At 38.6% G+C, this 144,179-nt stretch overlaps 2 protein-coding genes across 6 annotated transcripts; one reads left to right on the top strand and one right to left on the bottom strand.

Moving 5' to 3' along the window:
• The first annotated feature begins 40,573 nt into the window (after positions 1-40,573).
• Positions 40,574-41,536, top strand: l(1)G0004 (lethal (1) G0004). Its single transcript, XM_067148669.2, has 2 exons — positions 40,574-40,728; positions 40,819-41,536. Exons 1-2 carry the CDS (start codon positions 40,722-40,724, stop codon positions 41,487-41,489), a joined length of 678 nt encoding a protein of 225 aa, XP_067004770.1. The 5' UTR covers positions 40,574-40,721; the 3' UTR covers positions 41,490-41,536.
• Positions 41,537-78,907: 37,371 nt separating this feature from the next.
• Positions 78,908-143,417, bottom strand: LOC136874156 (uncharacterized). 5 transcript variants are annotated; one of them, XM_067147731.2, is made up of 3 exons: positions 143,056-143,417; positions 95,799-96,072; positions 78,908-82,625 (listed from the first exon to the last, which is right to left on the bottom strand). In XM_067147731.2, exons 2-3 carry the CDS (start codon positions 96,043-96,045, stop codon positions 82,531-82,533), a joined length of 342 nt encoding a protein of 113 aa, XP_067003832.1. In that variant the 5' UTR covers positions 96,046-96,072; positions 143,056-143,417; the 3' UTR covers positions 78,908-82,530. The 5 variants fall into 5 exon arrangements, with proteins under 5 accessions (XP_067003832.1, XP_067003831.1, XP_067003829.1 ...); XM_067147730.2 differs by lacking the exon at positions 143,056-143,417 and adding an exon at positions 118,833-118,953; XM_067147728.2 differs by lacking the exon at positions 143,056-143,417 and adding an exon at positions 118,749-118,854.
• Between the last annotated feature and the right edge of the window lie 762 nt (positions 143,418-144,179).

The raw sequence follows: 144,179 nt of genomic DNA, 5'->3' as shown, positions 1-144,179 counted from the left end.
AAAATAATGTGTGTAGTGTAGAAAATAAATGTCCCTTCATTTGTTATAAAATGAAAAGCGTGTCTTCATTTTATGAAACATTTTTTAAACATGCTCCTAATTTTTGTCTCTTAAATTTGCGGCTCCCAGAAGTAAGGTTAGTGGCCACCCCTGGTATATAGCAACGTAGAATGTACGAACCCTGAATAAACCAGGAGCCCTAAACCGTCTGAAACAAGAAATGGAGAAATATAATATTGGAATAGCAGCAATTCAGGAAGTCAGATGGCAAAGAAATTGTTTTTAGAAGTGGTAGATATACAGTGCTGCATAGTGGTGGAACCAGAGGTACAATCGGTGGCACAGGCTTCCTAGTGGATGACAGATATAAGTCAGCAGTTTTGAATTTTGAACCTGTAAATGAAAGAATATGCACTCTAAGGATGGAGGCCCATTTTTTCAATATCATCTTTGTGTGTGTGTGTGTGTGTGTGTGTGTGTGTGTGTGTGTATGCACTTACAGAAGAGGCCGAGGATGAAGAGAAAGATATGTTCTGTAGACAATTGGAACAAGAAATAGAATGCATCCCAAGACAAGATGTAAAAATCATACTCGGAGATTTCAACGCTAAAGTGGGTCAAGAAGAAGCATATAGGGAGACAATTGGGAAGGAAAGTTTGCATGACGAGTCAAACGATAATGGACAGAGGCTAATTGATTTTGTCATAGGAAACTCGATGGTGGTGAAGAGTACATGGTTTCAGGGAAAGAATATACGGAAAGTCACTTGGTGTTCACCAGATGGTGTCAGCTTTAATCAAATAGACCATTTAGTAATCGACAGGAGACATGCATCTGATATACTACAAGTTGACAGTTGTAGGGGAGCTAATTGTGATTCGGACCATTACTTGGTACGAGTAAAATATAGGCAACGTATTGCAACTTACAGATCTGTTAAGAAAGGGAAAGCTCCAAGGAGATATACGGTCTCAAAATTGAAAGATAAAGAAACTGCGCAGCTACATGAATCCAGGATGGAGAAGAAATTGAAGGCTAAACAACAAAGCTGGGCAGTGAAAAACATCGAAAGAAAGTGGACTTTATTGAGGGATGCATTGCAAGAAACTGCGGATGAAGTACTAGGAGTGGAAGTAGAGACTGAAAGGCAAGGATGGTTTGATGATGATTGCAGAAGAGCAATTGAGGAGAGAAATGAAGCATAGAAGAAAATGTTTAGCAGAAAAACAAGAACATATGTAGAAGAATTTAGGAAGAAAAGGAAAGAGGCAGACAGAATTTGTAGGAGAAAGAAAGTAGGCAGAGAAGAAATGAATTACAGATTTGGACGGACGATATGATATGCAAGAAGTACGGAAGTTCTATGGAAAAATAAATTACTTAGAGAAAGGTTTTCAGCCATATGCTGTATCCTGTAGAGATAAAGAAGGAATCATGATTGGGGGAAGAGACCAGATTCTTGACCGATGGGCGGAATAATTTAGTGAACTGTTGAATATGGCTGCAGAGACGGTGAGATTCGAAGAAGAGGAAGAAGATGGGCAGCCTTGGCAGGATCCTAGACTAGATTTTAAACCAGTGCCTGTACCATCTATAGAAGAAGTGAGGATGCCAATTAAGTAGAAGAATAATAAGGCTCCAGGAAGTGATAACATTTCAGCTGAGATGATTAAATACGGGGGTGAACAGTTGACGCAACTTGTTCACCAACTAATTGTGGAAGTTTGGGAAACAGAACAAATGCCATAGCATTGGAGCTTAGCGATTATTTGCCCAATTCTGCAACGCCCCTTAATAATAATTGAATGAATGACGAGCGTCATAGGGACGTGCGTTCACAAGATAAATATTAAAGGAGCAATAATACATAACAAATCAGAATAAAAACACAACAAGCAAGGAAGAGTACTGGAACGAACCCAAAAGGAACGAGAGAGGAGTGGATCAAAGGTCTACGGGACAAGCAACATCAAAATGACACCCAAAATTTTCATAAAATTTTAAAATAAAAATATAATTAATAAATAATGGTTACCACTATACATCTATTTTACAGAAAATCAAATACCTCAGAGGAATCATAATAAAATTGCAAGAGAAAACCAACACCATATTAAGAGGTAAGATGAAAATTCATTAAATAAAATTAAATAAATGTAAATTAAATGGTGTCTCTAATAAATAGTACTTTTCTGTACCCAATATATATGTATGTACTGATGCATCAGTTTAATTAAATAGTTATTATTGATAGACACATGTCTGAAGAATGTTAATATTAAATTAATTTAAAATTTAATACAGGAAGGGGAAGCCATTAAAATGAAAATCGAGAGCTTTCGACAGCACCCTAGTGGAAAAATAAGGTCCCACCAACCCACATGTAAATGAGGGAACCCGCGTATCACAATAAACACAGAACACAGCAAATACAGACATAATGTCCCCTCAGGAGACACACCCAGAAAAAAACTACGACCTAACTAAACCAAAATTTAAGACCACAACGGCATGTTAGGGAGAGGCAATAAATAAAAATGCCGACACATAATTTACAGGATAGAAACAGTTCACATCATGTCACCGTGAGCCCAAAATAAATTGCAGTTCCAGAAGGAAACCGTCATAATAATAATCACGGAGCAATCCACAAGATGCACTTATCGCGCCGGCGACAATTCACAATATCCCCAATAATGACAGTAATAAGTTACGTAACCGTCAGGCCAGAGCAGATAACACAACAATGCAAATCAGAAACGATAAGATAAGGACCAGGCACCATAATCTTTCGCACTCGGGTTGTCTAAGCCCTCGATTAAAATGAAAAATAATAATGGCATTGTTGACAAACGTTAAGGTAAATACGGGATTACTAAAATAATTAGAACAAGGATCTCATTAAAAGCCCGCAATAGGGATGAAAGTAAACAACTCATTAAGCCAAGATAAATATTCAGAGAGAGAAAGAAACAAATTTTGAATTACCCAACATAAAAATAATAATAATAATAATAATAATAATAATAATAATAATAATGTCAATTAAAAAATTAGAGACAAGTGTAAGTGCAGTGTTACCGGTAGGTCAATTACTGGCACACGAAAGCCAAAACACGCGACAAGAAGCACGAATCACACCCAAGAGAGTATCCACAAACACGAATATGATAGAAGAAACAAATAATATACCAAATTTCAAGGAAAAACGGCCCACGCATAAGGCATAGCATAGAAAATCACCAGCAAATACACCAAAAAATAAACCCGGGCGAAGAGAACGACAATTTTTAAACAACAAGGAAACGAAAAATTTCAAATAGGCCTATTATCTCAGCACAATAATGGCCATCCGTTACATACCACACACACAATTGTAGCAGAACATAGCATCACCAGACTTAGCTATCCATCACGTCCATATAACACACCAAACTGAATATAACGCATACACGGTAAAATAATTTTAACAGAAATAATACATTAACATAGGCCTTATGCCAAGATAACTCACCTCGTATTTGACCTAACACTACCACTTCACCAGTACCAAATAAAACTACCTACTTAGCTACATATTTATACAGAATTAATAACGCGTGTAATACAAAACCAAAAGGGTAATGAAACTCCAAACCCTGGATGTGGTGATTTTTCAGGTTATCACCCTATCCCAGTCTGCGGACACATAGTTTTAGCAGCAGTCCGCCACGCCATGGTTCCTAGTCAACGTCTTTTCTCCAAGACCCTCAAGCACTAACTCAACACTTCAGAGTTCGCCGGTAGGGACGACACAGAATAGACCGGATACTCGCCCAGGTGGGCAATGTCGAACCACCCACTGTAATACCAACTGTAGTCTCATAGATGGCATCGGAGTGCGTGTAGCTGTCCGAAGTGCAATTATACTCTTAGAAATAATAACCCACAGTGTAACTATGTGACGAAAGGTTCACTTCTCCTCGTATAGACAGAGCAGATGACTAGTAGGCCAAGCGTCCAAAGTGCTAAAGCAGATATTATCAGAGTCCACGAGATACAAAGTTTTTATTAATTCAATACTTCAAATATAATAGAATTCCAGTCTCATCAAATCCTGTTATATCACAGCTCCGTGCAATAACTAGGCCGTAAAGACGAGGTCCATAGTGGAATGAGATAATTCACCAAAATTGCAAGTGCCGATGAGAGACACAATTAAAATACATGTCGCGTAGACAGTAGATTGTCCAAAATATACCGTATGACATAACAAGCGTATTTAGATTAATAACGCCACAATTCATAAGAAGAAAGATAAAGCAAATTGTGAAAATTATAGAGGTATAGCTTTGCTTAGTGTAGTCTATAAGGTCTTAGCCAAGGTTTTGTCTATGAGAGTCACTTCACCGGTTGAGCAGATACTTGGAGACTACCAAAGTGGCTTTCGACAGGGTAGATCAACAACAGATCCCATCTTCACTGTCAGGCAAATAATGGAGAAATGCTATGAATATAATATGGATGTGCATCAGCTGTTTGTGGATTTTCGGTAGGCGTGTGAAAAGGAGGAAACTGCATCAAACAATGATGGACATGGAGTTCCCAACTAAATTGATAAGACTGGTACAAATGACCCTGACGGGTACTAAATGCATGGTTAAAATAGAAGGAAATCTTACTAAAGTGTTTTAAGTAAACCAAGGTTTGCGGCAAGGGGATGTGTTATCTACCCTGCTCTTCAATGTGGTTTTGGAGCGTGTGATGAGAAAGGTGGAGGTCAGTAACCCAGGCGGTACGCTGTTCAACCGTGTAACAGAATCTGGCTTATCTGATGATGCTGATATGCTTTCTAGAAGATTGAAAGACCTAGAGGAGAGACTGGATAGATTAGAAAAGGAAGGAGGAGAAATGGGACTAAGAGTGAATAATGCCAAAACTCATTACCTGTTTGCATCTAGGAGGACCATAGTTAAGGAAGACAAGTGCATAAAATTGAATGGGATTACCTACGAGAGATGTGAAAAGTTTAAGTATTTAGGAGTGCTGGTGACAAAAGATAATGACATGAAAGGGGAAATAAAGGCAAGGATTGCTGCAGGCAATAGGGCTTTACTTAGCTTTACTGAAAGTGTTTAGATCACGCAGCCTCGGTATAGAAGATTAAAGTTGACAGTCTATCGAACAGTATTACGACCAGTGGTAACTTAAGGTTCTGAAACATGGACAATGACCAAAGTAGATGGAGAACTGTTGAAGATATGGGAGAGAAAAATACTGAGAAAGATTTTTGGCCCAGTGAAGGAAGGGGAATTGTGGAGGATAAGGAAAAACAAGAAATTGGAAGAACTCTATGGACATCCAAGTATCGTAACCGAAATAAAAAGCAACAGATAAAAGTGGTTGGGACACGTGGAGAGATTGCCAGATTATAGGGCTGTCAAGAAGATCTACGAAGGAAATCCAGGTGGTACAAGATGGAAAGGATGACCCCAGAAAGGATGGCTGGATGATGTGGAGGAGGATTTAAGAAAGATGGGAATAAGAAGAGGGAGGGAGCGTGCAGAATATCGTGAAGATTGGGCTACAATCGTCAGAGAGGCCAAGGCCCTACAAGGGCTGTAGCGCCGAGGAGTGAGTGAATGAGTGATCGAGTTGGCTACGCAGTATGTGTTTCCGTAGTTTCTGATTTTCGCACTTGGTAAATGATAGAAGTTGTACGTTTGCTGTATTCATATTTTGTAAATTATCGTTTACAGAGCGAGTTGGCTACGTAGTATGTGTTTCCCTCGTTTCTGATTGTCGCCATTGGCGAATGAATACAGCAAACGAACAACTTCTATCATTTGCAACGTGCGAAAATCAGAAACGACGGAAACACATACTGTGCAGCCAACTCGCTCGGTAAACGATAATTTACAAAATAAGAATACAGCAACCGTACAACTTCTATCATTTACCAAGTGCGAACATCAGAAACGACGGAAACACATACCGCATAGCCAACTCGCTCGGTAAATGATAATTTACAAAATAAGACTACAGCAAACGTATAACTTCTATCATTTGATAAGTGCGAAAATCAGAAACCGCAAATGATAGAAGTACCGGGCGAGTTGGCCGTGCGGTTAGAGACGCGCGACTGTGAGCTTGCATCCGGGAGATAGTGGGTTCGATTCCCACTGTCGACAGCCCTGAAAATGGTTTTCCGTGGTTTCCCATTTTCACACCAGGCAAGTGCTGGGGCTGTACCTTAATTAAGGCCACGGCCGCTTCCTTCCAACTCCTTGGCCTTTCAATCCCATCGCCGCCATAAGAACTATCTGTGTCGTGCGACGTAAAGCCACCAGCAAAAAATGATAGAAGTTGTACGTTAACTGTATTCATATTTTGTAAATTAGCGTTTACCGGGCGAGTTGGCTACGCAGTATGCGTTTCCGTCGTTTCTCATGTTCGCACTTGGCAAATGATGGAAGTTGTACGTTTGCTGTATTCATATTTTGTAAATTATCGTTTACTGAGCGAGTTGGCTACGCAGTATGTGTTCCGCAATTTCTGATTTTTGCACTTAGCAAATGATAAAAGTTGTATGTTTGCTGTATTCATATTTTTTAAATTATCGTTTACCGAGTGAGTTGGCTACGCGGTATGTGTTTCCGTCGTTTTTGATTTTCGCACATGGCAAATGATAGAAGTTGTACGTTTGCTGTACTCATATTTTGCAAATTCGCGTTTACCGAGCGAGTTGGCTACGCAGTATGTGTTTCCGTCGTTTATGATTTTCGCACTTAGCAGATGATAGAAGTTGTACGTTTGCTGTATTCATATTTTGTAAATTAGCGTTTACCGAGCGAGTTCGCTACGCAGTATGTTTCCGTCGTTTATGATTTTCGCACTTGGTAAATGATAGAAGTTGTACGTTTGCTGTATTCATGTTTTGTAAATTATCCTTTACCGAGCGAGATGGCTCCGCAGTATGTGTTTCCACGGTTTCCGATTTTCGCACTTAGCAAATGATAGAAGTTGTACGTTTGTTGTATTCATATTTTGTCAATGATCGTTTACGGAACGAGTTGGCTACGCGGTATGTGTTTCCGCTTTTCTATTTTCGCACTTGGCAAATGATGGAAGTTGTACGTTTGCTGCATTTATATTTTGGAAATTAGCGTTTACCAAGTGAGTGGGCTACGCAGTATGTGTTTCCGTAGTTTCTGATTTTCGCACTTGGCAAATGATAGAAGTTGTACGTTTGCTGCATTGATATTTTGTAATTTTTCGTTTACCAAGCGTGTGTCCCTATCTACAAAAGTGTTCCCTGCTAAGTAATAAACATGTTTTGAATCACGTATTTAGTGATCTGAACACAACAACAGTGTTCTGAACATGTGTTGTAGGTAACGACATCGAGTATAATGTTCGATTCTAGTCTTGCAGCATACAGTAGCAGAAATAAAGTTAGAATCTGTCAAGATATCAGCATTAAGAATAGCTAAGTTTAAAATTCTTGTGAACATAGCAGCAGTAAGAATGTTTCTGTTGGAATCTATCTTCTTACGACAAAGGCATCCCCTGCTAAGCAGCAAACATGTTATTTAGTGTTCTGAACGCAACAATCAGTGTTCTGAACACGTGTTGTAGGTAACGACATCGACTATAGTGTTCGATTCTAGTCAACATTGCAGCAATTAGGCTAGAATCTGTCAGCACTAAGAATAGCCATGTTTACAATTCTCATGAACATAGCAGCAATAAGAATAGCTACATTTAAAATCTCTCGAACATAGCAGCAGTAAGGTTTTATTTTCTACCGCTAGAGCGTACACGCATCACCTATCGATTATGCAAGAATCGACTCTCGTACTAAACTTCTTCCGCTAGAGTGTATAATGATCGCATGTGTGCGCGCGCACCTATCGATTATGCATTAATTGACTATCGTACTAAACCTTCCGCTAGAGTGTACAACGATCGCTTGTGTGCGCGCGCACCTATCGATCATGCATGCATCGACTATCGTACTAAACTTCTTCCGGCAGACTGTGCTAACATCGCATGTGCGCACGCACCTCCACTGCCCATCGATCTGCCCGCGCACACATGCTGATCTATGCATTCTCCCCCACCTGTTCAACGTAGGTATAAATACGAGTGTAAAACAAAGTTTCTCTTACTTGCTTCGTAAGAGGCAGCCGTACCCTGGTCCAGGGCAATATTTTTTTGGAGAAGAGACATCGCTACGGCGGTGGACCCTTGTTTTTGGTGAGGGGAGATCGGGGGAAGAGGACTACATCTTTAAAAACCCCTAATCCCCCAAAGTCAATAAAGCATAACCATTTGCTTAGATTAGCCTATGATGCCTAAGATGACAGACTAGAATTTGAAATTTCGGGCGCCCACGTCCAAAAGGTGGCAGCCATGTTTTAGCCCCGTCAAGATGCCAGCACTGAAGTTAGCGATGCTGTCTTGTTTAAAGATGGCAGCTGTCACCTTGCCAGCTGTCAAAAAGCACGTGGAATTTCAAATTGCCCGCCACCTCGTGGCTAGGGTGGTGCCATAAAGTTTAGTGTCGTACAGATGGCAGCAGTGAGGTTGACGATACGCTCTTGTTTAAAGATGACAGCTGCCAGCTGTCAAAAAAGCACGTGGCTTTGTTAACAAACGTAAGCACGTGGCTTTGTTTACAAATACATATTTCACGCGCAGCTGAGTCAGCAGTCACATCACCCGCTCCGCGGCCTCTGATTGGCGGGCCGTGGGAACCGCTTTGCTCCTCTACTGTTAGCGATACTGAATCGAACCCAACAGTTAGAATTTAACTAGGAATCGCTACCTTCAGTATTAACAGGGGAGAATGAGTAATGTTGTACCCTTAGTGGTAGCTTACGCGGGAGGGTGTATAAGGAGATAAATTCCCCATATTACGCCATCTCCACCTTCGACCTTTAAAATAAGCATTGCTTACAGCCAAGTTACAGTTAGCCGTTTTTCAGGTTAAATAGTTTCTCGAAAATTACTGTACATCTTCAGCCAATTTAATATGTATCGAAATGTTTCACATTTCAAGCGAAAATAACTGAATTACTGTCTCTCGTCCTTTACGAGATCAGCCCACGAGGGTGAATATTCATGAAACATTTGCCTTTTGGATAAAATAAAATGTACGCCATTCTCGTCACTTTTTCTGAGTTCTGCCCGCAAGAAAAGGGGCATTTAATGCAAAATATCACACAAATCATCAGTAGCATTGGTAATAAAAAGTGAGGGTAGGGCACAAAAATGTATAGACAACAAAAAATGATCTACAAATCAAAGCACATCACGTGTATTTACGTTGTATTATTCACTGAGAAATAATAATATCAGCCGATATTGAGACCATCGAGATCGGAACATCACAATAAATGATCCCGCACACGCCTGTTAATATTTAAAGTTTGAAATTGCATACTTGAATATACATACATGTCGCAATATATTGAATTAGTGTATACACCATGACTTATTACGTGTATATTCCATATCAAATCGAACTACTTCAGGACATCTAAATTTACTTGAAACTGCATACTACTTCTGTAAAAGAAAGAAAACTACAGGAAAGAACATTACTTAGCTTTAACATATAAAGATTAACTGACTTGTCGACCAGTGTTAAGGTTGCGCATGGTCCAGTATTTCCTCCCCGCATCAGCATTATTACTACAGTTTGGACTGACTTTTACATATTAGCACTCCATTTCTTTACTGTTGCTTATTTTTCAGAAAAACATGCGTTTTTCTCGAGTAGAATGTGACTGTAACAATTGTGATTGAGATTATTAGACTTATTTAACAGTATATTCTACTGGAATATTCCAACTCTTCTGCTTTTCGTAATTCTTTTGTACTATCAAATCGAAAACCTCCTTTATATCTCAAAACCTGCTTCTTCTTCTTCTTCTTCTTCTTCTTCTTGAAAGGTGTGGTTGGACTCATGTGTTATCGTCCAGTCACGAAAACATTAATTACTTAACACTGACACATGTATCACTCGTATTGTACTTTAAAAAGTAATTGATAGAAAAAAAAGGAAAAAAAAAACATTCTATAGGAGTCACACAAGAAAACGATGATAACATATAGACAGAGGGTAAAGAGATTTATATCCTACCAAAATTATGATAAACATTTTGCAATGGAAGAGAGAGCATAAAGAGACTGTCAGAGGATTATAATATAATATGTGCTTCATCAAGAAACTGATTTATGCTGTTCACAAGATTAGGAGTTAGAGAGGATAATAAACACGAAATACTTGTGGGGAAGGGGATGCCCATGTTAAGCAAAGAGGATAGGAAGCGCTGGCGGGGAACATCAAAAGCAGGACATTGTAACAGAAGATGATTACTGTCAGTATCAGACAAGCCACAAGCACAGGAAGTTGGGGGAGGAAGATGAAAACGATTTTTATATTGGGGAGTAAGGGCATGATTAAAACGTAGACGTATAATAGATGTGATATGGCGTCGAGAGTACGTACCATAATAAAACCACGGTTTAAGAGGAATAACAGGTTGTAATTGATGATAAAAACATCCCTTTTCTCGTGACGTTTCATTCCAATCGGACTGCCAATGTTGATATGCTATATCCCGCACTTCATGAATGAGATCAGAAGGGGGGATCGCAAGAAAAAGAGAGGGGGATTGTTGTGATGCTCGTTTAGCTGCCTGATCAGCAGTCTCATTCCCCATGATACCAGAGTGACTGGGAACCCAAACTAGAGTTATATAAACACCAGAACGAGTAAGGATATATAAGAGATACTTAACGCTATATAAGTACCAATTAGGGGAAGAGAGAGGCGAGCATAAGGCATGCAGAACATTTTGTGCATCCGTGAAAATCGTAACCTTATCATAGGCATGTGACCTGATGGTAATGAGGGCTTGTCGAATAGCAAACAATTCGGCGGTAAAAACAGAAAAGGCAGAAGGGAGGGAAAACTCAGAGAGAGTATATGGTTGGGGGATATAAAAGGCTGCTCCAACGCCGTGTGCTGATTTTGATCCGTCAGTAAAAATGCTTACTTCCCTTATGTAGAGGGAAAGTCGAATACGTTTAGTTGCAAGAGGGGAAAGAGGAGTAGAATGTGTTAGACAAGAAAATGATTCAGAAGAAGATATAATTACTTGAGGACAAAAGGACTGACTGTCATAAGGGATAGAGTATAAAGGCAATGTGGGTAAACGGAGGAGCTCATCTTCTCTTGGTATAAGAGAACGAAATGCGGTATATAAAGCAGGGACACGGTTTCCACGGGGAGATTTGGAAGAATAATAAGAATGTAAAAGTCGTAGCTTGGGGATAAGCTGAGACCGGGTGACAGTAAAATGTTTGAGGACATACTTAGCGGCTATAGTCTGTCGCCGAATCTTTAAAGGCTGTTCACCGGCTTCTATTAATAAGGCATTGGTTGGTGTAGTTTTAAGTGCTCCTAAACAGACACGTAGTGCGCGGTATTGTATTGTATTTAAACGTGCAAGGGTAGTAGCAGAAGCGGTGTCGATAAAAAGAGCACAATAATCTAGCAAGGATCGAATAGTTGCTCTGTAAAGGAGAATAGCTGTAATGGGGTCAGCGCCCCAACTTCGACGGGTGATCGTACGTAAAATAGAAATAAAACGATCAGTTTTACGTTGAAGAGAGACCACATAAGGAGACCATGATAATTTGTGGTCTAATATGACTCCAAGGTAGGGATGCTGATTAACAAAGGGGATAGTAAGACGATCAAGAAGGAGAGGAGAACGGTTAGGTGCGCGAGTATGGGTAAATAGGATTGCAGCACATTTGGAAGGCGAGAGAGAGAAACCATGTTCATGTAACCAGAGAGCAACCTCATGAAGGACACATTCTATTTTTCTCCTACACACATCAACACTATCATGTGATACGTATAAAACATAGTCGTCTGCGTAAGCTAAAACTCGTGCGTTCTTTGTAATTATACGTTCTAAATCTCGCATATAAAGCGCAAAGAGGATACCGCTTAGTATATCACCCTGTGGGACTCCATGCGAAACGTGTCTTCCTGGAAACGGGGGGAAGGGGGATTTGAGAATGAGAGTGCGAGAAGTATATAGGCGTTCTAATAGAGAAATAAAAGCAGAGGGAAAGCCAAGCGAATCAAGGCACGACCATAATAGATGTAAAGGAACGGAATCATAAGCTCCTTGAATATCAAGAAAAACAGTAATAGTGCTATGTTTACGATGTCTAGCTAGTAGGAGATCAGTCAACAAAATATTGAGTGGATCTTGTGTGCTACGTCCTTTAAAAAAGGCATACTGATATTTAGGAAGGATCTGATGTTTCTCCATAACCCAGAGAAGACGCCGTAGTAGAATTTTTTGAAAGAGTTTCCTAACACAGGAACTTAAAACAATGCCACGATAACTTAAAGGAGAAGAGGGATCTTTTCCAGGTTTAAGAATTGGGACTAAATGAAAGTTGTTCCACTGTGCCGGTACCTGTAAGGTGAGAAGGATATTATTAAAAAGAGAAAGTAAGACAAGAAGACCGGTATGGGGTAAAAGTCGGAGCATAGTGTAAGTGATACTATCAGGACCAGGAGATGAACTACGCACTACTTGTAAAACGGACTGTAATTCGGACAGTTGGATGGGTTGAAGTAAAACAGAAAATTGGGGGGATATGGGACGGAAAGAAGAAAAGGGAGGCGGAATTGTGAAGTCAGGTGTTATAGTATATAGAAAAGAAAGAAGGACATTAGGCAGAATAATCGAATGCGCAGGATGTACAGAAGTAACACGGGTAAGTGCGCGAATGGCGTTCCAAAGGGATGTTGCAGATACGCGATGATTAAGAGAGGAGATGAAGGCCTTCCAAGACTCGCGTCTCTTTGCATTAAATATGCGTTTGATACATGCATTATGACGTTTCAATGTTAAATAATTAGCTAGTGTCATATTCTTACGATACAATTTAAATAAAGCTGTTCGCCGCAGTATTAACTTGTGACATTCGTCGTCCCACCAATGTATTTTCTGATAAGGACGGGTGCAGAGGGAGGGGATAAATTTGAATGGATGGAAAGTCTCAACATATGAGGAGAGAATGCTTAGAAGGGTAGGATAGTCTAAGGTATTGGGCGTGTATTGAAGGAAATGGGTGTGAAGGAAACTACAATACGATTGTTTATCAAAATTTCGGAAAGACCGAATATTACTGAGCTGAGAGGGTGGGGATGAGGAAAAGGGTGGTTTACAAACACCAAAAGAAATAATAATAGGGAAATGATCACTCAGATGAGTGTCACTGAGTATATGCCACACGGTATTAGGAGTCATGTGGTCATGGCAGAGCGAAAGATCAACAGAACTAGGGGGTGAACCAGGAGGGGTGAGTCGAGTTGGGGACCCGTCATTTAAAAGGGTAAAGTGATGGGATTGAGTTGCCGTAAGAAAATTTGTCCCTTTAGATGTATCTTTAGAACTACCCCAGGCAGTATGGGAACAATTAAAATCACCAAAGAGAAAAACATTGTCTATGGAATCAAATTGGGTAAGGAAGCGGGACCAGTGAGAGGTAGAGATATAAACATCAGGAGGACAATACATATTGATGAAATATATATTTCGCACGATAATACCTAAAGCAAGAGTATTTGGAATGCAATGCGTCAGAAGAAAGGGGACATATGGAATAGACTTATGAATAAAAATGGCAAGGCCTTCACTTCCATTAGTATCAAGGCGTTCGACTCGAAAATCAGGAAGATGAAAAAGGGTATTTGCATAAAACCACGTTTCTTGTATTATAATGATGTTAGCACATGTTTCCTGAATTAACAGTTGAAGTTCATGTTTTTTATGAAAAAGACTTCTAGCGTTCCACTGCAAAACGCGTATCATATAGGGTAAGGATATGAGCGATGCGATCTCGTAGTTGATAAATTACCGGTGAAATGGGAGACTCTCCTCCCACATTCTGAAGAAGCAAGAATAAGATTTGTTGGATTTCTTGATGTACTTGGTTTCTTTGTATTAACAGTTGAGAGTCGTGGGATCGGGGCGGGTAACTAGGACCCGAAGTAGAGGGAGGTGATGCTGTGGGAAGAGAAGATGGTGTTGTAGCAGGCGGAGGAGAAGAAAATGGAACCCGGCCCGTAGAACCAGGGTCAGGGCGTACCAAGGCAAGATAACCAGTTCTATCATAACCCGGAGTCAAAGGCGGAGGGGCAGATTTCTGGATTACTTGTGTAAATTTACGTTTTCTAGAAAAATCTTGAACAGGGGAAGAAGAGACTTGTTCTGGTACCAGGGGAGGAAAATCCTGGGGGTGTTGAGACGGATGATAATGAGGGAGGGAAGTCTTGTTCTTAGCATCTTGAAATGAGATATGTTCCGTGCTCATGACCTTCTTTATCTCTTGTTGGTATTTGTGTTCCGGACAAGTTATTGCTCCCGTTGGATGTGGGCCTTTGCAATACACACATTTTGCAATTTGAGATGTACAATGATCGGTGGCGTGCTCCATTGAGCACTTTCCGCAGCGTGCTACCTGTGCACGACATTGGGCATGTGTATGACCATATCGGAGGCATTTTCTGCAAAGAACAGGGGAAAAAATGAAAGGCTCAACATGCAAGTAGACTTGGAAAAGAGACACTTGTGTAGGCAACTTTTGGGCTCGAAAAGTAATTTTAATTGACCCAGTGGGGACATAACCAACTCCATCATTGGAAACAATGCGACGATTGAGACGTTGTACTGCTTTAACCGGTACGGTTGAAGTAAGATAAAGTCGAATGTCGTCTTCAGAAAGGTTCTTATCCACATCTCGAATAATCCCCACACGAAAAATATTAGATGACGGGATGTATGCCTTAAGATGTAGAGATGTGAGCAGAGGGTGGCACAGAAAATCGTTGGCTTGGCCCGCATTATTAAAAATTATTTGTAGGCGATTACGACCTTTACGGGAGATAGACTGGACGGGAATATTACGTTCATAAAAATGTCTCCCAAGGGCCATAGGATGGAGTTGCCCTAAATTTTTGTTTTCCAGAGATTCAACGTACACAATATAAGGTCCAAGGTGTGAATGGGAATACTGTTCACGTTCCATAGGCGGCAGTACATTGACACCATTAGAATTAGAATTTTGTGATAATTGTGAGTCTGTCAAAATTGATTGAGTTGCCAGGTTTCCAGAAGATTCGTCTTGCATCCGAACTTCTTCCTCCTGCGCAACAACTAACTTATCTCCTAACAAAAGGCTTTCACCTCCACTGGAGGCAGCCATAATAACACACGGCACTAGCACTTAAACAAGAAAAAAGAATCCTCACAACCAAATACTGAAAACACGTAGCACACGACTAAGCGTATCGTAATGTGTAAGTATTAGGTAGCGACTGGAGGCACAAAGTTCTTCAAAATATACCAGTAAATAAACTTCAAACTATTTGCTGAAGTTCAAACAACACCTCTCACGGTTGCCAAGGAAAAAAAAACCTCAAAACCTGCTCAATAATCAACTACCTTATAGTTTTTTCATCATAACAGTGACATGCAATGGAATACTTAAACTCAATAACATCAATTACTATTTCAAGGAATACAATTTCGCTACTTACTACATAGATGTCGCCACCACTGTGATTATATAATATCGATATCTTACCATGTGTAATATATATTTACATGTATTTTCGTTGGTTTCTTCACGTCAAATAACAAATTACAGAACATATAACACTTAGAATGACCACGACATAACTAAGATTGTACAATATTGAATTTAAAATACACTGACTGACAGAGCAAATGCAACACCAAGGAGGAGTGGTTCGAAAGGGATGAAAGTTGGGGAAAAAACAGAGTCGGCACGGAAGAATAATTGATGTTTATTTCAAACCGATATGCAGGTTACACAATGCGCACGGCATCGACTCAGTAGGATGTAGGACCACCGCGAGCGGCGATGCACGCAGAAACACGTCGAGATACAGAGTCAATAAGAGTGCGGATGGTGTCCTGAGGGATGGTTCTCCATTCTCTGTCAACCATTTGCCACAGTTGGTCGTCCGTACGAGGCTGGGGCAGAGTTTGCAAACGGCGTCCAATGAGATCCCACACGTGTTCGATTGGTGAGAGATCCGGAGAGTACGCTGGCCACGGAAGCATCTGTACACCTCGTAGAGCCTGTTGGGAGATGCGAGCAGTGTGTGGGCGGGCATTATCCTGCTGAAACAGAGCATTGGGCAGCCCCTGAAGGTACGGGAGTGCCACCGGCCGCAGCACATGCTGCACGTAGCGGTGGGCATTTAACGTGCCTTGAATACGCACTAGAGGTGACGTGGAATCATACGCAATAGCGCCCCAAACCATGATGCCGCGTTGTCTAGCGGTAGGGCGCTCCACAGTTACTGCCGGATTTGACCTTTCTCCACGCCGACGCCACACTCGTCTGCGGTGACTATCACTGACAGAACAGAAGCGTGACTCATCGGAGAACACGACGTTCCGCCATTCCCTCATCCAAGTCGCTCTAGCCCGGCACCATGCCAGGCGTGCACGTCTATGCTGTGGAGTCAATGGTAGTCTTCTGAGCGGACGCCGGGAGTGCAGGCCTCCTTCAACCAATCGACGGGAAATTGTTCTGGTCGATATTGGAACAGCCAGGGTGTCTTGCACATGCTGAAGAATGGCGGTTGACGTGGCGTGCGGGGCTGCCACCGCTTGGCGGCGGATGCGCCGATCCTCGCGTGCTGACATCACTCGGGCTGCGCCTGGACCCCTCGCACGTGCCACATGTCCCTGCGCCAACCATCTTCGCCACAGGCGCTGCACCGTGGACACATCCCTATGGGTATCGGCTGCGATTTGACGAAGCGACCAACCTGCCCTTCTCAGCCCGATCACCATACCCCTCGTAAAGTCGTCTGTCTGCTGGAAATGCCTCCGTTGACGGCGGCCTGGCATTCTTAGCTATACACGTGTCCTGTGGCACACGACAACACGTTCTACAATGACTGTCGGCTGAGAAATCACGGTACGAAGTGGGCCATTCGCCAACGCCGTGTCCCATTTATCGTTCGCTACGTGCGCAGCACAGCGGCGCATTTCACATCATGAGCATACCTCAGTGACGTCAGTCTACCCTGCAATTGGCATAAAGTTCTGACCACTCCTTCTTGGTGTTGCATTTGCTCTGTCAGTCAGTGTATTAATGAAGTCCATTCCTTCTCAATAGGGATACAGGCAGAGAAATTTCGCGCCAGATAGCGATCGTGTATTACCGGGTACGCGCAAGGCGATAGTCTTATGTTTCTCCCACTCAGCTGCGAGAAATGTACAAATTGTGACAGAGTTTTCGAAGCTAAAGCCGATTATATCTTCTCTAATTTTACTCCAAGACAATATTAATTAATTGTGCAGGTATATCCCCTAGTATATCATGGATAACTTTCAACGTTTAAACGTTAAACAGCTGCAAACTGAGCTAGGGATCAGAAGCACTAAAACTAGCGTGAGGAAGGAAGAATTAGTACAGCGGTAATTACAAAATTCTAACACGCATCATTATCCAAATAATGAATATGAGTCAGCATGCCTTTTCCTAAAGATTACAATTACTTGAGTATCGTACATTGATAAATATATAAATATACCTCTACGAGACTTATATCATAAATAGAGATTTAAATACGCACTTGCTCCACTTGCTTACAGACTTCGATTAATGCTTTTTTTTTTTAGGTTGATGGCTTACATGAAACTGTAGATACAGCCTGGTCCACCACCAAAGGCCTTTGAATTTCTTGAGTTTCCCAGTTCCGGTTCCTTTGAAGATTTGACCATCAACCATAAGGTGAAGATCACTATCACAATGTATTTAGAAAGTCGGAAATAGATGGAGCCCTGTTTCCAACTACAAATCACTGTGTGATGCTGGATACAGACTTTTCAGTGAAAAGTTTGTTTTGTTTATAAAATGTTTTATTTCAATCGGATAAAATTCTAATATGCAGTGCTGTGAAATCCGAGTACAAAAAACATAAGTCCCATAATGTGAAGCTTATTTTAGGAGTACCTGGTGACATCATAGGAGGGGAATGTGAATGTGTTGCTGGAGCAGGCCCCAAGGCATGTTGTAAGCATATTGCTGCTGTAAGCTATGCATTAAATCACTTCTCCAAGACTGGTATTATTCAGTGTTCAGAAACATGTACCCAAAATTTACAAACTTTTCACCATCCCCCTTCCAAACGGTTAGGCCAGTTAACCCTATGAAAATGGAATGTTTGCCCTTGGAACAAGTTTTCCAGGAAACCTGCCATAATGTTAGGCCATTGTCAGGAGTTAATCAGCCTGGATATTGGCAATATGTTGAAGGTATTGTGAAAAGTTCCCAACATAAGCTAGCTTTTACTTTTTCTCTCAAAAAGAACAGGCCAGCTGCTTTGATGTCATTCATGACCACCATTATGGTATGGATCCATGTGCGACACAAGCTGAAAATCTTGTAAGAGTCAATGATGAGGAAAGGAAAAAATTGAGGTAAATACTAGACAAAAATCCCAGCAAAGTCAATGGTTCAAAGAGAGGAAATATCGTTTGACAGCAAGCAATTTTAGGAAAATCTGTCATTCAAAAGCTTCTAAAGCCCTAGCAAAATCCTTATTCAAGGGAAGTTTGTTTTGCTCCAGTGATATGAAATGGGGACCTCAAATGGAAGACTCAGCAAGGGACAGGTATTCTCAGCTAATAGGCCACGTAGTCCAAAAATGTGGCCTCATTATTCATCATACCAGATATTATCTGGCAGCATCTTTTGATGGATTAATTTGACAGAAGTCTCGGAGCTTAAAGGGTTGCCAAGTAATAAAAATGAAGCAATGTCAATCAAATGTATTCCATACTTGGGAAAGAGCAGTGGTGCAGTGACACTCAAGAAAAATCACAACCATTACTTCCAAGTGCAAGGCGAGCTGTTTGTTACAGGCAGACAGGCAGTTTTGTTGTGTACACTGTCGTTGACATGCTAGTGTTGGAAATAGAGAGAGATGATATTTTTATTCACGAAATGGTTCCAAGTTTTATCATGAATATTTTGTTCCAGTCATTCTAACTTGACATAATGCTTTTCCTGAAATTGTATAATATAAAACGTACAAATATTATCCTCCCTGAAAATCGAATTTTACTAACATGCAATTTGGACTGCAGTTTTCTGTATGTCTTAGCAAGTCCTATAGCCCGTTCGATGTGTATTCTTTTAGAGGCTATCCTCCTTGTTTCAATGTTTTCTGATGGAGTAAACTGCTTTTCATAAATGGTGGGATATTTGATATTACACCTTTAGTGCATAACAGATCCTGAATATTGAACCCCCTATCTGCCATAACTATCTCCTTCTTCCAACAGATCCAACATTCCTGATCTTATAAATAACTGCCTATCTGATATTGCCCCACCATATGCATCAGATATGAAACTTATGAAACCAGACGGATTTATATCTGTTAATACCTCTGTTGTGTTTGCATTTTTGTATCTAGAAAATGTAGCTTGTTGTGTTGTAGGATTCTTGGATTTTGCTATTATAATCTCAGTTGCATCAATTATAACTCTAGTCGAGGGGTATTTCTGTCTAAAAGAAAGAGGGCTGTTTTCAAGGACAGTTTCACTATCAGGCCAAATGTTCAACTCTTTAAATTGGCAGTACATAAAATTAATCCAAACATTATTCTCCCAACAGTACTTTTATGGATTCCGAAGTTAAGCCCTAGTTCTTGGTCAGATTTGTTGGTCCTTAGCTTCATAACTGTCAAGAAGAAACACTGTCCGGGTTCAAAAGGGAATATCTGTAAACTGTATCTGTTTTCTCCCAAAATAGCAAACACCAAATTAAAATGTTGGACGTCTACAAACCCTGTATAAAGCAATACGGCATCAGGATTTTTCATTATTTGCTCAACAACCAAATTACCTGCAATATTTGTCTGAATACTGACGTCTTTGAAAATGGGAGTCACAAGTGTTACATTCACTTCCTCGGGTACATTCACGATTTCTTCCCGTACTTCAGTGGGGATAATTTCTACAGATTTCGATATTGTAGACTTATCGTTGTAATCCGGCAATTTTCTGGTGTACGACCTCTTCCTTATTTTTGTCGTGTTCGTGGTCAACGGAAGAAGCTATGGAACAGCGCCCGGTTTTAATATTGCTCTCTCACCTTTAAATACAAACGCATAAATTCGGTAGTTGTTATCGAAATGCCTAATCACATTATAGGTAGAAAATAGGAATTGTTTCCGTTCGTAAATCGCACTTACCCAACGAAGTTTTCGTAAAGTCTCCGGGTTGAAAGTGATGGGAACACAATTTAATATTTTCAGTCAGAACCTTCTCACCGAAAATTTTCCTTCTAATAGCATGTAACCTTTTTTTCCTCATTTCTTTATTTTGTGGAAACTGATGAAACGAAAACGGGCTTCCCTGATTTTTGAAAAGAAGAACACTGCAATAGCTCGGTATAGTCACAAAAATAACATACATACATACATACATACATACATACATACATACATAAGGTAAAAGGACCAGTAGATGACAGTGGACCAGTAGATGGCACTTGCAGATGTTAAACCAATTCTTAAGCTTGTAAGGGAAGTTATAATCGTTTTCAATCAATAGTTCCCTTCTATGATTCCAGAGTGCAGCATATGAAATAAAGTGAAATATATTAGTACCTTCTCCATATTTCCAAGGAGGTTTTATAAAGAGCCGTATGAGCATTACATGTAAAAATGGCGTCTGCTTAAAGTTAGTGTTAACGAGGAAGTAACAATACAGATATGTTGCTGGGCAGGGTTTTGTTGTACCTTGGTCATTTGATTCATTTTTACCAAATACATTCTTTGGGGAGTGTAATATTAGCATATTCGGAAGTTATAACTACGACTGAAGAAATATATTGTTAGTGTCATCTATTGGTCCCTAATATAGCTAGTGGACTAGTAGTTGGCAGGGTATGCCATCTTCTCAACCCGTCCACAAGACCTCATGGGTCTAGTAGTTGACATGACAGCCTGAATGTGTATACTTCAATGTGATAGCAAATTCTGGTGAATACAGTAGTTCATATCAATCTCTAATTGGTAAATTATATTGTAGGAAGGAAAGGAAAACTTAAAGGTGATGGAATATTACATTAATGATAAGTAGCGGTCTATGTACGCCTATAAATCATGGCACGGTTATACGCACACTTAGGACAGAGGGTATGGCCTGTTTTGATCTATTTAACTTCAGTCGGAATTAACAGAATTTGTTAAACGTTATCAAATTTAGGTACATGTGTGTTTAAGTGCATTCCATATATACATTTCTGATAAAGAAATGTTATAGCTCAGCTGCTACAGTTTGTTGAAGGTATGTTCAATTTGCAGGTCATGCTCTGAGCTAAACATTGCTTTTGTTATTAATTTCAGAGTCCTGTATCTATCTTATCATGCCTGCCAGGGGGAAAGGATCACTTTTTAAATACTCCTTGGAGTCAATGCAAAATGCCATCGAAGCAGTTAAGAAGGACACACCATATACCACTGCAGCTACTTGATTTTGTGTTCCACGTGTAACATTGATGAACATTTGCAAAAAAATGCAAGAGTGAACAAACGCCTTTCAGAAGAAAAATGGACCCACCAAGTGTTCTAAATGAAGAATGATTGGATAGTGAAAATGGGAAAAGCTGGTTTCCCAATAACAAAAAACCGAACGCTTAGTGAGCGTGCAACGATTAGTGCACGAATTAAAGCATGACAATCCGTTTACTGATGGTAAACCTAGCAAATCCTGGTACACATCATTCATGAAGAGGCACCAGGAATTAAGCATACGCATCCAAAGCATCCAAACGCCATTGATTTTTCTAAGATTCCTTCCACTGAAGGGAAGGAAGAAGTCTGAGTGTTTCAGCAACCCAGCAGCATGTGGCATGAATACCAAGTAGCCATAGAAGTAATGGAAAAACAAATTGGTGGAAGTAAAATTGAATACTTCAAGCAGAAAAAAAACTGTGGCAGCTGGATAGAAGTCATTAAAGAAGAGGACAGAAACTTATTTTTATTGTGGAAGAAGTTGGTGGAAATTGTTGAAGTCCACTCACCTCCCATGATGAACAGCCCATTAGTAATCTATAAGGACATACCAGTGCTTGATCCCACACCTACTGTCATGAATCAAGTTACTATTCTGGCAGTTGCAAAGGAAAACACAGCACATATACCTCATAATGAACTGTCATTGTCAGAGGTTTCTCCTTCCACAACTCAGTCACCAACTCAAGGATCATCATCAGATCTTCAGCCCATCCCCTCAACATCAACACAGAATCTATATCCAACTGAAAATATTTCAATCACTCCAACACTGCAACCTTCACTTGAGGACAATAGGTATCATCATACCAATGCTACTGGTGCAGAATGCTCCACAAGCAATGTCCCTTCTCCCTTCAAACGAGCGTTATTTTATCCTAAAGAACTACCTTCAACAACACCAAAAAGAAAGAAAGAAAAAATTCCAAGTGTTGTGGTATCAAAAGATTGGCAGTTATTCCAGGAAAGGAAGCAAAAAGCAAAAGATGAAGCAGAGAGATTGAAAGGAGAAAGAGCAACTATAAAGAAAAAAATGTGCTGAATTAGAAATGAAGATAGCCAAGAAGGGGCTTAAGTTGACTGAAATTCCAGAAAATGACAGTGAATCAGAAGAACGTGTTTTGACAAGTGCCCCAACGAATTTACGTAAGGGAGCTTACGTGATATGTGATTATGAGGGTGAATATTATTCTGGAATTATTTAGAAGTTAGATACAAATCGGGCATATATCAAAGTAATGGCCGTGGCAGGAATTAATGCATGGAAGTGGCCAACATCTGACGATGTGTGTTGGTATGATAAGGAAGATATAAAGGAAGTGATTTCAAGCCCCAAATTGTACACTAACAGAGGACACTATCGAATATTAGAAATTAATAAATATCGCACATTTTAAGATATCTGGTTCAATGATATAACCTTGTTTCAGTATTGCTTTGTATTCCCTTTATTTAAATTTTTCTATATATGAATAATGAAAAGTTTGTGGGTTAGTAACTTTTTATAAACAAACTGTCAACAACTGGTGTCATGATGTGTCAACTACTGGCGCAATGGCTAAAGACAGATGCCATCTACTGGTGACTTGTCATACCTGTTTTTCTTGTTCGATTTTATAGTTGGGAAAGAATCCATTTATTACTTTCATTATATTTTTATGTAAAGGGATTACTGAAGTAAACAAATCAATAATAAATTTAATAGTTCACCCTACATGAAATTCAATATGAATATTTGTGTCTGAAATTTCCCTTAAAGTGTCATCTACTGGTCCCATTACCTTACATACATACATACATACATACATACATACATACGTACATTATCATTATAGACTGTTATGCCTTTCAGCGTTCAGTCTGCAAGCCACTGAGAATTTACTAAACGTCGCCACAATCCTCGATTTGCAACTAGTGTTGTGGCCTCATTTAGTTATATACCTCTTATCTTTAAATCGTTAGAAACAGAGTCTAACCATCGTCGTCTTGGTCTCCCTCTACTTCTCTTACCCTCCATAACAGAGTCCATTATTCTCCTAGGTAACCTATCCTCCTCCATTCGTCTCACATGACCCCACCACCGAAGCCGGTTTATGCGTACAGCTTCATCCATCGAGTTCATTCCTAAATTAGCCGTTATATCCTCATTCCGAGTTCCCTCCTGCCATTCTTCCCACCTGTTTGGACAAGCAATCATTCTTGCTACTTTCATGTCTGTTACTTCTAACTTATGAATAAGATATCCTGAGTCCACCCAGCTTTCGCTTCCATAAAGCAAAGTTGGTCTGAAAACAGACCGATGTAAAGATAGTTTCGTCTGGGAGCTGACTTCCTTCTTACAGAATACTGCTGATCGCAACTGCGAGCTCACTGCATTAGCTTTACTACACCTTGATTCAATCTCACTTACTATATTACCATCCTGGGAAAACACACAACCTAAATACTTGAAATTATCGACCTGTTCTAGCTTTGTATCACCAATCTGACATTCAATTCTGTTGGATTTCTTACCTACTGACATCAATTTAGTCTTCGAGAGGCTAATTTTCATACCATACTCATTGCAACTATTTTCAAGTTCCAAGATGTTAGACTGCAGGCTTTCGGCACAGTCTGCCATTAAGACCAAGTCGTCACCATAGGCCAGGCTGCTTACTACATTTCCACCTAACTGAATCCCTCCCTGCCATTTTATACCTTTCAGCATATGATCCATGTAAACTACAAACAGCAAAGGTGAAAGATTACAGCCTTGTCTAACTCCTGTAAGTACCCTGAACAAAGAACTCATTCTACCATCAATTCTCACTGAAGCCCAATTGTCAACATAAATGCCTTTGATTGATTTTAATAATCTACCTTTAATTCCATAGTCCCCCAGTATAGCGAACATCTTTTCCCTCGGTACCCTGTCATATGCTTTCTCTAGATCTACGAAACATAAACACAACTGCCTATTCCTCTCGTAGCATTTTTCAATTACCTGGCGCATACTGAAAATCTGATCCTGACAGCATCTCTGTGGTCTGAAACCACACTGGTTTTTATCCAACTTCCTCTCAACGACTGATCGCACCCTCCCTTCCAAGATGCCTGTGAATACTTTGCCTGGTATACTAATCAATGAGATACATCGATAGTTGTTGCAATCCTTCCTGTTCCCTTGCTTATAGATAGGTGCAATTACTGCTTTTGTCCAATCTGAAGGTACCTTACCAACACTCCACGCTAATTTTACGACTCTATGAAGCCATTTCATCCCTGCCTTCCCACTATACTTCACCATTTCAGGTCTAATTTCATCTATTCCTGCTGCCTTATGACAATGGAGTTTATTTACTATCCTTTCCACTTCCTCAAGCATAATTTCACCATCATCATTTTCCTCCTCCCCATGAGTTTGACTGTTTGCAACACCACAAGGATGATTTCCTTTTACATTGAGAAGATGTTCAAAATATTCCCTCCACCTCTCCAGTGATTCCCTGGGATCTGTTATGAGTTCACCTGAATTACTCAAAACACTGTTAATTTCCTTTTTCCCTCCCTTCCTAAGATTCTTTATTGCTGTCCAGAAAGGTTTCCCTGCTGCTTGACCTAGCCTTTCCAGGTTATTACCAAAATCTTCCCATAACTTCTTTTTGGATTCAACAACTATTTGTTTCGCTCTGTTTCTTTCATCTACGTACAAATCCCTGTCTGCCTCGGCCCTTGTTTGAAGCCATTTCTGATAAGCCTTCTTTTTACGTTTACAAGCTGCTCTCACTTCATCATTCCACCAAGATGTTCGCCTTTTCCCATCTTTACACACAGTTGTTCGTAGGCATTCCCTTGCTGTTTCTACTACAGCATCCCTGTATGCCACCCATTTACTTTCTATATCCTGAACCTGCTTACTGTCTACTGTTCGAAACTTCTCACTAATCATATCCATGTACTTCTGTCTAAATTCCTCGTCCTGGAGATTTTCTACCCTTATTCGTTTGTAGACAGATTTCACTTTCTCTACCCTAGGCCTAGAGATACTTAGTTCACTACAGATCAGATAATGGTCTGTATCATCGAAAAATCCCCGAAAAACTCGTACATTCCTAACAGATTTCCTGAATTCAAAGTCTGTTAAGATATAGTCTATTATGGATCTGGTACCCCTAGCCTCCCATGTGTAGCGGTGAATAGCCTTATGCTTGAAGAATGTATTCGTAACAGCTAAACCCATACTAGCACAGAAGTCCAGCAAACGCTTCCCATTCCCATTAGCTTCCATATCTTCCCCACATTTACCAATCACCCTTTCGTATCCTTCAGTTCTATTCCCAACTCTCGCATTGAAATCGCCCATTAGCACTATTCTATCCTTGCTGTTGACCCTGACCACGATGTCACTCAATGCTTCATAACACTTGTCAATTTCATCCTCATCTGCACCCTCACATGGTGAATACACGGACACAATTCTTGTCCTAATTCCTCCCACTGACAAATCTACCCACATCATTCGCTCACTTACGTGCCTAACAGAAACTATGTTGCGTGCAATGGTATTCCTGATAAAGAGCCCTACCCCAGACTCTGCCCTTCCCTTTCTAACACCCGTCAAGTACACTTTATAATCTCCTATCTCTTCCTCCTTATCTCCCCTTACCCGAATATCACTTACTCCTAGCACATCCAGATGCATCCTCTTTGCTGACTCAGCAAGTTCTACCTTCTTTCTTCCACAAGCCCCATTAATATTGATAGCTCCCCATCGAATTCCATTTCGTTCGCCAAGTTGTTTCCAAGGAGTCCCTCGCCTGTCAAATGGGAGTGGGACTCCATAACTCCCATAGGTCCGAGGCTTGCTTAAAGTGTTCTGAGCTCGGTAAATTCATGAAGCAGGATGCTGCCCTACTTGCACATAGTCCAAGTGAGGATCTCTCCTCTAACGGGTTATGGACCACCGGTGAATTGTGTAGTCCTAGCCGCCTGAGCACAAGGAGGGCCACGACTCAGAATATGTCCGAGATGCCCACTCCCATTCCATAGCAACTGGTATCCCGACTCTCAGGACCACTTACTAGGCCACTCAGCCGTTGCCCATGGTTCACGAACTAGGACGTGACTACAGTAACCCACAAACATTACAATTTAAACAAATTAAATTCGTGGATATTAGCAACATGAGCATACAGGAGACAACTGAAGAGCGCCTTGCGCTTACCCAGTACAACAGCAGTGCGCTCTATCGGTGCTAGTTCTATACATCCCTATAGGAATGTACTGAAACACTACCGATATATGTCTCACGAGTAGTACCCGGTATGCGCTTGTCGATCGCCATTTGTTTCTATGGTTTTAAAATGGAAGTTACCTAGTTAAATGATGAAGTTAAAGATTTAATATATCGAAACGACGACAAAGACAACAAGAAAATTGTGATTTCTGGCTATTGCTGTGTCCTAATGTGTCAAAATCAAAGTCGATGGTATTCATACCATCAATTTCCTAAGCAGGATCCTTTTCGTAAAAGTGCTGCGTGCGATTCGTAGGCAGGACCTACGCAATAAATATGACTCCTAATATCAAGGTCTGCTCGAAATATTTTACAGTTGAAGATTATGTCATTACTCAAACTGGTAAGTAAGCGAATTACTACTAATTAAGAAATAATTTTATAATACGTTAGTGACATTCTGAGGAGTTAATATGACCTATTTCAATAATTTTAGGCGAAAGACGAAGACTTAAGGAGAACGCTGTACCTTCGATATTTTCATGGCGCGGTACCGGCACCGTAAAAATAACACCGAGAGCAAGAAGATATAGAAGTAGGAAAACAGCAATAACACCGTGTGCGGTACCCTGAATCATACAGCGACCCATAATTTTACACTGGAGCACCATCAACTTCAGACTTCCTGAACACGAAATAACTCATTAATTCCAAATTTGAAATCTTTATATTTGTTTTATGATCCGAAACAAAATCCCGCAATTCATGCGCTCAGTCGTACTGGATGTAGCCCCAGGGACTGATGTCACACCAATGTAGTGCCTTATATACGCCTCTAACCTGCAAAGAGAATAAAAATATCGTATTAGGAATTTTTCAAAATTATATTTGTTCTTAAAGAATCCAGTCTTAACAAAACGCCAAAAGAAGGAGTTGCTGCATTTAGTCCTTACCTTTCAATCAACTCTTGATTTTATCGGGATATATTTCCGCCCCATTTCTTCAATTCTGCTTCCAAATCCGCAATCGTCATTGCACTTATACCATTTTCCGTCTTGTTAAAATGATTGGCAGAATATGGTAACTCTATTTTCATGCATTTAAAGCAAAAGGTTCTTTTCGATTATCATAAACGTAGGAATACTCCATATAAGTCTCATGTAAAACAATCGAGCAGCGGAAAGCGCATACCGGGTATTACCATTACGCTGTCTAGCGGACAAGTTTTGCGTGATACATCCCTATTGACATTTCTGAATCGTGACGTATATACATATTTCGTGATTTCAATTGTGCTCTCATGTGTTTATACCAGACTTAGCAGTCGAGCACTTCGAGTATTCTGAATAAGTAAGATTCTCGTGTGTGTGAGTGTGTGGTGGAGTTTAGAACCATGATTGTGTCCTATTCTTTTCTGGTACCTATTTGATTTGTGAAACAGAGCCCTTCTGTGCTGTTTTTAGAAGATGGATTCCGAAAGAGGAGGTGGTGGGACCAATAGACCGCCGAATCTTGTCGTCGAACGCGAAGAAGTAGTAGATACCAGATCTAACCCCAATCCCCCTACCTCACCTCCTATTAATTTATGTGATACTGATCAATCTACCAATATGGATCAGGAGAATAATCCTCCAGATGTAGAACCGGAAATCTATTCCCGCACGCATTTTGGTCCTTACTTGGTACATGTTGAATCCACGGCAAATAAAAACGTCGCCGGCCTACATCCCATGGCATTAGGAAAGCTCTTCTACGATACTAAAATTCCTGGCATTAAAACGATTGCAAGGAAAGGGCAAAATAGAGTCCAGGTTATCTTTAAACATGCTAATCAAGCAAATGAATTTCCAAATCACCTCATATTACGTGACAATCATCTCAACCCTCAAATGAATCGTTTGTTGCAGAAATAGCACTTCTCCACTTTTTGACACTATATGAGTTATTATTACTGCCATAAATAATACACGAAGGGCTACAATTTTGTGAAGAAAAAACCACTTCTACCATATATCTCTGCCTGTCAGTCGCGATTGAAAGTTTCCGTTTTGTGTAGAAAGAACACTTATCCTGGAGAGGTTTTTTTTTTACTTCAAACCAGCCCGCTTCACAAAGCAGTTGGGTCAGTTCTTTCAGCTTGAGTCGTTAGAAAGAGGTGTGAAAAGAGATGCAAAAGTCGCGTTTCATATAAATCAATTTATGGAATTTCAGTAGGCCCTATGAGGCAAATCATTTCTTAGGAAAATACTGTATTGATGGAATGTGCGTTCATACTTTCAAGTTGCTTATTTCTGCAATCCGTCTCCCTGTGTTACCGATTAGACTTGCTTATCCACAAGGCTGTGTTCCATTAAATGAAAAGAAATTAGCAGACATAAAGAAGTTGGAATCTTACATACCAGAAGAACACCATGAGTTTTATAATGAACTATTTGCATGGACAACATCAGCGCAATAGAAGTGAGAAGCATTGTTCAAAGATAAGAGACTTACATGTTACTTGTATTATATTGGGTTGTTTTGTTTTATATATATTTGGAACATTGGAAAGGGACATAAAATGAATGTTCTTCTGTTTATTTTTCTATACAATGTGGTCAAATCATAATATGTGCAAATAAGTAAGTCTTACAAACAACTATTAAATAATGGGTTTAAACACTGTATTTCCTCAGTACAAATAAAGTTCCTTTTGAAATTGAAATGACGTTAAAATCAATGTTACACTTCCTTATATTCTCATTAATGGTGTTTGTTGCAGAAACAGCACGCCTCCACCATTTTCAACAAAGTCTGTAAAGGAACGTTTTGGACTAATTCATACAAACAACCTATCTGTCATAGTCATTTCAACAGTAGAATAAGCATAAAAAATATCGGAAGGATAGAGATTACATTACACGCAACAGACAGTTTTTCCAGTTTTCTGAACAATTTGGTACGTTGGAGAAGTGTCGTTTCTGAAACAAACGATTCAAATGTATTGAGGGTTGGATTAGTAAGAGGAGTCGATAAATTCTTGACCATACAAGAAATTCAAGAGCATATTGAGTCGATTTTTTTCAGTGAAACGAGTGCAACGATTAAATCGCCGAGTTGTCACTGAAAATGGCATTGAATATTTGCCAACGGGTTCCGTGAAGGTGACCTTCCGCTCTCAAAAATTAACTCATCAGATTTCCCTTTTCAGTGTCATCTTGGACGTCCAACCCTTCATTTTCAATCCACTAACATGTCAAACTTGCCAACGTTATGGGCATTTGGCTGAGCATTGTAGAGCAAAAACCCCTCGATGTGGAAGATGTTCCTCTCCACACCTCACTAAAGAGTGTCAACAAGACTTACTACTCTGCCTTCATTGTCAGGGTAACCATAAAGTAGGTTCTCTGGAATGTTCTGTGCATGAATATCAGGTCAATGCACAGAAACTCATGTGTACAGATAACATTTCCTTCAACGAGGCTAATGAGAAATTACACCCTTCACCATATAACCCCCAACTCCACCCCCTACACTTCCCACCCCTTTCTACACCGGACCCACAGTCATCATTTGAAACCCTAGGAAAAGAAAATTTACTTCGGTCATCGTTCGGGAACCACGGCCAGTACCCTTGCCAGGTTATAATATACAGGGATATCTAAGCATCCTTCGTGAAAATAAACAACATGCATCCAATGCTAGTAACCTAGTGTCCTCTGTTAACAAAGTGAATCCTACATCTCCTAGAGAGGCTTCTTCTTCCACTCAGTCGGCTCCAACGCCTACCAGTGTGCCATCACCCTCATTCTTGAAACAAAAGACTCATCTCCAAACGGAAATCACTAATACTGTATTACAACTATTACAACTTCTAGGGCCCAACGATCAGTGGTCCCATGTGGTCTATAAGCTAAGGGATAATGTAACTAGTTTCCTCCAATTATATTATAAAATTCCTTCAGTGGAGTAGTAGAAGTATCCTCCCCAAAAAACATGAATTACTCTTATTAATACAGGAATATTTACCACATATCATCATCTTACAAGAAACATGGTTTCATCATACACCACATTTTCATCTTCATGGCTATAATATGGAACGACTCGATGGAAATGGCTATGATGGTATAGCCACTTTGATAGCATCTAATTGTCCGACTAGTTGGCTGAATGGTCAGCGTTCTGACCTTCGGTTCCGAGGGTCCCGGGTTCGATTCCCGGCCGGGTTCTGGATTTTAACCTTTATTGGTTAATTCCAATGGCTCGGGGGCTGGGTGTTTGTGCTGTCCCCAACATCCCTGTAACTCACACACCACACATAACACTATCCACCACCACAAAAACACGCAGTTACCTATACATGGCAGATGCCGTCCACCCTCATCGGAGGGTCTACCTTAAAAGGGCTGCAACCGGCTAGAAATAGCCACACGAAATTAATTAGCATCTAATTTATCATATCAGCTCGTTTCAGTCCAGCATCATATACCCAATTTGTATGTCCTCTCTGTCAATCTTTTAAATATGTATTTAGTACCTCACCAGACTGCAGTGGAATACACTTCTTAATCAATTTGCAGATTATCCATCTTTAATCATTGCAGGTGATTTCAATACACACCATACTCCCTGGGGTTGTTCCTTTGACTCCTCTAAAGGTAACAATTTACTTAATACTGCCTATGACCACCAATTATTAATATTGAATGATGGGTCAACCACAAGGTTAACTGCTCCTGGAGCTCCTCCAAGTGCAGTAGATTTATCCATGTGTAACATATCATTAGCTCATAACATATCCTGGAAAACCATCATAAATACCGGTACCCACCTGAGTGATCATTTCCCCATCCTACTCACAGTCGGAGTCAGTAAACCAAATCGTATTCAAGTGTGTCAATCATATAAATCCTATTATAGAACACTCAAAAATTTTAGTCCAGATACTTTTCACAATTATATTTTGTCCTGCATGCAACATCATGGGGATGCCCCACTAACATATGTTCAATTAATGACCCTCATCAAACAATACTTAGATCTGTATCATCCTGTAGTGGTGACTATACCAAAATTTGTGCATACCACAACAAAAATACATTGGTGGGATAAACAATGCCATCAATTACTTAAGATGAGAAAGCACCTTTTTCAAGCCTATCGTCGTGCCTTAACACCGCAAAATTATTTTGCTCTTAAGAAACATACTGCCTCCATGCGACGAATTTTTAATAATAAACGGCGAGAAGCTTGGAAATCCTACATTTCCAATTTAACCGTGGCTACAAATTCTAAAGTAATATGGCAGGCCATAAGATCCTTATCTCATGTTCATCATACCAATGGAACAGTAATTCTGGTTCAAGAAACCCTTCAGGAGTTCGATCATCAGTTAACGCCAGATACAGTTCTTCCTATTTCCCCACTAACTCCTCAGAAGTTTAGTTCTCAATTTAGCACATTACTGCAACCCATTTCCTTACGGGAATTGGAATTTTGTATTGCTAAGAAAAATCTACAGCACCTGGTGCCAATTATATCACTTAATCTATGATACATGCCTTGCCTCCACAAGCTAAACAAATTATTGTAAACTATTTCAATCATATTCTGGTTACAACTCTGACCCCTCCAGAATGGAATGATTTCTTTTTACTTCCCATACAAAAATCAAATATACATCCCATTATTCCCAGCAACTACAGGGGAATTGTTTTGGGTTCTTGTCTTAGGAAAGTGTTTTCGAAGATACTATTAAATCGTCTATCATGGTGCCTGGATTACTACAATCTATTACCTAAATATCAATATACCTTCATACCAGGGCGAAGTACACAGGATAGATAGATAGATAGATAGATAGACAGATAAATATTACATACATACATACATACGTACATACATACATACATACATACATACATACATACATACATACATACATACATTATCATTATAGACTGTTATGCCTTTCGGCGTTCAGTCTGCAAGCCTCTGAGAATTTACTAAACGTCGCCACAATACTTGATTTGCAACTAGTGTTGTGGCCTCATATAGTTCTATACCTCTTATCTTTAAATCGTTAGAAACCGAGTCTAACCATCGTCGTCTCGGTCTACCTCTACTTCTCTTACCCTCCACAGCAGAGTCCATTATTCTCCTAGGTAACCTATCCTTCTCCATTCGCCTCACATGACCCCACCACCGAAGCCGGTTTATGCGTACAGCTTCTTTAGTTTATTGGGTATTATACCGGTAGTCAGGGACTCATTAATGATCTCTACGAGTAATCCTATTATAGGGTCCTTTGCTTTTTTTATAGTGATGTAGTAATGTCATCTATGCCGCAGCTATTCATACATTTAAGGTTAGATATGATTGACTTAACTTCTGCCACATCCGTTGGGTACAGGTAAAGGGATTCAAGACTAGTAAATTCACTGAAAGACACAGTATTATGTTCAGGAATATTTAGAGGTAGGTTTTTGGCAATGTTTATGAAAAAAGGAGTTGAATGAGCCACACAGAACCTGTTTATCAGTTATTACTTTGCCTTCGATTTCAAGCGTGGTACACGAGCCATTCGTTACTTTTTTATTATGGATGATTTCGTTCACCAATTTCCATCTCTGTTTCGGATTGTTATTATGAGATTTGAAAAGGTTTGAGTAGTAGTCATGTTTGAGTCTTCTTTTTAAGTTAGTTACTGGATTTCTACACCTGCAGTATTCTTGTTTCAGAAGCATGTTACTCTTGTGAGTAGGATGTATGAGATTTGCATGCAAGCAGTCTCGTCTCTTTATAAGGGTAAGAAAATCATTAGTAATTCAAGGAATTTCCGTAGGTTTGTTTATGCCTTTTAATGTTGTATTTTATTTATTCGGACAGCTCGTATAATTGTCATTTTTGTCGTATTTGGTTAATAAATGAATCATACAATATATCTATTTGGTAACTGTTCGCATGATATGTATCTGACTTGTGTACAGCAATGTTCATGTAGATATTGCTCGATTCATTCTCCTTACACCTACTAGATATTGCAGAAATATTAGAGTGAGGGGATGTTAGGTGAATGTTTTGGCTTGGCCATAGCATGTCAAAAACTAAAATATTATGGTCACGTAAGTCATTATTAATATTTGATACTGTACAGCATAATTCAGAATTATTCACTGATATGTGGTCAAGTAAGGTGCTAGGAGAGTCACATATTTCGGTTGGATAAGTTATATTGCACTGAGCAAAACCGTAGCAAGTTAGAAGATTGAGATACTTTCTTTTTAATTGGTCACTGGATAAAACATCAATATTGACATCACCTAGGAACAAACACTGCTTGTTAGGACTATTAGGCTGACTGAGAAATTGCTGAAAAGAACTCAGAAATTGAGTGGCACTATTCCGGTTAGGATTGTCTCCGGCAATAATGTTAATGTGATTGCAACCTTTCCTTTTGAACTGATATCTGTAAGTCTCAATCCATAATAAGCTATGATTCAACTCACATTTTGATATCAAGTTTACTTTGCAACTATACTTGTAAAGTTTAGAAAAAATACTTTAATAGCAATTTTTTAGAAATACATGGAGCATATGATAACCTATATAATTATTTTTAAAAATTATGAAAACTGAAGTCTGTCAGTCCGGCCATTCTATCCGGTCGATTTCCTGCGTTCTTTTTTAATTGAAAGGTATTCATGCACAGATTTGTCATCACGTGCTATAAATCAAATTACTTTACTTTTTCAACTTTTTTTGTTTCTTTGAAGCAATCATATCTTTGGTTCTAATTGAGGTACGAAGTTCATTTTGTCCTAAGAACACTCAGTGGATCAAGCTATTTTATTTCAGCTCTTAGCTATTCAAACTGTTTGATTCTGAGGAAAGTCATGGTGCACATTCAATTTGACGTCTCATTTCTTCAACATTTTTTCTCATTGAAGCAATCATATACTTTTTCTAATTGAGGCACGCAGTTCGTTTTGGTCTAACAAACACTCAGTGGATCAAGCGCCTTCTTGTGATATAATAACTACTTAAATTGGTAGATTCTGAGAAAAGTTATGAGTACATTTGTCTCCATGACGAAGATCTTTGAAGGACTTTTTAACAGTTCGCGCGTAGTGTTGTACCAAGGAAGGTTTAATTCAATTTCTTTGTGTGATGTATTTTCAAGTGTTTTGTTGACATAATATTACATTATATTAGCACAGCAGATCACGTGCTTTATTACATTAACTCTAAACTTTGCAAATACATCCGTGAAGATAGTAACGAACAACACCATACTTTGTACACTGCAGGTGGAGCCAGCGGGAAATTGCTAGTAATGTTATGATTGACCTTCTCTTACGAAAACTCCATTCTCAACACCTACCCCATAACTTCCTCACTCTAGTGGGCAGTTTATTCATTGACCGCCGATTAAGTGTCAAAGCACCCAGCCACCCAATGCAAACTAGGTCTACGTCACAAGGCCTGCCTCAGGGAGATATACTGAGTGGTCTATTTTTGCATTGTACTTGCAGGACTTGGAACGTTTGGTTATCAGGTCAGCTATAATCATCACCTTTGCAGATGATACACTTATTTACGTCAGCCATGCAAACATAGACGCATGTAGCCGCAATTTAACGGCCACCCTACGAGAGGTCAATGCCGAGTTTTTGGATAATGGTTTTCAACTTTCCCCTACAAAATGTTCCGCCCTGGTATTCATACATCACAGCATGATACCTCTCCTATCATGATGGATAACATAGATACTCCTATTCGCACCTATCATCGCCATTTAGGCATACTTATTGATCATAAATTATCTTGGAAATATCATTTTCAGAAACTAAAACAACAAACAAATAACTATGTCAATATTCTTAAATCAGTTGTTAGGCGACAATGGGGATCAGATACAGTAGTTGCTATTTCCTTCTATAAAGCTACAATCCGATTGAGATTGGATTACGGTGCTCATCTTTTTGACTCTTCTTCTGCGACTCAACTACGAACCTTACATTGCATCCAGTATAACGTCGTCCACCTTTGCTTGGGAGCCCTAAAAACCACCCCAACTAATGCGTTACTAGTGGAAGCTGGAGAGCAACCATTGCATATACGAAGATTATTCCTAGCCAAAAAATATCTACTAAAGAAAATTTCAATGGCACACAATGCTATTCTCCCCAAAATCCAACTCTTATATGAACTTCTACAACGTCATCCCCAGTTCACTATATCACAGCCCGCCTTGATTATGGCATACATACAAATTTTGCCATATAAAAATTCAATTCTTCAGTGTTCCTCCCTGCCCAATTTAGCTTTTCAACTTGATATCCTATATTACAAACCACAAATCATTCTCCCCTCTATAAATTTCTTCCATACTGCTTTAACTACACTTCAACCTCCCCTGGTAACTATCAAACGCCTTAGATCATCCAAATGTGGATATAGGACTTGATATCTATACGGAAGGATCTAAAAATAAGACAGAAGTCGGAGCTGCCATTTACATACCCCAAATTGCAATCTCTCAAAAAGTGTCCTTGCTATCGACATTATTTTCACAGCAGAAATTTTTGCTATCCAGCAGGCTCTCTTATTTCTTAAGAATTCCCAACACTAGTACCATTTATACAGACTCAATGAGCACCCTCCAGTCGATAACCTCTCTCAAAACATCTCCCAATTGGTATGTTTACATCGTTAAAAAAGTAATTTATGACGTGGAAAAGGCTGGGCACTATATTACACTGGTTTGGATACCGGGACATAAAGGTATTATTGGCAATACCATAGTTCATCAATTGGCAAAAGAAGCGGCCTCCAATACAGCTATAATAATTGACATAGCCCAACCTTTCAGTGATTTACTAACCTCAATTAAACATGACAGCAATAAGCAGTGGAATGAACTTTGGCGCGATACTTCCAAATATAAGAGCCGCTATTATTATGAACTTCAATCCTCTGTCGGCACGCAACCTTGGTATTACACTGGGCATTATTCCCATCGCCATATAACAAATATTATCCGTTTACGATTGAATTATGCACTTACACCACAATTTAAACACAGATTCCATCGCCAAACATCTGTTATGTGTTTATGTGGTGAGGTAGCGAGTGACGCAAATCATTTTTTTTTACTTGCAAATGTCTTGATGTACCTCGAAAAAAATGTTTGCAAAAGTTATTACAATAACGCATTCCGTTTCCTACGAGTATATCATGTTTGCTACATCAACCTTCTACGTCCATCATTAATGTAATTAATCACTTTCTTGACCAAGCTCAGCTTATCGCTTAGTTAGGTACTACCAATATACCGACAACAAATAGCTAAATACATAGGGTGCTTTCGTCATAGCGGTTGTATAAAGATCCCTTGTAGACAGGCTCTTCACCGTTTTGTTCTATATTTCAAGATTAGTTCCTCGAACTTCTCACACTGGTTTTGATAGACACCGGTCCTACATTGCTAATTAGTTAAATCTTTCGTCGTTACTCCGCCATTGTCAATATATTGGTAACCCTTTAGCCCGCCTCCATGTTTTGATATTTTCCTTCAGCATTTATCTCCCATCATTCCTTTCTTTTGTAATATCCTTTATATGTCGATCCGGTCAAGTTTGTTAAGTACAAAGACGCCGAGACGGATCACTCTGGCGTGAAGATTTGTACCCTGTGTCCCTGTGTTACCTTGTGTACCCCCTTAGATTTTGTATTATTCTCATCCCTAATTGTCGCAATGACAACACAATTATGGTCTACCCCCGGTGTATATTGATTGTAAATAGTCCGTGCCTTATTGAGCATTTATATAGTATTGTCGATCGAGCAGAGCATCAGAGTACCCAGTCTACAACTATACGGGAAGGTGATCTAATCTAATCTGTGTGCATGGTCTAAGGGAAGAAGAAGACGAAGAAGAGGAAGATGAAGAAGTGCCAACATTTCTAGTGATCTCATAATGTGATACTACCCTCCTGAACACCTAACTAACAGTTATTATAGATCATATACCACAGTTTATCCCTTTATTCAGGCCGTTGTTTACGCTATTATACAAGGCTGGGAAATGGACCATGAGAAGTGGGGTCACCGCAATTAGTCTGCAGTTCTCCCGCTAGAATCTCCTTCCTTAGACACAAGGTTTGAATGTCTTCCTATGTTCAGCATGGATTTTGTGACAAGTGCTTGTGGAAATTCGCTAATATATAGCCAATTATGATACTTACGGAGAAACCACGCGTTTTGAATGTTACTCGTGATCCATTTTTGTTGTAGTGCAAATAATCCCGTCAATATGATATTAACGTGTCCTGTTGGAAACTTATTTACATCAGTACTTTGAGGTTATGAGTCGTCGTAGTATGGACCCACAGTCAACACGAATTTATACATATTTACAAAGGTGTTTAAAGTGTTTGGGAAAAAAGCTATTACTTAAAATGTAGTATTTGTAATGGGTCTCCAGTTCAGAGTCTCCATTTGAATCTTACATCACTGCCTAGCCTAACTTAAATTTAACACTTTTCTGTTCAAAGGTTTTTGGTCCAGATTAGTAATATTTTGGCACTTTGATGAAATATTCCTTGCAATATTGTCCAACAAAGTCTTGAGTAATTTCTGCAGCAACAATAGTGGCAGTTATTGCATGTCCTGCACATGAGTTCCATTAAAAACCTGTCTTTCAGGTAGTGGGTACAAGCGGTAGGTAGTGTTGTCTTGGGAGATAGTGTACTGCTACAATAACAAAATAGTAACACATTTGTATCAAAGCCCTGAAGAAAGCGTTAGGTTACCTTAACCCTCCCCTGTCTTGAAAACGGATCAAGCATACTGCAGGACTATTTGTTGCAGGTAAGGATATTATCTGTAGACAACTGTCACAGCTAGTTTCTTCTTCTGCTACAAGTATCAAACATCCAGCAATCATTGCCAGTGAAATTGATGACAGAGTAACTACAGATTTTGAAAATAGAAAAAAGTAATTATCGCTGCTGAGTTAAGGATCAAATCATTTGTAAGCACTTTTTAAAACGTTTGTTAAATTAGCCTGTAGATGACCTGTTGGACAGTAATATGCAGACCTTTATAGTGTCCTTTCTGAATTTACACTTTTGTTTAAAAAAAGCCTGAATCTGCTCAATCAAGAATTTTGCTTTCAAATCACCTTGTTCAGCTAGCCCTGTAATTTTATTTAGTTGACTGTCAAGTCCATGTTTATTTTTTTCATTTTTGAGTTGATGCACTCTTTCTTTTAAAGTTGTAATAATATGTTTCTGCTTTGCTATAAGTACTCTTTGTTTCCTACATTTCCTGGCTATTCCTTTCAGTTTCAAACCAAATTTAGTGCAGTATACTGGTAGTTTATGTTTAATAGAACACTGTGTGGCTGTGGTTTGATATAATGGTTCACTGATAAGTACAGGTGGAGGGTCATTCTCTTCACCTTCCCCTTAAGTGGTCTTCCTGTATGCGATTGTGTTTGTTTGTGTCCGGAAAAGTCTTGAAATACGGATGGAATGACGTTCGGAAGTAGAATTTTTAGTGTTGTGCTCACACTGTAATCTGAGTTTAAAATGCCTACTGCAAACAGTGGAATGTACACTAGGTTTCCACAGAGATCCCAGTCTGTTTCCCTGACGAGAAATTGCCAAACACTATTTAGTTTTAAGTTCCTCGTCTTTGATTTGCAATAAGGAACACTACAGTACACCATGTTTTTTTTTAATTTATCCGATGTTCACATTACGTAAATACGGTCATTAATTTCAATCGCTCAATTATATTCACCGGCACTAGCAAAAGAAAGCGCATAAAATACAAAAATACGTCTTGACACGCTCGTGAATGTTTGAATGAGTACCTCACCCGCGCAATTTTTTGTCTAAGAAGTGCGCACCTAGCGGCAAAACGATGCGATTCGCAAGCCGGAGCGGGAACCAGTTTCACGACCAGCGAGGCCTTGTATTTCCCAACCTTGTATAATAGCGTAAGCAACGATCCAGGCTAACTTAATGGGCAAGATAAAATAAAAGCCCAATCATCGAGGAAGAAGAAGAAAGACGTATATACACAGACACATATCAAGGCTACTCCGGCGCCATGTTTCTGAGTCCTTCCGATCTTGGTTCCATGAATCGGTACTCGTGCTGTTTTATTCAGCGTCATATGAAAACGGCACACCGTGATGTAAATAAAATTATGGAATTCGTCAAGACCTCCCTCACTGAGCCATTATTTCAGAATACACGAGATATAGTGATCTGATATTTTTACAGCATGTTTAAGCATTATTCTGAGTGTGTCACTTTGTTTTGATGATAAAAATTTTATAAAATAAAAATTTACATAATTTATAATTAACCTTAAAATAAAAATTTGACATTTATAGTAAAAAAAAAAAAGAATGACAGATTCAAAATCAGCATGGCCAAATTACTATAAATCAGGAACTTTCAAGTCAGTTCCTTAAAATCTTTAACAATTTGTAGTTGTGTAATTTGAGTAGTTAAAGTGTTCTTTTGAGAATACACATGAGCTCCTTATTATTTAGTAGCGTCCGGTATTGGTAGATTAACTGCAACGAACTAGAAACCTCTTTCTAGTTCATTGATTAACTGCTATGAAATCAGATCTATCCTCTTTGAAACAGATCCTCTGAATTGCTCTGAATATTCTTTGGTTGGGACGACTGCCAGCCATGAAGGTTCTTTGCACATTGTGGAATCATGCTTCCTGACAGCAATTCACGTGCTTGTCTCGTTAATCTGTAATAAATTTGTCCATGCTTCTTTGTGGACTTTTCTGTCATTATTTATTAAATATAAATATTTAGTACTCACAAAATGGAAGGTATGTATACTTCATTTTGTTACTGTCATTGGCTTTGTAGTTATTTGAATCCTGCTGTAGAGGTTAACTAGTCATTTGTTCATTTGTTAGGAATGAAGAAAGCAGTAAAACGATCAATGCAGGATGCCGATACGCCTATGGAAATTGAGAGAGGCATAGAGGGCAAAAGTAAACCCAAGGTATCCCCAGCGAAGAAAGGAAGACGCCAAACTAACACAGGCGAGTATCGAAAAGTGCCTGTGCCAGCACACCGATATGGACCTTTGAAAGAAAATTGGATGAAAATATTCCAGCCTGTTGTGGAACACTTACATCTTCAGATAAGGTTCAACTTAAAAACTCGCAACGTGGAGATCCGTACATGTGAAGAGACTGAGGATATTAGCAATCTTCAGAAGGCAGCAGACTTTGTAAGGGCTTTTGTGTATGGGTTTGATGTTGAAGACGCTCTTGCCCTTCTGCGACTAGACGATTTATTTGTTGACACTTTCGAAATACAAGATGTAAAACCTCTGAAAGGTGATCATGTTGCTCGTGCTATTGGTAGATTAGCTGGAAAAGGGGGAAGGACAAAGTTCACAATTGAGAACGTAACAAAGACTCGAATAGTTCTTGCAGACTCAAAAATACATATACTTGGTTCTTTCCAAAATATTCAGGTTGCTAGGAGAGCTATTTGCAACCTTATTCTTGGTAGTCCTCCATCTAAAGTTTATGGGCAGTTACGTAATGTGGCCAGTAAAGTATCAAATCGTGTGTAATGATTCTTACGGTACCATTATGAAATAAAAGTGTCTACATTTTGTAATTTCTTGCCTGATTGACTTTGCCCTTTGCTTTGGTATTGTGTGTTCGTACAGATAGGATTAACCAATGTGAACTATTCTTGTTTTAACATCAAATGAATGGTGCAGAATTTTTTATTATGTTGTATGGAGCAGGTACACTTATAGCCACCTTCCCCAAGCTGTGTTTATGTAGTCTGGGGCAGAACTTTACAATGAAGGCTGCAAAGATTAGTAACACGAGCTACCACTAGGTGGTGCACGTGAGTTCACTGACCCACTAGTAGCGCCGAGAGGAACGACAATGCTGCCAACTGTTGCTTGGGAGCACCAAGCGCTTTATCGTCGGTGTTGATTATTGTTTCTCTTGCACTTTTCTTTGCATACCTTTGTCTTATTGTTGGTTTGCAATGGCTGTGTGTGGAGGTTGTGACATTAAGGTAAACAAGTTTTCAAGCGATTTTAAGGAGAACCAGACTAATTTAATTCAGTTCCTTGAACGACATAATCTAATTACTACCACCAAGAATTGCAGCAAGTGCGGTCGCAGTGTTAAATTGTGTACCGACAGAAAACAAATTGTTTTTAGGTGCCGTCATCGCATACAAGGCGAGAAAGAGTGCGAGTGGAAAGAGACTGTGGGAAAGAACACATTCTTTGGTAACTCCAGACTTGCAATATTTGACATTTCTCTATTTTGTGTCCTTTGGTGCCATCTGCCCAAGCCTATCACTCCTTTCATCAAATAAGAAATAGGTTTTTCTTCTAAGACTGTTGTTGATTGGTGTAGTTTTTGTCGAGAGGTGTGCATTCATTGGGTACACACCAACAAGCAGAAGATTGGTGGTCCCGACGTTTTCATCGAAATGGACGAAAGTAAGTTCGGGAAATCGAATTACAAAAGAGGACGACATACTGAAGGACAGTGGGTGTTTGGTGGTGTTGAATGGGGCAACTGCAAAAACATTTTTGTTGTGCCTGTTGAAAGATGCAACAAAGATACATTGCTTGCAATTATTCAAGAGTGGGTTTTGCTAGGAAGTATTATAATCAGTGACTGCCTGAAGGCATACAATTGCCTGGAGGACGAAAGTTTTGTACATTTACGAGTTTACCACTCTATTCAGTTCATTGACAGTGGCCCGTGTGAACAGATACAATAGGAGGGTCATGCCTAATGATAGGCCACTTGTTCACATACAAAACATTGAAAACAGGTGGTGCCAGATGAAGCATGGGAGTTTCTCGATTCCAGGATTTGGAAGGAAGAAAGCACACTTTGTTGGGTATCTCGCAGAGTTCTTCTTCAAATCCAACTTTTCGTTAGGTACTCGTGTGCACGAGTTCTTTAAGGCTCTCCGTTAAGTGGAGTGTAAGTTATACCCTCCTCTCCATTATGTGAAGTGTATGTTTGTTTCAGAGATTAATAAATTTTGAAGTATTTGAGGAAAAGTGAGGTTATCGTGAAGTATTTCTTGTATTTTATATATTTCAGTAAAGCAAAGGGGGTCTGGGGGCGTAAGCTCCCATGTATTTGGATTTGAGGAAAAGTGAAGTTATCGTGAAGTATTTCTTGCATTTTACAATTACTAAATGACCTTTTTTTTTCTTGCCGTGAAGACAGTATGCTATAGCAAAGAGCCTCTCGAAGGGAGTGTGGCTCCGAAGGGGCCACTGTTCTCATGACAAAGATTGGCCTGGATGTAAAAAATACGTTAAAGGTAGTAAATGACCTTAATTTCTCGCCCCATTACCCTTTTAAAATTCCCTGGGCGCTTCATAATTTTTTTCTTCTGCAATGGTTGGTAACAAAATGTCCTCATCCTAGGTGTCAATGACGTCGTGCTCTTCCATACGTAAACCAATCACCGTTATAACTAATGGACTATGGTGTCTAAAACAGTATATTTGTTTATAAAAGAAAATGTACTTCTAGGGGCGGGCGGATTGGTTCCTGGCAAGCGTATTGAACACATCTCTCTTCCACGATCATTTTAGGTGAGAATAGCAGCATTTAAAGTAACATGTCATGAAATAATCCTTGCGGCCCTCTTTGTAAATTTCTACATGTTCCACTGTGAATGCAAAGGGAAACATGCCCATCTGTTTTACTTTTTGAATTGATGGAATTTTGAATAGTTTAATGAATAGTAACTGAATTGAGCCCTATCAGCTATCTATTTTACTGAGCTGTTGGTTATAGCCAATCAGTTATCTGTATTTAACAATGTGTTTTATTGGTTTAAAGTTCAGGCTTACAAACTTTTGAGGTGTAAAACCGTCATAACACATGTAAGTATACCCTGACCAGTAATATATGACAAACTTAACAAACCGCCGGAATATATTATTATATCTTCGTTCTCGATACGCACGGTTACTCATCATTATTATCGTTTTGCCTCTGTTTCCGTACATTGGTTTATGAGTTTCAATATTTATTTATCAACAAAAAGACGCCACACACTCGTTACACTGTCGTCAGATTCATACCACTATGAATATGGAGTAAGTCCTGGATTTTCTTTCAAGGAGTAATGCGAGCAATCCAACCAGGTGTCATCTTTCCAGTCTGCTACAGTCCACTCCCTGATGCCATCAGTACCTGAGGACGCATTATCTGGCTATGGTAGGCTTTTACCTTGTTTGTCGTGTCCCCTATGATACCATGCTTTATGGGTTACTATGTCTACGGCTGTACGAGAAGAATTGAAAACTTGTCAGTACTCAGCCTATGTGAGGCATCATTATAATTTGAATACGCAATGGGCTTGGCAGACTGATATGTAATAGCAACTTCTGGTTTGGTGAGGAAAGCAACGGGAAACTACCTCACTCATTTCCCTAGTATGCCTCCTGAGCGACGCCAAGGCTGTCTATGACAGCTTTTGGCGGAACTGTGGATGATCAAACCAGCCTTCAGGGCTGAATACCCAACATACATAAAATACAGGTCCTTTATATCTGGACCACATTCTACATCAGACATATCTTCAGGAACGTCATTCAATAGACTCAGCAACTGATGGTTTACCAGATATGTTTACTGCACTGTGAGAAGCTGACGAATGATAACACAATTGGAGACGCAGCGGAAATAATGCTCATACAATTTGTAATATATCCGAGTTCCATTGTTGTGTTTTTGAACATTCCGTTGTTGATAGGATAATTATTAATAGACGATTACATCTCACCGAGAGATGTGTGTTATAATACATTTTATTATGAAAATTAATACAGCGGTCAAAATGACTGCTCCAGCGGTAGTAGGTATACCCATTACTTACGCCCCATCCATTGATGCAAAATTATATTTAATAGAGATTTTCCTGACCACTAATCAGGAAGAGTCATTGCAGCTCAATATCCTACAATAAAAACTGTAGTCAAAATTGAGTTCAGAAAACGTGTAGCGGTCATTTTGACCGCTCCGGCGGTTCTAGTGTTAACATGCACTCTGTTGTGCAGGTGGTCATTTACCCTTCATACTCAAATGTTGCAAGGTCGAATTCTGGTACTGTTGACCAGCATGTTTTCTTATTCTAGTATTCCAAGCTATCGGTTTATCTAAAGACGAGTGTATAAGGTTCAACAAACCTCTTGTCATTTAGGTGCATTTAGATCTACCACAGAAAATTTTGAACTTTTGTAGTAGTAAGTGCAAGCAGTTTGGTCTAATTTAAAAACTTTTGATTAAGCACAGATGTTCATGACACTACTAGCTGGTTCATATTTTCAGAAAGGTGAAAATTATGCAAAAATGATGTGAAACGATGCCGAAGTTGATGAGACGAAAGATCCTGCCCTTATGGTTGCCAAGGACTCTGAGAGCCGCCCCTAGAAGAATTCTTACTTGTACAGAAAAATTAAAAATGGACACTATGTTAATCTCTGAAATGCAGCTATTTCCTATTTTCCTGTTGGCAACAGAACAGTTCCTGCTCTGTCTGATAGTTGTGTCATGTGGCCCACTGCTACCACATTCCTTGAAAATAATGAAACCGCAGAGTTTGAAAGTGGTGTTATGGCATGTGCCGGTTGTAGTTGTATTATCAGCAGTCACTAGCCATTACTGCCACAGGGGATAGTAGAGGCCTACGGGCTGCTTTGTGGCCTCCTTTCCTTGCCCTCCTTTCCTTGCCCTCAGCCAAATGGTCTTTTCACTAGACAGACATCTCATATTCTGTCATGTTCTCTTAAGTAGCTTGATCTAAGTTCCTAAGTTGGCAGCCTTGTATAGTGCATTGTGACACCGTATGAGCTGCACTGTTTTATACTTAAACTCTGTGAACCGATTGCAGAAACGGTGTTTAGATGATGTCTATGGTTAAACAATGTCATAAGTATGGCTGCCTCATTGCAGAGACACTATTTATCACTTAGACACTGTCTAAAACAGATGTTCAACCAGCCATGTTTAAATACTGCCGAGAACACTGTTTAACCTCAAATGTGAGGAGTGAATCACAGTTGGAGGTTATGTACCATTAATTTTGTATTATGTTGAGACGATTCCGGGAAGAAAGATTAGTCTGACGGCTTCTCTGTGGGTCGTCTGCTGCGAAATCACAGCAATTCGTATGAAATGTACGGGTGGTACAGCTTAAAATACGATTCGCTGTGCAAGAGAGTTTTTTCTTGAGAGTGACAAAGGGACAGTCCGGTAACTGTTAACTTGACTACAATTCTTGGCAACTAATATATTTTATTATACATGGGATAATTTCCATGGAATTGCAGGTCACTTCAACTACATACATGTCAGAATTTTTTGTCCCGATCGTCAGAGAGTTGTTGCATGTACATCAACTGGGAGGGATTCACTTATATTTACTGCCAAGTAAGCACACATAGTGACAACTAAAAAGCAGATTTGTGGTTTTTTTATAATCATTCCACTAATTCAGGTAAGTTTTCGGCAACTATGAGATAAGAAAAGGCAAGAACTGGGGAAAAAGAGCAGTGGTCATAATAATAGCCGTAGTAATTGCCTGGTGTATAAATAGATAAACTACGGAAAACAACCTGTGACCTCCAGAATGCAGCCTACATCTGTACGGCCTGTACAACTCATTCAATTACACAGTACTATTGTTTCATCTTCCCTTCGCCAAAGCTGTTTCAATTACATTCACCGTAACAACACACTAATCAAAGCTACACTTCCTCGTATGGTGGCGTGTCAATAATATTATGAAATGTAATTTCCACCGAAAAAGAAATTCTTAATCTGTGGGCAAGTTGTGCTCATGCTTAGCCATATTTGAGTAATTTCAACGAGCTTGTTGAGTAATCTGTAGGAAGACTACAGCTGACTAGCGTTCAGCGTATGCACTGACAAATCATTGGTTGAGACAAGCAAAGAATTACGTGAAAGATACTTCTATCTCCATTTTCAAACCAATATTGGAACTTGAACATTATCTAGTTAAACACCGGCTGAACATTGCTTATGGAATGGAAGACCGTGCGCAACTTAGACACTGCTTAGATAGATGTTGTCTAAAGCTTAAAATTAGTCATCGTTTTTGCAATCAGCCATCTTTTTCCAAACCAATTTGTAAAGTTCCTTGAAGTGATTTAATAGACGAGTTAATAGTTGGTAAAAGGAGTTTTAATTTTTGTATGAAGAAATACTGTAAAATGATCTCCATACACTTGGTGAAGAAGAAGCAAGGTGGGTTAAATTAAACTTAATAATACCCTGTCACTAACTGATCAAATAGCTGCCGAGAAGAGACATGATGACAGGTAAGTGGACAAGCTTCCATTCAGTTAGGACAGAACTGCTGAAAGCAGTTGTACCATGATGTGACAGCAGTTCATAGTTCTGTGTGGCCATATTGGTAGCACTTCAATTAAGGCCCACCAGGCAAGACAGCTACAGGCTCCCACAGTACAATGCGAGATACCACAGCTCAGTGCTCTTTTGTTAGTAGTGGCTTAATTAGTTGGTTTGAACTGTTGACAAGATGTCCAATAGTTTCATTCTATTGTGGTCTGGGGCAGACTTGGCTTGCTGCAACACTCCCTTGGCTGGTACAACTTAGGTAACAGTACAAAACTAACATCACAAGAGAGCACTACAAAAGGCACATAAGATCGTGCTCCCTTCTTTCTCGTGCCTTACTCCTGTCTTGGGAAGGACAGCGCTATGAACTACTGAAAGAGATCCCCATGGAAGGTGGTAGCCTAGGTATGATGCTGGCTGGAGAGGTGGTTTTTCACACATCATTATGCTTTCCAACATTGACAAAGTCTGTGTTCAGTAGTGGGCAAAACTTGAATTAATAAACTCTGAATCACTTTCCTTTCTTTTTTTTAATACTTTTTTAAAATTCTTGTCATGCTGACTAGTGTGAGAAGACCATTGGTTTGTTTTGGTTAGTTCTGGCGAGTGACAAGATCTTTGGTTAGTTAGAACCAGGGAGTGACCGACTATTGATCCCAGATTTGCACGACAGCAGTGTACAGTTCTCTAGGATCCCCTTGGAGCAGAACCTGCTATGCTAGTGTCACCTAATAATAATATTTTAAATAGAAGAGCGGATAATTGTCCTTCATTTCTTGTTGTATAACTGACAAAATGATGGTTGACGAAACAGTAGTGTTACAAAATTGTTGCAAAGATTGGGCTGGGAAGACTAGGGAGAAAGGAGACTAGCTGCTCAACTAAGTAGTATGTTGATATAGATGTTGATTCCCATAGGGAACCTGAAATATTTGTCCCGAATGAGTAAATTTATATACCAATATATTTGGTCCGTTATTGGACATTTTAACTTCTCCAGCTAACTCATTCCTGGTTGCCAGAGTTTAGCCCCAGTGTGCTAAATTGGGCTCATCAGTTACTAAATAGCACACCTACCAAGATGCATGGCTAGTGCATACCATGGAGGCCACTGCGCGGGCTACTTGGTGCCACCGGCAGTGCCAGTGCACTATCAGAGACTTTGTCACATTTTCAAAAATTGATGCCTTCCTGGCCATCAGATGATATAGATGTTGATTCCAATAGGGAACCTGAAATATTTGTCCCGAATGAGTAAATTTATAATGCCAATATATTTGGTCCGTTACTGGACATTATAAATTTTCCAGCTAATTCATTCCTGGTTGCCAGTGTTTCGGCCCAATGTGCTAAATTAGGCTCATCAGTTGGTAAATAGCACGTTTCTACGAAAACATCAATTAGGAAATCTGCCACTTGGGCGACTGCCCTAAATGCAGATCGGTAGTAATTGATATAAAGATACTATTTCGGGCTGGCCAGTGGGTCCTTAGCAGACACACTGAACACTTATATCACAGAGAGAGTTGGCCGTGCGGTTAGGATCACGCAGCTGTGAGCTTTCATTTGGGGGCTAGTAGGTTTGAACCCCGCTGTCGGCAGCACTGAAGATGGTTTTCTGTGGTTTCCCATTTTCACACCAGACAAATGTTGGGGCTGTACCTTCATTAAAGCCACGGCCGCTTCCTTCCCACTCTCTGCCCTTTGCTATTGTATCGTCGCCATAAGACCTATCTCTGTTGGTGTGACGTAAAGCAAATTGTATTTTTTTTTAACACATCTCTCGCACAGGTAATATGAGATAAGATTTATTAGATTCAGCTTATTAAATAATGTACTTTATCTCTTGTACCATTACTGAAGTTATACCCCATGGTCTAAATCATCAGGGGTGCATAGTAGTAATAGGCAGTCTGAGATGAGATCTCAAGGGTTTTTTAGACTAGTGCAATGACCTGTCGTTCGTGAGAGGTGTCGAGGTCCCCAATAAGCAGCACATAGCAGACTTACAACTGTGCTGAAGTGAATGTTGTTTTTGTCAGTTGTATCAGTTCTGGTGCCAGTTTCTTATTGATGCGGTATTATACAGTCTATAAAAGATATACATTATGGCAGTGTATGCAGCAATAATATTGTTATTCAAGATTAACCAGTAATCTTAGTGCTAAAGACGTACTAATTTTGTCATGATTAGAGGTAGCATCAATGATATTCACGATTTGTATGTAATTAATTACATATGTTACTAAAGCTAACCGGGTATTTATTTTATTTATTGTATGGCTACATGTAGCAACTAGGCATGTAAAATTAACAAAACTTTATATGTAAATACTACACTAAGATATCTAAATTAGTGACATATTTTATGAGATCAGGTGCCAGCAGAAAGCTGGTGAAGTCCCCGTTATAGGACCTGGTCTTGCAGTCATGTATAATGTGGCGGATGGTCTGCCTGTCAGCTCCACAGTCACATTTTGGAGACTGTAATTGATCACACTTATGGAGAGCATTTGCGCACCTGCCATGGTTGGTCCGTATTCTATCTATGGCAGACCAAATTCTGCAAGGCTGTTTAAATGCAGATTTCCTTGTGATACAGGTTAGAGTTTGACAGCTTGGAGGACAGTTTTCTTGCCAGCTTTGCTTCGAGGAAATAATAAGTTTGAAGTTTAAAATTATAAAATCCTTTTATTTACAACCACCTACTCAATACAATACACTCATTGAATTATAAAATAATCATGAGGTGTCTTATTTTATAATTATTATAATTATAATTTTATAATTATTTTATAATTATTTTATAATTCAATGAGTGTATTGTATTGAGTAGGTGGTTGTAAATAAAAGGATTTCATAATTTTAATATATTATCCTCAATATGGTTCTATTATGAGATTAATTACGGTACATGTAAGTTTGAAGTTTGTCATAGTTAATTCCCTACCAGTAATCATCGGATATATAGATACTAGCCAGTGTCTTTGTAAATCCCCCATGTCATTATGTATCAGAAGTTGAGAATTGTCTAAAATTTTCTTGTACTCCCGAAGAAGTGTGTTCTTCCACCAAAGGTCTGGAGGAAGTAGCTAACCAGGTAAGAAATGCCTACCTCTATTTAGGCCTAAAACTAAAATTGCCAAAATTGTTTAAGATATTAATTTTCTGAAGCAATGTATAGCTATCAGCTTGACTCCCAATTTTTAACAGTGTTTCTTCTCACCATATTTTTAGATGTATTATGCTTCTGTTTATTTTTAATATTTTACCAATTATGGTTTTAATGTAATGGCTGAGGATGACCTTACAATCAAGGTTGAAACTAGCCCCAATGAATGTTCTGTGACAATATACAGGGTCTCCCCTATAAACTCAGACTGAACACATAGTCAATGAATATTGAATTTTCATGACCACATTGTAATCGAAAGCGACTTTCAACCTATTAGGTCGTGTTACGTACATTTAGTACGTGTTGGAGAGATGTTAAGTACAGAACAAAAATGGCCAACCAGACACCAGTGGGATCCGAACCCACAACCTTCCGATTTTGCGTCGGTTGCTCTACCAATTGACTATGGTGGCCTAGGCCATCTTTGTTCTGTTGGAAAGGATCTAAGCTACAGGTTTGGTACTACTACCATCACACCGTAGAGTGCGTTTAAGTTGCCCGTTGAGGGCCAAGTCAATGAATATTGAATTTTCACGACCACATTGTAATCGAAAGCGACTTTCAACCTATTAGGTCGTATTACGTACATTTAGTACGCGTTGAAGAGATGTTAAGTAACACGACCTAATATGTCGAAAGTCTCTTTCGATGAACACATAGTGTTTGTACTCTGCGCTATGGCAGCTGCTTCAGTCAAACTTATGTTGTCCAGCCACCTTGCTTTAAGCGTGTATGCAATCTAATATGAAATCTTACCTTAAGAAAGATGAAGGAAGACTCGTCCTTCCTGGGTTATACAAGCATTTCTTTGATAACCATATTCTGGCTGACATGAGTGAGTTCTGCCACTGTAATGTTTCTGATTTCATTCATAATGTTTTCTTTCAGTTCCTCCAGTGTGTGAAGATTTATTCGATACACTTGTTCTTTCAGTTTATCCCACACGTACAAATCGAACGCTGTTAACTCTGGAGAACGAGTGGGAAATAGACCAGCACTGATCACTCTGTCTGCAAACACTTCTGAGATTGTAAGAAGGGAATCTTCTGCTGTGTGAGCAGGGACTGAATCTTGTTGGAATCACCCACTCAATTTTCCTTCTTCCATTAACTGATGAAAGAACGGTGTCAAAATATCATCTTGGTACCTCTCTGCATTTACTGTCGTCTCGAAAAAAATAGGCCCAATTATTCGCCTTTAACAGCATACCTAACACCAATGTTCCTATCATAATGAGGGACTTCATAGACACCTTTAGCATTTTCTGCAAACCAAAAGCAAGAGCTATGACTGTTCACACGGCCATTAAGATGAAACCAGAACTTTTACATACGAAAATACGGTGTTGCAATGTTAACTGTCTCGCCATATTAACAGCTGAGATTCAGACTGGCAACTCATGCTGTCAGGTCGACCACATGCAGGCTGCTTGCAAGGTCAAGAACTGCTTGTGCACCTCCTGTACTGCAGCTGCCATAGCGCAGAGCACAAACACCGTGCTTTCGGTCTGGGTTTGTATGGGAAACGCTGTAGTTACATCATTTTTATGTGTGTGTTGAATAGCTGGGTCTACTCCTATCCCATTATACAGGATGTTTCAAGAATGAATATCGGGGTTTTAAGGCTCTGTAGTATTTGTTACATTGAACTTACAGTACAAATATAAATATTACATTAAACAGAAGAGCAACTCAAACAGTTTGCAAGGATTGAATCTGTAGTTACAGTGCAATGTGTGTTCCATTGTAATCCTCCAAGTGATGATAATATCCGTAGATGGTATCGTAAGTTGGAAGACACTGGCAGTCTTTGCATATACCAGATGAGCAAGAAAGGAAGCAAGTGTTGAACGAGTAAGAGAGTCCTTCACGCATAGCCCCAAGAAACCAGTGCGGAGGGCTAGTCGTGAATTAGCAGTTGCGGTGACGTCAGTGTGGAGAGTTTTAAAGAGGTGCTTAAAACTATGTCCTTATTGTTTATAGTTGGTACATTGTCTAAGGCATATAGACTACGGTTTAGATGCCAACTTTGCAAAGGATATGTTGCTGAATGACGACAAAGATTTTCTGGATCGTGTTGTGTTACAGTGATGAATCGATATTTCACCTAAGTGAGCATGTGAACACTCATAATGTGCGCATCTGGGGGTCAGAAAATCCCTACACCGAGCTCGATAGCTGCAGTCGCTTAAGTGCGGCCAGTATCCATTAATCGGGAGATCGTGGGTTCGAACCCCACTGTCGGCAACCCTGAAGATGGTTTTCCGTGCTTTCCCATTTTCACACCAGGCAAATGCTGGGGCTGTACCTTAATTAAGGCCACGGCCACTTCATTCCCATTCCTATGCCTTTCCTAGCCCGTCCTCGCCATAAGACATATCTGTGTCGGTGCGACGTAAAGCAAATAGCAAAAAAAAAAGAAGAAAATCCCTACAAGATGGTACAGTTGCAATGTGACTCCCCTAAACTGGATGTTTTTTTGTGCAATATCGTGGTGGAAAGTTTATGGGCCTTTCTTTTATGCTGAAGCAACTGTAACTGGTGTTTCTTATCTTGATGTGCTTGAACAATGGCTCTTTCCTCAATTACAAGAAGTTGAACCAGAGAACTTTATTTGGCAGCAAGATGGTGCGCCACCTCATTGGCATAACTTGGTATGCGATTGGTTAAACGATGTTGTACCCAACCGCTGGATTGGCCGCAAGGGGCCGGATGACATAGCTTGTTTCACTTGGTCTCCATGTTCACCCGATCCAACCTCATGCTATTTTTACCTTTGGGGATTCGTCAAGGATCATGTGTTTGTACCTCTGCTGCCAGCTGACCTAACCAATTTAAGAAACAGGATTGAAGCAGCTGCTGCAACAATAACTCCAGACACACTGAGCAAGGTGCGAGACAAACTCTGCTGTCGACTCAATATGTGCCGTATGATGAATTATGCTCACATTGAACACTCGTAGTATAAACTGTTTGAGTTGCTCTTTCACTTGATGTATTATTTACAAAAGTAAGTTCAGTGTAATAAACACTACAGAGCCTTAAAACCCCAGTATTCATTTTGAAACGCCCTGTATGTTGTTTGTATTTTGAACTATGCATGATACTTAATTTGGCTTCATTTCTTGGTATCCACGAACCTGCTACGCTGGGGAGAGGTGATACTCCCACGTGGCGCGTCCCAGGTGGCGGATAGGGGTGTCCTAACCGACTTGCCGGCGGACTTGAGGGAAATAAAATACCTCTCGTGGACCAAACACACACCCCCCTGTGGGTGGGGGAGGCAGACGAACAATTCACCCACGGTATCCCCTGCCTATCGTAAGGGGCGACCAAGGGATGATCCAATTAGAACCATGAAACTACTTGTAATTAATACCATCACGCAGGGAACACCATGGGTTGCATTTACTTGCGCATAGTACCACTATGCTAGGTACACAATAGGTTTGTGATTAGTAGCGGCAGTGTGTGAATCAGGATGTGGGTCCTACAGTACCTGTGATTTGTACCCCTATATGAGCGACACCATGGTTCTGCCTTACCTGAGCTCAGTTCCCACTATGTGAGGAATTCCGCAGGATAGTACGAGTCCCTGTGGTTAGTCCACTTATGTGAGGAACTCCATAGGTTTGCGTTGCCTGAAATAGCGCTGCAGTGTGCGAAACACCCTAGGTCTGTGTTACATGTGCGCATTACACTACCTGTGAATAGTCCCATAATGTGTGGAATACCGCAAGTCTCCACTACTTTTAATTAGTACCGAAACATTACACATTGCATGGTTCTACTTTCCTAGCGATAAATACCATTATGAGGGACTGATGAACTGGATTTTGGACCTGTTTTGACTATACGCATAATCGATTCAGCATCGTGCTATAGAAGCAGTCCCTTGGTCAGTAATACTATTGTTTTGTGCCAGCTTCTGTGCATGTGAGGCACTGTGGATCAGATCCACTGATCGTTTTAACTTCATATCAATCCATCCATTCATTCTTCTTCCTCATGCTTTGAATTCTGGTCTGTGGAGGATTTTGGAATTTTAAGTTGTCATTTAATTTCATCTCATTTCGTACCATTAGGGGCTGATGACCTCGATGTTAGGCCCTTTTAAACGACAAACATCAATCAACATCATTTCTTGTGATATGGTGCATGATTTTTTGATGCTACAAAATGAGATTATCAAAGTGAAATAGGGCATAAACAACATATTTCATGAAGCATGTAACAATATTACCAATGCTGTAAAAAGCCTATCTCCAATGTTTGTCATTTTCTTTTTTTTACTGAAATCCTTACACGAATAGCGGGTATAGAATTTAGCTTGATTTAGTTGCTTTGTTTTATGTAACATCCCAAGGTACTGGTGCTGTAAATTACATGTTTTGTGATATTTAGTCAGCAGTTTTTGAACATTTTGCATGGTTATATGTCTTGCAATATCTATTCAGAATTCAGGCTGTGTGTTCTAGACAACATTTATCGACATGCATGTTAGGATTGTTTTTCCACACTATTTCACACAGTAATCGCCCGTAATATGTGAATCAACTGCCAGGCTTCAAGCATAGCCTACACTTGTAGTTACTGGGACGTCACACAGATTACAGTATGGGAGAATGTCTCTAGAACTTCTAGAGATCTTAGACGTCAGGTTAGCTTTTCTCAGCGAGTTGATTTTCTCTAAAGTAAAAAATAGTGTATATTATGGCTATTTCACAAAAGGTATCCATACCTAACATTATGTAATACATCACATAAGTGTCTTACATTTTATGTACCACTTCTGTAGGCCTGAATATGATTTATATTTGTATCTTTCTTCAACAGTAACATAATGATGGGAGATAGTGCAGACATCAAGACTAAATTGACTTTTCAGTTAGACATTCTGTCGATTCTCAATCTTTCGAGCAAAAAGTTGATATGAAAGCAATAACAGGCCTTCCTAATCTAAATAGTTTAAAGAAAGATGGAAAATATATGCAACCATTTTAAGAAACGTGGTATAAGAAATGCAGGTGTTTGGCATGAAACAAAACAATATAAACGAAACAGCCTTTCAACGTATTAGGTCGTGTTACGTACATGTAGTACGTGTTGAAGAAATGTTAAGTACAGAACAAAAATGGCCAGCCGGACACCAGTGGGATCCGAACCCACAACCTCCCGATTTCGCGTCGGTTGCTCTACCAATTGAGCTATGGTGGCCTAGGCCATCTTTGTTCTGTTTGAAAGGATCTGAGCTACAGGTCTGGCACTGCTGCTAGCACACTGTAGAGTGCGTTTAAGTCGCCCGTTGTGGGGCATGTCAATGAATATTGAATTTTCACGACCGCATTGTAATCGAAACCGACTTTCAACGTATTAGGTCGTGTTACGTACATGTAGTACGTGTTGAAGAGATGTTAAGTACAGAACAAAGATGGCCTAGGCCACCATAGCTCAATTGGTAGAGCAACCGACGCGAAATCGGGAGGTTGTGGGTTCGGATCCCACTGGTGTCCGGCTGGCCATTTTTGTTCTGTACTTAATATCTCTTCAACACATACTACATGTTCGTAACACGACCTAATACGTTGAAAGTCTGTTTCGATTACAATGCAGTCGTGAAAATTCAATATTCATTGACATGCCCCACAACGGGCGACTTAAACGCACTCTACAGTGTGCTAGCAGCAGTGCCAGACCTGTAGCTCAGATCCTTTCAAACAGAACAAAGATGGCCTAGGCCACCATAGCTCAATTGGTAGAGCAACCGACGCGAAATCGGGAGGTTGTGGGTTCGGATCCCACTGGTGTCCGGCTGGCCATTTTTGTTCTGTACTTAACATCTCTTCAACACGTACTACATGTACGTAACACGACCTAATACGTTGAAAGTCTGTTTCGATTACAATGCGGTCGTGAAAATTCAATATTCAAAAACAATGTAAACACAATTATTTTGATTGTCGGTTGTTGTTATTTCATGAAAGGTTGTGTGCTGTTCACCTTCCCCGAAGAAAATCCTCATGCTCTGCTACTGCTCATAATATCTTTAAATAGAAAGTAATGGTTTCCTCTTCTTCAGCTAGTGCTCCAGTAGCAATGAAAGTAATGAAGAAAGGAAATAGATGTATTAGAGGCGGTACAATTCAAGAAACTTCCAGAGAAACCATTCAAAATATACCAAAAAAAGAAACTGGCATTAATCACAGCAGAAAAATCAGCCTTCTGCCTTAAGCAGTGATGTTAAAAAATGTGGATATCTAAGGGACAAATTCTTTTAAACAAAAAAGTAAATTGCCAACCCCTCTCCACATGCACACACAAATATTACGCATAACCACTTGGTCCAGAGAACATTGTAGGGGTTAAAAGCTGGTTTACACAGATAGAGTAATGGGGCAAGTACAGTGTTGCAACTCAGCAGATTTTCTGCTAATTTTGGCAGGTTTTAAAATGGAACAACGGATTAAATTTTCCATTTAGCGGACAGCGGATTTTGTGATGGATTTTTCAACTTCTGTTAACGGTTTTCAGTGGTAACAATATCACCTTTTTATCAAAAGGAGAAAAAAGTGGAACTTACTATGGAATAAAACTTTTAATAATGCTGTTGTTAATTGAATTTAAGTTTCGTGCTGTACTGAAAAATAATATGACCCAACGATGTGTGTTATTCATCACGAGGCCAGTGATGCCTTTCATTTTCTACACCAATTTTGGTCCTTAGCCTTGGACAGCATTTGTTTGGTGTTGCGATCGTTACTGTAATCTTGTTTACCTGGGTAGCATCGTGTTTGGTGCCTTATTTGTTTTGAAATGAGGTTCTGTTTTGGTACATCACTATCTCAAATATTTAGGAAACTTTAGAAGACTGGTTGGTTGAGCTTCCCAGTAATTCCGAACACGGACGGTGTTGATACTGTCGGTGCAATATAAATGTGAAATTGTTTTACATTCTTAATTATGGAATATCTAATATACTTTCAAAAGTTGATTTGCAGTTTCCCTTGCAATGGCAGCTGAAAGTAAAATTCTCTGTAGTTAAGCTTTCTAAAGAATGTGTTTCTATATAATATGGACCAGTAACATTATTTGCTCCAGGTATGGTTGGCATGAACAATGGAGTATACAAGCAATTGAAAGAAGAAATTTTGAATCTTATATTACGGTAATTCTATTCAGTTAGCAGTATCTTCTGCTGCAGCTGAATCGCTGCCCAGAAATGTCAAATATTTGCTTTTTACAAAATTGTACAAAACTATTTTTAATCCTCCTAGTCAATACCATATATTTTTACGTCTAATTAAGACAGAAGTTCACACATAAATAGACATGTTTTGACCCGGCATTGGGTCATCCTCAGTAACGCATGTATAATGCATTAAAAATATAGGAAACACACAAAATGAAATGTTAGTTAAAAGATTTCTTAAAAACATGATGAAAGTTAAAAACGGTGAAATGTTGATCGTTAAAACAGACTTCAACTGGAAGTCTTTCTGTTTCAATGCTTTTGTTATCCTTTGGTGTGGTTCAACTGGTATCTGTATACTGTTGGCTTAGTTTTTGTGTTCCGACCTGGGCTGATATACATAAGCATTATTGAAGTTGAACCATCTGAATTTAGTCTGTAAAATGGATAATACAAATCAAATTAAGGTTGAAAGGTGGTGACTAACAGGAACAACATTTAGATTAAGTTATGAAGAACAAAAATTAACTTACGTTATGTGGCTTTCAATAAGAAAAAGAGCCTCGGAAAGAATATTATAGACCGGACTGACACGTCCTCTCAGACAATTGTAAAGTATGATGACTGTAAGGCTGAAACATTGTTCTGAAAGGAAACTCCAAATAAAAAAGAGACCCAAATACTGAATCGGAACTATAAACATTCTATCATTAACTGGAAAGGTAGAAGAACTCCTAAACATGATGGATAGAAGAAAAATATCAATATTGGGATTAAGTGAGACCAAATGGAAAAGGATTGGAAGTAAGACACTTCGTGGAGTATATAAATTATACTGGAGTGGACAGGAGAAGGTAGCGAAAAATGGTGTTGGATTCTTAATTAATGAAGGGACTGATGCTACAGCTGAAGTTATCTGCAAAAGTGATAGAATCATTAAAATGTTCATGAAACTGGAGAACACTAAGTACACCGTCATACAAGTGTATGCCCCACAGACAGGCTGCAGTAAGGAAGACAAAGAGAAATTTCGGCAAGACCTGGAAGATACAGTTAATGAGGAAAATGTTATTATTATTGGAGATCTAAATGCGCAAGTTGGGGTAGACAGACTTGGGTACGAGAACATCATTAGTCCACATGGATTTGGACAAAGAAACCCACAAAGAGAACAACTATTAGATCTGTGCAGAAGAAATGATCTTATAATCAAAAATACATTCTTCAAAAAAAGAGACAGTCACAGAATAACAAGGTACAGTTGGGATGGCCTGTATAGAGCACTGATTGACTATGTAATCACGAATAAAGATGGTGGCAGGTACATCACAGATTGTTGGTAGTAGACTTCAAATATAAGACTAATGAAAGGCAGAAGATTATTATGAAAAAACCAAGGGTTAAAACGTGGAAGTTGCAAGAAGTCCAAATAAAGGAAGAATACAAACTAAGGATTCAACAGAGTTTGCCGAAGGGTGAAGTAACCAGCATTAATGAAGAGTGGAAGGCCTTCAAAGACACCTTTGTGGGAGAAGCCAAAAACCTATGTGGAATTACAAGTTCTATCAAAAGAAAAAAGGAGACACCATGGTGGAACGATAGAGTGAAAACAGCGGTGAAAGAAAGAAACCAAATAAAGAAGGCACTGGACCAGGAAAAACAAAAACAGGGACAAGAACGAAATGAACAAGAAATACAAAGACTTCAAAGAGTATACAAGAACAAGAAACTTGCTGTAAAGAACATTGTAAGGGAAGAAAAAGAGAAGAAATGGAATGAGTTTGCAGACAAACTGGAAGAGGACAGTAGAGGAAATATGAAATTGCTATACAGAGTAGTGAAAAACAAGCAAAGGGATCAAGAGACCATAAAAGCAATAGAATGTGATGATGGAACTTTGGCACAAGAAGAGGGAGAAATTAAACAAGAACTTAAGATCTATTTCGAAAAGCTGCTGAATGGAGGTACAGAAAACATAACAACGGGTAGGGGAGAGCCAAGTCAAGGAACCACAACTGAACCACCAATTATATGGCTTGAGGTTGAAAATGCGCTCAAGAGCATGAAGAAAGGAAAGGCAGTGGGCATAGATAAACTAAGTGCAGATATGCTGAAAGCAGCGGGAATTCCAGGAATCCAGTGGCTCTACAGACTGCTCAACAAGATATGGGAGGAAAATACTATTCCTGAGGACTGGAAGATGGGCATCATTGTACCTCTGTTCAAGAAAGGAAGCCGACGAAAATGTACTAATTACCATGGTATCACACTACTGTTTCATGTCCTAAAAATATTGGAAAAAATAATAGAGACCAGAATCAGAGATATTGTTGAACCAATTTTGGAAGAAGAGCAGTATGGTTTCAGACCAGGAAGGTCAACTACAGACCTTATATTTGCAATTAGGATGCTAATGGAAAAATACTGGGAAAAGAACAAGCCTTTATTTCTAATATTTTTGGACATTGAGAAAGCATACGACAGAATACCAAGGGAAAGAATTTGGCAATGCATGAAAGAACTTCAAGTGCGAGACAGCCTCATAGACAAAGTGAAAATGTTGTATAGTGGGAATAGAAGCTGTATTCAAGTAGGATGTGGTTTGTCGAACTGGTGTGAAACAAAGAGAGGAGTGCAGCAGGGCAGCTCATTGTCACCACTTCTATTTATTATTGTAATAGATGTAGTAATGAAATCTGTTAAAGGAAAGAACATGGAGATATCAAAGCCTTCACATTTGCAGATGATGTTGCGATCTGGAGTGACTCAGAAGAGGAATTGGGAGAGAGAATGCAAAACTGGAATGAGGAGTTTAAGAAATATAGTTTAAACATCAGCAAGGCCAAAACGGTGGTGATGAAAGTGTATGGGGAAGGAGCAGAACCAATAGTCATGGTAAATGAAGCCCAACTGGACAGCGTTCCAGTTTTCAAATACTTGGGTAGCGTTATATCAAATGACAACCTAGCAAAACATGAGGTGAACAATCGAATCATTAAGGCAACACAAGTTTACTACCAGGTAAGACACCTGCTGTGGGATGAGCAAATACCCATGAAAACAAAAATGACATTGTACAAGTCCTATTATACACCAATTCTTACATACAGTCTCGAAACCACAACACTGACCAATAGAGATAATTCCAAACTTCAGGCAGCTGAAATGAAATTCCTACACACTATGGTCCAGAAAACCAGGAAAGACAAGATTAGGAATGAGAAAATTAGAGAAGTAGGAATAGATGATTCTCTCCTCAGTAAGATTCAGATATCAAGACTGAAGTGGTTTGGTCACATGAAGAGGATGCCAGTAAACAGAACTGCAAGGAAGGAATTGGACAGAAAGTGGAAGGAAGACGACCGATGGGAAGCCCACGAAGGAAATGGATAGATTTAGTTAAGAACGATGTACTGCTGAGAGGTCATGATTGGGACAGCTTGGTGGAGGAAGAATGGTACAAGTACAGGATGAGATGGAGGAGGCTCATATACCACACCCGGGAAACTGGAGATGGTTTATGATGATGATATGTGGCCTGCTTGTATCACCCATCTTCTCTGATTATGGAGTCCAGCTCTCGACTGACTTGCTCCCGCAATCGAGACGCAAGACGTGTTGCTGTAAGGAACAGTAGTGGGGAAATGGGGCAGGGCTTGCGGACTAACATTTCATTTTGTGTGTTTCCTATATTTTTAATGCATCATACATGTCTTACTGAGGATGACCCAATGCCAGGTCAAAACATGTCTATTTATGAGTGAACTTCAGTCTTAATTGGACGTAAAAATATATAGTATTGACTAGGAGGATTAAAAATAGTTTTGTACAATTTTGTAAGAAGTTCAACCATCAATACGGATTCAACAATGAGATTCATAGTCTGTAAATATTTGCTGTCATAGACATTCCTGGTAGTCGAAGTAGTCTTTGTGACAAATATTATACTAAGAGTTATTCCATGCAATCAACAATGGTCCTGATCCTCTGAAAAGTGTGCAGCAAAGTAACGCAATGGCTGTGTTCTCAAGTCACAATAGATCGTGTCCTTTCCCATTGGGCCGATGACCTAGATGTTAGGCCTCTTTAAACAACAAGCATCGTCCTTTCCCAGTGGCTTGAGTTAAACACCTATTTTCAAGTAACAAGGTCAAATGAAAAGTATTTCACTCTTGAACTTCTGTTCAGTATATACAGTGATATTAATAAGCTTTATCTTGTTTTTCTGAAACCTATTTGGAAGAACGTTGGAAAGTAAAGAAATCATTCTAGTCAAACTCTGCAGACCAGTTCCATCTCTTAAATGGCATAATTAGCAATCATCATCATTTTTATTTCCCCATGTCCAGCTCCTGCCAGGTCGGGGTGTTGATGGCACTTCTCCACCGTTGCCTCTCCTTCCACCATTCCTCTTCAGTAATTGTATTCCAGTCCAGTCTTTTTCTTATACTCTCCTTGACAGAGTCCATCCATCTTGCTCAGGGCCTCCCTTTTGCCCTCTTTCCTTCTATCTTAGCCTCCAATACCAACACTTCTTTTTGATATTCCTCCATCCTCATAATATGTCCAGACCATCTCAATTTATTCTTTTCCATCCTATCACTCAGTTTTCTTGCCCCTATCTTTTGTCTCACCTCAACATTTCTTACTCTGTCTGGTGGAGGAAGAATGGTACAAGTACAGGATGAGATGGAGGAGGCTCATATACCACACCCGGGAAACTGGTGTCATACTCCGTCATACTCCTCAGGAACTTCATCTCACTGGCCTGAATTTTGGTCTCATTTCTTGCTGTCAAAGTCTGATGCGTATGTTAATATAAGGGTACATTTTGTACATTATCTCTTTACGTTTCATACGAACTTCTCTGTTCCACACACTGGATTCGTTACATTCTGGTAGAACATATTTCCTGCTTGTACCCTTCTGCTGATCTACTCATCCAACATTGCATCTTGCATTATTTCACTTTCCAAGTATTTGAAGTATTCACCAACCTCAAGGTTTTGTCCCCTGATACTGATTTCTTTCCTTCTCTTTCTCTGCTTGTCATCACCACTGTTTTTCTCTTCCCCACATACCAGTACCATATTTCTCAATATTGTAATTTAAAGCCTCTAGTTGGATTTGCACTTCTGTGTTGTTTGGCTGTCCAAATCACTATGTCTTCTGCAAACAATGTTTTCATATCCCCTCCATATGTTGCCTTTGTTTCCTTTAGAATTTCATTCATAACCATTATACACATAAGAGGAGACAATACACTTCCTTGTCTTAGTTCAGTTTGGTTTCTAAACCAATCTGTTCTGCCCACTGGAGTCTGCACACAACTGAAACAATTCTTATACATTGCTTTCACTAGTTCCCTGGATTGCCATCCACATCCTTTTCTTTCCAGGGTTTCCCACACCTTTTCTCTATTAACACTATTATATGCCTTCTCTAGATCAAGGAATACCGGTACCATCATCAGATCTTTTCCAAATTCCCATTGTTTTTCCATCAGTAATCTCAGGGTAAATATAGGGTCTATCATTGACCTGCCCTGTCGAAATCCATACTGCTCTTCTTCCAAATTTCTTTCCACCCTTCCTCTCATCCTCCTTTCTATTATTCTCTCCAATATTTTGGCTACTTGTGACAACAGTGTAATTCCTCGATAAATGTCACATACCTTCCTGTCACCTTTCTTAAATACTGGTGTTATTACACATTTACACCTATTATTAGGTAGTTGCTTTTTCCTCCATTATACACCTTAGCAGCCTATATAACCAATGTAGGCAAATAGATACTGTTGCCTTTAGCATGTCCGCACATATTTCATCCATCCCTGTTGCATTTCCTGTTTATATTTGTTTAACAGCCATTTCCACCTCTGCCATTGCAATATCACTCTCCATTTCTGGATTATTCTCATTTACCACTACACTCTCTTCTGCATCATTTCCCACATTCAGGAGTTTATCAGAGTAGTCTTTTCCACTTGTTCTTTATCTCCTCTGCATGTTATTACAGTTCAGCTTTCTTCCATCAGTTGTTTTGAGATTTTTTTCTTTTCTCTTATTTTTTATCAATCCGTACAACATCCTTTTTCTACCATTTACATCCTTTTCCAGCTCTTGTGTGAATATCTCCCAATATTTTTTCTTTTCCTCATTTACCACTTTTTAACACTTATCAGTACTTTTAATTTCCTGGTACTTAATCTTCCTTCTTTCCTATCTGTATTCCATTCTTCCCATGCTTTCTTTTTTTTTTTTTTAACAACCTCCTTCACCTTTTCATTCCACCAAGGTGTCTCCTTTTCCTTCACTCTTGCTGAAGTACTGCTGCAAATCTTCCCTGCACAGCTTACAAATGTGTTTTTAAATTTGGTCCATTCTTCTTCTACACTGTCTATTTCTGATACAGGGATGTACTGTTTTAACTCCTCCTGAAATTTCTCCCGAGTCTTTTATCTTTTAATTTCCATACTTTTATTTTCATCTGTCTTATTTCTTTTACTCTCACAGTTTTTCCTATTTTCATTTTTGCTACCACTACTCAGTAGTTTCCATCAAACACCTCACCTGGCATTGCTGTTACATCCATTTACAGTTCACAATTTATTTTCTCAACCAAAAAATAATCGAAAACTGTTCTTGTCCTTCTTTCACCCCAGCCATATCTAGTGATCTACTATTTTTCTTTCTAAACCAAGTATTACCCACAATCATTCCATTTCTCTGCTAATTAGCAGTATCACCAGAAAAATTGATGTTCCAGGATACAAGGAGTGACCTGTTGACAGTAGATGTTAGTAAATATAAATCCCCTAAAGTATATCTTGGCTATGAAGTTGAAGCCTTTCTTTCTGAACTGATCAAAAACAATGAAAATAGTAACAAAAGTTATAACTTTTGAAATAGATGTGGAAATTTCCATGCATGCCTTGCTTCTGAGTTGCAAAGTCCACTGCCACACAGTGAGGCAGTGTTACAGAAGTTTTCTTTGGCTTCTGCAAAAGAGTTAGGATATTGGTCCAATGCTGATGTTGAAAGAGCTCTCCCAATTAAATTTGGTGAAAACATCTCTGCGTAACAGACTGTCTGCCACTATTGCTTACTATAAGGACAGGATTGTAATGAGTGAACAAGTGTTCCCGTGATTATGAAAATGCCATCATATCTTCTGGAAAAGAATGGTACCATGGCGTCATATGAAGCCACAGAACTTCAAACCAGCACATCAGCTTCAGTGCAGGGACGAGAAGATGATAACTTCTGTTGAGTTAATTTCCTCTGTATAACCCCCCAAAAAATGCCAAGTAGAATAGTCACTAGCAACATGTGACAAAGTAGCTCTACTCTACTACCCCCACACGTCAAAATTCTCATTCGCCTAGGAATTCTATCTGTGTGAAGACGCTCGCTGCCCGCTTGTTCAGTAGAATAGGACGCTGTTTATATTCTGTTGAAGACTTTGTGTCGTGTGGTGATTTATTTTCAAAACTTTAAAATGTTCATGGAAGAGGAAACGTTGTGGCTTGTGGAGCTATATGCCGAATACAAATATTTATAGAATCTGAATACCATTAACTATAGAAATAAGAGACAAGCATGGAGACTGAAATTGTAGAAAAATTGGGAAAGTTGGGCTTTGGAGTGAATGAATTAAAGCAAAAAATTTAAGAAAACTAAGGTGTACATATAATCATAATCATGAGTGTATGAAAATTCAAAAGTCTACAAAGTCTGGTTCAGGTCTGAAGATTCTATGGTAAATTGGAATTTTCTATTCTTCTAAATTTTCTTTGAAGCATCCTTTGTATTGGGCACTAAATACTAAAAACGAATAAATGAGAAAGGCTCCAGTAGGTATTACCTTTTGCTAGAAAATGTAATGTCACCTCAAGCTTCAATCTTGGTGATATAGCATATCGCATAAATGTGTCTTGTCATTTTAATTTGTCATTTACCATATTTCGAAGTTCTTCAAATTTCACTGGAGTCATCGTTTAATAGAAGGGCTGATGCTCCATGTGTTTCTCTTCTTTTAAGCTACTCACCCATTCTCTTCTTTGTCTAGTCACCTCATAAGTGCACTAGCTTATAGTACCCGGCTCTGCTCAGGCCTGTTTTTGTTTTTTTAATGTTAACTTTAGAATTTGCATTACCTGTTTGAAATGATTTTTAGAAGATTTCTTTATTATGATGTTGACTGATAGTTTACAAACTCTTTAGTAGGTTTAAAAATATTGTTATGTGGATAAGGTTAAGTTTGAGATTATTTAGTTTTGCATTAAAGTATTTCCTTATGGCACACCAGATTGTCTGGGAAGTAGTTGATTCTTTCAAGCAACTAATAAAAGTAAGTTATAACTGTATGTATTTACATGTCACACTATAGATATGATGTACACGATTCTAACTATCACTGGAACTGTCACCAATCAGCCTATGGATCCCAAAAACTATGGAATCAACATTCTTCTCTCATTTTGTGCACTTTCTTTTTCACCCCTTCTGAACCCTCATGCTGACAGAGACTGAACTTAAACAGCATCCAGTGTCATAATTCATCTCAACAACCCTGAAAACTATGGATTTCACACTAATATCTATCGTATATATTTTTAGATGTCTTCCTCTCCCCTAGGGGTGCTATGGATGTCTTAGTCTCAGAGTACGTTTTTTTTCCTTTTTTTTTTTTTTCAAGATATTAAAACGTGTGACCAAGTGAACTGGTCATGTGGTTAGGGTCACGCAGCTGAGAGTTTGTATTCAGGAGATAGTGGGTTCGAATCCCACTGTCAGCAGCCCTGAAGATGGTTTTGCGTCGTTTCCCATTTTCACACCAGGCAAATGCTGGGGCTGTGCCTTAATTAAGACAACAGCTGCTACTTTCCCAATCCTAGCCCCTTCCCATCCTTCCATTGTCGCAAACCTTTGGATGTGTTTGTGTGACATTTAACACGTAGCAAAAAAAAAAAACCTGTGTACCTACCAAGTTTACTTCAAAACTATGCTGGAACATACATCCATATTCTTACTACTGTACTGTAGAATTCTTGAGCTGACGTTGCCATGGTTACGGCCGGTCATTTCTTCATCCGATTCTTAAAACAGAGGTAGTGTGGTGTCAATATCTCCATAAAGGCTGGTTTTAGTGCCTTGAAACATGGTTTTCAGATTACATTATTCAAGTAATAGACATACCAGTGTTACAAGTTTAAAGGTGAGCAAGTTGGAAAAATGTCTGGAATACTTTGTTACGAATATGCAATGTGATTTTTATAATAAAGGATTTGAGATTTAAAGATTTGTTACTTTTGATACCTATACTACAACATACTGTAATGCAGCCTTGTGTATGTATACATTGGTAATTCAGGAAATTAAAGGACTGAGAAAATAAAAATAAGTGCACTTAATAAGGAAGTTCTGAATACTGCATTAGTGATTAGAGAATTGTTACAAATTCCCAGCATTCAGGATTGTGGTAATCAACCCCTCTTGAGCAGAGTAATTTTGCAATAAGTGTTGTGAGACGACTACAAATAATGTGCCAGATTACTTGCTAGGAAGGTTTAGTTGCAGCCAAGTCAATCAATCACCACTGATCTGCATTTAGGGTAGTTGCCCAGGTGACAGATTCCCTATCAGTTGTTTACCTAGTTTACCTAGTATTTTCTTAAAGAATTTGGAAATTTATCAGACATCTACCTTGGTAAATTATCCCAATCCCTAACTCCTCTTCCCATAAACAAATATTTGCCCCAGTAATTGAACTTCAAGTAATGACACACAGTAAAGAATTTTCAAACATTTCATTTCATTTCTTTCAAACAAAAGAGCATTGAATGTGTATCATAGGTGGATGATTTTTTTAAAACCCAATGAAGATGTGACATTTTGACAATAGAAGAAGTTGATGTTAATGTCTTCATGTCCCTTAACATATTTCATGTTCAAACAGAGTAGACGTATTCTTAATACTACACTCAAGAAAATGGGCTTCCCCAGGTATCACCATCAGTTGTCTCTGTTTGCAATTGATACCAATGGTATAGTCAATGTAGCTGGTTCAGGAGTCATACTATCTCTGTATGTATATGTCTTCATTCTACAAAATTATGCTCAGAACATAGTGGCAAAAGATCATAGGTCAACGCCACGAACATATTTTTTTTTAATGCTCAGAACATAGTAGCTGCAAAATAGCAGTTAGAGGGGCACTCTATGGAGTGTCAAGCAATGGACTTGAATGTGGTTTTTGAATTTATCTTGAATACTTCAGTGGTTCGTTTCTGCCAAGGGTGCTCTATATTCTCATACTGAGCTGTTTATGGAGAATACTGCTTCCCCAGTAGTTGACATGATGACAGCTATCAATTTCTTGGACTCCATTTCAATTGCAAACTATCATGAGAAACTCTTGTGCAGTAATTAATGGCTAAATACACAAAGAAGCTTTTCAAGGTGTCTAGGAGAGACAATTAGAGGGGCACAGAGGTAGCAGGTAGGGACCCTTTTCGGAGGCAGCCCTACCCAGAGAGTGGCGGCCCTGCCTATGTGAGTCCCAGAACACACTGACCCGGTGTATAACATCTGGTAAGGGTCCCAGCTCAGGGTTACGAGTGAAGACCTCAACGACTTCTACAGCGGAGAAGGTGGACTTCGGTACGGTGGAGATGGCGGAAGAGGTAGCCCTGTATTCAGGGATTAATATGAGTACAACCTGCTGCCTTGTAGGTTGAGGTGACTGGACACCAAAGGCTAAGGGAGAAAACCCTGAAAGAAAATCTCCGTCTGTGTTAGGCTCAGCAGGTCAACAGAGGAATTACTGAAGAAGATGCTTTCAAGAATAATATGAGCCTCGGATGTAGGAATTCACGACGGTTGACAGCTCGATGTTACACCAGATACCCAAACCAAATGAAGACAAAGTATCAGAGTGGGAACATTAAATATCCTGACATTGACAAACAAAACTGAAGAGCTGGTCGACCTCATGGAAAGGAGGAAACTTCTGATCATGGGCCTGAGTGAAACAAAGTGGAAGAAAAATGGGAAAATGAATATCAGATTGGACTATAGTCTCTACTGGTCTGGAAATGAAGTAGAGTCTAAGAATGGAGTAGGATTTTTAATACATAAAGACACAGATGCTTGTAGTGCAGTTGAGTTTGTTAGTGAAAGGATAATTAAGTTATCTGTGAACTTAGGAGGGAAAAAGTACAATGTGATCCAAGTCTATGCTCAAAAGAAGAAAAGGCCAACTTCCTTAATAACTTGGAAGAACACACTGAGTATGACAATCTAATTGTAATGGGTGATTTTAATTCACAAGTTGGCTCACAACGAACAGGATATGAATCCATACTGGGCCCTCATGGAATGGGAAACAGAAATGAAGAGGGAGAATATATGCTAGATGTATGCATGAGAAACAACCTGATAGTGAGTAACACTTGGTTCAAGAAAAGGGACTCCCATAAAATCACAAGATATAGCTGGGATGATAAAATAGGTACAGTAATAGATTATATTCTGATAGATCAAAATGTATGGAAAAATGTCAATGATGTAAAGGTCATTCCAAGTGAAGACCTTGGTGGAGACCATAGACTGTCGGTTGCAGTTATTGCAGAGGAAAGACCTCCCAAAGTCTGTAACAAAAGAGTCCCAAAAATAAAAACTTGGCGACTAACCGAGCCAAGTGTAAAGGAAGAATTCAGGGAAGGTGTCTGCAGGTTGTTGCCAAGAGAAGAACTGAAGTTGGTAGATGAAGAATGAGATACTCTAAAGAAGGTTGTGGTTGGTACAGCAGAAAAAGTATGTGGACGACAGAGTCAAATAAGGAAACCTAAAGAAACTGCCTGGTGGAATGATGATATTAAAAATGCTATCAATGACAGAAACCATGCAAGAAGATCCTTATATCAAGCAAGAACGCGGGGAGATCAACACGAAATAGAGGAGAAGCTGTCACTTTACAGGAAGAAAAAATTACAGGTCAAACAGTTGGTTGTAGCTGAAAAGCAGAAATGCAAGGAAAATCTGGCTACCAAAATAACGCAGGATGGAAATAAAAAACTGTTATACAGTATTGTTAAGAATAGAAGAACTCAAAATGAATCTATCCAATCTGTAGAACTTCCTAACGGTGAGGTGACTAGGGATAAGACCAAAATATTACAGGAGTTCCAAAGGCACTTGGAAACTTTGCTGAACTGTTATGAAAATGTCACCCCATTAGACGACGAACCTTATGATTTTGGCAGCACAAATACCACAAATCTGATATGGTTGGAAGTAGAGACGGCAATATCTAAGCTGAAAAACAACACATCAACTGGATCAGATGAATTAAGTGTTGAGATAATCAAAGCACTAAGAGAGGTAGGACAACAGTGGATGTACAGGGTACTAAATAGAATCTGGAAAGAGAATGTAATACCCAATGACTGGAAGCAAGGAGTCATTATCCCATTGTTGAAAAAGGGTGATAGAAAGAAATGTACCAACTACAGAGGTATAACTCCGCTGTCACATGGCCTCAAAATCTATGAATCCATCCTTGAGAGCAGGATTAGAAAATATGTTGAACCTACACTTGAGGAGGAACAACACGGATTTAGACCTCATAGATCAACTATAGACCTCATTTTTGCCACCAGAATGCTCTATGAGAAGTATTGGGAGAAAGGTAAAAAAACACTTATAACTATTTTTCTGGACATCGTCCGGCTCCATGGCTAAATGGTTAGCGTGCTGGCCTTTGGTCACAGGGGTCCCGGGTTCGATTCCCGGCAGGGTCGGGAATTTTAACCTTAATTGGTTAATTTCGCTGGCACGGGGGCTGGGTGTATGTGTCGTCTTCATCATCATTTCATCCTCATCACGACGCGCAGGTCACCTACGGGTGTCAAATCAAAAGACCTGCGTCTGGCGAGCCGAACATGTCCTCGGACACTCCCGGCACTAAAAGCCATGTGCCATTTCATTTCTGGACATCGAGAAAGCATATGACCATGTACCACGCAGGCATATATGGGAATGTTTGAGACATAAGAAAGTGCCTGATGACATCATAGCACGAGTACAACAATTATATGATGAAACCAAGTGTTGTGTCCAGGTTGGTTTGAAATGAAGAGTGGAGTCCAGCAAGGAAGTTGTCTTTTACCACTTCTCTTCATAATCATAATGGATGAAGTTTTAAAAGTGGTTAAGAGAAAGGATCCAACAACTAATGCCCTGGTTTTTGCTGATGATGTAATGGTATGGGGTGAGACAGAAGCGGAAGTACAAACTAGACTAGATCTCTGGCATAAAGCTTTTACAATCTTCGGTCTCAAAATCAGCAAAACTAAGACAGTTGGCTTGGTGATGAGTAGAAACTCTCCAACTGTTCATCTAAGAATTGGAGATGAGGAGATGGATATTGTAGACAACTTCCAGTATTTAGGTAGTGTTCTGTCATCAGACAATACCATACATCAGTAGATTAGTAACAGAATACAGAAAGCTTTCAAATTCTATCACACTGTACGTCAAATACTTTGGGATGAAACATTTCCGTTAGTTTCCCAAGATCAGCTTGTACAAGATATATCTAGTACCTATGACGTATGGCCTGGAAGCAGCAACACTTACTGGACCAACAAAGAGTCGTCTTCAGGCAACAGAAATGAAGTTTCTCCGTTCTTGTCTACAAAAAACAAAAATGGATAAAATTAGGAATGTGGATATCCGATAACAGCTTGGATTGGAAAGAAGCTTGCTGGACACTCTAGAAGTGAAGAGATTGCAATGGTATGGCCTCATGGAAAGAATGAACCCTCACAGGACTCCTCGAACATATTTTGACCACAATGTTCCTGGGAAGAGACCAAGAGGAAGACTTTGTGATGTTTGGGAAAAACAGATAATGAAGGACCTTGAAATTAGAGATGTGAACTGGTGTCGCATATACGTAGGTGCTTTGAAAAGTTCTCAGAATGTACTAGAATTAAGTATCTTACCTCGGTGGAACTGCTTTTATTTTTCAACATAGTCTCCTATAGACTAATGCATTTAGTCCAGCGATGTTCCAATGCCTTGATCCCATCTCGAAAATGAGATGTCTCCAGGCCTGCAAAATACCTCTCCAATTCGGCTGTCAGTTCTTCCCTTGTAGAAAATCTCCATCCACCGAGGAAAATTTTCAGTTTGGGGAATAGATGAAAGTCTTATGGTGCCAAATCAGGTGAATAAGGTGGATGTGGCAACAATTCGTACCCCAGTTCATTAAGTTTTGCCATGGCAATAACACTTGTGTGCGGCGGAGCATTGTCCTGATGAAACATGACTTTTTTCCTTGTCAAACCAGGCCTTGTTTCGCGTATCCTTTCCTGTAGTTGGTCTAGGAGGTTTGCAAAGTATTGCCCCATAATTATTTGGCCAGTAGGAAGATAATCTATCAGCAGAATGCCTTTTGCATCCCAGAAAACTGAGGCCATGACCTTTCCGGCCGAAAGCACTGCCTTTGCTTTCTTTGGTGGTGGTGAATCAGCATGTTTCCACTGCTTTGACTGCTGTTTTGTCTCTGGGGTATAGTACTGGACCCAAGTTTCATCTGTAGTCACAAACTGGCGCAAAAATCTTGTTGGTTGAACTGAAAACGGGCCAGACTTTGTTTGGACATTTCCAATCTGGTGCGTTTATTGTCCAATGTCAAGAGCCGCGGCACCCATCTTGCGGATAATTTTTTCATACCCAATTCTTCGGTTAAAATATAATATACCCATTCAGAAGACATCCCTACAGCTTCAGCAATCTTCCGCACTTTCAGTCGACGATCCTCCATGACCATTTTATGCACTTTTGCGATAAATTCTGGGGTCGTTACACTTTTTGGCCGTCCACTACGCGGATCATCATCCAAACTCTCCCGACCAAATTTAAACTCGCTGGTCCACTTGGCAACAGTTGAAAATGAAGGAGCAAAGTCCCCCAGTGTGTTCTGAAAGTCGGCATGAATTTCCTTTGCTTTCATACCTTTCTTTACAAAGTATTTAATCACTGCTCGAATCTCAGTTTTTTCCATTGTCACAAATCACTACGCAGGAACAACAAAGAGTTGTCACTACCACACTCCTGCAGCTAGAGCACTGACGCGCCACGTGTTCACGCACAAAGGATGTGTGATTATTGAGCAGGAACCTCGTTTCTCTAGCACTGATTCCGAGAACTTTTCAAACCGTCCTCGTATGAGCAGCATCTGTGGATGGATGGATAGAACAAACTGGAGGAGGCTTGTACACAACCGCACCTGGCTTGCTGGAGCGAAGAAATGATGATGATGATGAGAGTTGACCATCCTGTGTTCCTACGATAGGGCATATATTTTATCTCAATTAGGTATGTCTGGCTCCACGGCTAAATGGTTAGCGCGCTGGCCTTTGGTCCAGGGGACTCCGGGTTAGATTCCGGCCAAGTCGATTTTAACCTTCACTGATTAATTCCAATGGCTCGGGGACTGGGTGTATGTGCTGTTTTCATCATTAGAATTCATCATAGGTAGGGCCTCATCCCCACAGATGCGCAGGTCGCCTATACGGCACCAACTCAAAAACCCTGCACCAGGCCTCTTTGAAGGCACACGCCATTATTAGTAGTATTATATCTCAGTTAGGTTATGGCAGATGGCATACAGTTTAGCGTGCACTTGTATTCTCATCTCACAGGATTGGGTTCATCACAGAAGTCAGGCTGGCAACAGAAGCTTTCCTCACAAGCGTTATTGCCAGCTTACTTACCGAATTTGTTGAATCTTCATATTAGGTAAGACAACAGCTCTTATTATCACATTGCAAATACTGTATGCAGATAATGCCACTTCATTGTAGCTGTCCTTGCATTTTCCAGAATCTGAACCAATAGCTGAATGCTGCACATCCTTAAAGCAATACATAAGTCTCAATGTGTTTAGTACATCACTGAAGTTATCCTTAATGCGAACACTAGATGAAAATTTATCACGGACTCCTCCACGTATCGGATATCCTACACTTCCCACGTCAAGACTAGAGTATCTGTCAGGATAAGTGTTGAGGCCAGTCTGCTGATGAAGCTTTGAAACAGAAACAAGGTGAGAAGAAATGGATGTTGAAGAACTGTTATTGAATAGGAGAGAACCAATCTATGTGAAGACAGCAGTGTAAGGTAGGGTTGCCATAATCTCGAAATCCAAAACCAGGACAAAACTTACGGTCAGCGTTATCGATCAAAGGAAATGGAAATATGAGAAATAAGGAATGCTCATGCCCCTAAGCTAAAGGAAATGTACATTTAATTAATGATCCAGAGTTGAGGAAGGACTGCTTCGTTAAGAAAGCATTTATTACCAAAAATGAGAATATGCATTAAATTATTCAGTACTCGAAGTTCCACTGTCATGATTTTAGCTTTTCTTATACCAATCGTATTTTTCAGAACCTTGAACAGATGAAAGGAACTTCATCTGGTTCTCAATCAGTTTATGAAATTCACTGCAACTTACCATTTTCATATTGTACTGTATTTGCAACATTGCATTACCGATAACTGATTTTACTGTTAACCTATTCCTTTCTTCTCTCCATTGAGAATTCATGAGGGAAAAGACTGTAAGGTGTTTTTGTTTTATTTTTTCCCTCTTCCCACACTGACGTATCGTCATGTTTATCTTACGTGTTTCTTTCAATGTCCCTTTCTATGTTAGAACAATGACTAGGCATTGTGGGTGGTATGCAATAGAAAGAAAACACAAAAGGAAAAAGACTGTCTGCATTTCATTTTATGGACTTTTTACCAGCAATTCAGAATTTCTGTTTAAGGGCGTATCATGATGGTGAAAGGTCCTGTGATTTATTTTACCAAAGAGGGGTGTGTGTGTGTGTGTCTCTCTCTCTCTCTGTCTCGCTCTCTCTCTCTCATACACACCTTCGTGGGGAAGGTGGGTGTCAAAAACTAATGGAGGGACCAAGTGTAAGATAAACAGATAAATGTAAGCACAGGTGGTAAAAGACTAGAAATACAGGACCGACGAAGCCTAATACATCAATATATGTAATCCGAGTGACAAATACAGTAATGGCTCAACTAAAAGAATGAAGTTTTTCCAGAGAAAGGATTTAAATTTGGACAAAGCCTAATAAATACATTTTTTAATGATATTTGGTATAAGTTTATTTCAGGAAAGATATTTGGTGTACAATATTTTTTAAAAGTGCTTAAAATTTACTTAAATCACAATAACTTGTAATTATCAATTTTTTTTAAAATTTGTCATTTTATTGAATTGTTGTTCACTTAAATAACTATAATTTGCAGTTGCCTGTTCATTTTGTTAGTTATAGTCATATTGAACTGAAATGTTTTCCATGACTTTACTTTAAATGGACATCAACATTCACCATCCTAGTCTTTAACATCATCTTGCCTTTGATATAGGTGTTGATTCCCATAGGGAACCTGAAATATTTGTTCCGAATGAGTACATTTATAATACCAATATAGTTGGTCCGTTATTGGACATGATAAATTTTCCAGCTATCTCATTCCTGGTTGCCAGCGTTTCGCCCCAATAACAGACCAACTATATTGGTATTATAAATTTACTCATTCGGGACAAATATTTCAGGTTCCCAATGGGAACCAACATCTAGCCTATATCATCTGATGGCCAGGCAGGCATCAATTTTTGAAAATGAGACAAAGTTTCTCATAGTGCATTGGCACTGCAGGTGACTCCAAGTAGCTTATGCAGTGGCCTCCAAGGTATGCATTAGCCATGCGTCTGCAGGTGTGCTATTTACCAACTGAGGAGCCCAACTTAGCACATTGGGGCAAAACGCTGGCAACCAGGAATGAGTTAGCTGGAAAATTTATAATGTCCAATAACGGACCAATTATATTGGTATTAAATCTTGTCTGTGTTCGTTTTCCCTTACGGCTTCAAGGAGACCTTGGAAAAATGCCCAGCGAGCCTTAGGGGCAATACCCATTTTACAAAAGGCAGTCAAGTCCCTTTGCTTGGCCTTAGAAACTTTTTGTGGTCCCATAATTGCATGTGACTTCTAAGTTCACCAAAGGAAGGGAATATGATCCCAAATTGAGGGTCTAGGTTAAACATTACTCATAGATGTGAGAGTAATTTAAAAAATGAATCAACACATCATAGAAGAAAGAGCAAAGTTCCAACATTGGCAATATGAGCCTCAGAATGAAACTATGTGGCAAACAAATTAAATGTGTGCAAATTACCAGAATATAAATAAAACTGTCTTTATCATGATTTATCACAGCCATAGGTGTAGAAATTTGCACATTGTTTGTTTAAATTGTGAACTGGACTCAAACTATCGATATATTGACACATCACAGAGTTCCAAACAAGAATATCAAGTCTATCAAATGACTGGGCAACCTCACAGGATACTTCTTACATGAGACATGATAAAGTTCATTCACTAGTGGAATATTTTTGACACAAGTTGCTGATAGGTTAACGAAGTTTGTATTTTTGTGCTATCCCAGACCCTGTGAAAGAACAATGACATGTGAAAGCAGGATCCAAAGTGGAAAACACTCATGCTTGATTGAAGAACAGGTTGATTATCCCAAAAGAAATAAAGAAATAAATTTAAAAGTTCCACGACAAAGTCCTACCTTAGCTGAAGGTGAAATGACGACGTCTACATTCGCAGTAACACGCTGATAAACGAGGTGGCCAAAGCCTCCTCGAGATTTATAGGAGTTGGGGCAGACACAAGGCGAAGGCGTAATGCATGGGGGATTAATCAGAAAGTGTTGCGTCAGCAAAAGTTCAAGAACCAGGGTTGAACCAGGGTCAGGTGACCCAGGAATGTAGAACACATGAAAGAAATATCTAGATAGTTCTAGAGGTGACAAGCGAGGTTAATCACATCGTAAGGTGTAGTAGCGGGCGGGATAGTATAGAATACAGTTCTGTAGAACACACGGTGAAGTGAACATAGTATAATTTCCAAAGGTGGTGATGATGCTTGTTGCTTAAAGGGACCTAACATCTAGGTCATCAGCCCCTAATGGTATGAGATGAAATGTAATGACAATTTTAAAATCCAAAATCATCCAATGACCAGAGTTCAAAACGTGATGATGAATGGACGAATATGTATTTAAAACAATCAGTGGATCCAACCCGCAATGCCCCACCTTCCCAGAAACTATCTTGAATCAATAACAGTATTTTCCAAGGGACTGCTTCCAAAGCACAATCCTGAATCGATGATGCTGCTTGTCTAAAGGGGTCCAAAATCCAGGTCAACGGCCCCTACAAGGGTACTTATGGCTAGTAAAGTAGAACCATGGTATTTCTCATGTTGCGGTACTAATCAAAAGTAGCGTAGACTCACGGTGTTCCACACATTATGGTACTACTCATAAGTATTGTACGTCACACAGGTAACACAGACCTATGGTGTTTCTCACATAATAGCGCCGCTCATAGGCAACGTAAACCCATGGTGTTCCTCACTTAGGTGTATTAATCACGGGAGCCGGTATTCCCGTGGTGTTCCTCATGTAGTGGGTACTAATCATAGGCAACGCAGACCCACGATGTCGCTCATACTGTGCTACTAGCCACAGGCAACGCCCAGACCCGCGGTTTTTCTCGCTTAATGGTATTAATCACGGGCAACGTAAGCCCATGGTGTTCCACATTTAGTGGTACTAATCACAGGAACTGGAAACCCACAGTGAACCACTCTCTGCTGCTACTAATCACAAAACTAACATAATGGTACTACTCACAAGTAAAAGCGACCCATGGTGTTCCCCGATTGATGGTACTTATCACAAGTAGTTTCATGGTTCTGATTCAATCATCCCTTGGTCGTCCCTTATGACAGGCAGAGGGTACCGTGGGTATAGTCTACGCCTGCGTCCCCCACCCACAGGGGGTGGTGTGTTTGGTCCGCGAGAGTTATTTTATTTCCCTCAAGTACGCCGGCAAGCTGGTTAGGAGCCTTTTATCCACCACCTGGGACACGCCACATGGGAGTATCACCTCTCTCCCTCCTACGCCAGCGTAGTAGGTTCGTGGAATTTCCAAAGGTGATGCAAATGGAGATCACAGAAGTCTGACATCAGGGGAATCCATTATAGATGTTATCTGCTATTTCTACAAGAACTGCATAATTTCTGGATGTTACAGTCATCTTTTGAGGAAACACTTGTAACTTTTCCTGTCCTTTGTGTAGAGAAAGAAGAGAATATAACTTCATGAAATGTATCATGCCAACTAAAAGTATGGCCAACCCAGTCAAGTCAGGTAAATCAAGCAGCATGAGTTTTGCAAGAAATAGACTGGATGAAATAAATTTGTAATTGAATCTTTTTGAAAGTTATTTAATTACAGTGAGTTTATTGGGGTGTGAAAAAGTGTGTCAACGCAACAATACCGCTCCAGTTCCCAAGAAAAGGTAGTGTGAAGCTGACAATAATGACTGGGAAATAAGATCATTTTAATCCAGTGATTCATTGTTTTGATCTTAGTAATAGTGGCTAGCACTAAAACTTTGACGATGAACTTATTCAGGCATAGGAACTTAATTGCTTTTTCTCAGAAGTACACAACTTGTAAACAGTATGGAAATGAGCAATAAATCCTAGCACTGACATGTAGTAATGCAAGTTATAACTTAGAGAGTTAAAACAGAAATTATCATCATAGTTCCATGCATTAAAATATCAGTTTGTGATACCTTTCATTATCTGAGAAAGTTGGCTGTGGGCCATTGTTGATTTTTAGAGTTACGTGCATTTACTTTTATTAGCAGATGACTCCTAAAACCAGGGTCATTATGACAATGCATAGGATGACAAATATAAGAAAATTATACTAATAATCCAGTATAATGTAGTTTTTGATACTAGTAACAATGCCTATGGCAACTGCAGAGCTGGAAAGACTTTTGTCATTAAAAAGGATAAAAACCTTTTTACAATGTTTTCAGTTGAGATGATTTCTAGTGCAGAGAATTTCAACACCAGATGACGGACAAGTTCTGCAATAGAAAGCAGCACTGTTAAAGTGAGCAACTTCATTCCATACCTATTTGGAGGCTGGGAAAAAGAGTAAGATTAAGATGAGGATGATGACTGTTACTAGGGGCCAAACATTATGGTTATTGGCCTAGAGTAATATTCAATGAGCCACTTGAGGAAATAAAAACACAAGTACAACAAACTTATAGACCTTTATTTTTCTGTTTAAGTTGTTTTCAGGTAATTACAATGAACTTTTGAACTCAATTGTTCTTTAATAGAAAATCATATGAATCAATATTCAACTTCAAACCAGTCAAACACTTTGGCGTGCCTTGTTGTTGGCTTATATTTCTGAAACTTCAAAAATAGCAATGTTCATAGTTCATAGCATAGCTTGCCACCCACAGACAGTTTAGTTTATGTAATGTCATATGGTCAAAATATATGTACTTCTCATCAATATTAATTACAAATTAATTGAAATGCATTACTGGTACTAATTTTGGAATACATAAATAATGAATGAAGCCCCCATTGGGGAGGATATACCTATTACATGTTAATAAATAATTTTAACAACATACTCTCCAATTAACAGAGGTCTGGTATATAAACAGTAATATGAATTTAACAAAGGGTTATCATGATTATAACATTCATACCAAGACCAAACATACATATTTATGGAATGTATCTGAATGAGAACCTTTACTATAAGATCGTCAAGGAATGTTTTTTCCTTCCTTTTTGTTTTCTGCTTCAGTAAGCACTGATTTTTGTAAAAATGATTAGTTAAGACTTACCTATTGTAATAAACGTGCACAACCGTTGGGAATGCAGTGCAGTTCTTTCCTAGTTATAAATTAAATGAATATTTGAGCTATTTATCACTGGAATCATTAAAATAAAAGTGAATTTCACAAAACTTCCAGTTTCATGTGCATTTATCTGTTAATTGTTATTCTTAGTTACTGAGACTCCATCAGTTTCTGATGTTAAAATATTTGTTGGTAGTAGCCAAGAATCAAAGGATTGCACTGAATTTGGAATTTTCAGAGTGAGACAGGAGCTAACACAATTTAATCTTACACATCTACAGTACCGTACTAGCAAGTCATATGAGAACCAGACTGGCTTTCTTTCATTTCCATCTTTCTCTGCAGTCTTCCATTAATATAGCATCTTACATAACAAACTTGGTCTAATTTGGTTTGCTCATTCAAAATACATTACCCCCTTTCCTATTTGAACTCCTTACAACATCTCTCTCCAGAACGGTACATTTTGTAGATATGGTTTTCTAACACAGTATGGAAATAAACAAAGAAAACTGGAGCATTAAGATTAAAGGGATTGAAATTCTACTTGTTCTTGAGCAAGTATTTTAATCTATTTTATTGTTAACAATAATATACACGAGCATGTTATTTGTTAGTTCACTTGTAAAATAAAAATACTCACCATAAGGCACTTTAGAGGTTTAAGGAAATACAATGGCTGGAAAACAAAGGTATTCAAAAGAAAACTAGAAGATGTAAGAGAGTTTGATCATATATGCTATTTTACAAGCACTGATGAAGATCATAGAGAATGCTTTACAGCTCAAGGAAAATAAAACGAAGAATTTTGGTAGTAACCTGGAGTTTGTTAATACACTTTACCACTATGCCAGGGCACAAACAAACAAGACATGATCTAAGAGAATTAAGTCTTGCGTGTTTTCCACGCCACTCGAAAAATTTCGAAGTATGTGAAGACTGACACAACTGGCAAATAAGCTTTTCTAATGTTTTGTCTTGAGATTTCCTCCAAGTCTCATTAATCAAACTGTAACTTTAAATTCTTGGTTATGTGATTTTATTTACTCTGTGACTAGGCATTTTGAATTTCAGAAATCATTAGTCTATTTGAGAATAATTAGCAAAAAACTGTTCAAGAAAATTATTACATAACCAAATAAACAAAATAACTTCAATTATAAAAACCAAGGAAAACTGAGATACATTATCAGATGTTATCAGGGATTCAATATGTTCGCTATGAGTGATTAGTATTTTTCAAAGTGTGCTCTTCCTCCTAACTCTAAACGGACCAGTATCATAGAAGAGTTCAAGAGAGTCTATTGTACGTGCAAGTTTTGTTGAGCCCTGAAGATGGTTTTTCTGTGGTTTCACATTTTCACACCAGGCAAATGCTGGAGCTGTACCTTAATTAAGGCCACAACCGCTTCCTTCCCACTCTTAGCCCTTTCCTATCCCATCGTCGCCATAAAACCTATCTGTGTCGGTGCGACGTAAAGCCAGTCATTATAAAAAAGTTTTGTTGAGCAGTGGCTTTACGGTGAAGTGGGGACAGATGAGGCAGAAGAGTGCCGTTTTGGTGGTCATATCCGCAGTAGGCCTACTGCCAACCAAAGAAAGTGAAGCAAATGGAGAAATGTTACACATCAAGCACAGTCTGAACAACATTTACTTCATACATGTTTACTTTAGATATTTATAAATGTATAAAAGAAATGATAAATACAGGCAAGTGTAAAGAAGTGCAGTGCTGTAGATATATCTGCCTGTCTTGCATGTACTTGTAGTCCTGAAAACATTTGTTGTAACATGTCAAATTTATGCAGGTAGGGAATCATAACAATGTGCTATAATATTGCTCATATTAAATATGAAGTCCCTAAAAATACTACCAAATCAAGACATTAGACATATACAAGACAAATTACTTCTGCTACGTGATGTCATATTAGATCTAATGTTTACAAAAATGAAGAGTTTCTATCAGCACAACAATCTGATACTTCACTCTGCTAAGAGCCTTTTTCCTGTATAAGATGCAGCTTATACTATAAACTTTGCTGAAAGGAAAACTGGCAGTCCTGTTTCAAAGATACAGCTTTCTGCCATTTTGGCTATTATTTTTCTACCTTCGCTGTGCATGGTACCTTCCTACGGAGGAGTTCAGAGCTCCTAAGGTACGTATGATGCAGTTTGGTGTCGCATCAGCCATATTACTTATCTAATTCACTAAATCCCAAAGAACTAACAAAAACAAGTTGTTATCACCAGAACAAAACATTCTAGCATGGCAAACACAACAAGTCTGATAGCTTTGTAGTAGAACCACATGAGCACAGGATGTTCAAAGCACATTCCACATTTCAATGTTACCTGCTCAACAGATGAAGTTGACTGAAACTTACCAAGTGGGGTCTAGGGAGTCTGTGCTCAACAAAACCTGCATGTATAGTACATAGTTGTTGAGCTCTCTGCTTTACTCATTTACAAGAGGAAGTGAATGAGTGAATTTCTTCAGTGCATACAAAAAAATAGCAAGAATTTTCACATTTACTGCCAGTATTCAGCCAAGACAGTATTCATTCTTTTTCATGGGCAGTACTATTTTTGCTTTGAAGTGATGAGTGTGGGTGTATATTTTTAAATGCTATGAGATAGGGAAGATGTTGTAAAGAATCAAAAATGAGAGGTTGTCAATATAAAAAAATGTATGAGATCTTTTGAAGGTCTAAAATTACATTCTTGATATATAAATACCAAAACTAGATCCAATATCTTAATGCCAATATAAAATAGGGGTATCTTGTTTAAGTGATATTGTAATAAGAAAGAAATGCTGCTTAAGTAAATGCAGCTGTTCTGCTACTTCGATGATTAAGAGTTGTTTTCACCTCATTATGGTTAGCATGTCATGAGCATTCATTAGTAATAAATTACAACCATATAAAATGTCTTGATTCAAAAGCCCTGAATATCTTCCTTTCAGCACCCACCACCAATTCTGAATACTGATTCATTTCTTTTTCTTCTGTTGTTTCATTTTCCTCTTTTCCTCTCTCTTCCTTTCCCTTTCCTTCAAGCTCTTGTATAATTTATACCCGAAGAACACTGAAAGAGAAAGAAAGAAATTAACTTAGCACAGAAGTTATCAATAAATAGAAAGACTTAAATATTCAGCTTTTAACTCCACTTTAGTAGTAATCCCTTCTTAATAAGCTCCATATAGAGATGAATTAACCCTGAGGTGTGTATCTAGATTCCTCAAATGTTGAAAAACGCTATTACCACAATAGATAGGATTTATTCTGGAAGATGATTAACAAATTTCAAAATCTAATTGTCAATGGAGTTACATATTCTTTTTCATTTATTGCTATTAAAGTTTAATTTTTTTAGGTTCCATTCCTTAAAGAGGAAATATCTTGTACTTCTTGAAAGTTTAGATTGTCGTTATGTCACACATTAACTTGTCACTATGTCTATCCCAACTGTTTGTATGTAGCTGAATGCACATTTTTTGGTTTCCCTTTTATTTTATACATATATACAACTATGTTAAATTGAAACTCATTTTTCATGATGCCTTATACAAAATATACAAGAATGATTGTTATAACTTAGCAGTAGGTACATTTATTGACCCAACTCATACATACAATTCAGTTTGATCAACAAGCATACAATCTCTACACTGTTTTTTTAATCCTCCTCTTGGAGTCCATGATCGTGGCCCTCTGGGTAGTGTTTCCGGTTAAGGCTCCTATGATCATCTCTGACATTTCCTTCCCCTTTCTTTGTTGTTATCTCATAGTCTCTGAGCAAACTAGGAGGTTTATTCTGCCGCATGGAACATTGGAGACTTGTCTCTCCAGCAGAGTCATCCCCGGTTCCACTGTGAGGTACTGGGACGGTGACGGCCACCTCATCACCACTTATTGCCTGCTCTTCTAGTTGCGGTGCTGTAGCTACAGCCACCGCATCCTCATCTTTTCTTGTAACATAGTTTCCTTAAATAGGTCGAACTTGCTCCGGAATTATCTCTTCCAACTCACTCTCATTCGCAGTATTTCTTGTTACTTTCTTGCTCCAGAGTTGGTCTGTATGTCCAGAAACTTCAGTTCCTTCCTTCATACGAATTGTATAATGACGTTTACCATATGTTCTGACAAATGAACCCGGTAACCATTTATTTCCTTTGCCGTAATAGCGGAAATATACTGAATCTAAGTTATAACAATGATAGAAAATGTAAAGTAGCAATGAAATATTGATCCAAGAAACAGTACAAGATGAATTTTAAATTAGTTTTGATCTTTCAGGAAGTAATTGGAAATGCTATTCTGCTCAAAACTTAAAAATATTCTTCAGTTATTTCTCCCTTTCAGTTCTGGCTGAGGTTTTAAGGCTGGATACCCTTCTTGACATCACTGCACTATTCTTCTTTCTCGTCAGATAATATGGAGATAATTCCTGATTTAAGTAATAATTTTCACAAAATGCATTAAAACATCTCTTATATTGAACCTTCCAATTATTGAAACAACTCATAAAATAACTTCTTAGGAAGTTCTCAAATAAACCAAATAGTTTTTAAAGATATGAAATCTAAATCAAGCTTAAAATGTTTATACAACAGTATTCCTCACTGCATTCCTGAAAAACTATTCACTTCACTAAGAACTTCGTATGTGATCATTTTATCAGCTATTTAAATTCTCTACACGGTATAAAGGCAAGTACAACTGAGTAACCGTCCTCGTACATTATAAATTTATTCTCGAAAACTACTGTTCCAGTTAGGAAAGATCCCTATTCTAAAAGTTTCAAACTTATATAAAATTTACCCTGTATGTGTAGCTGATCACAAAGCACATGAATCAAGCAAAATACTGACACAGAGCTATATTGTACCTATATTGTTATTTGCAAGTCCAGAAGCCTAGAAACACAATTATTTCTAATTCATACATCCACAAAGAGAAAACAATTAACATGAACAGGGCATATCTCAGTGCAATTTATCAATTAAAACAGACTTGATAGACAAATATGAAGGTTGCCATAATGGACAAAGCATAACAAAACAATGGAATGTATAATTTCAGCTTAAAATGATAATTTTGTTGATTATATCATTCTTATATCATTAAATTACAAGAGATGTAGTTGGCTCCACCGTCAAGATGGCAGCGAGTGAGAGTAACTGTGCGTTTTCCCTCTGTGTTGTTTTAGGATTTTTTGTGTCAAAACAAATAGTGTGCCCAAAAGAATATGGTGATGTTCATCTAGATGATCCAAGCAGTGATTCTGTGTGTTGTGAAGTGTTCAGAAATAAGTCTATACAATTTAAACGGCTTTGTTTTTATTCCATGAGCTGCGGCGACTGCTGGCGTGCCCAAGCCTCCCCTGCGGGGAGTGTACAACTTCCCGTTTCAAGATGGAACATACCTCAAGTTGGAAACTGATTGACTGTCGTTCGTGAGTTTCATTTTCATTCACTGCCAACTGCAAACGTCCCTTGCATTCTTGTAGCACCGGCTTCGATTCCAGCCTCCAGTAAATTACCTCGATTTTCTACTCGGTCTACTTTAAGTTTGTTATTGACATTCTTACTGTTAGCTGGTGATGTGGAGATAAACCCGAGACCTGCGTTCTCAGTTTAATATCAGAATACCTGCTCTCTTAAAAACAAAATCATTGCAAGCTCTACCTACAAAAACTATCATCTTTCGATATTGTCGCCTTCTCTGAAAGTTGGTTAACTGATTTTGTTTCAGATCGGAAATCCCTCTTTCCAAAGAGTTTTCCATTTTCAGAACGGACCATGGATCTCGGAGCAGAGGGTTCTCCTGGCCATTAAATCCAAATGGGCTACCCTATGTACTGATTTGAGTAGAGACTGTGAAGCCATTTGGGTAGAAGTGAAATTTCACCACTCTAAATCAAGGTAACTAGAATAAAAGGTAGGCTACTCCGGCGGTTGAAGCTTCCATTGGCTGGAGCGCAATGACGTCACGCGATATGAACGATAGTGAGTAAAGTACACAGTCGCAGAACAGCAAGCCTGTGAAACATCTTCTCAATCTTTCATCAAATAATAGTCTGGTTTAGTCCGATTCGATAAGTTAACGGCACTTCCATTAGATTTAAAAACATGAAAATGAGTTAAATTTCATCACATGCTGACCAGGTAGAACATCAACTATCAAATACATGACATATAATACGATAAGAAATAAAATATTACTTACTTACTTACTTACTTACTCCTTGACGCTACGGTCCTTGCAGAACCTTGGTCTCCGCAACAATCTTCTTCCAAAGCTCTCTGTCGATTGCCTTGGTCCTCCATCTCCGGACTCCCATGGTACGTAGATCAGCCTCCACCTCTTCTATCCATCGCTTTCTTGGTCTACCTCTACATCGTCTTCCACCTGGATGCCCCTCCAGCACTTTCTTAGGTTCTCTTGTAGTCTCCATTCGATGGACATGTCCTAGCCAACGCACTCTAGCAGTCTTCATGAAAGATACTATATCCTGCTCTTGGTACAGGTCTCTAAGCTCCTGATTAGATCTAATACACCATCCCAGTGCAGTTTTAACTGGCCCAAAAATCTTCCTCAATACCTTTCTTTCCCATGTCATTAACCTATATTCTTCTGTTTTATTTAATACCCAGGTCTCAGCTCCATATGTAACCACGGGTCTAATGACAGTCTTATAAATGGTCAACTTAGCTTTCCTGGATATTTGTTTATTTCTTAATGTTGGAATTAAGGCAGCATAGCATCGATTTCCTGCAGCCAGTCTAGAATTTATTTCCTTTTTTGTTTCATTTTGTGAAGTAATCAGAGAGCCTAGATATCTAAATTCCTGTACCCTTTCAAAACACTTTTCTCCACACCTAAGTGCATTTGGAGGTTGACTAGATCTGGAACTCACTAGGAACTTAGTTTTGTTGTTATTCACTACCAGGCCAATTTGCTGTGCTCCCCTCTCCAATTCTTCATAGGTTTCGAGAAGTGCATTCTTTGTACGAGAAATAATGGCCACATCATCTGCATATGCCAATATTTGAATTAGTCTATGATATATGTTCCTTTCACGATTTGCAGTGATGGTACGCACAGCTGTTTCTAAAGCAATATTGAAGAGGACAGCAGACATTGGATCTCCTTGCCTCAAACCCACTTTTACGTCGAAGGTTCGCGATACTTTCCCTTGTACGCATACCTTAGATTTACTTCCACTCAAAGCTGTTTTTACCAACCTAATCAGCTTCCCAGGATAACCAAGGGCTTTCATTTCGATGAGTAGTTTTCCTCTTTGCACTGAATCGTACGCTTGTTTAAAATCAACGTACAGTTGATACAGTGGTATGTTATATTCATAGCACCTCTCCAGGATGATCCTCATTGTAAAGATATGATCTATTGTTGAACGGTTTGCACGAAATCCACACTGATATTCTCCAAGATCCTGCTCTGCTTTGTGTGTTAGACGCTTAGCTATTATTATGCTAAAGATCTTGTAGCCTATGCAAAGCAGAGATATCCCTCTGTAATTTTCACATTTCAATTTATTTCCCTTCTTAAGAATTGGGTACACCAAAGCTGTTTCCCATTCTTCTGGTAATTTCTCTGTTCGCCAGATTTCCAGTATCAACTTATACAATGCTTGTATCAATACCGTTCCACCATATTTTAACAACTCAGCTGTTATTCCATCTTCTCCTGGTGACTTATTATTCTTCATCGATAAGAGGACACCTTTTACTTCCTCCAAAGTGGGTGGTTCACTATTGCATTCCTCAGATTCATCTTCATTAGATTCACTATTTGGCAATTCTAATTCATATTCTTCATTTTGTATTTTAACTGGATTCAAAACCTCCTCAAAATATTCCGCCCATCTATCTAATATTTCCTGGGTATTTCCAAGTAGTTGCCCATCCTCATTTTGTATGCAGCTTACTCTTGGTTGAAATCCACTTTTTCTCTGCTTTACGTTTCTATAAAACTTTCTACTTCTCTTATGCTCATAATCTTGTTGCATCTCTTTTATCAGATCTTTTTCCATTTCTCTTTTCTTTTTTCTACAAAGATTCTTGGCTTCCCTTCTACATTCCACATACGTTTGGTGAGTAGCTCTTGTTGCCCGTTGCATATATATCATCCTTGCTCTATTTCTTTTCTCCAAGGCTATCTTTACTTCCTCATCATACCAATCCTTCTTTGGCTGTTTCTTTCTTTCTCCTAGTACCTCCTGGGCTGCATTTGTGATGGCTTCTTTAATCACCCGCCATGATTCATCCACTGTTACTGCATTTTTATGGTTTTTCAAACCTTCTTCAACCTGTCTTTCATACTCCTTTCTCCTTGCATCATCATTAAGTTCTTCTTGGTTAAATCCTTTCCTCCTTTCTGCTTTACCTCTGACTCTTACCGCAAGCTTTTGTTTCAATTTAGCTTTCACCAAATAGTGGTCTGAATCTATATCTGCACCTCTATAGGTTCGCACATCTTGTACATCAGACGCATGTCTTTTATCAATCAGTATGTGGTCGATTTGATTCTTGGTGTTCCCATCTGGTGCCTCCCAAGTTTCTTTATGAATTCTCTTGTGCTCAAATGTAGTGCTACTGATTACCATATCCTTTGCTGTAGCAAAGTCAATAAGCCGTAACCCATTGTTGTTACTTTCCAAATGTAAACTCTGTGCTCCTATTGTGGGTCTAAATTCTTCCTCTTGTCCCACTTTTGCATTGAAGTCCCCAATTACTATTTTAATGTCATGTCTAGGTGCCTCATCGTACTGTTTCTCTAGTTCTTCATAAAACTTATCCTTTAGTTCATCCTCCTTTTCTTCCGTAGGTGCGTGTACGCTTATAAGTGTATAATTGAAGAAGCGGCCCCTGATTCTCATGATACAGATTCTTTCATTTACTGCCTTGTAAGACATTAAGGTATGCTTCAGTTGTTTAGATATCATAAAGCCTGTTCCACAGATGTTATCGCCATTCCCACTGTTGATTAAAGTATAATCCTGTAAATCGAACATCTCAATTTCCCGCCATCTAATTTCTTGTAGAGCAGCGATTTCAACATTATACTTTCTTAGTTCCTCTTCTAGTTTTCTGCTTTTCCCTGGCTGGAGTAGGCTTCTCACATTCCAAGTCGCTAATACCAATCCATAACCATTTCCTCGCCTAGGTCGTTTGTCAATTTTATCCGTCCGGTTTGTTCTTACTCTTTGCGGCTTCTCAACAGTTTATTTTTTTAATGGGATAGAGTTGTCAACCCTATGCCCAACCCCCAACCTGGAGGACCAGGGTATCCCTTTTAGTCTGGATCATCACCTTCGACCTGTCCGGCAAGGGAGGCCCTACCAGTAGCTAAGCTACCGCCGGCATAGCTCTCTGGATCTTTTGACCACACAAGCCCCACCACCACGACAAGGTAAAGATACCATCGATGGGGATAAAATATTGCCATGCAACTCAAAATAATTTATTTCCTGATGAAGTAAATATTTATATCAAATGGCATAGGCAAATATACATCATATCGACATCTTTATGGAATTATATTAAGTTATTAAAACATACGTGTCAGGAGACTTAATTACTTGATGAATCAGCCCAAAGCTTAGCCTTCTTATTTGGCAAATTTTCTCAGTGCTAGCTCCTTACTTTTTGCATTAAAATGCCATATCCTAATAAATGTCCTGGTCCTTATGTAGAGAGAAATTATTTTGTCATAGAATACTGGAAATTTTGACTTAATAATAGAAATAAGAGTTTTCATTATGTTTTTGCATCTGGATACAGTCTTACCGTGAAACACACCAAATTACATTTTGAACTGGGCTATGTTTTTTAACCGCTCATGACTGGGATGTGTGAGGCCCCCTTTTGAAATAACCGAGATCCAGTAACAGGTCTCTTCTCGCACGATATTTTTGTCTCTTTCTTCGTATTTACTGTATATCAGATCACGGATACTGTATTATTTCACAAGCTTCGAAATATATTCAGAAATATAAGTTATTAGCACATAATAATATTAATGTTATTGAATTTTACGTCCCACTAACTATGTATTTGAGCATCTTCACCACTGGACTGAGACAGGATCGAACCTGCCAAGTTGGGCTAAGAAGGCCAGCGCTCTACCATTTGAGTTGCTACTCAGCCCGGCTATTAGCACATAATAATTATAGAAAATATGATTTTCATTCAGTCATTTATATCTGACACCTTTTTACCGTACGAGCTATAATAATGGAGATATTCAAGAGTTTATTACAAAGTGTTTCAACAACCAAGCATTGCTGACTAGGAAGTATTGTTATGCCATCACAATAGCAAACTAACTGGCTATGATGGTTGTTGTCGTTATTATTATTATTTGCATATTATAAAGCCAATAATGTTATTTGTGTTACGTCTCACTAACAACATTTACGGTTTTCTGAGACTCGAGGTACCGTAATTTTGTCCCACGGGAGTTTTTTTATGTGCCGACAATTTATAGGGCCACACACGTTTCCATAATATGTTGACTGCATTTTAATCAGTACAGTGGTTCTATTTCAGATAAAAAAAACGGGCGAGTTGGCCGTGCGCGTAGAGGTGCGCGGCTGTGAGCTTGCATCCGGGAGATAGTAGGTTCGAGTCCCACTATCGGCAGCCCTGAAGATGGTTTTCCGTGGTTTCCCATTTTCACACCAGGCAAATGCTGGGGCTGTACCTTAATTAAGGCCACGGCCGCTTCCTTCCAACTCCTAGGCCTTTTCTATCCCATCGTCGCCATAAGACCTATCTGTGTCGGTGCGACGTAAAGCCCCTAGCAAAAAAAAAAAAAAAAATTCAGATAATGACAACACGAACACTGTTCACGTAGTGAACCACTATAAAATTATTATGTATCCGTGATCAGATATACAGTAAATACGCAGAAAGAGACAAAAATGTTGGTCGGTCACTTGCTTTCTTGGCTTACGCTGCGTGAACCCTCAACGATAGACCCCAAGTGTATGCGTATGAATTGTAGAGCATAGAAACCTCTACAAAAAAAGTTCATGATGGCACATACCTTTTTCCAACCAGCTGCCCTCTAGAAGCGATTTTATGCTATAGTCCACGGTAAAAAATATAACTCCTTAAAATTAAATAAATATTTTGATATTATCCTCGAGTTACTCATCAAAATAAATTGTTTGACCTCTTCCAGTATTTTATAAGGATTACAATAACCTTGTCAGGACATTATTTGCATGAATGGTTCAGAAGTTCATTTCAGACCGTAGTGGTAATACGTGTCAACAGGTCGGGCGAGCGCTGTCTCACATATCACATGACGTCACGCAGAAGGCGGCCAGGGAGAGAAACAAGTGAGCGCGATGCGGGAAGAGATCCCCCTGATTCTAAATATCTATTTGTTTGGTTTTACAGACCACCTTGATCAATCCTCAATTATTCTGAAAATTTTCTCTTTTCTGTAATGAAAGTCATTAATCTGAATCCTAATGTAATTATACTGGGTGACTTTAACCTCTCTATATCTTGGAATTCCCCTGCACAAGGTTTCCCTAGGCCTCCAACACTATGTCCTCGAGAACAGCTGTGAGGATAGTCTTCTTGAATACCTGCTCTGCTCCATTAAGCCTTCAGCTATTTCTGTGGGGTGAAATATTTTAAAATCGAACCATAAGTCTGTAGAGGCAACATTCTCTATTGCCCCTCCCTGCCCCTCGAAATGTCATCAACTGCGTACCCATGTGATAAAAGGTTGATTGGCAGGCTGTCAATCATACCCTCTCTCTTCTTCCCTGGCACTTGTTGCAAGTGGGTGAAGTCCAAGAAGCAGTGGACCTGTTGTACGACTGGACTCGTGCTGTGATCCGTGACCTTGTTCCCACTCGTAAAACATCTGCCAAATGCCCCTCCATGGAAGAAAAGTGACACCAAAATTGCAGAAATTAATAAAACGAAAGACTGGAAAAGATCGCCTTCTGAAGCCAGCTATAAAACTTTTTCTGACCTTCGCAAACACCATAAACAGCTTCTAAAACGAGATTACCAGGACTACATAAACTCTGCCTGTTTAGAATTGAGAAGTAATAGCAAGAGATTCTGGTCTCTGATAAAGAACAGGAAAAATACAAAGCATGAGCCAAACACAGTGACTTGAGGTGATAATTTAGCCAGTGGTAATAATAGACTGGAACTTTTCAACAATTACTTTGCGCCTACTTTTGTTGCACCTGTTCAGTTCCCACATTTTCTGTGCATTGATTCTGTTCCTTCTCACAGTCTCAGTAATCTTTCCAACTCTGAGTCAGAAGTCTATTCTTTACTTTCCTCTCTGCCAGAAAATAAACCTACTGGTCCAGATGGCCTCAGTCCTGTCTTTCTTAAGAATACCGCTACAACTCTTGCCCATCCTATTGCTGTTATATTTAACCTCTCAGCTGGCTACATTCCCGATGACTGGAAATCACTCCGGTTTTTAAAAGTGGAAAGAGGTCTGATGTCAGAAACTATCGCCCAATTTCTATATTACCCACCCTGTCATTCATCTATGAAAAAATTATCCACCAGCATCTCCTTTCTTTCACCCTTCCTTATATATCGTCCCAGAAGCATGTTTTCTTTCTGGTAGCTCCTGCCTAAATCTGGCTGTTGTTCTCCATTGTGCAACATCTGCTCTTAACGTCGGTTCTCAGCTGGACGTGTGCTACATTGATATTGCAAAGGATTTTGATACCATAGACCACGCACTTCTTTCCTATAAAGAACATTTTAATATCCATGGTCTCTTCCTAACTCTCCTACAGAGCTTCCTCAATAACAGAATTCAGCGTGTGGTTCCTTACGGGTTCAATTCGACTTTTGTTATGGCACATTCTGGCATCCCACAGGTCAGTGTCCTAGGTCCCCTTCTTTTTTTGTCCTATTTATTGACAATCTCGTTAATACTATATCCTCCATTTCTTATGAAATTCTACTATTTGCAGATGACTATAAAATATTCAAATAAATGTATTCTTTATTCTTTACCAGACGTTGTCTTCTTACAGAATGGGCGTAACTCACTCTCTGAATGGCACTCTCTACATGGCATCTTAAGCCTAATCCTACCAAGTGTTCCTCTAGGAGTGTTGTTTGACAGTACATTGTTATTTGTCCCCCAAACACAAAAGATAACCTCACGAGCAATGTCACTTCTCAGTTTGTTGTATAGATTTTCTGACATCACTGATATCACACCCTCAGAGCCTACTATGTATCTTGCATCCTACCGATTATTGAATTTGCGTCTCCCATTTGGTCTACCTCTTCCCACACTAATCTGAATCACATTGACCACGTGCAGTCATTCTTTTGTGCCACTGTTAGAGCCAGAGTATCTGATTGTCGAAACTTGAGCAGCAATCAGATACATTATCTACTCACAGGAAAGTAGCCAACCTTAGATTCCTATATAATGCTGTTAACAGTTTATTTCATTATCCTGAACCTGCATCCTTCTTTTCCCTACAGGTTCCAACTCGCAAAACCAGGATAAATCCACCTCTTCATATTCTGTATTCCTGCCTCTCTCTTGTTCAAAGAACTTTATTTATCTGCATTCCAACACTCAACTCTTTATCTTCTGACAGGAACATGGACATTTTTTTCTTCGTATGCCTCCTTTAATCAATTCTTCCTCAACTTAACCTAGCTCATTTTCTTTATATTCCTTTTTTCTCTTCTCACTGCTGTCCCCCTCTATTGGACATAATGTAATATTTATTTATTTTTTACTGTACTATACCGTTACTCATGTGTTATATCTGATAACACCGTCAAACAAAAAATCAGCAATCAAATATGAACCACTCTGTGTGTCACCTTATCTGAGATAGATCTTTTTCCCTATCCTCAAAAGACACACTGTACTGAACATATATGGACTTGACAGTTTCAGAAAATAGTAGACTTCAAGAAACTGGAACAGAAGCTATGGTTAGACAGAACAAATTGGAAGAAGTTAATTTATAACCATACCAGGTTTGCTGGAATGGATAAAAGATGACAACGATGATGATGATGATGATGATGATGATGACTAAAAAAAGAGGCAAATATATTTATAATCAAACCAATCCTAAATAATAATAATAATAATAATAATAATAATAATAATAATAATAATAATAATACAGATCTTAACTGACTTTCCTTCATTAACCTCAAGTTCGTATGTAAGCTTAAAATCCCAATTTGAGTCATTCAATTAGTGAATCACAAGGAGCAGTTCCCTATAATTACTGTACATAAATTAAACCAAAGTTCCAGTTCAGCCAAAATAAACAAAAAGATAAAATTACATGCTTTTAACATACCAAATACCATGAATAGAAGAAAGACTGCAGCAATTACAAGTAAGTTCCTGTTTATCATGGCAGCAGTTATTTTGTCTAAATCATTGTTCAATGATCCTACAACTTTATCAGCCAACTGACTGGTCATACTTTGTCGAAATTCCTCTTTATCCTCATCACTCAGTTGTTTATATCCTTCAAATAGCTTCTCCAGTTTCTCTTTCATTTCGTCTGTCATATCAATTGGACTATCTTCACTGAGAAGTAAATTTCTGATTTTTAAAGCTATATCATCACTGCCTTCAAGCTTTTCTTCACCCATAGTTCTTTGATGCTCCGTATTTGGAGTACTTCCACAAAAGAATGAATGCTACCCTAAACTTATTTCACTTCTTTAAGCTATTAACATTGAGAACTTTTCAATGGTCACCCAGTTATGCACAGGATATTAAACAAAAGACTCCCACCATTATTAGTAAAAGGAAATGCTCTTCAACTTTACTGAGTATATCATACATATGAACATCTCTGCTCTGAACTATCCAACTCAGAGATAAGATGATATGATATGATTTGTAAACACTTCACAAAACATCTCATACTGGTTATCTTCATCTAAATCAACCAGAAGTGGACTACCAACTAAGTACACAACTGTAATAGAATACTGTGTGTGTATTCTAACAAATGCACATTTAGAACTGTTGGACTATGGATCTCTGGAAATAATTTATAACTGTTAGGTTATGGCATCAGTTATTACAAAAAAAAAAAAAAAAAAAAAAAAAAAGCACAGTTCACCTGATAACTATGCATTGAGAATGCTCATGTGAATTTAATATAAACAGCTTACGCACACACTGTTTCTCTCAGTGCCATGACCATGAGGTCTGAAGACTTCCTCATCAAATTCACTGAATTCTTCAGAACATCATTACTAAACATACAGCATTATACATCATCACTTTTACACTCTATATAAACATAACAGTTCTTTATGAACTTCATTGTAGAAGAAACACTTTCACACGGGTATGTGCTACCAAATATCAATGACATTTTGCCCAAAAGTGTCAATACTCGTATTTTAAATTAATGTATTTTTAAATCTTTTCAGGGCATAAGAAAAGGATCGTGGACCACTCTACTTACATAATACCAGAGAAATACAAATCTTAGAAGGATGACTGTGTTCAGAAATTACACCTACAACTGGATGGGCACGGTGGACACTGAGTTCACTTTCATCTTTGTCCGATTCATTTTCCATAAGAACATCATGAACAACTGCTTTACTAAAACTGCCTTCATCATCAGACATCATATTATAGTCGCAATCATCACAAAGAGAATCCACATAATCAGCTAAACCATCGTTGTTTATGAATAATGCATTAGTTAGCCGTCATTATTCTTATAAACATGTGAGAAGCTCATAGCCGCAAGAAAGTAAAACATTATAGAGCTTGTAGCACAGCATGAAAACAAACCAAAATAGCAAGAATATGTTGATATACTGTACTGTATTTAGAAAATACATACTTTCAAAGAAAGTTGATTAGTGTTGCCATCTCTCCTACATGAAATGAAATGGCGTATGGCTTTTAGTGCCGGGAGTGTCCGAGGACAATCTCTCCTACATAAGTAAACTACATGCTGTTCAATAAGGAACTGTATCAGGAGCAATGTAATAATCGCTTCTAGCACTTTTAGAGACCACTCACAAAATCGATATATTGCTCGTTGGAACTTAAAGCACATCTTGATCTGCAACAGCTTTGTGTGTAAAAATTTTTTTGAAACCATTGAAGTCTATTACAGATAACTGTTCTAAAAATATATGCAAAATGGTTTTATTCACACAAAAAGGGCAATATGTAATGATAATAGCTTATTATGTTTTAAGTTTACCAAATATCAATGCTACAATGCCAAGCATTATAAGTAGCATCAAGGCCTGGTTGGTGAATACACCTGGCACAGGTGGATCCATCATGTGCTGTCTGATGAAAAGTTCTTTACGAAGTTCTTCTCGGTCCTCTTCAGAGATTCCTTCCATTTGATTGAGAAGTTCCAAAAGTTTCTCAGCTGATGGCATCTCCATGTCTGGGAGCCCTTGCTCCTCTCCTGGTGGCAGGGGTACCTCTGGTGCAGCCATTAGTCTCCTGAGATGACACTTCAGTTACTAAAGATGGAGCATAATGTTATTACTAGGCCGAATGTATTCAAGGGCAAGAACATTTTCTATCTTAGTCCAGGGGTCGGTAATTGCCTGCACAGTGGGCAAAATACTGACCAGCAATACATTCAGAGTGAATATTCTTTGCTGTACTCTATACAACATTCAGTCTTACAAGGAGACCTTACCAACGTGTCCCCACTAAATTGATCTATTTTCTATATCCATGGAGGCCATAGCAAGAACTTTCACCAGCTCAAATTCCAGGGCACAACTCCCTCTAAATTCTTCCAAGAAAATGGATTTTGAATATTTTGAGAATGCTTCACAAGACCAGCATGCGACAAATTTCCACAATGAAAAAGCAATCTGCTTCCCAACTTTATGATTCAAAGACCAAATTTCACCTCCGTAGTGTTTTTGTGAGCTAATTTTAACTTTCACCGGGCGAGTTGGCTGTGCAGTTAGGAGCGCACAGCTATGAGCTCGCATCCGGGAGATAGTGGCTTCGAACCCCACTGTCAGCAGCACTGAAGATGGTTTTCCATGGTTTCCCATTTTCACACCTGGCAAATGCTGGGGTTGTACCTTAATTAAGGCCATGGCTGCTTCCTTCCCATTCCTAGGCCTTTCCTGTCCCATCGTCGCCATAAGACCTATCTGTGTCGGTGCAACGTAAAGCAAATAGCAAAAAAAAAAAAAAAAAAAAAAAAATGTTAACTTTTAGTTTGTAGGTTATTTACATTACAAGCACATTGAAGATATGTGTAGTATATGAGTTTAATATCAGTTGACTAATGCACATATTGTCATCTGCTTCTCTATGGGAAATCATATATTATGTATTGCAAATATGAGTACCTTATCGTTCTCCATGGCTAAATGGTTAGCATGCTGGCCTTTGGTCACAGGGGTCCCCGGTTCGATTCCCGGCAGGATCAGAAATTTTAACCATAATTGGTTAATTTCGCTGACACGGGGTCTTCACCATCATTCCATCCTCATCACAATGCGCAGGTCACCTACGGGCGTCAAATCAAAAGACCTGCATCTGGCGAGCTGAACTTGTCCTCGGACACTCCCGGCACTAAAAGCCATACGCCATTTCATTTCATTTTAGATGTTGAATGTTTCAAGACAGGTACAGTTATAACTTACGGTTATGAGTTTGGTACCACAATAGAATACTTAGCATTTCAGCCATTTTATTTTAGGTGCGATTAGGGATGCGCAGCTATTAGCTTGCATCCGGGAAATAGTGGGTTCGAATCCCACTGTTAACAGCCCTGAAGATGTTTTTCCGTGGTTTCCCAATTTTAAACCAGGCAAATGCTGGGGCTGTACCTTAATTAAGGCCATGGCCGCTCCTTCCCACTCCTAGCCCTTTCCTATCACATCGTCGCCATACGACCTGTCCGTGTCAATGCAACGTAAAGCCACTAGCCAAAAAAAATTAATAAATTTGTGATTACGGATTGCTGCATCAACAAGAGTGGTACTGATCATACAAACAAGAGAAGCACACTGAACAAAGGCCACGTTTATAAATCCAAAAGGAGTTTTCAAATCAGCTATCGCAAAGCACACTTGGTTCCCATTCACAATGTCTGGCTGTAAACCACGCATATCATAGCATATTACAAAACACTGTTGAAAAAGCAGTAACACACAAAAACAATACAAAGGAGAGCTTCGATCTGTGAATCAAAAACTTGTGAAGTGAACAGCTTGCTCACTGTGTTGCACGTCACTGTATGAAATGTGTTACATGCTATTCTAGTGAAGTATTCTCAAGATATTCAATTCCATTTTCTCAGAACTGGGAGGGAGTTGTGCCTGACAATTTGAATCAGTGGAGGTTCTCACCATGGCCTGCACATATACTGAAAATGGATCAAATCAATGGGAACACATTGGGAAAGTCTCCTCATTAGTGACAAAAACTTAAGAGGGTCAGTATTGGTTCCTAATACTAGAGGTTAAAGTCCTGTGAATAGTCTGTATTGCCATCAAGTTATCCTAATATTAGAAAAATAACTTTCATCAAATATTGATATTATATTTGCAGTAATGAGACCTTAAGACCTGGTGGAAGAAAGGAAAAAGATTCACACACCAATGAAATCCAAAACAGTCAAAAGTATGTATGTACGTATGTATGGAGGTCGTTCACAAGTCATGGCAACAACGTTAGGCTATATCTTCCGAACATGTCAGAGGATGGTAAGTTTGAAAAGCAGTGTAACATTCTACAGAATGCCACTGGTAGATGGCATTTGTATGCATTGGTGACCAGATAACTATGCATAAAGGAAGTTTGAGTGCTACCAGCCATGTTCCAAGATGGATGTAAGTAAAACTGAACAGCAGCCTTACAAGAAAATTGCAGCACAAATGCCGAGCTGTGAGAAGCATTTAATGATCAAACTTTTGAGGCCTTCAAACGCAGACTCAAAGCAACTGTTGAACTGAGGTGTCTGTGACCGTTAGCAAAAAGTGTTATCAGAAGACAGGCGTTGAACTGCGCAGGAATTATTCACACATACATTTATTTCTGTATCAAGAGTGTTCCAAATTTTACAGCAGGTCTTACAGATGCTCAAAATTGTGTTCATTTTGTCTGTAATTAAAAAAAATTCATTTATTTTTCAATTTCCCCTTGTCCATCTCTGTAGTAACGGTTAACGCTCTTAGCTATCATCCTTGGGGGCCTAAATTCAATTCCCAATACTGCCAGAAATTTAAGATTGGCAGGATGGCTGGTATGTGGTTAAAGGTACATGAAGCTCACCTCCATTCTCTGTGTACCTGAAAAGAGCTGCATCACCTCGAGATAAGAACACAAATTTACTTTTACAATTGTCCCTTGCCATTAGCTCCTGCACCCAGACCCAATTTGGTGCCAACATTGAGAAGTACATTCCAGTGAACTTCATAGACATATAGTGCACTTACATTGCTGCTGCTTTATTGGAAGATATAATACACTTGCCATGACCTATGTACATGTGTGCATGTACAGATATTCCTCATTATATGCAATCTCATTTTATATATTTTCATTATAACATGATTTAAAAAAAATTAATTTAAAAATCTCAACTGATAACAATTTCACAATCACTCTGTTAGTGGTCCCTTAACTTTGCAAGCACTCCTTCAAGAACATTGAGTAATTGGAGAGTAATCCATGAAGATATGCTCTGCACAATAGAAATTTAGAAAAGAACTGCAATGGTGAAGGGAGGCTTCAGCAGGAAGAGGATATTACTATGTGGGCTGTTCAACAAAAATTTGAGAAAGAGGTTTACAAAGTGTTATGTTTGGAGTGTTGCATTAGACCTACATGGTGCAGAGACTTGGGACGTTAAGGAAGAAAGATGAGAAAAGGCTGGAAGTGCTAGAGATATGGATATAGAGGAGAATACAAGGAGTTAAATGGAAAGAAAGGGTAAGGAATGAAAAGGATATGTGAAGAGTTGGAGAAAAACAGTCCATGATATACATTATTAAAAAGAGAAAAATGAACTGGATAGGACACTGTTTAAGAAGGGAATGTTTGCTCAAGAATGGAATGGAAGGAATTATAAATGGTAAAAGAGGAAGAAAAAGATAGGAAATACTGGAAAACATCAAGGGAAAGACGTATACTTTACAAGCTTTTCAGTCTGTCAAACATGAATATAACACTTAGAACACTATAAAGTACCAGCAAAAAATGAACAATTATAATTTTTTTACAGAATCTGTTATATTTATATTCGATAGACTGAAAAACTTACAAGTTATATTAACAGAGTCGACACTGAAAAAGAATGGCTTAGAGAAAGAACTATAGTGAAATGAAAAACACTGCAATGGATAAAAAACAAGGAAGAAGGTTTATTCCATGACACGACCTTCCTTCTGGTAGAAAATCCTGGATGATGACATATCCCACATTCTAGAGATTCATGTATCTTCACTATCACACATGTTGCTATTTATGTAAGTTAAAAGCTTTAATGAATGAACTTCATGTCTTGGTGATAGATTAAAATATGTCTAAAGTGATCAGAACTTCAAGATATAATGCATATACAATTTACCTGAGAACAAACTGTCTGAACACAAGGATGCCTATGCCCTCATTAGTACTGTTACAAAAGCATAACACCAGCTCAACACTTGTTTGTGTTGACACAGCTGGATACTGCTGTATCACCAGGTTAAATCTATAAAAAGAGCTGACTAGCCACACACAGACACAAGCTCACCTCATGTACTAATGAATAGAATATAATGTTTATCTACTTAACTGCTCACAAGCTCATTGCAATCAAATGACATCATTCATGTTTTATTATCAGATTCATAAGTAAGAAAACATTAACAGATGCCAATTTGTGAAGGCATTCAAGAATTAATATGTATCATTTATCACAAACATAAAGTCAGAATGGAGGGTTCATAAAAATGTTTCTATCGCCTTCAACCACATTTCGAACCTTCCACGTAGTTTGTGACTTGCACAAACTTTTCACACAATATTATTTCTCTAATGCACAGTTTGATCTCACTGCAAATAAGACTTTGTTAGATTAAGTTAAATTGTTTAAGATTCCAAGGACTTTCATGCATTGTTTGCTAGCTCGTTGGCATCATAGCTACAGCAGCCTTGGTTTATATTCCAAGTAATCTATGAGGGAATTTTGAGATGATAGGTCACTTTACTGAGGTTTAGATTCCACTTAAACATGCTTGTGATCATAAAACTGCCAGACACACAAAATTATGAACTTATTCGACTTTCATTTTTAAAAGTTCTTTATGATCTTAATTTTACTGATAGATAACAAGTAACAACTTACAGCAAACACGCAAGTCCTCATCTATTTTAAACAATGTGAAAAGAGTTCTATCCTTGTGTTCACCATTTTAAGACTTCCTTTCCTTCTTTTACAGTGAACATTATTCCAGAATCTTCTGGCATCTCTCGACAAAGGTCTCTGACAATATTTCCTACCTGTACAAAAGGGCCACTTCTTCTACAATAATTCAACTGATGTTTCAGTTTCGCCTTTACAGATATCTACCTTTGAATGTTTTAATACCTTCATGCTTACGACTTTAACAGCGGCCTTGAACATATTGTGTACATGACATACGTTCTTGTGCTTATATTAATGCCCTCATATTTTTGGCAATATACGCATTATCACAATGGTGAATCCACAAACAATTTTATTTGAACTATTTTAATTAGAACTACGTATTTTTAATGGAGGACAAGATAGTTTTAGTATGATCATTGACAGTGTTCCATTAACATGTTTTTATTAATGTAACAATATTCCCATTATATGTACCAAATTTTAGTAACTAGCTAATCTTTTAGCTTCTATTTGTAACATTATATGTACTTTTGAAGATTATTTTAGGCTGAAGATGCCCTAAATTAAGGGCGAAACATGTCCTAAATAAGTGTTATTGTGTTAAATGTAACCACAAGTGGAAAGTATTGAATAGGTGGATTAATGAACACCTTTAAGTGGTATGTCCCGAGCTGTCAGTGGGGAGATGGCGTGAGAGGACATCAGTAGACGAATAAGTTTGAATGGTGTCTTTAAAAGTAGGAAAGATCACAATATGAAGATAAAGTTGGAATTCAAGAGGACAAACTGGGGCAAATATTCGTTTATAGGAAGGGGAGTTAGGGATTGGAATAACTTACCAATGGAGATGTTCAATAAATTTCCAATTTCTTTGCAATCATTTAAGAAAAGGCTAGGAAAACAACAGATAGGGAATCTGCCACCTGGGCGACTGCCCTAAATGCAGATCAGTAGTGAATGATTGATTGATTGATTGATTAATAACCATGTAAATAGTGTACATAGTATCCAATTTCATTAATTTTATTAAAATTTATTATTTATGGAAATGGACACACAAATGTGTGCATTGCAATCAACTTATACATGCCATCTCTCCACTGACAGCTCTGAACATATCTCTTAGTCAAGCAGTTCATCTTTTCCCAAGTCTTCCCAGCCTAAATGGTGATTGTGGTGGTGATTGTTTCAAGAGGAAATACAACTAGATAACCATCTTCCATATATAACACTAATCAGACAGAAAAAATGAAAGGGGGCTGACACTTCAAAAATAGAAGCTATCAGCCAAAGAAAGACGAAGGCCATGAAGGGCGTGAAAATGGAAGACTCCCTAGGCCTTAGAAGCCTAATTCATTCAGGCTCAGAAAAGAACAAGAGTTGACCAAGGGAGGTCAGATAGGGTAGATGAAGGTGAGGAACCTGCCACAAGTGGAAGGAATGGAAGGACTCAGCTAAGGACCCTATGGTCACCAACCCACACTCCCAACTTTAGAGCTCCCGGGACCCCTTTTAGTTGCCTCCTACGACAGGGAGGGGATCCTGTGAGTGTTATTCTACTGCCCCCACCCACAGGGGGATCCTAGCCCAAAGTTTGCAACATTTTTTTCTATCACTACTTCTATCACAACTTTACAGAAGAAAAGTTTTTACCATGTCCTCCTGTTCAATACATGTATCCATCTTTTAATGGAGTGATTTTTAATCAAACATGTTTTTTTTTTTTTTTTTTTGCTATTTGCTTTACGTCGCACCGACACAGACATGTCTTATGGCGACGATGGGATAGGAAAGGCCTAGGAATGGGAAGGAAGCGGCCGTGGCCTTAATTAGGGTACAGCCCCAGCATTTGCCTGGTGTGAAAATGGGAAACCACGGAAAACCATCTTCAAGGCTGCCGACAGTGGGGTTCGAACCCACTATCTCCCGATTACTGGATACTGGCCGCACTTAAGCGACTGCAGCTATCGAGCTCGGTAATCAAACATGTTTAGGCTCATTTTGAGCCATCTTCAGTGAAAAAATATTAATAGCTACATGAATTGATGTTAAAAGAGTGCCATTAAAGTCAGTGAGAAAGAATATATTTTAAAAAAGTGAGATGTGATGAATCTAAAACAATGCAAAGTAGTGGCAAGGTTGAAAACCTCTCAGTCTAAAAGTTTTGTATGCTACTCTAAAACAAGGATGAAATCACAAATATAAGAACAGTCTATCTTCAATGAGTCACATGCTCATGTAGTCTAGAGGGCAACAGAAGTTAGTGGATTTAGCATGAGAGGGAGCAGAGGCAGGTACAGTGTTGTGTGACTCGAAATAGTGGAAACTGTCAATATTAAGTGAAGTCCAATCTGTAATGGAAAGAACCCAGAACAAAGCGTAGTGCTTTTCTTAGGATCTTTTGCAGTTCTCATATCAAGTAATCCTGGTGCGGGTCTCATACACTGGAACCATACAGTACTCTTAATTCCTGTGGGTCCATTTTCAACACTTTGTTTTACTCTAACAGATGGCAGAGTAAAACAGTTTTCTGTTGGGTGAACTATGAAACTAGACAAAGTTTTATAATTTTACCTGGTAAACACCAACAGTGACACCAAAGATCTTTTACATTGACATAAACATGGAGTGCTGAAGGGAATTTATTTTATGTCCTTCAGAAATCTGATTACCTCTGCTGGGATTGAACCCATGCTCTTGGAATCTGGAAGCAGACACACTACCACCAATCCACAGAGGGAGCTATATTAACTGGTTACCCAAGGGTACTATAGCTGACAGGGAAACATTACTGAGACTGAGTTGTTGTTGTTTTTTGTGGCTAAGGTAGCCTGCATGTAGCCCTTCTTAGGCAGATCCTCCATGGAGGGTGGTCAGCATCTGCCATGAGCCGTACTGCATATAACTGTAGTGGAAGAATGTGTTATGTATCATGTGTGAGTTTCAGAGAAGTGTAGAGGCAGTACAAATACCCAATCCCCAAGCCACTGGAATTATCTATCCATAGATAGAATTCCACAGCCCAGTCAGGAATAATTAACCCAGGCCCACTTGGATCCAAGGTTAGCCAGCTACCACTGAGCCAGAACGTGGACAGTGAAATAAAAATGTCCAAAACTGAAGATATCACATTGGTTCAATGACTTTTAAAACTACTTGTTTAAAGCAAACATGCATGTTTTATGTTACTGTTGATACTGTGATCATAGCAATGGGACCACCAGTTCTGCATGAAATCCAAACCACAAGGATGTGAGTTTTCATTTCAAAAATTACACTTGCGTTTGCTGGGAATCTTATGTTGTTTTTTAAAACATTTTGGATTTAGGCAAGTCTTATGGAAGTGCATAGTCACAAAAAAGAAACAGAATGAATGTACAACAGGTAAGACTATATGATACCTGAAACAAATATTTTGAGATCTTGCACAATGTAAATCAAAACATGTCTGGTAATGTCACAATTTTGGAATGAAACTACAAAGAGAATCATAGTTGGAGAAGTACTAAACTGCAATGCAATGGCAGATACGGTGACAGCAGCTAATTTTTGGTGTGCCTAAACGTTATTTCTTCCTTGTTACGCACTTCTTCCTAAAAATTATTTCATTTTATTGAAAAGTTGTTGTCTACCTGGATATTAGACCATAACTGCATTTAGAAAAGCACTAACGTTTTACCCAATATACATAATCCTTGTCAAGACAGCCTTGTGGTAAGGTTAGACTGACCTATCTTATATAGATGGAAGCTCAAGTATTCACAGGAGAGTCCACATTTCTTAAGAAATTATGCCATGGTCAAGTTGCAGCTTGTTTCCATGTACTAGGAACTAGCTTGAACACTGGCTTTATTCTTTGCGACTAGGTAAAACTACTATTATCTGGATTACGAGGTGCCAAGCACGATTCGAATAGTTCAACCCCGCGGTGTAGGGGGCAACACGTCCGCCTGTCACCCGGCGACCCCTAGTTCGATTCCCGGCTGGGCCAGGGGTTTTTAATTGTAAATGATTAATATCCTTGATCTGGGTGTTTGTTTCGTCCTTAACATTCCTTTCCTCACATTCAATACTTTATACTTCTGCAATTCTACGCAGGTTCCTAACATATGGTGAAAGTAGTGGCGAAAGACCTACAGAGGTCGACGCCACAAACAAATATCATTTAAAAAAAACAAAGATCCAGATATGCAAGAATCTGGATACAGTGGACTCTCGATAATTCATGGTAATTAATGCAGGAACTTCTGTGAATTGCCGAAAACCACACGTTATCTGCAGTTTTCTTTTAAGCTCAGTAAAACTGAAGTCATTTGTTAAAATATTGAAATGTATGACAAAAGACAAGATAGAGAAAAACGAATATACAACAAAAAAATACATGATTTTTTAAAAATGCATGTGGATTATACAAGCAATAACTACTAAAACAAATCTGTCATCATTTTTTGTTTCTTAGATGATCGTCCCTTTTTCCTACTTTTGGATCATACATTTCTCAGAAAATAATATCTGCTAGGCTCCGAGTAAAAATGTGTTCCTCTCATATTATCTCAGCTTGTGCTACAACACTTATGACACTGAAGAAAAACTTGTTTCCATGCATTGTAACGCAATAAAATTCCTTTAAATGACACAAAGATATTAGGCCTATCTTACTACATGTGACGATTAGTTGCTATTTAAAAAAATACTCTTCCAGACCCACGAATTAACCCCAAAGCAAATTATCCGCACGCGAATTACCAGGAGTCCACTATAATTGGATTAATCATTAGATTAAGGCAATGTTTTGAAATAAAATACAAAATTTACTCTAAAATAATATTTTTTTTAATTTCTATGCCATTATACTGATCAAATTATATATTATATCCTAGTGCACGACCTGGTTATCCTTGAACTGAAATCCAAATTTTTGAGAATATGTCCTTTTCCCATGAAGTCAAAACAAACAAACAAACAAACAAACAAACAAACAAACAAACAAACAAACAAACAAACAAACAGGGCACAAAAATTGAACCGAACCTCAACCTACTTCTGACTTTTGTATCACTAGTTTGAGATAAAAATTAAGTATGAATAAAATACAATAATATAGGAAATTGAAATCACATTATAGTACTCCAGATACTCTGGTTTTCCCTGTCATCTTTCATTCCAGCAACACTCTCCATTATCATTTCATTTAATCTGTCAGTCATTAATCATTGCCCCAGGGGAGTGCGAACCCATTCGGTGGGCGATGCGGCGAGATCTGCGGCTACAAGTCGCTTGCTCGGTGGGGAACGCGGATATATCCGCCGATTCAAATTATATATTTTTTCTCAGTTGCCTGCCTGCAGAGGTTTATTTCCTTTTCAGCAGCGTATTCCAGATGAGTCTGCCCTCTGATGTGAATTTTTTTTAACTATGTTCTCCCACTACCAATGTGGCATCCATGAGTTGCAACATAAAGAACGCAACTGACGTCTGGGCAAGAACGACCCAAGGCCTAATAGCTCCGCGCTGAAGCTTTAGTTCATCGCCTAATCATCCCTTGGATGTAATAATATTGCTGTAGAAGGGATTTCTAGAGATTATGACACTGAACAGACCTCTCTGATGACATTTTAGAACTGTGACCTGATTTATTATCCCCAGACTTGAGTTCTTCCTTCACGACTGGAGTGTGTGTTTATCGCGAGTTACACAACATTTTATTATCGTACGCATCCGTAATACAGTCATATTTCATGATTTCCGTCCAAACTGCTGAGACCAGGGTTCTATTCGATCCTTTTTCTTACATTTTTTCCCGCTAAAATATCTATAACAAATTACCGGTCCCCACTGTTAGAGGAAGATGATAAACGAAATGTTGGAATTTAGTGGGGAGAATTGTGATATCAGTGAAGTAAGTTCTGCCGAAGGGGAATTCGTACAGAAAATTACCTGGAATAAGTACTGCAGGCTCAAATATACAGGGTTTGGGCGTAGCTGATGAGAATGTTCAGCAGTCGCAAAAGAGACAACACATGTTCGATTCCAGTTCAAGTAGCGATCATGACAGTGACAGATGTGACGATAATACTGATTACAATACAACCATTGCAAGTTCTTCGTCAACTTATACTGAAAATGGACAAAGAAATTCCTGCTTTGATCCAAATTTCCACCGTGATGTAAAGAGTGTTTTTAGGGAAAACAAAAGTGAGCAAAATATTTTAATTATTTTTTTAATGACGAGATATGCCAATACACAGCTGAACAGACAAAAGATGCCGAGCAGGAAATTGCACATAAAACCCAGTTTAGTAAGACGAAAGGAAGGAAACGAGATCAAGACCGTGTCCGAACAAATAAGGACGAAATAAAGCTTCTTATGGCCATACTGTTGCCGCAGAGGATTGTACAGAAACCTAAATTAGGACACTATTTCTCACAATCGCTTGTTCACTACGCCTATTTTCTATGAGCTGATGACACAGAAGCGATTTTTTTCTCGCCAGATTGAGTGGCCAAGCCGGCCTCCTGACCCGAACTTGGCAGGTTTGATTCTGGCTCAGACTGGTAGAATTTGAAGATGCTCAAATTCGTCGGACTCTTGTAAGTAGATTTACTGGCATGCAAAAGAACTCCTGCGGGACTAAATTCCAGCACCTCAGTGTCTCCGAAAACCGTAAAAGTGGTTAGTGGGACGTGAAGCCAATAACATTATTATTATTATTATTATTATTATTTCTTCTTCTTGCGTTCCGGCCTTCTAAGGACCACGTTACAATTTCAATTGTTCCTCCTTAGTTGTTCTTTCCTTTTCTTCCAGTATTCTTTCATTGTTTCACTGTGTTTCTTTTTCCTGTCTTCAGTCCACTTTGTGCCCGTTTTCCTTTCCTTCTTCCCTTGGAATCCTTCCATTTGTAAGACTTTCTTCCTAAAAATCTTTCTTTCCAATAATTCTCCTTCTCGTATGTTGTTCCTTTCCAGGTCTTTCTTGACTTCTTGAATCCAGGTGGTAGTTGATTTCTTTTCCCAAAGGTACTTGAAGATTCGTTTAGTTAGTCTATTGTCATCCATTCTGTAAATAAGTCCAAGAAATAGCAATCTCCTTTTTCTTATTGTTTCTGATATGTTTTCTATGTTCTGGTAAATTTCATTGTTACTTCTTAATTTCCAAAACTCTGCAATTCTTAGAGGACCTAATATTTTCCTTATAATTCTTCTTTCTAATATTTCTAATTTATCAAGCTTGTAGTTCAGTGCTAGACATTCGCTGGCATAAAGGCATTCTGGTTTCACTACTGTGTTGTAGTGCTTTATTTTAAGTTTTCTTGATAAGCACTTTTTGTTGTAAGTATTCTTAGTTATACCGTATGCTCTTTCCATCTTTTGTATCCTCTCCTCTATAGCAGATTTTTCTAAACCATTTTCTTGAATTGTCTCACCCAAATATTTGATTTTCTTTACCTTTTCTATTTGACCAATATCCGTTACTAAAAATTTTGGGGCACTCTTTATATTCGTCAAAATTTTGTTTTCTCGGCAGAGATTCTCAAGCCTGTCATGTTGGCTGTCTTTTCAAGGAGATTAACTTGCATTGCTGCATCTGTAAGGCTTTCTGAAAGTATGGCAAAGTCATCTGCAAATGCTAGGCAATTTATTGCAACACCTTTGTTCTTCTTGCCCAGCATGAGTGGCAATATTTTAGATTCTTTCAGTTTTTCATTCCAAATTCTTACAATTTTCTCCATGACACAATTGAAAAGGAGTGGAGATAGACCATCGCCCTGCCTGACACCTGTATTTATTTTGAAAGGTCGAGATACTTCACCCATAAATTTTACTTTCGAGATATTATTATTATTATTATTATTATTATTATTATTATTATTATTATTATTATTATTATTATTACTATTATTATTATATTTTCCGCCACAGCTTATACATATCTCTGAGGTGAATAATGCACAACTTCCTCCAAAAATATATAAGATAAATCCAGCGTTTGACCACCTGTTAGCAAAATTTTCGGAAGCTTATACGTACCCCTGATGGCAAAATGTCAATTGATGAGAACCTCTTGCTATGGAAAGGGTGGCTAGGGTGGAAAGTTTACATAACAAGAAAATGATCATGTTTTGGAATGGAATTATATAAATTATGCGAAGGCGAGACAGGTTATATAACATGACCTGCTTCCGTGTGTATCATAATAACAGCTGTAAAAGACATAACACTGTGAAGACTGTAAATACTGTAAATATTACCTGTATTGTAGTGTAATATAGTCCGTTTATGTCACTTAGTAATTGTAGGGAGACTATATAAACTTGATCCCTCGAAAGCGCTAACCAACATAACAGAAAATTTTGTGCGTATTATAATTTATTTCCTTGTACATCTTTTAAGTACATGTAAACTTTGTAAATCTACAATTTATATATACAGAAATATTTATTTCCAGGCAGAGATTGATAGTAAACTGCCTAAAATATTCAGGTAAAAGTTACTGTATAAACAAAAACCAGAGCTTTGCTGTTAGGAAGAAGCAATCTTGATATCACAGTGTGAAAGCACTTAGTACATTTTTGCACATAGTATTGAAAAATTCAAATAATCGAAGTTTTCAACAATTAAATACATTATATTCAAGTAAATATTTCTCTTTTGGCCCTTCAATAGTTAATTTTAGTCTATGATTGTTTTTAATCAAGTAATTAAATATTTTCTTCAATCAGGGAAATCGCTCCCCACCTGAGAGTGAGCTAGTGTGTACTGAGCTCCCCGCTTAAGGGGTTAAGGCAATGTTTTGAAAGAAAATACAAAATTTATTCTAAAATAATATTTTTTAATTTCTATGCCATTATACCGATCAAATTATATATATACCCTAGTGCACAACCTGGTTATCCCTGAACTGAAATACAAATTTTTGAGAATATGTCCTTTTCCCATGAAGTCAAAACAAACAAACAAACAAACAGGGCACAAAAATTGAACTGAACCTACTTCTGACTTTTGTATCACTAGTTTGAGATAAAAATTAAGTATGAGTAAAATACAATAATATAAGAAATTGAAATCACATTATAGTACTCCAGATACTCCGGTTTTCCCTGTCATCTTTCATTCCAGCAACACTCTCCATTATCATTTCATTTCATCTGTCAGTCATTAATCATTGCCCCAGGGGAGTGTGACAGGCCTCGGCAGCTGGCACAATTTCTATCCTCGCCGCTCGATGGGGCTTCATTCATTCTATTCCTGACCCGGTCGAATGACTGGAAACAGGCTGAGGATTTTCATTTTTTCATTATAGTACTGCAGAAAAAGAAACATTATAATACTGTATGAACAATTAACTGCAGTCATACACAATTAGATGACTTTCAATGAAGTTGAAACTCAAGTACTTGAAATGGAATAATTCATGGTAAACCCATTATCAGTATAAAAAATTACTTGAACATGTACATCAAAGTGTGGTGGGGATGGCATGTGGCCTTGGCAGTGAGACATATTTCTTGACAGCAACCCAGATATTGGGGATTTGGATGACTGGAGTTCAGATATGGTGTTCTACTGTAGTCAGAATTTCATTTGCCTTTCAGTGTAAACAAGTGTGAAACTAGCACAGGTAACATCAGTTTCCTTAAATTGTATATCATGGTCCACATGGTTAAGTGTATGTGCAACCATCACAGACTTCTCAGGTTGGTTGATACAACAGTTACAGTTGCATTCCTTTAATCTGGTATTAATATTACATTTGGAGTTCCTACATTCAAGGAAAAGCACCGTGGCTTTGACAATGATGTAACCTGCTGCAGAATACTGTGTCCCGTGTCATAACACGGGTCTTCATACTGTGAAGAATAATGTTCATTTGAATGAATCGATGACAATAATAACCAGAACTCTAAAAACAATACCTATTACCTCACTTTACATTATCAGCAATATTCCACCACTACAACTATGATAGGAAGCAACTATAAGAGAAGTGAGAAAATTGCACCACCCTAACTTCCCACAGGATCTCCCAATCCATGAGACTGTAAATGATCCTCCCCAGAATCATCCCAAATCCTGCAACCCAATCTGGCTCAATTGTAGGAATGATAATTTCAATATGGAGAAAGAATGGCACCAGATATGGAAGGCTACATCCATAAAGCATCCTAGTATCCAAGGCTCAACATAATTTCTATCTAGTTTAACGAGAAAGGACTGGACATGCCAGAAATTATGCCATGGTATAAAAGTGTGGACTTATAACTCTCCAACATCTAACTGCATGGCATGTGAGCAGACAGTAAATGTTATAGTGTAAGAATGCCTCTTAAGAAAGTATCAAGTACCTTAAGATGACTTCATTAATGCTACCTCAGCATTGGACTGGCTCAATCTAGAGATGTGCAGTTTTGATGGGCAAATTTCTTGAGGCTTTTCTTTATTGCTCTGTTCAGTTCCATTTTCTTTTTGTAAATCTTTTACTTTGTCAGCTTTTCAGTAAATTACCATGTGTATATTACTCCCGTTCTATTTTCCTTTGTTTTTGTAAATTACCATAATTTTTATTAATGTATTACTGTTGTTTCCTCGTCATAAAGTGAGTGAGTAAGTGAATAAAATATGCTCCTATCTACATCTTTTTTCGAGAAACAAGGTATGTGGTAAAACTTGCAGCTGGAAAGTGGATCCTTAGCTGTATACAAATCCTGATTTATTTAAGTAATTGTGATGATGAAATTATGCTTCTTTGATGCTTGAGAACTTAACTGATCCGATCAACAGGATAGTGTGGGAGTCTTCCTTGGGATGACGTCAAAAATGAACGGCTCCTGTCCGGTTCCATGGCTAAATGGTTAGCATACTGGCCTTTGGTTCAAGAGATCCCAGGTTCGATTCCTGGCCGAGTCGGGGATTGTTAACCTCCACTGGTTAATTCCGATGGCTTGGGGGCTGGGTGTGTGTGCCATACTCATCATTAGAATTTATCATAGGTACGATCCCAAACTCACAGATGTGCAGGTCATCGCCTAGATGGGGTCAACTCTCGAAGACCGGCACCAGGCATCTCCAGAGGCCACGTGCCGTTGTTGTTATTGTTGTTGTTAATATTATTATTATTTATCTATAATTTATAATAATAATAATAATAATAATAATAATAATAATAATAATAATAATAATAATAATAATAATAATAATAATAATAATAACAACAACAACTGCTCCTAATACGCATTCCTGATTGTAACTTTTCTCATGACGTACCATGAGAGATGCTCTGTTTCTCTGTAACAAAAGTTGAGTTCACCCAACATCTTGGTGCAATCAAAGGATTTTAAATTCTGCTCACATATGTTGGGGATGATAGTAGAGCCCTTCTTCAGGAATTGGTCTGTTTGTGTAGGTAGGGATGGCCATAAAGTCTAATAATGAGAGCTGACCATCTCTGTCCCTCTCTTTTGCAAACTGAATATTGTGATGGTCACCATCATGATGCTATTCAAATTTGTGAGGGATTTCTTCCCCAAGTTGCCAGTATACAAATGAGTCATACATCAAAACTGTCATTCTCATGATTGACAGGTTAGTTTTTGTACATTTACAGAAAACATTACTTCATATCCTTTCAACAGAAATGCCATTTAGCAGAGATCAGTGGCAGCAGAAGAGAGATAGCACACTTATACTACAATGTAATAATCATGGATATCGAAACAAAGAGAGGAGTGCAGCAGGGCAGCTCATTGTCACCACTTCTAATTATTATTGTGATGGATGTAGTAATGAAATCTATTAAAAGGAAAGAACATGGAGATATCAAAGCCTTCACATTTGCAGATGATGTTGCGATCTGGAGTGACTCAGAAGAGGAACTGGGAGAGAGAATGCAAAGCTGGAATGAGGAGTTTAAGAAATATGGTTTTAAAATCAGTAAGACCCAGATGGTGGTGATAAAAGTGTATGGGGAAGGAGCAGAACCAATAGTCATGTTAAATGAAGCCCAACTGGACAGCGTTCCAGTTTTCAAATACTTGGGTAGCGTTCTATCAAATGACAACTTAGCAAGAATCAATAAGACAACACAATTTTACCACTAGGTAAGACATCTGCTGTGGGATGAGTAAATACCTATGAAAACAAAAATGACATTGTACAAGTCCTATTATACACCAATTCTTACATACAGTCTTGAAACCACAACACTGACCAATAGAGATAATTCCCAACTCCAGGCAGCTGAAATGAAATTTCTATGCATTATGATCCAGGAAAGACAAGATTAGGTATGAGAAAATTAGAGAAGTAGGAATAGATGATTCTCTCCTCAATAAGATTCAGATATCAAGACTGAAGTGGTGTGGTCACATAAAGAGGATGCCAGTTAACAGAACTGCAAGGAAGGAATTTGACAGAAAAGTCGAAGAAAGACGACCTGTGGGAAGGTCACGAAGGAAATGGATAGATTTAGTTAAGAACGATGTACTGCAAGAGGTCATGATTGGGACAAGTTGGTGGAGGAGGAATGGTACAAGGACAGAATGAGATGGAGGAGGCTCATATACCACACCCGGGAAACTGGAGATGGATTAGGATGATGATCATGATCGACATTATTCCTTGTTTAGGAAAAGGTTGGAAAATTATATTTTGTACAACTTGCATTAAGTACTTTTTTTAATATAGCCAATTATTAATGGAGAAATTTGAAATGTCCTGTTATGATTCCATTAATATTGCTATGCCATTCTATACTGATCAAATATTGTATGAACTAGTGCACAACTTGGTTATCCCTCAACTGAAATACCAATTTTTCAGAATAAGCTGTTTTCCTATGATGTCAAAACAAACACGACACAAAAACTGAACTGAACCTACTTGCAACTTTCATGTATCTAGCTTGATATAAAAACCAACTACTGTATGATTAAAAGATTTTAAATGTATAGATCGAATTAAGTCTTAAAGGAAGTAGATGAACACTGTTACTTAGGTAGTAAAATAACTAATGATGGCAAAAGAAAGGAGGGCATAAAATGCAGACTAGCACAAGCAAGGAAGGCCTTCCTTAAGAAAAGAAATTTGCTCACTTCAAACATTGACATAGGAATTAGAAAAATGTTTCTGAAGACTTTTCTTTGGAGTGTGGCATTGTATGGAAGTGAAACACGGATGATAACTAGCTCCGAATAGAATCTTTTGAAATGTGGTGTTACAGAAAATTGCTGAAGGTGAGATAGGTAGATCAAATCACGAATGAAGAATTGGTGAGAGGAGATCGATTTGGTTAAATTTGATGAGAAGAAAATATAGAATGATAGGAGACATCTTAAGACATCCAGGAATTGTTTAACTGGGAAGTGTAGGCGGTATGAACAGTAGGGGTAGACCAAGGTATGAATATGACTAGCAGATTAGAACAGTTGTAGGATGTAGTAGTTATGTAGAAATGAAAGCACAGGATAGGGTGGGATGGAAAGCTGCATCAAACCAGTCTATGAACTGATGACTCAAACAACAACTAATTGAGTTATAATATTTGAAGGCACTTTATAAGTCTAAGCTAATCAATCTATTGCCTGGCTCCCTGGCTGAATTGTCAGCATAGTGCTCTTTGGTTCAGACAGCCCTGGGTTCAATTCCCAGCCAGGTTGAAAATTTCAGTCTTAAATGTTTAATTAATTTGGCTCAGGGACTGGGGTGGGGACTGTCCCCACCATCCTTGCAAGTCATGCACCACACACAATACTATCCTCCACTACAATAACACGCAGTTTCCTGCACACAGCAGATGCTGCCCGCCCTTGTCAGAGGATCAACCTATTATTATTATTATTATTATTATTATTATTATTATTATTATTATTATTATTATTATTATTATTATTATTATCTAAACTATTTATAGTGCACACTGTTCCAGTTTTTTAAATGGAGAAATTGGCTATGACAGGGGTCAGCAGACTGCAAACATTTCCTGTGAGTGAGGGCATAGAAAACATCTGCAGTATTCCCTACCTCTTGTAAGAGGCAATTAAAAGGGCTCTCAACTTGGGAGTAGTATTAGAATTGTGAGGCTTGCAGAGGCTTATATTTTCATACTCGTTGTGGCCTATCTCCTTCTTTTAGCAATATTTTCATTCTTCAAAGGGTTGGAACTCTTCCAGTTTTCCTCGAATTAGTGTTAAGAGGGGATGATTGCCTAGTTGTGCTTTACCTTAAAACAATACCCACCAACTCCACCAGATTGAACACTGCAACTCCAACAAGAGTTCCACAGAATGAGGTGATTAAAAAGAGCTGGAGTATCAAATGGAAATACCTCTACAATGCAACAAATAGTGTCATCCTGTGGCTCCTTGGTGAACTAAGATATTATGCTGAAACTAAACATGATATATGCATCATTTATCTCTACTCTATGAAATAATTGTAAAAGGTGCACCACAGTCCCATTACCCCTTACCTAACTATGTACTACATGCTTTACATGATACTAGTTTGTGAAAATAATGGTCAATGAATCTAATTACCCCTGGAGCAACTAATCATCACGAGTGCCTGGGCTCAGGAATGACTGTACACCGGAAAAACATTGAGAGAGATCCAAAATGATTTCAACATTAGATTTAATACAGTTGCACCACCAAAACCAACAATATTACACTGGGGAAAGAGGCTATTTGAAACTGGTTCCATGAAAGACAGACTGCTTGTGGAAGACTAACAACAACAGCAGACACAGGTGCAGAAGTTGCAGCATCAGTGGAACATAAGCTAAAAACATCACTATGCAAGCAATCAGAGGAACTGAAAATCCCACTAATCACATTATAGCTACACATGCAGAAATACGTATGCTTATAAACATTCAGACACTCATTTGGGAATGAGCTGAGTGATCAAGACTTGGAAGATCAATAAGGAATAAAAATACATACTTTTAATAATGTTTTCTTACAGGTATGTTATGGTGTAATATTTATATTTAGCTTGTGTGTTTGACAAACTGGTAAGCTTTTAAGTTACATTTAACTGAGTTGACACTGGAAAGTACGGCTTCCTTCTTAACAAAGTAAGGAGAATCTGCATTTCTTTGAGGAATTGGAAATTAACCCACCTCACATGATGATATGGGGTGGAATGTCTGTCACACATGTGACTGGTCCATATATGTTTTAAGACCCTAAGACTCATGACAGCATGGCAGTGAATGCTATGTGACCGGTTTGAACTGCAATTGGAATGTTCGGAAATTCTTAGTCAAATCTGGTTCCAACAAGAGGTGCCAGTGCATTTTGCAATACGTGTAAAGGCATACCTTTACAAAGGAAAGGATTTATTGCGTCCTCCGATGTATTGATGGAGTGATTCTGAACAAACATGTTTTGGCTCATTTTCGAGTCATCTTCAGTGAAAATATTAAAAAGTACATGATTCATGTTAAAAGAATGTTATAAAAGAACGTGATGAGAAAGAATGTATAAAAACATGTGTAGTAGTAGTAGTATTAGTAGTAGTAGTAGTAGTAGTAGCAGCAGCAGTAGTAGTAGTATATTATTGAATTTAAACTGTGAAGTGCTGGGAATTTTGTCCCGTGGAAGATTTTTTTTTTTTTAATGTGCTGGTAAATCTACCACACAAGGCTGATATATTTGTGCATCTTCAAATACCACCAGACTGACACCACCTTGGGCTCAGAAAGTCAGTGCTCTACGGTATGAACCACTCAGACCAGCATTTTAAGTTCTTTTTAATATTTGCTTTATGTCGCACCGACACAGATAGGTCTTAAGGAGACGGTGGGATAGGAAAGCCCTACGAATAGGAAGGAAGCGGTCGTGGCCTTAGTTAAGGTACAACACCAGCATTTGCCCGGTGTGAAAATAGGAAACCACAGAAAACCATCTTCAGGGCTGCCGACAGTGGGGTTTGAACCCACTATCTCCCGGATGCTAGCTCACAGCTGCGCACCTCTAACCGCACGGCCAAATCGCCCGGTCAATTTAAGTTCTAAGGCCAATACTAATGTCATAATGTCTTGCACTTCTTACAAAATTTTAAAAGTTTGTAATTTTGGAGCCCAAGGCATGTTGATATAAGTTGAATATTAACAGATATTACAAACCAGTGACAAGAAGAAAATTGAAAAAATGTCCACAAAGTCATTCATTCATTCACATTCACCACAAACCTGCATTTAGGGCTGTTGCCCAGACAGCAATCAATTGTTTACCTAGTCTGGTAGTTGTTGATTGTTTCCAGAGACTAGGGACATCTTCAGCACTCAAACTTATGCATTTCTGGATAAAGATACTGGAGATATTGTGGTATCCATGCAGGAAGGAGCAACTTAATTATTTGGAACTATATTAGGAATACGAGTACTAGGACTTAAATTAAGGAACTCTCAACAATTTTCTATAAGTACAAAAGTATAGAGGAAGAATGCTTTGCTCAGATTAGTTAGTGCCAGAATTTAAATCTTGGCCTCCAAACAGCCGAGCTATCCAGCTGTACTGTGAAGGATGAATTGGCGTGCTTGTTTATGATGATGGATATTAACACATACGTAATTAATTTCTACCTAAAATATTTCCTATCAAGAATTTTCTGGTCATTATAAAAATCTGAAGTCATCAGTAGTGTAGTGGTTAGCAATATCAACTGGTATCTTCAGGGGCCCAGGTTTGATTCCTGGTACTGCCGGAGATTTAAGATTGGCAGGAGAGCTGGTATATGGTTAAGAAATGGTACATGCACCTCACCTCCACTGGGGCTGTTACTGAAAAGAGCTGTACCATCACGGGACAAGGACAAAATTTACATTTAATATGTCAACCTCTGATTTTCTAGAAATAGATGTTCATTTTACAGTCTAGCTCCTTGGTTGAATAGTCTGTGTAATAGCTTTCGGATGAGGAGGTATTGGGGTCGATTCCCAGGTTGGGAATTTTAACCGTGTATAATGAATTCCCATAGCTCAGGGGCTGGGTGTTTGTGTTTATCTTAACACACACCTTCATTTACACACAACACACCACACTGCCTACCACCAGAGAAACACACAATAGTGAATACATATCTCCACACAGGATTGGTGACCCAAAGAGTAGGCAGCTGTACAACTTGGCCACATCTATACAAAATCCTGACCCTAACAAATAGCGAAAGAAGAAGAATAGAAGATGTTGGTTTTACAGGGAACTACCACAGAACACTCAGAGATCATATGCTTATTTTTCTACCATCTTATTTCTCAAGCTGAAATACATCTGAATAAATCTTGTTACTCAGATATTTGCTGGCAAAGTAGCTAAATTTTTGAATGAATTAAATAAACAGACTGGGAACTAGATTCCTGCTGTAAGCTATGGTATCTGTAATGAAGATAATCTTCATCAAAGAAAACCGTAACAAAAATTGCTGTATTTATAATCAGACATTATTTTAAATAATGGTACCAGTCTCATTTCTATATTATGCTAGCAAGTTAAAATCTTCAGTATACTCAGATATCCCTAAATTTATAAATTTATAAAATTCCTATGAACTTAATCACAGAGAATGAGTATCTGACACACATTATTCACCTTGATATTCATGCATGTCAAAATTCTAGCACAAGTTATACAAAGAATGTAAAAATAATTTGGAAGTATGGTATATATGTGATATGATAAAAAACCTGGGAAAATGTATGACATACATAAATCGCTCCTTTCTACTACATATAAGAAGGAAAAATCTGTAAAAGTTGTAATTTAATATAGTGTAGCAACACAAGAGTAATAACTTCCATCTCACTGTTCATTTATATTCCAGAGCTATTCTCATATCCATGATAACAAACCACATGTGTTCCATATGCTCAACTACAGACAGTACTACCTTGTCAAAGCTGGCAAGTAGAGTGAGATATGCCAGCACAGCTACTGCCTCTTTAAAGTCACAAAGCCATGGGATCTCTTATCAATGAGTGCAAAGCTGACCAACCAATAACCAACAGCTGATAAATGCAAGTGGACAAAGGTGAAGGAAGATAGCTAGATTAAAAGCTCATTATAAAAGCTATGTTATTACTTCAGGAGAAAAAAGGGTGGCAATTGAACGGATCAACAAGAAAAGAGGGAAATTCTTAGTGAATGTGTGTTTCTATTTTTTTTAAACAGCACCTTGATCTGACAATAAGAATCTGGAAATAATACATTCTAAAAGTATAATACAGTATAATACAAAATCTACTTATAGGGACAACGAATTGAAAATTTAAAGAATATTTCACAAAGGCTTTTCCAATAGGCCTACATGTTTTGCTTGTCCTATTCATGTTCTGGTTGATAATTCATCACCAAGTAGAACATTCCTCTTACAATGGAGTTACAGGAAGAATAAAGTTGTTAATGAATGCTATCAAGAACTAACCACTCTACCTCATTTTGATCCCAACTAAGTATGCCTCTTTTGTACTGATCTATGACTGCGATGGTTTCCTATAACCCTTTAACCAACTGTGGTTTGTTTTGAAAATCCAAGCAGCCTAAAGCTTTTCCTGTTATACAGTTAGAAGTTACCAAATTATCAGATTTCTGAAGGGCAGAAAAAAAGTCCATTCGACACTCCATGTCGAACGATGTCGACATGTAAAAGATCTCTGATAACACAGTTGGTGTTCACCTGACAAAATTCATTAAAACTCAGCCAGAGATGCCCAAGAGAGATTCGGTCTACTCTGCCAATCTAGTAGACCTAGAGTAAAATGGAATGTTGAAACTAACAAGGAGGTAGCCAAATAGAGTCAAATTAAAATGCCTATACATGGTAACTGAAGTAATATTATTATTATTATTATTATTATTATTATTAACAAATTATACATAATAATATTAATTGTTTATATTTTATTACAAATTAAACAAAATACTGCAAGCAAGCTTGAAGCTTTATGTGACTGTTGAAAACATGATCGTAGGCATGGAACTTCCAATTCTAAATGGAATGTGAACCATAGGGACAAGGATCTTCATTTTTTTTAAATCTCATATGAAAAACAAAATAAATTCAGCTGTGATACCAGAATGTAGTAGTGTTCCTTGGCTGAATCATCAGTGTCATGACTCATGACATTTGGTTCAGAGGATCCCGAGTTTAACTCCTGGCTAATTTGGGGATTTTAACCATGTCTGGTTAATTCCTCTGAATTGAGAACTAAGTGTTTGTATTTGTTCTAACACATTCCCCATTTTAAAATCACAACACTACCAACTACCACAGAAATACACAATAGTGAATACATCCCGTTGAACAGGGCCAAGCCCACTCATGCAACACAGTTTGCATCCACGATGTCACCAGGGTATGTGAAAAGAAGCAACAGCAGCTGCAGAAGGAGAAGAAGAAGTGATTTGAGAATGTAGTAGGAATAAAATATCCTCAGGAAATAAAAACTGTCCATTTGTTGTTTTCTTTGAACAATGAAAATAACCCCCCTCTAGAGTTAACTGCCACGTCTAAGGTATCGTATCTGCAGGTGCAAAATGATTATTTTTTTGCCCCTGATACAAGTGAACTATTCTGTTTGTTTGGTTTAAGATGTATAAATTCTGAAAATACACTGGCAGAAAATGAAATTCCAATGCCAAGAAGGAGTTGTGGTAGATAAACAAAATTTGGGAGGCATGTTTCCACATCTGAAAAATAATGCCTATTCAAATTTGCTTTAAAAAAGGAAAAATGAAGTGTATCCTCCTAATTCGATACATCATATAATTCCATCATTGGATGGAGTAATCAAATTCAAACATGTTTCGACTTGTTTGAGCCATCTTCAGTGAAACAAAGTGGGGTTTTAAAGTAATTTACATAATACAAGCTAAAAATGTGCCAAAAAACATAATGAAGGAACAAATTAAAAAACAAAAGAGAGACATGACGGAAATAAAAACACCACAATGTACAATATTTACATCATATGGAGCAATAAACAATTCGCTGCAACAAAATTCAGTGAAGAAAAAGGGGTTAAAACAAAACATAATTGAATCTAAAAACTGTGTTAACCTAAGAAGAAAAGGAATGAAAACAAATAATATCGATGGAAACAAACAATAAGTGCACATCTACATATCATTTGTTTTCATTTCAGAGCATTAACTGATGATGACACAGAATGGCCTTATGTAAGCACTGAAGAAATATACCGATAGTTCTATTTTAAAGTTACATACCCTAAAACACTCTATACGGAAAATGAGATTTTGACAACACAAACAGAATTTCACACTCTATGAACCTATTTTACTGTAAAAACTAAGGCATTTGAAAGTTTTAACAATTTTGTGTTATTCTGAATCAGTTTTACCTAAGGCTGAGGTTTAATTAATGTTGTTTGGTAAACACCAAATTTGTCAACGGAATTTGGTGTTTCTGCAGGGTAACGTAACCAATGCTCGCTACATAGCACAGGTTGTTGTCCCCATGCTACTGTCATTTCTTCGACAGGAAGGTGATGTGCTTTTCAGCACGATGATGCATGTCCATATACAGCTGTTGCAACACAATGTGCACTACATGGTGTACAACAACTACCCTGGCCAGCAAGATCACCGGATCTCTCGCCAACCGAACACTTATAGGACATAATAAAGTCGGAACTTACGCGATCTCCAGAGCCTGCAAGAACCCTTGCCAAACAGAATCAAAGGGTGCAAGATGCTTGGGACAATCTATCGCAGGATGCCATTCAGCACATTTATGATCATTTGCATGCATGCGCGAATACACACCTGCATTGCCGCCAAACGGGGGAGGGGGGGAAGTACACTGTGTATTGATGCAGCTGTTTGGTCACCCTTTACTGTGACTTGTGCGTTTTATTTGGTCTGAATTAGTAATCATATACTCCTGCATTGATGAACTACCTGCCACATCGCTTGTGAATAAAATTACCTTGTCTTGAGGATGTTGCATTTTTTTTTTCGGCAGTGTATATAAAAAACCAATGTATATCAGCAACACCATTCACCCTGGTACATACAAGAAGGTTGCCTAAAATAGTATGGTAGACAGAGCCCTAAACATACCTCTATCCTGTAAACTTTTTAAAAAAATTATAAAAAACAACCAAACAATAGCCGAGAATAATGGATTTAGCAGAACATTTATAAATAAAAACCATAATAAGATACCACATGCTGAGAGGTCGAACCTATGTATCAACATTTGTAGACTTCAGGAAAGCATATGACTCCATCAACTGTGATGTGTTACTTAACATACTTGCAGAAATGGGAGTCGATGAGAAACTGCTGGCAATAATAAGGGCAACGCTAACTAATAACAAATCCGAAGTAAAATTCCAAGGATGTCTCTCTGAACCCTTTGAGATCAAGACAGGCGTTCGACAGGGAGATGGGTTGTCACCTCTTTTGTTCAACTGCGTACTTGAGAAGGTAATACAGGAGTGACGAAAGACGTTAAAAGAAAGAAACCTTTACAAACCCTTAAGGATTGGGACAAAGTAAAATGGAGTGGAAAGAGATTGCTTAGCGTTCGCTTGTGATATAGCCCTGATGACAGAAAATTTTGAAAGTGCAACAGAACAGGTCAATGTGTTGAAGGAAGTAGCAGAACAAACATGTTTACAAATTTTCTTCCAAAAGACAGCAGTAATGTCGAACATCAAAGATGATACGGCACAACTAAACACCCAATATGGAATGATAAACTGTGTTAATAAATTTAAATACCTTGGAGAATGGATCCAGCAAAATGGACTTGACAAAGAAGCCATAGCAGTAAGAATCAAGAAAATGGAAGTCACTTTCCAAGCCACCTGCAATGCTTTTCTCTGAACACAAAAATTTGTCACAGCAACACTGTCATCAAACCAGTATCACTGTATGCACCTGAATGCCTTATCCTGTCCAAGAAATGTTTGCTCCCGGATTTAGAGGGGAAAAAAAGAAAGAAAGATCCTACACACCATACTTGGCCCAAACTCGTACAAAAATGGCATCTACATTAGAATATCCAGTTAAGAAGTATACTCTAAGAGAGGATCACAGACATAATGTGTAAAGGCAGAGTTCACTTCTTACGGTCATATACGATGGATGATCGACTCTTGATGGATGAAACGTATCTTCAGTATATTTGACTCAAAACCAAAAATGGCAATGCCATGGTAATTTAATGTCAAGAAAGATCTTAAAAGAACTGGGCATACAAGCAGAAGATGCATAAGACCGAAATCTTTTCAGAGCAGCCATCAAGATTTTTGGGACTTTCCGGGACAAAAAACAGGCAACGGGTGCGAAATGGACAGAAGAATGTCGTGCTAAACACAGTGAGCTAGTGAAGACGATGTGGATCAAGAGAAAAATGAACAAATGCCAGAATGTAAAGTGAGGCTTATCGTGGTCCCTAGTTGGCTGATTAGCGAAGTTGAATGAATGATAAACAAGCCAAGACTCCACTAAAGAAAGAACCTAATACTAAAGAAAAGTTCTCCATATTTACTTTTAATTACAGCAACATATAGGTTTAAAAAATATAATATAAAAATAGCATATAGGATCAACCATACCAATACAAAACTAGTCTTTAACCCCCACGCCATTAGTAATAAGATACACACTAAGTCCGGAATATATAAACTGGAGTGTCAGGAATGTGAATCCACGTACTTGGACAAACAGGCAGAAATTTTATAATAAGATATAAAGAATATCTTTATGCCATTAATTATAACCATTTTTCTGCCATGAGTAACCATCATAGGAAATCCGGTCATAAATACACAACAATAGATAAAGACTTAAAAATCCTATGTAATGAGCCAAAGGGGCCTTTACACTATATTTTTGAAGGCATCTCCATTAACACCGATTAATACAAGAATCCCTCATATAATTTAAATAAATGAAAAAATAAATATACTAATGGAAACTTTTACGCCAATCTTTTGCGAACAATACTACAACAAATGTATGTACCATCCACGACATCAAGAACCACACCCTCCCCTACACTCACGAACTCACTCCGCCCCTTCCTACAAGACATCCGTCCTTCAGTAACAGCAATAACTGCATTACACCGATAGGAACACGGAACTTGAGAGGCACTCTCCAAAAACAACAGATCCAGGACAGTTATGTTGGCAAAAATGTAAGTAAATACAATCTATATGGTTTAAACCTTAGCTTTCATTTCCGAATTATATATTTTTTTATTTCCTTTACAGATGATACTTACCTAATGGTTATACTTGCTAGAAGGAAAAAATATTACAACATAAAGTTGTCTAATACATACTTCAATATATACATAGAACCAAAATGTACTAGCAGCATACTGCAGGATTTTTAATAGATTTTAATAGCTCTTATAAATTAAAACAAGAAGCTATTTTACTACAGACAAAAGACTATGCCTTACAATGTTATATATTATTAACACTAATACGGTTCTTCACTGGACTGTAAATAACCCAAATAATAAGGAGTTTACAGTATATACATATATTTTAATCTGATAATGTTTTTAATTAATATACGTCACTGAAGATGACTCATAAGTAGTCAAAATATGTCGAAATAAAATTAAAACATCTTGAGAGATGAAATAATGTATTGAAAAGAAGGAAAAATAAATATATATATATATTATTGTAAGAGAAAAATCTAGGGATCCACAAGGCTAACACACTACTGCTGATCTATGATGGTGATGATGATGATGATGATTGTTGTTTAAAGGGGCCTAACATCTAGGTTATCGGCCCCTAATGGTACGAAATGAGAAGAATGTAATGAAATTTTAAACTTCCAAAATTCTTCCAGTGACCAGAATTCAAAATCTGATGATGAAGAATGAATGGATGAATATGAATTTAAAATAATCAGCAGATCCAACTCACACTACTGAAAGTTAAAAATAATTCCAAAATTCATCCACTGACTAGAATCCAAAACGACGACGGTGAACAATGATTAGGAACTGAAAACAATCAGTGGTTCCGACCGGCAATGCCCCCACCTTTCCAGAAACTAACTTAAAAACAATGGTATATACTGACATAGGGGCTGCTTTCAAAGCACAATCCTGAATCGATGATGCTTGTTGTCCAAAATCCAGGTCAACAGACCCTCGTAATGGTACTTATCGCTAGTAAAGTACAACCATGGTATTTCTTATGTAGCGGTACTAATCACAAGTAATGTAGACTCACAGTGTTCCACATATTGTGGTACTAGTCACAGGTAACAAAGACCTATGGTGTTCCTCACATAATGGCGCCACTCATAGGCAATGCAAACCCATGATGTTCCTCACATAATAGTACCAATCACAAGAACCCATACTATCCCGTGGTGTTTCTCACATAGTGGGTACTAATCACAGGCAACACAGACCCACAGTATCGCTCATACAGTGGTACTAAACACAGGCAACGTCTAGACCCTTGGTGTTTCTCACATAATGGTACTAATCACAGGCAATGTAAGCCCATGGTTTTCTACATATAGTGGTAATAATCATGGGTACTGTAAACCCATAGTGATTCACCCACATTGCCACTAATCACAAACCCACTGTGTACCTCACATAGTAGTCAACCCATGGTGTTCCTCACGTGATGGTACGATCACAAGTGGTCTCGTGGTTCTAATTCAATCATCCCTTGGTCGCCCCAGGCAGGGGTGTATTTTTCATCAGCATCCCCCACCCACAGGGGCTCAGAGAGAGAGAAAAAGGAAGGAATCCGACAGTTCGAGAAATGAAATACCAGACAAAGAAAGGCAAGAGCCATGAAGGGCATGAAAATGAAAGACTCCCTAGGCCTCGAATGCTCTAAAACTACTGGAGTTGGAAAAGAACAAGAGTTGACTAAGGGAGGTCGGACAGGATAGATGAAAGTGACGAGCCTGGCACAAGTGGAAGCAATGCCAGGACTCAGCTAAGGGCCCCGTGGTCGCCAACTCATGCTCTCAAGTTGAGAGCCCCTGGGGCCCTTTTTCGTCGCCTCTTACAACAGGCAGGGGATACCATGTGTGTATTCTTTAAGCTGCATCCCCCACCCACACGGGATACCGCTGATCTCTACAGGGTGCTTATCAGCAGTTGAAACTTTGAAAAGGAAAAGTGGAAAAAAAAACGGAACAATGAGTACAACATGGTAATTTAGTCTGTTTACCTTTAAAATTATCAAATAAATTTTTTTTTTAAATCAAACCTACAACCTGAAGCAGTAAAGAACATTCTCTTGACTGGGCAAGTGGTTGTGCGGTTAGGGTCACGAGCTGTGAGCTTGCATCGGGAGATAGTGGGTTCAAACCCCATTGTCAGCAATGCTGAAGATGGTTTTCCATGGTTCCATTTTCACACGAGGCAAATGCTGGGGCTGTACCTTAATTAAGTCCATGGCTGCTTCCTTACCACTCCTCGCCTATTCCACTGTCGCCATAAGAACTACCTATGTCGGTGTGACGTAAAGCAAATTGTAAAAAAAAAAAAAAAAAAAAAAAAAATCTCTTTCAAAAATTAAGGTAACACATTCTTTTTTGCCAGTCAGTTTTACGAAGTACAAAGACTGATTATTGTATCCTTAACATATTTTGCTAGTGATTTAACGGCCCACTAATACTTAAAAGGTTTTCAGTGATGCAAGGTTGGGAAAGGGTTAGGAATGGGAAGGTAGTTGCTGTAGGTACAGCTCCAGCATTTACCTAGTATGAAAATGGGAAACAACACAAACCATCTCACGGCTGCCAATGGTGGGATTTGAGCCCATTATCTCCCAAATGCAAGCTCACAGCTACGCGACCCTAACAGCATGGCCAACTTGCTCGGTTCCAAACACATTAAGCCATGGGATGGTACCTAATGAAATTCACTTTCCAAATAAATGGAGACTGTCATTGATGGGACAATCACTTAGCATGTGTACAATTCTCGCATTCTACATAGAATACAATTCAATAAAATTTCAACAAAAATAGTCTATATGTTATGTACCAACTTATATTACAGTACTTATGTAGTATTTATGATAGCTGAAGTAATTAGCTCATGATGTTTCCCAAGTGTCTAGTAATTCTGGAAATTTTACATCAAATATAATGTAGTATTCTTCTTCTTGCTGCTTCTTCAGCCATCTACAGACCATGTTATTTCAGCTGTCCTTTTCCTTTCCCTTGTGCTTGGGCTTTAACTTTCACCCAGTATTCCCACATTTGAATCCTATGCTGTTCCTTCCTTGCTTCAGTCCATGTTTTACCAGTTTTTAGTTTCGGCTTTTCTTGGAAACCACTGTGCTTTTGGAGTTTCTTCTCGAGTGGAATACATTTCTGAATCCTCCTGTGTTATCCTCACTTCTTGCAAGTCTTTCTCTACCTTGGTGAACCACGCCTCCTTCTGTTTTTTGTTGTTGTTGTTGTTGTTGTTGAGAAAGTAATTAAAGATCCTATTGCTCAGCCTTGTAGGATTCATATGGGCAATGTGGCTATAGTGTAGAGTTTATGATTATGTCTTTGATTGGCCCTAGGATTTTCCTTAAGGTCTGCCTTTCTTTTATTTCAAATTTTTCAATCAGGCTTTCCTATTCAGAGTAAGGCATTCTGCAGCTTATAAAGCCTCCAGTCATATTACTGTGCAGCAACGTCGTATCTTGGCATTAATGGATATAGATTTCTTCCTGAAGACATCTTTGGTTTGTTGATATGCCATTTCCATTTTCCTGATCCGTTATGTAAAAGCTTCTTTCTCAGAAGTACTGGAATCTACCCACTCTCCAATGTATTTGAATTTCTCCGTTCGTTTGATTTTCGCTTCTCCTGTCTCTAGCACTCTCAGTGCTGACTTAATATTTGTTAGAAATTCTGTTTCTTTTAAAAAAATATAATTTAGTAACATTATAAATTGAGATTTTTGTGTAATTGATTCTCTTTGGGCCCACACCTTCATTTCAGCCTTACTTGCCTTTCACATGGATTTAAAAAATATATATATCACCTATCTTATATGCGGGTCTAAGTTTGACCAGACAGGCTGAGAAGAACTGGAATTGATGGGAAAAAACAGCATAGTATGAAAATATAGAGATTGTTTTGACATGTTGTGTTTTCATATCTGTGCTTGTCATCTCTTTCTCTTATTCTCTCTTACCACTCTGACCTGTCATTATGCTTATCTAGCCATATGTTCCTATTCATGATGTTATATTTCTGCATGACTTGAGAATAAATCAATACAATGGCAAAGTAAATGTCAAATATTTTCATTTATGACATTCCAAAGGTTAAAGCTTTTATAAAACTTAGAACTTTACAATACATAAGCCCCAGAATTTTGCAATATTGTGCAGAATTAAAATATTATTCCTTTTATAATACAAGGAATCATATAGTAATTAGCAGTTTTGTTCACAATGAGCACTACTATTGCTTTCTTTCTTGCATTAGAAAGTCCTTCTACAATGTAGCCATTTGTTCATGTTCTGCTAGATGTATTTAAAAAAACTTTTCAAATGTTTTAAGTAGAGATCTTCCCATACAACAGGATTAGAAAATTGCAAATAAACCACAGAAAAAGTAAAATGACGTGGTGATGAACATTAGGAACATAGCTGTAGGACTGTGTGTTACAGAATAAAATCTGCACATGCACACACAAAGTAGATATGAAAATATTTGCCATTTACAACCTATTGTTTCTAGCTTCACAGCTTCTGACTTGAAGATAAAGGCTATAATTTTGTAGCTATATTTCCAAGATAGCTTATCTTTGAATGGTCTAATAAAAACAATGGGTATAATAATTACTAACATACTGTTAAATGTCTAGCTATGTATTATAAGTTTTACAAGTTCTAAACTCAATGATCCATTGTAAGCAAATTCTCTGAACCATTTATTATAGTTTGAAATATCAAGGAGATATTATCTACAACTTAACCAATACATGAATAAAATTTCTATTTTGACTAGACATCCTCCCATCTCTCTTTCTACACCAATGATCAGAAAGACACTTCTATTAAACCAGGGGTGCTCTCAACTTAATTCGCAGGTGAGCCGAATGGAAAATTTCTAAGTGAATCACGGGCCACATTATTCTCCTTCCCTCTCGTTCTTCCCTAACACACAAATACATCCACACACTCAGATGCCCCCTTTAATCACCAACCAACTTCTCACCAACAAATCTCTCACACGGCTATTCGACAATGCAAACAATAACCTGACACACAATACAAAACAAACTGAGAAAAGTAAACAACACTAGTAACTTTGGATAAACTTACACATTAATGAGAGGTCTGGGCCTTTGCTTGAAGTGACAGTTTTGAAATGTCTGAAGACAGAATTGACACAGCCACCCTCAGAATGGAATGTACAGTAGGTGTTCATCGCTGATCTGGGAAAAGGCACGCAAGTATTGTCTTGCAAAATTTGTTACTTGTAAATTTAAGAAACTCGGGAAATTTTCATTACTAATCGCCCCGTAAAAGTTAAAATAAGATTTCACTCTGCGAACTGTCCCTTAATTGAGAACAACACTGAAGTTCAATTAATTTGACCTGTAATTACAATTATTAACTAGGTTTTCGATATCTACAGGTCTGGCCCACGGGCCATTTGTTGAGCACCCTTGCATTAAACTATCAAACTGAATCATGTATAGAAAGACAGGAACATGAATAGGAAAACATAATAGGATAAACACAATGACGGGTCAACATTAGAAGAGGGACCAACAGAAAGAGGAGACTGGGGCAAACATTAAAACACATCAAGGCCAAACTCCTCATCTTCATACACAACCATCTTGAGAGAGTCTTTCTTCTCATCAATCCTCGTTCTTCTAAATTCATCTCTTCTCAGCCTCCTGACGAGTTTGTTTCTGCTTCCCATATTCATCAGGAAAGTGGACTTCAACACTCGTTGAGGAGCCACCTTGACAGATCTTCAGTCTTGAGTTTATGTCTTTCTCATTTCCCTGTGTTTATCCAGCTTTCTTCCTAATCTATACTTTCCTCATCAGAAATGAAGATATGTCAAGATGGCCCCTGAAAGTCAGCCACATTCTTTGACATTTGTGCTAAAGAAATCATATCAGTACAGTGACAAACTCCATGCCCTAAGTGTGATTCCGTATATGCTCTGGGCATGAGAACCGAGTGGCTATCAATGAGTGTTGAAGTGAGTGTATTTTTTGAAGATCATACACAGCTATGCTATATTTTACAACGTTAGCCACAAGCACTGATATATTCTACAACAAATTAAAATAATTTATGAAATTGCCAACAAAAGATTTGGCAAAAACTTACAGTTATTACTGTAAATTAAATTTTCACTAAATAATTTACAGCATTGACTTTTTTTTACTGATTTTTGTTCTAAAATGTTTCACTCTCTCTCCATCTCTTATCATAACTGCAGCATTAGTTAAAAGCATAACACACAAACGAAAGATTTGTCAAGCAGTGAGTAGTAACATGGGATGATATGGTAGTAAATAAGTTTGTAACAGATCTTATGCTTGAGCAATGCATTTCCTAGTCGGCATGGACAAATACAAAAACAAATACAAGGAGAAGAAAGTAAAAGAGTCATAATTTATTGCTCTTTATAGACCATTAAGACCAACAACAAAAGACCAAAAAAATATATATATATATATAAAACATCTTACAAAAATATTGTCAATCAAATGAGAAGTAATAAAGTTGCATCTACAGAGAGATATCTAGTGTAGATTGTGGCCCATCGCTGTCTGTCTCTCACATCTTCTTCCATTGTCATCAGCTACATCTGTTTCAAAGGTGCCATCACACGATCTTTCCACCATGTCCTTGGGTGTCCTCTTAGCAGTTTCCCATTTTGTTGAGAGTGGAGTACTCAATATGGAAGGGAATCATCTGCTCTGATACTATCCTACCGATATCTGGCTTTCCAAACTTTTGGTACCGGTCCTCCTTCGGTCTTCGTTCCAATCTTCCTTGCACAATGATGTAAACGGGTCCATAGATCTTCCTAAGTACCTTCCTCTCGAAGGCCCAAATTCTCTCCTCTGTTGTTGGCAGAGTTGCCCATGTTTTACAACCATACATAAGTACCGGCCGTACTAATGTCGTATATATGTGGATCTTATTTCTCCGTGATTTCAAATGTGACTTGAACAGGTTGTTCAGGCTTTAGAAAGCAGGGTTAGCATTTCTTATTCGTTGCCTCACCTTTTTCTCTATTTCACTTCTGCATGATAGTACTGAACCCAGATATTTAATTCTTGGACTCATTCAAATTATATTTATCAATACTTTCTTCTTCTTCTTTTTTTTTTTTTACAATTTGCTTTACATTCCACAGAAACAGATAGGTCCATGGCGACGATGGGATAGGATAGTTCTACAAGTGGGAAAGAAGCAGCCATGGCCTTAATTAAGGTACAATTTGTCAATAATAATGGAACAAAAGAGGGTCTGACGATGTGATACAACTATGTAATATGTACTTTCGTGGCACTGTTTAGGATCTAGAGGTATCTGCACACTTGATCTAGCGTATCACCTATAAACACAATGTCATTTGCAAAGGCTAGTATTTCATCTTTTGCCTCTATCTCCACCTCTCTGGTGCGACGGTTATTATTGCTTACCTTCTCCAGGGCTAAGTTAAACAGTATTGGTGCAATGGATCACCTTGTCTCAATCCATTTCGAACACTGGAGGGTGTTGATGGTTGATTTCTGAACCATGCTTCTGAGGTCAAACATCAGTACATATTTTAAGTTAACACATTTAATAATTGACCATTCTTTGAAAAATAAAAACTCCAATAAAAGCTTATATCATGAATGCAAATGGTAAATTTATAAATTTCTTACATATGGCATAATAACAAATCATGATTTGTACAAATTTACTGCCGTGGACCATGACCCATGTTGACCCATACATAAATATGGCTCTACCTGTATGATATATAGTCCTATATTCAGAGTTGGGAAGTAACTGAGTAAAAGTAATCAAATTGTATGTATGTCCAACTCTTGTCTCGTTTCCCTGCAAAGTCTAGTATAAAGTGAGGCGAATCTTTGTAGCAAGTTTTTTACTACAGGATGCCATTCCTGACATCACCCGCATCTGAGGAGATCATGAGATGAATTGAGAGACGTGATATGATAGTAGGAAGGGCGAGGGTGAAACCTGGTGCTGGCACGTAATCTACTCCTATCAAATAGTACCAAGGGGTATGCTCAAGGCTTTATGTCCCCATATGACTGACAAATCACCATCAACAGCATCATATGCCCTCACTCCATATAAGCATGTCAGAAAGGTTTGGAATTTAATCCAGGCTTTTGGTACGCAATCTAGTGATTCGAAATTGTATACCACCACCTCTCCTACCCTGCCGGCCAACATTCTGATGGTGAAATTTTTTGGACTGATGGGACTGAAATCGGCTAACCACGGTGTCAGGTCATACAGACTTTACACCCTAACAATCATGGCCACCAGACTGGCTGTAAAAGTAATGAGATTACTTGTAACAAATACTTATTAGTATTCCTTGCAATCATTACATTCTAGTAATTGTTACATTCCAATAATCGATATACATCGCATGGAAGCAGAAACAGGAAGAAATTGAGTCAACTGTTTCAAGAGCGCTTACGATTGTTTTGGCCTCACCACTAACGTTCAAAAATCCAGGATACTCGCACAACTTCCTCCAGGGACAACCCTTCCATATTTCCACATCTGAATTGCAGATTCAACACTGGAACAGGTACACCACTTTTTGTACCTTGGAAGTATCCCGTTCAAAAGTTGCACTTGTGAATAAGATGTGGAGAGGAGAACTGGTGCTACCCACTCAGCATTTGGACAATTAACACACCATGTCTTCATGAATAAACAGTACATACCAAGCTCATGGTATTTGATGTTGTTGTCAGATGTGAAACTTGCACCCTCTATCAATCAGACATCAAAACAGTTGAGCACTGCCACCTATGGAACTTAGAACCATCTTGAACATTACACGGGAAGACTACATCACCAACCTTGCAGTTCTTGAGAAATCACACATCAATAGTCCAGAAACCTCTTTCACTGGCCATCAGCTTATATGAATAGAGCATGTCCACCATATAAGTGATATCAGGTTCCTTCGCCAACTCCTTCATGGTGAACTCTGCTCGGGCACAAGACCCTTGAAGCATCACAAAGACCAGCTAAAACATGCAATGAAGATGACGGGTATCAATTTGCAAAGCTGGGATATATTTGCTGAAAATAGTTCACTTCAGTGCAGCACTGTCTCTACAGCCACTAGTATGTTTGAAGAAGAATACCACAGACAAGAACCCACCAAGCATCAAATACATAAGCTCTGTCAACCTCTTCTTGCCATTCAATGCAATTTGAGAGGATGCATGTTTCGTGTTAAAATTGGCCTATTTAGTCATGAGAAACTTATCCATAAGCAAAACCGAGTATGAAGAATATTGCTGAATGAAGACATATATTCAGAACAAGTTACAGCTTATGACAATGCATCCACATCAAACACCAAACAGAAAAGTCTTGGTTGCAATTAGATGACTGTCAACATTTCACCTATTTTATGGTAGTCCTTGTCAAGACTAGTGAAAGTGTTGATAATGTTGATATGTTGGTTTGTTTCAACTACTCTGCAGTAGCCCTTGTCAAGACAAAATGACACGAGCACGATGGGCACCCATACTTTTAAAGCAGTGAATAAGCTAAGTGGTGAGGTGTCTATCTTTCTCTCTCTAAATCTGGTATAATGAGTGCGAACATTAGTGGATCATCTCATGGCAAACACAGGTTGCCAAACTCTGCTACTGTTGTTTTTTTTTTTTTTTTTTTTTTTTTTTTTTTTTTTTTTTTTTTTTTTTTTTTTTTTTAAATCAGGTTATGCTTCATTATCTTAAAACCTCCTTGGTGGAGATGATCAAGATTCAAGCAGGTGGTCGCTAGAATAATTGTAGTTTCCTGAAATCTCATTTCATAATTGAAGAAAGAGAGGGCATGCTCTGCTACTGCAGGATATTTTTGCTTTTGTTTGTTTTGCTAGGGGTTTAATGTAGGGCAATGTGTTTACTTTTTTTTTTCTCTTTTGTACACAGTTAAAGTACATACAATCCATGTATCTGGAGAGTACATGTTGCCCAGAAACATGTACATGCATATTCACTGAACATGTAAACACAACTACTACATGTTTTGAACTCATGCATAGGCAGTTACAAACATTTATACAAGGAAGCACAAGCTGGCTGAGTGGCCAAGAGGTGCCGCATCAGCTTCTCGGGGTTTGAGTCCCACTGGCAGCAATTATCTTTTCTAACATAAAGATACATATTTTCGAACATTCTGGGATCTTCTGTGCTTTGTTACAAGGGCCATAGCTAGCTTCGTAGTGTATGGCTGGCATGTCCACCTATTACTCAGAGGCCTCGGAAACTATTTCTGCTCAGTCCATGAATTTTAATTCTGGGCTGGAACAGGGTTCACTCAGCCCCGCGAGACCAACTAGCTGACCAATACAGGAGGTAGTGGACCCATCAAAAAGGCCAAGCAATATGGCTGAGGACCGTGTTGACCACATGGAGCCCCAGTATCTGCAGGCCATGTGACTGGACAGCAGTCGACTCAGCAGGGCTATGAAACTGTTTTTTGTTTTTATGTTTGTAAATAGCAGTATACCTAATGTCAAAGTACTTACCTGTGCATTTCATTAGGCTATGTCTTTTTCATCTACTATAGAACCATAAGCAAGTGTACCCAGGGCTGAATTAGAGTTTAAGAGAGCATAATACTTTCGCTTTACACATATGGAATATTCACCATGACGTCAGCACGGACATGATTAAAACAGCAGGAATCCAGAGTTTACATTGGCTACACAGAGTGCTGAATGCAGTTTGGAAAGATGGCAAGATACCTGCTGATTGGAGCAAGGGTGTCATTATCTCCCTGTTTAAGAAACGAAATCACAAAAAATACTCCAACTACCAGGGAATAACACTCCTTTCTCATGGGCTTAAGATTCTTGAGAAAATCTTAGAGAACAGATTGCATGTCATCTTAGAGCCACAGTTTGAAGAGGAACAGTATGGCTTCAGGTCTAACAGGTCCACAACATACCTAATCTTCAGTGTCCGTATGTTGTATGTATGTTTAGTCCTCAGCCCGAAGGCTGGCTGGATCCTCAACAGCTCCGCCATCAACTGTCATAGATGGCCTAGGCATCACTGAAGAGGCGTACTAGGGAAATGAGGAGTGAGGTAGTTTCCCGTTGCTTTCCTCACTGAGCCAGAAGTTGCTATTACATATCAGTCTGCCAAGCCCACTGAAATGCACGCACCAACCGACCCTATGAACAATATTTTCACACCATTCATAGCAGGGACTGGCTGCAGAAGGAATGGCATTACTAGCATTACTCATACCTCAGTCACTTTCATTTTTTCAAAGCCAAGGATAAAGCTGAGACAAATCAATGAAAGTAACAAGATTGCTCTAGCCCATACCAGAAGACATAGTGCACTGTAAACACTAAGTCCCGCCAGCAAAGGTCCGTATGTTAATGGAAAATTATTAGGAAAAAGGCAAAGATCTGTTTATGGTTTTTCTTGACGTTGAGAAGGCATATGACAGCATCGCAAGAGAGAAGATATGGGAATGCCCGAGAAAAACAAATGTGCCAGAGGGACTGGTGAGGAAAGTTCAGATGCTGTATGAGAACTGTACCAGCTGTGTGTGTGATTGGGTGACGGACATTCATCCTGGTTCAAGACCGAAAGTGGAGTCCAGCAATGCAGTGCACTATCCCCATTATTGTTTATCACCATCATGGATGACATAATGAAGAACATCAAGAAAACCTCTGGTGAACTGAATGCAATGGCCTTTGCTGATGATGTCATGATCTGGAGAGAAACTGAGGAACAAGTACAGTCGAGACTCAATGAATGGGAGGTTAAGTTCCAGGAGTTCAATCTGACGATAAGCAATCTCAACAGTAGTGATGGCAGACCAGCGAACCATCCACTAGAAAGTGTGGAAAGCTTTACATACCTCGGCAATGTAATATCTCGAGATAAACTAGCCACAAAGGAGGTGGCAAACAGAGTGCAGAAGAGCTCTCAGTTTTACCAGCAAGTACGAACACTCCTCTGGGATCCCAAAGTAACAACAAAATCAAGGCTGGTGTTTTTCAATCAGCACTTCATACCAATCTTAACCTATGGTATTGAAACCTCCACTCTTACTAAGAAAAGACTCATCAAGATTGCAGGCATCAGAGATGAAGTTCCTTAGGTCCACAATTCAAAAAAACAAACTGGACAAGTTACGGAATGATGTGGTTAGGAAGGATGCTGGGATTGTTACATCATTGTTAGATCAGGTCAGCATGTACAGACTGAGGTGGTTTGGGCATGTAATGAGGATGAAGCCAACAAGGACAGCATATGTTAACTTGAAGAGACATGTGTCAGGGAAACAGATGGTGGGAAGACCAAGAACCCACTGGATGGACATCATAAAGATGGACATTGCAGATCGGGGAAGGATATTGGAGGATGTCATTAACAACAGAATGTATCTCAATAAGATAGAATGGAAGAAGCTCGCCAACAGTACCCGATAAACTGGAACTGTAAAATGATGTTTTTGTAGCGCTTTCAAACGCAATGTTAGTTTTCATTCTGCAGTAAATGGTGAGGTGTAGTAAGTCTGTTCAAGTTAGTATAATTCTTCTACTACAACCCTTTCACAATAGACAACATATTTTAAGACAGTACAATGCTCACTGATGGATATAAAGGAAAAATTACAATGTGGCTCTAAGTTCCCTCGCAGCAATATCCCAAAAGATGGCAAGTGCAAATACTTAGGTGTGAGATTTGAAAGTAATTTGCACTGGAAGGGTCATATTGATGACATTGTTGGGAAAGCATACAGCATAAAGCATGTCACAATGAGGCTACTGTCCGGCTCCATGACTAAATGGTTAGCATGCTGGCCTTTGGTCACAGGGGTTCCGGATTCGATTCCCGGCAGGGTCGGGAATTTTAACCTTAATTGGTTTATTTCGCTGGCACAGGGGCTGGGTGTATGTGTCGTATTCATCATCATTTCATCCTCATCACCATGCGCAGGTCACCTACCGGCATCAAATAAAAAGACCTGCATCTGGCGAGCCAAACTTGTCCTCGGACACTCCCGGCATTAAAAGCCATACGCCATTTTTTTTTTCTTTCATGAGGCTACTTAAAGGATGCAGCAAAGAATTAAAAGAGGAAAGTTACTTAAGTATGGTTCGTTCATTATTGGAATATGCAAACAGTATTTGGGATACACACCAGGAATCTATACATATAAGAGTTTTGTCTGTACATTGCTCAGAATTTGAAAAGAATGGCATTTCTGTATCGATCATGTCCACAGTAAAAAGAAAATGCATTTTCTACTTTTCCGTAATTTCTGTCTGTCTGTCTATCTGTATGTATGTATGTATGTATGTATGTATGTATGTATGTACACGCATCACGAGAAAACGGCTGAAGAAAATTTATTGAAAATCGGTATGTAAAGTCGGGTGATGAACCACTACAATCTAGGCTATACATTATTTTATTCACACTGAGTGAAATGGTAGTTTAGGGGAAGGCCTGAAATTTAATTCTCAAATATTTATGTTATTAGTGGTCGTGTCTTAATGAAAATCGGTATGCAAAGTCAGCGTAATAAGTCGATATAATCTAGGCCATAAATAATTGTATTCACGCTGAGTGAAATGGTAGTTTAGAGGAAGGCCTGAAATTTAATTCTCAAAAAAGTTATTTATGTTATCAATGGTCGTATCGATAAATACCACATAACTAGCATAACTTTAGTTATGTCGTAAGTTAGTAGTAGTTATGTAAGAAGTTATTAAATTTCCGATCACTTATGTCTTATACATTGTTACCGCACCGCATATAATCACAGAGATATTCATGAATTTGGATATTTGTTACTAAGTCCATATCAGCGCCGAGTCACGAGAAAATGGGTAAACAGAATTTAGTGAAAATCGGTATGTGAAGTGTGAGAATAAGGAACTACAGTCTACGATATAAATAATTTTGTAAGACGCCCTAATATCACAGAGTCGAAAGAAAACTAATGTGAAGGCCTGCAATATAGAAAGCTCATAAACTCATAAACAATAACATTGGCTATTGTTTGTTGTGATGTGCTTTTTGTCTTCTGTTTCCACTCATCCCCAATAGATAGGATTACCGCAGCGTACCAAGGTTTTTTAAAAATTTGCTTTACCTCGCACCGACACAGGTAGGTTTTATGGCGACGATGGGATAGGAAAGGAATAGGGGTGTGAAGGAAGCAGCCTTGGCTTTAATTAAGGTACAGCCTGGTGTCACTGGTGTGAAAATGGGAAACCACGGAATACCATCTTCAGGGATGCCGGCAGTGGGGTTCGAATCCACTATCTCCCGGATGCAAGCTCACAGCTGCGCGCCCCTAACCACACGGCCAACTCGCCTGGTCGTACCGAGTGTAACAGCCTGCCTGTATATTGGCGGGAAGTAGCTGGGGAGTTAGATAACTTTCTTCTTTAGCATGCCATTCCTCTGTTTCATACATTTTCTGATATTACTGGTACGTAACACACTGGTTCATCATAGCATTCGAGCTATTCAATCCCTACTCCAAGGCACTGATTGGAATGAGTAGTGTGCATATTTAATGGAATAATGACAGAAGAGTGTTCATGGCAGTCTGCGACCTGGTTATTCCAGCTCTGGAACTTTGGACTGTTAGATTGGAACCGTAGTACTGTTCGTTGAAAGTGAGAAAGTGTGCAGTTTTTCATTTGATCAAGTATTTTATATGATAACATTCCTACTGACATTTTTGTATTGACCTATGTTGAATTCAGTTAGGAAAACCACCAAGTCATTCTCTCTGAGAATCCCATAGCGAAGCACGGGTACATCAGCTGGTACTTAATAAAAGAATAGATGGCGTGCAGAGGAAAGCAGCAAGATTTGTAACAGGGAATTTTAGGAGAAAAAGTAGTTGGAGGGGGGGAGGAGGAACTTTAAGTAAGAGAAGGGAGAAAACTAGACTTATAGGATTATATAGAGCCTATACAGGAGAGGAAGCATGGGAAGAAAACTGTGAGAGGCTTCAGTTGGAAAATAATTATACTGGCAGAACTAACCACAAGTATAAAATTACAAGGGATTTTAGCAAAAGCAATTGGGGTAAATTTTCATTCATTGGGAAAGGCGTGTAGAATTGGAACAGTTTACCAGGGGTAGTGTTTGATCCTATTCCATAATCTGTACAGATATTCAAGAAGAGAATAAACAGCAACAGAGAAAAGAAATGAAATGTTAGAGGGCATTCGACCAGTGCAGGTTGTTGTAAATTTTTAAAAAAATTGAATAAATTAATTCCATAGCCTGGTCTATGGAGATTGGACAGCCGAAGGAGGGGACTGCCTGTAGGGGTGAAGTACAGTGGGGACTTCCGAGGGCCCTGGGACCACTACTGCAGCTGTGAAGGCCCTTCAGGAACTCTGAAAAGCGGTGGCAAAGTGGCTCTGGTTAAGACGCAGCAGGTCGTTATGCTACTTAGATTCCAAAATGGGTAAAAAAAATTAAATAAATGCAATGTAAATTATTATTCAAAGTAATTCCACATACTGTATATAAGTTGACTATGTTTGTAAGTACAGGAGATATTGTAAGTAGAATTTTGTAAACAATATAAATTTATTAAGGCTGAGCTGTGTGTTTAATAGAAAAATTATTGTTAATCTAATTGTATAATAGGTACTGTATTCTAGGAAAATGTCTTCTTCTCTTGTTAATTTAAAATTTAGTGGTTGTAATAATGTATTTTAGTGTACCACTTGCCACCGAGGTAGATACCTCATTTGCAAATAAAGTGACTTTGATTTGATTTTAATATATCTGATAATGCATTAAAAAAAACTTCAGAGAAACAACGCACAGGCACCTAATGGTGACATTCAATTGACATGTTGTGAACCTAAACAGGCTGTAATGCAGGGCAAATTTTCAAAGTGTATTCTTTATACATAGAGAATAAAAATAGATTATAGAAAATAGAAATAGAAAATAGATTATACCAAATGAGTATGAGTTATCTGAAATTCAACTATGATCTTAGTATATTGAAATATGGTTGTTTTCTGGAATGATACACTTTATTGTCTTTCTTTAAATCCAATCTTCAAAATGTCAATCCTCTTGTCTCCATACAGGCCTTGGTTCATCACCTTATCACTTCTGAACAAGCTCAAACATTCCTCAAGGATTTCTTCTTTTCTGATAGGCTTCCCAATTCACTCTCAGAGTGCTGACGTAGCGTCATTCAGTTTAGCCACGGCACACACACATTATAATACAACAGTGTCTTGGATTCAATTGAAAGTATGGGCATCAGGTTGAAGTGTAGGCCTAAAGAATATATTTTTTAAATAAAAGAATTTCCCCCAATTAAATAACAGTCTATGATAAAAATAAAATGATTCCCACTCACCGGCGGGAGATGGGAGAACACACACCTATTGGCTATAAGAAAATCCCTCCCATTCAAACTGGTGGCTATGTGAGAGAAAAAATAAGGAAACTCTTTTACAATGGTATTCAAATGTCGGTTATAAGTTACAGCCTTTAAATAAGATGCAATTAACTTTAGAATACTAACTTATTACCCATATCTTAATTTTTGAGTCAGTATTTCAAAATAACTGATCTTTATTCATACTTCTCGTTATCATGAGATTATACATTGCAAAACTGTAATGAACAAGTATCTGGGCAATATAAGAATCAACTTTTTTTTTTGCCAGTAGCTTTACGTGCACCGACACAGATAGGTCTTATGGTGACGATGGGATAGGAAAGGCCTAGGAGTTGGAAGGAAGCGGCCGTAGCCTTAATTAAGGTACAGCCCCAGCATTTGCCTGGTGTGAAAATGGGAAACCATGGAAAACCATCTTCAGGGCTGCCGACAGTGGGATTTGAACCTACTATTTCCCGAATACTGGACACTGACCGCACTTAAGCGACTGCAGCTATCGAGCTCGGTCATTCAATGTTTGTACGTAAGAATGCTATCTGTAATATCGTCCGGATGCAAGCTCACAGCCGAGCGCCTCTAACCACACGACCAACTCGCCCGGTAGAATCAACTTTTGAGTGAACATCCTTCATACTTGTGAACAGGTACCCGCACATGCTTCTTATTACTCAGGTATCACGAGACCTACTACAGACAGCTCAGCATGGATCTTTTAACAGTTTACTGCAACTACCATGCTAATAGCCTAATTTGTAGTTCTTAGGCATTGAGGAGATCGGGCGTGTTCGACAGTACAAGTACCTTTGTTGTAATAAGAATGAAAAATGGGAGCTCAGCCAATAGATCAAAGCAAGAATTGAGCATGTGCAAAACACCTTCATTAAAATGAAGAAGCTCCTCAGCAACCAAAATCTTAATCTAGATCTGAGGCTGCAAGTGGTCAGGGCCTATGTATTCCCACACTATTGTATGGAATGGAAGGGTGGACTAACCCAGGCCCTGTACAAGTAGCTGGAAGCCTTTGAAATGTGGGTCTATTGGCAGATGTTACATATTTCATGGACTGAAAGAGTAAGGAAAGATTAAACAAGAAGACTGAAGTACTCATTTCCATCAAGAAGCAGAAACTTGAATATTTTGGATAGGTGATGCGGAATGAAAAGTACAGTATCCTACAGATGGTGATGCAGGGGAAGATCACAGTACAATGGAGACCTGGCTGCAGAACCTGAGGGACGGGTCTGAAATGAACACGATGTCGCTTTTCTGTGCAGCAGACTCAAAAACTAGAATTACCATGATTGCCAAGCTTTGATAGAAGAGAGCACAGCAAGAAGAGAAGAAGGAGTTCTCTAATGCAAAGCATTGAGTGCCAGGAGTACCAACCTTTTCTTCTCGAACTTAGGATATGAAAGTAATATTGGGTATAGGCCTAAGTAATGATCTTGATAATCATCAGTTACTTAAAGGCGTACTCTTAATTGCTACACTCATTAGCATACAAGGAACAAATGAAGGTGAAAAACTATGGTATCTTTGCTCAATTACCAGAAATATAGAACATTAAATAAGGCACTATACAGGACTTTTAAAGCACACATGTCAACCGCATTTACAGGGCGAATAGTTTAATCTAATTTAAACTTACATACGTTCTTCTGGACCTTTGTATTCACTCGGAACACAGTCATTAGAAATAACTACAATGCTGCAACTTAGAAGCACATAAGTTTAGTTCAGGTGGGAAATTACAAATGAATCTTCCCGTTGGAATATCGTAGTGAAAAACAAATCTGCAGATTTCTTCGATTACATTATACTGTTACATGGGACATCCAAATGCTAACATTCTTATGAAAAAGAATGGAAATGTATCTACCGAAAATAAATATAGAAAGATGTTTGTTAAAACCGCATAAACATTGGCACACAGTAAAGAAGCAGAGTTCAATTTCCGTCGTCGTCGTTCGTGAAGTACAACATCGCGGCTTTCGCCCAGTAGGTCTATCTACGTACCGTACGCCATTAGTAATACCTACAATTCTTTAAATTTCAATATGATAAGGAAATGCTACAACCTTGGCCGCAATATCAACTCCTGTACCAGTAACACTGTATACAAATTTTAAAGGCATTTTCATTAATCATGAGATTAACAGTTGTTTTGTCCAACCCAATAAATTGGGAAAAGGCCAGGAAAAAGACGAGATGAAGAGTTATAGGCCCTACATGTCTAGCAAAATTCCTACTACAGAGTAACATATTTTGCACTCCAGAATTGTTCACAAATACGTATATTATGTTGGAACAATCATATCATTACACAAAAGCTCGTTAAATTTCTTGTTCTCATATTTTAAAGAAATTGCAGCACTTCGAAGAGCGGCCGTGCAACAACGCCGGCAGTCGTATTGTTTCAACAAAAGTTAGGTTATCACATCTTACCTGACAATCCCAAGATAATAACCCCAGGTACAATAAAAACGGTATTGCTAAATCCGTGCTCAATAGGCCCGTCAGGTCCTCCCGATAAATCAACCATTTTCCCCCTTTTTACGATCAGTCACACTACTAGTCACCAAACGTCAGAAGGCAAGTCCACGTATATACCGCCCATTGACAAATTAACCTAAATTAACAATGAACTACGGCTCCAAGTAGACCCCAAACTATTGTATGGGGGCATTTGATATTGAATGCAAATCATCTTAAGTTCTTTTGGTGTGTGCAGTGCAGAATACAGTTCACAGGCAGTATAACGTAAAACGTCAAAATTCTTTTAAGCGATGAACTTCAACCAAGCATAACCACTGCCTTCGTAATGGGCATAACATTTAAGGAGATAATATTCTTTCTTTCTTTCTTTCTTTCTTGATATTTGGTTGGGCTCTGTATGTAACTAACACCCAGTTCCAATACTTTGTAAATGAAACACTGTCAAACACTCAGAAACATGTAGTTATGGTGACGAAGAAATACTTTATCTCACAGTACAAAGATCACTGGTATGGGTGAACATCTACATCTTGTGGGTGTAAGTGTAATAGACATAGGAGTAAGCACGGGGACACAAGGTACTATATCTTCACGCCGAAGTGACCCATCTTGGCGTCGTCTACTTTGACATACGGAACGGGCCGACAATTGGGAAGGACAAAGGATAGCACACAACAACTAAAGGATCTAGTATTATGGATGGAGTAACACAAATGGAGGGGTAGAATGTATATATCGCGCAAAGTGTAGTGAAAGCTTATCAAGGACATGTGATATGACTAACGCCGTGTTACCCTAAACGTTCCTACCAAAGAGCATCTGACCTACCAAAGAGAATTTACCTACTGAATCTGGATCTTTCTAACAAATGAGCAACGTATGAACATATGTGCTAGAGGCGACAAAAGACAATAGTAACGCGAACATTGTGCTCAGTTTCTGCTAGAGTTGTATAATAACAAAAATTAAACAAAACCTAAGTAGGCATAGTCGGGAGTGTTATGAAGTCTATGTAAGTGACACAACTATTAATGAAACGTGAATCTTATGGTATGTTTACAATATGATGCCCG

The sequence above is a fragment of the Anabrus simplex genome, chromosome 5, assembly GCF_040414725.1.
Source record: "Anabrus simplex isolate iqAnaSimp1 chromosome 5, ASM4041472v1, whole genome shotgun sequence".
In the NCBI taxonomy this organism is placed as follows: Eukaryota; Metazoa; Arthropoda; class Insecta; order Orthoptera; family Tettigoniidae; genus Anabrus; species Anabrus simplex.
The sequence above is the reverse complement of the archived record's forward strand: the minus strand, read 5'-3'. Positions and strand labels throughout refer to the sequence as shown.

Excerpts from the sequence above, each read along its gene's own strand:
- LOC136874156 (XM_068227683.1), bottom strand. The coding sequence starts at position 94,209 with ATGGGTGAAGAAAAGCTTGAAGGCAGTGATGATATAGCTTTAAAAATC. Across the intron at positions 82,626-93,908 it reads TCTTCTATTCATGGTATTTG|TGTTCTTCGGGTATAAATTA; the intron begins GTATGTTAAAAG and ends TTTCTCTTTCAG.